The 143,532-nt window shown below is 50.3% G+C and overlaps 2 protein-coding genes across 4 annotated transcripts; both read left to right on the forward strand.

Moving 5' to 3' along the window:
* The first annotated feature begins 8,479 nt into the window (after positions 1-8,479).
* LOC119962260 (60S ribosomal protein L13-like) lies at positions 8,480-9,178 on the forward strand. The gene is made up of 2 exons (XM_038790250.1): positions 8,480-8,603; positions 8,684-9,178. The coding sequence occupies exons 1-2, from the start codon at positions 8,480-8,482 to the stop codon at positions 9,133-9,135; spliced, it is 576 nt and encodes a 191-aa protein (XP_038646178.1). The 3' UTR covers positions 9,136-9,178.
* A 16,783-nt stretch (positions 9,179-25,961) lies between these two features.
* On the forward strand, positions 25,962-100,430 carry LOC119955797 (cysteine-rich protein 2-like). 3 transcript variants are annotated; one of them, XM_038782380.1, is made up of 8 exons: positions 25,962-26,124; positions 59,150-59,244; positions 77,947-78,004; positions 80,607-80,750; positions 84,048-84,116; positions 84,384-84,478; positions 97,382-97,439; positions 99,684-100,430. In XM_038782380.1, exons 1-8 carry the CDS (start codon positions 26,082-26,084, stop codon positions 99,746-99,748), a joined length of 627 nt encoding a protein of 208 aa, XP_038638308.1. In that variant the 5' UTR covers positions 25,962-26,081; the 3' UTR covers positions 99,749-100,430. The 3 variants fall into 3 exon arrangements, with proteins under 3 accessions (XP_038638308.1, XP_038638325.1, XP_038638319.1); XM_038782397.1 differs by lacking the exon at positions 59,150-59,244 and having other exon boundaries at positions 26,012-26,124; XM_038782391.1 differs by lacking the exons at positions 25,962-26,124; positions 59,150-59,244 and adding an exon at positions 76,066-76,095.
* Positions 100,431-143,532: the final 43,102 nt, after the last annotated feature.

The raw sequence follows: 143,532 nt of genomic DNA on the forward strand, positions 1-143,532 counted from the left end.
GAAAAAAGAAAATTACAGCACAGGAACCTCCGTTTTTCCAAAGAAAACAATCCTAATCTACTCAACCTTTCTTCATAGCTAGCACTCTCCATACCAGGCAACATCCTGGTGAACCTCCTCTGCACCCTCTCTAAAGCATCCAGATCCTTTATTTAAACCTGTCACCTATTTTCCAAGGATCTACTTCCCTCTGTTCCCCGCCCGTTCACATATCTGTCTAGATGCATCTTAAATGATGCTATCGTGCCCGCCTCTACCACCTCCGCTGGCAAAGCATTCCAGGCACCCACCACCCTCTGCGTAAAAACTCCACGCACATCTCCCTTAAACTTTCCCCCCTCTCACCTTGAAGTTGTGACTTGTAATTGACACACCCACTCGTGGAAAAAGCTTGTTGCTATCCACCCTGTCCATACCTCTCATAATTTTGTAGACCTCAAACAGGTCCCCCCTCAACCTTCATCTTTACAATGAAAACAATCCTAATCTACTCAACCTTTCTTCATAGCTAGCACCCTCCATACTGAACCTCCTCTGCATCCTCTCCAAGGCATCCACATCCTTCTGGTAATGTGGCGACCAGAACTGCACGCAGTATTCCAAATGTGGCCGAACCAAAGTCCTATACAACTGTAACATGACCTGCCAACTCTTGTACTCAATACCCCGTCTGATGAAGGCAAGCATGCTGTATGCCTTCTTGACCACTCTATTGATCTGCGTTGCCACCTTCAGGGTACAATGGACCTGAACTCCCAGATCTCTCTGTACATCAATTTTCCCCAGGACTCTTCCATTGACCATATAGTCCGCTCTTGAATTAGATCTTCCAAAATGCATCTCCTCGCATTTGCCTGGATTGGACTCCATCTGCCATTTCTCTGCCCAACTCCCCAATCTATCTATATTTTGCTGTATTCTATGACAGTCCTCCTCGCTATCTGCAACTCCACCAATCTTAGTATCATCTGCAAACTTGCTGATCAGACCACCTATACCTTCCTCCAGATCATTTATGTATATCACAAACAACAGTGGTCCGAGCATGGATCCCTGTGGAACACCACTAGTCACCTTTCTCCATTTTGAGACACTCCCTTCCACCACTACTCTCTGTTGCCCAGCCAGTTCTTTATCCATCTAGCTAGTACACCCTGAACCCCATACAACTTCACTTTTTCCATCAACCTGCCATGGGAAACTTTATCAAACAGTAGAATTGATTCCCTCATCAATTAACTTTGTCACTTCCTCAAAGAATTCTATTAGGTTTGTAAGACATGACCTTCCCTACACAAAACCATGCTGCCTATCACTGATAAGTCTATTTTCTTCCAAATGTGAATAGATCCTATCCCTCAGTATCTTCTCCAACAGTTGGCCTACCACTGACATCAAGCTCACAGGTCTATAATTCCCTGGATTATGAAAATGAAAAATGCTTTATTGTCACGAGTAGGCTTCAATGAAGTTACTGTGAAAAGCCCCTAGTTGCCATTCCGGCGCCTGTCCGGGGAGGCTGATACGGTAATCGAACCGTGCTGCTGGCCTGCTTGGTCTGCTTTAAAAGCCAGCAAATTAGCTGAGTGAGCTAAACCAGCCCCTTATCCCTGCTACCCTTCTTAAACAAAGGGACAACATTAGCAATTCTCCAGTCCTCCGGGACCTCACCCGTGTTCAAGGATGCTGCAAAGATATCTGTTAAGGCCCCAGCTATTTTGTCCCTCACTTCCCTCAGTAACCTGGGATAGATTTCATCCGGTCCTGGGGACATGTCCACCTTAATGCCTTTTAGAATACCCAAAACCTCCCCCTTCCTTATGCCGACTTGACCGAGAGTATTTCGACAACCATCCCTAACCTTAACATCCGTCATGTCCCTCTCCTTGGTGAATACCGATGCAAAGTACTCATTAAGAATCTCACCCATTTCGTCTGACTCCACGCATAAATTCCTTCTTTTGTCTTTGAGTGGGCCAATCCTTTCTCTAGTTCCCCTCTTGCTCCTTATATACGAATAAAAGGCTTTGGGATTTTCCTTAACCCTGTTCCAAAGATATTTCATGACCCCTTTTAGCCCTCTTTATTGCGCGTTTGAGATTTGTCCTACTTTCCCGATATTCCTCCAAAGCTTCATCAGTTTTAAGTCGCCTAGATCTTATGTATGCTTCCTTTTTCATCTTAGCTAGTCTCACAATTCCACCCGTCATCCATGGTTCCCTAATCTTGCCATTTCTATCCCTCATTTTCACAGGCACATGTCTGTCCTGCACTCTAATCAACCTTTCCTTAAAAGACTCCCACATTTCAAATGTAGATTTACCCTTAAACAGGTGCTTTCAATCCACATTCCCCAGCTCCTGCCGAATTTTGTTATACTTGGCCTTTCCCCAATTCAGCACTCTTCCTTTAGGACCACTCTCGTCTTTGTCCATGAGTATTCTAAAACTTATGGAATTGTGATCGCTATTCCCAAAGTAATCACCCACTAGGGAGCAGCTGTTTCCCTTAGTTAAAGGTTCAGTCACAAGTTCAAGGTAAGGGGGAATTTGAGGAAAAGCCTTTTTACCCAGAGTGTGAGGATGGTCTGGAATGCACTGCCTGGGAGGCGGGTAGAGGTAGGTTGCCTCACATCCTGGAAGAGTATGTGGCACATCATAACATTCAAGGCAATGGGCCAAGTGCTGATAAATGGGGTTAAGCTAATCAGGTGTTTTCCACGTGTTGGTGCAGTCTTGATGAGCTGAAGGGCCTCTTCTGCACTATGGGATTCCACAGCAACACTGGCAGCAAGATGCTCATGTTAAAATAGTCCAGAGGTTGGACAGCCGCCCGCTATCGCTGGTGGGTCGAGTTCAGTCGGTTAGAATGAACACACTGCCTAGATTCCTATTCCTGTTCCAGAGCCTCCCTGTATTTCTGCCCAAATCGCTTTTTCAAGAGGTAGACCGGCTCATTACGGGATTTATCTGGGCGGATTTATCTGGGCTTGGAGGAGTTAGAAAAGTATGGGCATTTAGACGCAGACAGATTAAGTCACCTTCAGTTGGGTTAAGCTGTTTTTTCTGGCGTTTCCGGTGGTTCAGCCGCTTACCTTGTTGGAAGGGATTTTATCCTGCGCAGGATCAGTGGAGGGTAGTACGTCCGGGATGTACCAGCGAATGGGGGGGGGGGGGGAAGTTGGGTTCGGTTGAGGGGACGAAGGAGGAATGGATGGAGGAGTTGGGGCCAATACTAGAGAAAGCAATGTGGTGTGAGGCGTTGAGTAGGGTGAATGCAACATTGTCTTGCATGAGGCTGAGCCTCATTCAGCTAAAGGTAGTTTCTCGAGCTCACCTCACTAAAGCGAGGGTGAGATGCTTTTTTGAAGAGATGGAAGATAGGTGCGAGCATTGTTCGATAGGGTCCGCACGTCACACGCACATGTTCTGGTCGGGCCCTGGTGGAGGCTGGTGGAGTTTTGGGGGTCCTTTTATGACACCACTTTGGTGATTCTGAATGTGGCGATTTTTTGGGTCTCCAAAGTGCCGGAACTGCAGACGGGGGCAGGGACTGATGTCCTGGTCTTTGCTCGGGGACGTATCTTATTGGCTGGAAGATAGCTAGGTGATTTGATGGAGTTTGTGTGCTTCGCGGAAGTCAAATACACCTTGAGAGGGGCGATTGAGAGGTTTTTATCGAAGATGACGACCGTTCGTAGTGTATTTCAAAGAATTGGTCACTGCTCGAGTTTAAGAGAGGGAAGGGGGTTTACTTGTTTACGGGAGGGTCGCTGGGGTGGGGCGGGGGGAGGGATAGAGGTGCGAGTCTTTGTAAAAAGTGTTGGTTGATGGAATCTTGTTGAAGAATGTTTGTTATGGTTCATGATTTTATATTCTACTGTATGAAATGTTAAAAATATAATAAAAATAATTTCCAAAAAAAAAATGTGAAAATAGTCGAAGAAATAAAAACAAAAAGTGCTGGAAATATTCAGCAGATCAGGCAGCAGCTTGAGAGAGAAACAGAGTTTGGGTATCAGGGGAGATGATGGTGTCATGGTCATGTCACTGGACTAGTAACCCAGAGGCCTAGGCTTGATGCTGTGGGGTGACAGGATCAAATCCCACCAAGGCAATAGGTGTAATTAAAGTTGTTAATTAATCCAGAATTGAAAGCTGGGGCGGAATTCTCCGACCCCCCGCAGGGCCAGAGAATCGCCCAGGACCAGCATAAATCCCACCCCCGCCGTGGCCGGAATTTTCCGCCACCTGGAATTCGACGGGGGCGGGAATCGCGCCGGGCCGGTCGGCGAGCCCCCCGCACCGGTCAGCGGGCCCCCCACAGCGATTCTCCGGCCCGCGATGGGCCGAAGTCCCGCCGCTGTCAGGCCTGTGCTGGCGGGAGCAGGTGGCGCGAGCGGGCCCCGGGGTCCTGGGGGGGGGGGCGGAGCAATCTGACCATGGGGGGTGCCCCCACGGTGGCCTGGCCCGCGATCGGGGCCCACCGATTGGCGGGTGGGCCTGTGCCGTGGGGGCACTCTTTTTCATCTGCCGCCGCTACGGCCTCCACCATGGCAGAGGCGGAAGAGACCCCCTCCACCGCGCATGCGCTGGGGTGACGCGGCGGCCGCTGACGGTCCGGCGCATGCGCGGACTCACGCCGACCGGCGAAGGCCTTTTGGCCAGCCGTGGCGCCGGTCGGCGGAGCACCAAAGGCTGTTGCCGCTGGTCGCCGGAGCGGGAGCCACTCTGGCATGGGCCTAGCCCCTAAAGGTGCGGAATTCTCCGCACCTTTAGGGGCTAGAATTCTCCGCACCTTTGGGGAGGCCTGACGCCGGAGTGGTTCTCACCACTCCGGTACGCCGGGACCCCGTGCCCCGCCAGGTAGGGGAGAATCCCGGCCCTGGTCTCAGTAATGGCGACCACAACATTCACCAATTGTTGCAAAAACTGCCCGCTTCAACAATGTCCTTGTGGGAAGGGAATCTGACTTACCTTGAATTTTTTTTTAAATTTAGAGTACCCAATTAAGGGGCAATTTAGTTTGGCCAATCCACCTATCCTGCACATCTTTGGATTGTGGGAGTGAAACCCACGCAGACACGGGGAGAATGTGCAAACTCCACATGGACAGCGACCCAGGGCCAGGATTCAAACCCAGGTCCTCAGTGTCGTAGGCAGCAATGCTAACCACTGTCGTCCCTGACTTACCTTGAATGGCCTACATGTGACTCCAGACCCACAGCAATGTGGTTGATTCTTACCTGCTGTCCACAATGGCCGAGCAAAGACGCTCAGTTCAAGGGCAATTCGGCCTCTCCCGTCAAAATGCTGCCCTTGCCAGTGATGCACACATCACAAAGAAGGTCTGGTGATCTTTCATTAGCGAATTGTCAATGAGGGTCTTGCAGGGGTGGGGGTTGCCAGGAAGAGGTCAGGTGCGTTTCTAGGACAACACAATTAGGTAGTTGTAGCCTGAGCTGGAAGGTCACCCGACACCCTTCGCAACCATTTCCCTGGTTTTGTGTGTATATTGTCCTTTATTCTATATCTGTGGGGTGAGGTATACACAGCCTTAGAACCACCAGAGCTTGACACTGGCTGAAAAGATATTTACGTCCTCCATAGTTCAGTAATTGTCTGTGAGTGTGATCTTATGGAACACAGCAGGGATCTACTTTACATAGAGAACAAAAGGAAAAGATATTTCCCACATCGTTGCCCTCTGCAATGCTGAACTCAGGAGATCTTATTCCGTTTAATTATTTCTCAGTCACACACACACTCACAACAACAAAACAGGGTGAAGATTTCAATGCAGTTTTGTGTGTTTTCTGATGACACTGACTACATGCAAGCTGATTTAAAAACAAATGTAAAGTGATCTATTGTTACAGTTTTGTGTTTTTTTACCAGGCAGCCTTCTCTCTCACTGTCCAGCATCTGTTCTCACCAGCAAGCTTCATCCCACATGATCTGTCCACCCATTTTATTTCACATGCCAGAGGGGCTAACAACCTTCACACTTGATTTCATGTGGTGTTGCACTGTACGGTTCCAAGACCCCCTTAAAAACAGATACCACTAAGGATCAGTAATTGACCAAATCTGGGTTCAATTTGGACAGGAGTTGCCGAGCTGTTATATATCTCGGCCAGAAAGGAAAATCGAGCAGGGTGTAAATTGGACGCCTAATTCGATAACACCCATCACTCACCATTGTCCAACATTTAAATAGCTCTGAATATCTTTTTATACGCTTTGAGAAAGGAAGAGCTTGTATTTGTTCAACATTTTCCCATCTGCCTAAAGCAGGCACCACACCCATTCAACTGCAGCTGCTTCTGTCAGTTAAATGTGCACAGTAAGATCCCACAAATGCCAAACCCATCAATCTGTTCATCTGTTTTTTGCTGAAAGTTAGATGGACGGGTCACTGGTCTTTCTGTTGTAAGGTGTTGGATGTAGTTTGGTAGCCGTTATTAAGGTATTCATAATCTTACATGGTTCAACAGTATTTATTAACTACTAAAAGCTATATGGATCGGCACAGTAAAGGTCGAAGCTGTCTGAGCTGTCTCCATGCTTGCTTGCACACGCAGCTTTTTTATATAATCTTTTTATTGTCACGAGTAGGCTTACATTAACACTGCAATGAAGTTGCTGTGAAAAGCTCCTAGTTGCCACATTCCGGTGCCTGTTCGGGTACACAGAGGGAGAATTCAGAATTTTCAGCCAGTACGGGAATTGAACCCGCGCTGCTGGCCTTAGTCTGCATTACAAACCAGCTGTCTAACCCACTGAGCTAAACCAGCTCTGTCTAGCACTACACTGACCCTTAGGGGCCTCACGGTAGCATAGTGGTTAGCATCAATGCTTCACAGCTCCAGGGTCCCAGGTTCGATTCCCGGCTGGGTCACTGTCTGTGTGGAGTCTGCACGTCCTCCCCGTGTGTGCGTGGGTTTCCTCCGGGTGCTCCGGTTTCCTCCCACAGTCCAAAGATGTGTGGGTTAGGTGGATTGGCCATGTTAAATTGCCCGTAGTGTAAGGTTAATGGGGGCATTGTTGGGTTACGTGGGTTTAAGTGGGGTGATCATTGTTCGGCACAACATCGAGGGCGGAAGGGCCTGTTCTGTGCTGTACTGTTCTATGTTCTATGTATGGGTCATGTGTTCTCTTGCATCACTGTGTGGGTAGTACTGTATTAAGTTCCATGTTAACCCTTTATATGGCAGACTCTAAGACTACATTTTTTCAAACAATGCAAAAGGGTCTTTGCTATCTATCTGGATTGGCAGAGACAGTGTTCTATTGGCCCAAATCATCCGGTCTCGGGTATGACTAAGATGTGCATTGGAACCCTGTGGAAGTCCTGATACGTTGACCTATGTGAACATTACCCGGGAAGTTTCAAATTCTTTTGGGCAATTCCCTTGCTCTCCGGGGCACTCTGTGAATATCTTTGACTCTGAGTTAAAACCAGAGACTTTGGATCGTTCTGCAGTATTGCGTGGGTAGTTAGCTAGGAAATGTTAAATTAAACCCGAGTCTGCCTCCTGGGTACAGAACTGAACCCCAATCACCTCCTGACCCACCAACTGTCCCTCAACCACCCCCACCCCCCACAATCACACAACTATCTGCTGACTACTTGACTACCCCTGACCTCACCTGAGTACCCCGACCACCCGACTACTACCCCCAACCACCCGAGTGCCACCCACCTACCCCTCATCGATCCTACCTACCCACCCTATATGCTAACCCACTTACCCATTCACTAACATTCAAACTCAACCTTTAAACTTATCAGATGGCAGATAGTGTCATTAAAAAGGGAGCATGTCCTGTCTTCCTCCTGACTCTAATCCTCTCCGGGGGATGCTGCGCTCCACACTTCTAGCAGGAAGGTCCCGGAAGAAATGTGCAGTAGTGTCAAGTAGGGGAATCATTGAGGTGGTCGGAAATCTGACAATAATTACTGCTCTCCTCGGAACATCCGGACCAAAATCTCAGTTCAATAGACAATATTCCGCCTCAGTGCTTCACTGTTGTGCCAGCCTGGATTATGAGCTAAAGCTGTATAAATTATAGTTGTATTGATGCTAAATATTCTTGGTGAATTTGTAGGTAACAGAATAAAAATCTGTGATTGTTATTATTACTGGTACTGATATTGGATGACGGTTTTACCATTGATTCTATTTTTAGTGTGTTTATTATAGGGTTGTAATTTTGGACCGTTAATCACAGGGCAGTGATCTCATGAGCAATTAAGCCAATGATTAGAACTGGATGTTACCAAGACAGGCCAACCATTGATATGCTCGTTCCATTTTGTGCATTAAGCTTATGTACAATTAAGAAGTGTTTGAAGCAGGGTTGAAACATGTCCCATGTTAATGAGAAACAGTGACTCACTAACTTTCTGTATATTTGTTCTTCAGGATATGAAAGTCGAGTGATTTATAGAAATATTTATTTGTGGTTTGGAAGGAATGCACAATTTCAGTTCCTTAAAGGCGGCAGCAAAAAACAAATGCTGGACAGTCCATCCAGCTGGAGATTTCTGTGTGCCTTCATTAATCAGCAATGCTAGAATCCAGCAGTGGAATGAACCAGGTAGGTAAGGCCATTGTGTCAGCCTTGGCTCAGTGCTAAGTAACCTCTCAGAGTCAGACAGCTGTGGGTTCAAGCCCCAGTTGTTAGGTGTCCCACTGTCAGATATCACACCAAAGTGCATGCTGGACGAGGCTTCAGCCTGGAGGAGCTAAAGGCTGCAGGCATTAACAGGAGGGTGGAACGTACTATTGGCATTGCTGTTGATCACAGACGGCGCAACAAGTCAACTGAATCTATTCAGTGTAATGTTCAACGTCTGAAGGAATATCACTCCAAGTTAATCATCTTCCCAAGAAAGGCTTCCATGTCCAAGAAGGGAGATTCTTCTGTTGAAGAAATTAAGGTATCAACCCAGCTAACTGGACCTGTCATGCCAATCAAGAATATGTACAAAAGAGAAAAGGCCCAGGTGATCTCTGAGGATGAGAAGAATGTCAAGGCCTCTGCAAGCCTCCGTATGGTTGGCGCAAATGGAATCCATGCTAAGAGAGCAAAGCAAGCAGCAGAACAGGATGTTGAGAAGAAGAAGTAAAATATAAAATATCTGGAACTATTCAATAAATAACCAATACTTTTTGAAGAAGAAAAAAAACAAAAATAAATACTGCAATGAAGTTACTGTGAAAAGCACCTAGTCGCCACATTCCAGCGCCTGTTCGGGTACACACAGGGCGAATTCAGAATGTTCAAGTTATCTAACAAGCACGTCTTTCGGGACGTCTGGGGGGGGGAAACCGGAGCACCCGGAAGAAACCCAGGCAGACACGGGGGGCGCAATTCTCCGCACTCACGACGGTGCGGAGAATAGCGGGCGGCATAAATTTTTACGGCCATGCTGGTCTGACGCCCTCCCGCTATTCTCCCCCCCCACGCCCGCCTCCCGACATGAATCGCTGCCCGCCGTTTTTTTACGGCGAGCAGCGATTCTCAGCTGGCCGATGGGCCGAATTCCAAGGCCTTTACGACCGTTTTTAGGAACGTCAAACACACCTGGTCTGACCGTTTGTAAAAACGGCCGTAAAGTCCCGATCTGGGGAACCATGGCACCGATTGGCACGGCAGTACCACGGCCGTACCAAGGGTGCCATGGGCCCGCGATCGGTGCCCACCGATCGCAGGCAGCAAGTACTTACCCCGCGCACTGTTTATCCTTCCGCCGCCCCGCTGTATCCATTCGCGGGGCGGCTGAGGGGCATACCGGCCCGCGCATGCGCGGGTTTCACGCAAATGCGTGATGACGTCATCCGCGCATACGCGGGTTGGAGTTGTCCAATCCGCGCATGCGCGGCTGACATCATCTGACGCGTCAGCCATCGCAAACTCTGGCTAGCGGGCTTAACGAAATTCGTTAAGCCCGCGATGCCAGAGTTCACGGCCGCGGGATGCTACTCCGACCGGGGACCAGAATCGGTTCCCGGTCGGGGGGGCGGAGGCTGGCGTCAAACCCGCCCGTTTTTGACGCCAGCCTCACGATTTCTCCCGGGTGCGGAGAATCACGCCCAGGGAGAACGTGGAGACTCTGCACAGGCAGTGACCCAAGCTGGGAATCGAACCCGAGTCCCTGGCGCTGTGAAGCTACAGTGCTAGCCATAATTGAAGTGCCCAAGAGAGAAGCAGAGTTATCACTGGGGTCAGTAGGACAAGGACAAAGGAAGGTCGGTGATAGGGTGGCAGGCAGGAGAGATTGAATCACAGAACAGTTCGTATTCCAGGCACAATGGGAATGGTAACACGGCAACAAAAGAAACACAGAAACATAAAATGTTCCAAAGGATGTTTGCTGGTGTCTGAAAGCTAAAATAAGAGAAATACCGAAACATGCAAAGAAAAGGAAACACATTTTTGTCCACTCACTTAACCTATCTATAAGCTATTCATATCATTTTGCAGAATCTTTGTTTTCTCCTCACAACTTGCTTTCCTGCATATCCTTGTATCATCAGCAAGTTTGGCTGTAATACACACGAGACCTGCATCAAAGTCATTTCTATAGATTATTGATCTCTGTGGTACTCTAATAGTTTGCCAATCTGAAAATGATGCATTTATCCTGACTCTGTTTCCTCTTCATTCCTATATGCTAATATCTTGCCACCAACACCACCAGCTATTACCTTTGCAGTAACCTTTTACGTGGCACCTTATCTTTTGGAAATCCAAATACACCACATCTACTGGTTTCTCTTTATCTATCCTGCTGGTTGCACCCTCAAAGAACACTAATAAATTTGTCAAACATGATTTTCATAGGCAGCACAGTGGCGCAGTGGTTAGCACTGCTGCCTCACGGCGCCGAGGTCCCAGGTTCGATCCCAGCCCTGGGTCACTGTCCGTGTGGAGTTTACACATTCTTCCTGTGTTTGCGTATGTTTCGCCCCCACAACCCAAAAACGTGCAGGGTAGGTGGATTAGCCACGCTAAATTGCTTTAATTGGAAAAAATGAATCGGGTACTTTAAATTTAGAAAAAAAACATGATTTACATTTCATACAGTCCAATACACGTCATTTTATTATTATTTTCTAAATTGTTTTATTATTCCTTCCCTAATTATGGATTCCAAGGCCTCCTGCATGGGAACCTCCCTCCGGGCCCTCGCCACGGCAGCACTCCCATCCCCACCCAAAAAACACTCCACCAGCCCAGTGGTGACAGCCACCCTCCAATCCTGGAACCAACTGCGGCAGCAATTTGGCCTGACCAAAATGTCGGACAAGGCTCCCATCTGCAACAACCATAGGTTCAAACCAGCACTGACTGACGCCACCTTCAAAAGGTGGAGGCAGGACGGGGGGACACTGACAGTCAGGGACCTATACACGGACGACAGGATCGCAACACTGGACGAACTGACAGAGAAATTTCAGCTAGCTGGGGGGAACGAGCTACGGTACCTGCAGCTCAAAAACTTCCTACGAAAGGAGACAAGGACGTACCCACAACCGCCACGACAGACACTACTGGAAGACCTACTGGACGCAAGTATCCTAGAGAAAGGGAACTGTAGTGACATGTATGACCGACTGGTAGATAGGGACGACACCGTACTGGACGCAACAAGAAGGAAATGGGAGGACGACCTGGGGATGGAGATAGGGTGGGGACTCTGGAGCGAAGCACTGCATAGGGTCAACTCCACCTCCACGTGCGCAAGGCTCAGCCTGACGCAACTAAAAGTGGTACAGAGAGCCCACTTAACGAGAAACCTTATGAGTAGGTTCTTCCCGGAGGTGGAGGACAAATGTGAGCGGTGCCAAAGAGGCCCGGCCAACCACGCCCACATGTTCTGGTCTTGCCCCAGACTTGTGGAGTACTGGACAGCCTTCTTCGAGGCTATGTCCAAAGTGGTGGGGGTGAGGGTGGAGCCATGCCCGATAGTGGCGGTCTTCGGGGTTTCAGACCAGCCAGATCTATTCCTGGGGAGGAGGGCGGACGCCCTTGCCTTTGCCTCCCTGATTGCCCGCCGTAGAATCCTGTTTGGCTGGCGGTCAGCAGCACCACCCAGAGCTGCAGACTGGCTGTCCGACCCCTCGGAATCTCTCCAAATGGAGAAAATCAAATTCGCCATCCGAGGGTCGGACGACGGCTTCCACAGAACGTGGGAGCCATTCATGCAACTGTTCCGGGACCTGTTTGTGGCCAACGTACATGAGGAAGAATAGTCGGGTGGCCAAGAACCAGGAGAAAATGGACGGGAATCAGGGGAAGGTAGCCGGGGGGGGGGGGGGGGGGGGGCTACGGGCTCGGTATGGGGGTTTGATGGCAAGCCAAGGCCCAAAACCAAACTATAAATAAATGCCTATAAACATGTGCCTCGGCCATATTGGGGAATGTAAAATATGTATGCTGGCTAAAGGGGGCGGCCACAATTATTGTTATGAAGATGCTTACCTGTAAATATTCATGTTAAATTTTTGTGTTTTCCTTTTTTTTTTCTCTCTCTCTAACAACTTGTAATTTGTCATATATAAAATATGAAAACTCAATAAAAAAACATTTATAAAAAAAATTATGGATTCCAGCATTTTCCCAATGACAGATGTTAGGCTAACTTGCCTGTAGTTTGCTGTTTTCTGTCTGCCTCCTTTCTCGAATAGAAGTCGTACATTTGCGGTTTACCAATCCATTGGGACCTTGACAGAATCTAGGGAATTTTGGAAGATTGCAACCGATGTATCCGTTATCTCTGCAGCCACTTCTTTTCAGACCCCGAGGATGGAGGTTATCAGATCCAGGGACTTGTCAGCCTTTAAACCCATTATTTTTCCCCTTGTTATCATGACTATGTTAAGATCCTCTCCTTCTCTCTTACCCCCTTGATTTTTCTTCTATTGTAACTGTGGTGCTTTTTGTTTCTTCCACCATGAAGACAGATATAAAATACCTGTCCAAAGCCTCTGAAGTTTCCTTATTTTCCATAATAATTGCCAGTTTCACAATCAATCAGTTTCACAGATGCACAATCAATGGGCACGAAACGTAGGTGAAGTCCGAACAAAAGGCTTTAATTAGCAAGAAGTGAACCCGGCAGCAGATGTACAGGAGAATGGCTGGCTGCCGGGGAACACGGGTTCTTATACCCCGCCTCGTAGGCGGAGCTACCTTCCTCTTAGCCAATCGGGCTAAGAGGCACACGATACCTGGGCCAATGGGCAGCGAGTCCTCTGCACCAATGGCAGCTCACACTCCCAGGTACCGTAATACCCCTGGTCATACTACCACATTCACCCCTTGTTGAGAAAGGAACCGGGGTGGGTGGGGGGGGGGGGGGGGTGTACAGGGAATGGAGGGGGGAGGGGGAGTCCTGTGAGTATATGAGAGACTGGTAGTAAGACTAGAGATGTTGGATCGTACCATTTCACTGATGGCTGCCCACCGGCCCGCAACTATTTACAAATACAAAACACAGTAACTATGTACAGTTTGGGGAATGGGAAAAAAATAGAGAACAAGCAAAAACAAGAGTCCATCAACAGTTCACATGGATTCGATCAGCCGATCGGGTGCCTTGGACATCCTGTGCGACCTGCGGAGCTGTGCCGGCGATGTTGGAGTGGTGGTCGTCTGTGACTCCGGGAGCGATGATCCTGTTCTTGTGGTTGCGCCCGTACCCCTAGTCGGAGCTAGCGAGGGCCAGGCCGGGGGAGGGTCATCCTGTCCACTAGGCAGCGCGTGTGAAGGTGTCGGTGGGGCCGGAGGGGGGGGGGGGTCGCCTGCCGGGGCAGTTGGGGTTTGGGGGGGCTGGCGCCAGGGAGGATGGCCTGGATCCGGCGGGTGCCAGGTCCCGTAGGGAGACCGTGTCCTGTTGGCCGTCGGGATACTCCACATACGAGTACTGCGGGTTTGCGTGGAGCAGCTGGACTCTTTCGACCAACGGGTCCGACTTGTGCACCCGCACGTGTTTCCGGAGCAGGATGGGCCCAGGGGTAGCCAGCCAGGTCGGGAGCGGGGTCCCTGAGGAAGACCTCCTGGGAAAAATAAGAAGGCGGTCGTGAGGCGTTATGTTAGTGGATGTACAGAGAAGTGACCGGATAGAATGGAGGGCGTCTGGGAGGCCCTCTTGCCAGCGGGAGACTGGGAGATTTCTGGACCGAAGGGCCAGCAGGACGGTCTTCCAGACCGTACCATTCTCCCTCTCGACCTGACCGTTACCCCTGGGGTTATAACTGGTCGTCCTGCTGGAGGCGATGCCCCTGCTGAGCAGGAAGTGACGCAGCTCGTCACTCATAAAGGAGGACCCCCGATCGCTATGAATGTAAGCGGGGAATCCGAACAGGGAGAAAATGGTGTGTAGGGCTTTAATGATGGTGGTTGTGGTCATGTCGGGGCAGGGGATGGCGAACGGGAAGCGTGAGTACTCGTCAATCACATTGAGGAACTACGTGTTGCAGTTGGTAGAGGGGAGGGGACCTTTGAAGTACATGCTGAGACGTTCAAAGGGGCGGGAAACCTTTATCAGATTCGCTTGTTCAGGGCGGTAGAAGTGCGGTTTGCACTCCGCGCAGATGTTGCATTCCCTAGTTACTGTCCTGACCTCCTCGATGGAGTCGGGCAGGTTGCGGGTCTTTACAAAGTGAAAGAAGCGGGTGACCCCCGGGTGGCAGAGGTCCGCGTGGAGGGTTCGAAGGCGGTCCACTTGTGCGTTGGCACAGGTGCCGCGGGACAGGGCATCGGGAGGCTAGTTTAGCTTCCCAGGACGATACAAGATGTCGTAGTTGTAGGTGGACAATTCGATCCTCCACCGCAAGAACTTGCCGTTCTTTATCTTGCCCCTCTGTGCGTTGTCGAACATGAAGGCCACTGACCGTTGGTCTGTGAGGAGGGTGAACCTCCTGCCAGCCAGATAGTGCCTCCAATGTCGCACCGCTTCAACTATGGCCTGTGCTTCCTTCTCGACCGGAGAGTGGCGGATTTCGGAAGTGTGGAGGGTACGGGAGAAGAAGGCCATGGGTCTGCCCACTTGATTGAGGGTGGCTGCCAGAACTACATCGGACGCGTCGCTCTCGACCTGGAAGGGAAGGGACTCGTCAATAGCACGCATCGTGGCCTTTGCAATATCCGCTTTGATGCGGCGAAAGACCTGGCGGGCCTCCATCGACAGGGGGAACGTGGCTGATTGGATGAGGGGATGGGCTTTGTCTGCGTAATTGGGGACCCACTGGGCGTAATATGAAAAGAAGCCCAAACAGCGCTTGAGGGCTTTGGGGGAGTGGGGAAGGGGGAGCACCAACAGGGGGCGCATGCGTTGCGTCGGGGCCTGTCACTCCGTTACGCACTAAGTAGCCGAGGATGGCTAGACGGTCGGTGCTAAACACGCATTTGTCCTTGTTGTAGGTCAGGTTCAGGAGTTTTGCGGTTCGGAGGAATTTTCGGAGGTTGGTGTCATGGTCCTGCTGATCGTGACCGCAGATGGTGACGTTATCGAGATACGGGAAGGTGGCCCGTAAACCGTATTGGTCGACCATCCGGTCCATCTCTCGTTGGAAGACCGAGACCCCGTTTGTGACACCAAAGGGAACCCTTAAAAAGTGGTAGAGTCGCCCATCTGCTTCGAACGCAGTGTACTTTTGGTCACTCGCGCGGATAGGGAGCTGATGGTAGGTGGATTTGAGGTCCACCGTGGAGAAGACCTTGTACTGCGCGATCCTGTTGACCAGGTCGGAGATACGTGGGAGTGGGTACGCGTCCAGCTGCGTAAACCTGTTGATGGTCTGACTGTAGTCTATGACCATCCTATTCTTCTCCCCGGTCTTTACCACCAGCACTTGTGCTCACACTCCCAGGTACCGTAATACCCCTAGTCATACTACCACATAGGCCCTTATAACTATCGAACATGGATGTGAAAGTATTGGCTAAACCCACGCAGACACAGGAAGAACGTGCAGACTCCGCACAGACAGTGGCCCAAGCCGGGAATCGAACCTGGGACCCTGGCACTGTGAAGCAACGGTGCTAACCACTGTGCTACCGTGCTGCCCAATAAGACATCTGCTGAATGTCGTGATGAATCTGTCAGGGGCACTGGTACCGGAGCTGGTGTTGTCCATGGATGCGGAGAAGGCATTTAATCGGGTGGAGTGGCGGTACTTCAGGGCCTGTTCCTGTGCTGTAATTTTCTTTGTTCTTTAGACCTTGGAAAATAGGAGACAGGTTTAGATAAAGGATCTGGATCGGTGCAGGCTGGGAGGGCCAAAGGGCCTGTTCCTATACTGGGGATTATGTGGGGACAGAGGGAGCATCGGGTGTTGCTCTGTGCCCATGACCTCTTGCTGTATGTTTCGGATCCGTTGGAGAGTATGGGAAGGATTATGGGCTCGTTGGGAAGGTTTGGAGGGTTCTCGAGACACAAACTGAATGTAGGGAAAAGCGAGGTATTCCCGGTGAATGAGCTGGCACAGTGGGCTAATTTAGGGGGGATGCCATTTACGGTAGCGAGGGATAGGTTTAGGTACCTGGGGATTCAGGTAGAGAGGGAATGGACGGGGCTCCATAAGTGGAACTTAACGACGCTGTTGGAGGAGGCCAGGGAGGATCTTAAGAGGTGGGACACACTGCACTTAACACTGGCGGGGAGGGTCCAAGTGGTGAAAATGAATATTCTGCCGAGGTTCTTGATTATCTTTCAGGCTCTCCCGATCTTTATACCAAAGGACTTTTTTCAGAAAGTGGACACAATCATCTCTGACTTTGTATTGGCAGGGAAGGTGCCGAGGGTGGGGAGGACCCTGCTACAGAGGCAGAGGCAGCAGGGGGTGTTGGCGTTGCCAAACTTGCTTCATTATTTTTGGGCGGTGAATGTGGACAAGGTGCGGCAGTGGTGGGAAGGAGAAGGGGTAGAGTGGGTTAGGATGGAGGAGGAATCTTGTAAGGGGTCTAGTTTGAGGGCTATGGTGACGGCAGCATTGCCAATGGCTCCAAGTAGGTATTCAGGGAGCCCAGTGGTGCAGTCCACGGTGAAGATATGGAATCAGTTGAGGAGGCATTTTAGGGTGGAAGGGATGTCGGTGCTAACGCCGCTGTGCGAGAATCATGGGTTTGAGCCAAGGGGGGATGGATAGTGTGTACAGGAGATGGAGGGAAGTGGGGCTGGTCAAGGTGAGGGATTTGTATTTGGAGGAAGGGTTCACCAGTCTGGAGGAGCTAAGGGAGAGGGTAGAGCTGCCGAGGGGGAGTGAGTTCAGGTATCTGCAGGTTAGGGACTTTGCGCAAAAGGTCCGGAGGGGGTTCCCTATGTTGCTGGGATACACCCTGCTGGAGCGACTGCTGCTTTCGGATGTGGAAGGGGAGGGAAGAATTGGGGATATATAAAAGTGGCTGGGGGAGCAGGGAGGTGAGCGGGTAGTGAAGATCAAGGAGAAATGGGAAGCGGAGTTGGGAGGGGCAATCAATTGGAGAGTATGGAGTGAGGAACTGCATCGGGAAAATGGGACCTGCTCTTGTGCAAGGATGAGCCTGATACAGTTTAAAGTGGTGCACAGGGTGCATATGACTCAGGCGAGAATGAGTGGATTATTTCAGGGGGTAGCAGATGAGTGTGAGAGGTGTGTGCGGGGACCAGCGAATCATGCGCACATGTTTTGGGGTTGTGAAAAATTGGGAAGATTCTGTTCGTGAGTGTTCGCGGTCTTAGCGAGGATAGTGGAGGAGGGAGTGGACCCGGACCCTTTGGTGGCAATATTTGGGGTTTCAGACAAGCCGGAGCTCATGGAGAGGAGGAAGGCCGATGTCTTGGCCTTCGCCTCTCTGATTGCACGGCGACGAATTTTGCTGGAGTGGCGGTCGGCATCGCCCCCGGGAGTAGTGGCTTGAATGACCTGTATAACTTCCTGTGGTTGGAGAAGATAAAATATGAGTTAAGGTGCTCTGCAGAGGAATTTGAGAAAGGTGGGGGATGTTTGTGACCGTGTTTGAGGAGCTGTTCGTCGCAGGGGGCGAGAGGGAAGATTGGGGGGGGGGGGGGGGTGAAAAAGGGGAAATATTTGTACAGACTGTATAGTTGACTGCTAGGAAGAATGTTTCCTGGGATGTTTATGTGTTGTAACCTGTTTTGATACATGTTTGTAATAAAATACATTTTTTTTAAAAAATCAATTCCCAGTTTCATCCCTTAAGGGACCAATGCTCACTTGAGCTATTATTTTCCTCTTTATACATTTGTAGAATATTTTTCTGTCTGTGTTTATATTTCTTGCTAGTTTACACTCATATTCTAATTTCTCCCTCTTTACTTTTTTTTGTTATCATGTACTGGTCTATCAAATTTTCCAAATCTTCAGACTGATCACTAATCTTCGCAATGTTGTCTGCCTTTTCTTTCAAGCTGACACCATCCTTAACTTCCTTGGTTAGCCACGGATAGAACATCTAGGACTCGGCCACGGGTCACTGTCCATGTGGAGTTTGCACATTCTCCCTGTGTCTGCGTGGGTCTCACCTCCACAACCCAAAAAGGTGGATTGGCCACGCTAAATTGCCCCTTAATTGGGAAAAAAAAAATGGGTACTCTAAATTTTAAAAAAGGTTTTGCCTTCCCTCGAGTCGGGTCATCCACATACTGTATGAGAGATTTCTCCTGAATACACTCAACAATTTCTCTCCATCCAAGCCCCTAATTCTATGGCTGCCCCAGTCAATGGTGGGAATGTTAAAGTCCCCAACTATTACCACCCTTCTCTGCCATCTTATATTTAAACCTATTTTCCCAGTTCACAATAATCAATTCTGTCTTCATTCTTTGTAATTGCCTTTAATTAAGTTCAAGACATTAGTTTCAGATTCAAATTTCTCGCCCTCAAAATGAATGTGAAATTCTACCATGTTAAAATCACTCTTGCCTAGGGGATCCTTCACTATGAAATCATGAATTAATCTTGTATAATTACACACAACCAGGTCTAAATAGCCTGTTCCCTGTTTGGTTTCAGCAGGTACTGTTCTTTTTTTTAATATATGAATTTAGAGTACCCAATTCATTTATTCGAATTAAGGGGCAATTTTAGCGTGGCCAATCCACCTAATCTGCACATTTTTGGGTTGTGGGGGTGAGACCCATGCAGACACGGGGAGAAAGTGCAAACTCCACACGGCAGTGGTCCAGAGCCGGTATCGAACTTGGGACCTCAGCGCCGTGAGGCAGTAGTGCTAACCACTGCACCACCGTGCTGCCCCAAGCAGGTACTGTTCTAAGAACACATTCTATGAACTCATCCTCAAGCTTCCTTTGTCAATTTTATTTTTCCAATCTATATGAAAATTTTAATTACCTATGATTAACACAGCACCTTTCTTAAAAAAATTCCACATAACTTCTTGACATATACTCTGTCTACAGTGTAGCTACTGTTAGGGGGCCAATAAACTATTCCCAAAATGTACTTTTTTCCTTGCTATTTCTCTCCACTGATTCTGATTCTAACTCTTGAGTCTCTGAACCAAGATCATTTCTCACTATTGCACCGATTTCATCCTCGTTTGACACCTCCTTTTCCATTATTTTTATCTTTCCAGTATGTCAAACCCTAACCCTTAAATATTCTGTTTCCAGCTTTGGTCACCTTGAAACTACATGCCTGTAATGACTTTCATGTCATATCCACTAATTTCAAAAGATATTATCAATTCATCTATCTTGTTACAAATGCTGCATGCATTCAGATAAAGATCCTTTCATTCTGTTATTTTACCATTTTTCCCTCTACTGACCCTATGTGCTGATGCATTCTTATGTTTCAACACTCTGTTCTTCCCTATTGTATTCTGGTATCATTTGTCGTATCACTACCCTGCAATATCGCTTTGTCCTTTCTAGTTTATATTCTATGTCCCTCTCATGTTACCGCTGACCACCCCCTCCCCCCACCCAATACACACTATTTAGTTTAAAATCCTCTCAAAACCCCCAGTTGTATAATTCTCCAGGACACTAGTCCCAAGGGAGTTCAAGTGAAGGCCACCCCAAAGGTACAGCTTCCACTTTCCCCAGTACTGGTGTCAGTGAACCATGAATCGAATCCCCTGTCTGCCACACCAATCTTTGAGCCATGCGTTCAGCTCTCTGATTTTGTTTAGAACATAGAACAGTACAGCACAGAACAGGCCCTTTGGCCCTCAATGTTGTGCCGAGCAATGATCACCCTACTCAAACCCACGTATCCACCCTATACCCGTAACCCAACAACCCCCCCTTATCCTTACTTTTTAGGACACTACGGGCAATTTAGCACGGCCAATCCACCTAACCCGCATATCTTTGGACTGTGGGAGGAAACCGGAGCACCCGGAGGAAACCCATCCACACACGGGGAGGACGTGCAGACTCCACACAGACAGTGACCCAGCCGGGAATCGAACCTGGGACCCTGGAGCTGTGAAGCATTTATGCTAACCACCATGCTACCGTGCTGCCCCATACTAATTTCCTCAAGTTTACTCCATACTAATTTCCTCAAGGCTCAGCTGATAATCCAGAAGTTACAGTAATCCACCTCTGTGGTTCTGCATTTTAATTTAGTCTCTAGCTACTATACTCCTTCAGCGAAGCTGCATTGGCACCCACATGGATCACGACAACTGCATCCTTCCCCTCCATCAGCAAATCCCTCTTCACACTTGTGGTTATGCCGCTAACCGTCGCACTGGGAGGCAACACAGATTTCGGGCCTTGTGCTTTTTGCTGAGAAGAACAGTATCTATCACCTTAACTGTATTGTCCCACACTACAACTACATTCCTTTTCACTACCACCACTGAATGGCTCCGTACACTTTGGTGCCCTGGTTAGTTTGCTCATCAACCCTGCCGTCCCTCTGTCATTCTCACAGGCTGCAAGAACCTCCGAGCTGTTGGACAAGTGAAGGGCTGAGGGTCCTCCATTGGTGGCACGGTAGTACAGAGGTTAGCATTGTTGCTTCACAGCTCCAGGGTCCCAGGTTCGATTCCCGACTTGGGTCACTGTCTGTGTGGAGTTTGCACATTCTCTCCGTGTCTGCATGGGTTTCCTCCAGATGCTCCGGTTTCGTCCCACAAGTCCTGAAAGACATGCTTGTTTGGTGAATTGGACATTCTGAATTCTCCCTCTGTGTACCCGAACAGGTGCCAGAATGTGGCAACTAGAGGATTCTCACAGTATCTTCATTGCAGTGTTAATGTAAGCCTACTTGTGACAATAAAGATTATTACTGTTACCTTCCACATCCACATGCCTGCCTCACTTGTAGTCACATCCTCCTGTCCATGATCATGAACAAAGTTTAAAATACCTAGCCTAACAATTGTGACTGCCTCCTGGGACAAAGCGTCTGGGTAGTTTTCCCGTTCCCTGATGCATTGCAGTATCAACTCTGACCTGAAGTTCCTCAAGCTGGTGATACTTACTGCGGATGTGGTTGCTGGTGTCCACCAGCACTCTTATGTTACATCTACAACACATCACCTGCCCGGCCATCTCTATTCCAACTGATTAGATTTTCAAGTTTAGAAATATCTCACAATGATTATTTGTAGTTATATCAAGCAGGTTAACTAGTTTAAATATAAATGTAATACAGTACTAATCCTCAGCACTGGTTTAAACTACTGTCCCAGTTTAGAGGAAAAAATAAACCTTAAAATTGACCAACTTACTTTCTTAGTAAATGCTTCTGGACTTCAGTCTCACTGTCTCTTCCCTCTCTCAGGCCGCTCCTCATTCTGTAATAAACCTGAATTCCCTCACTTACCAATCTCCTTGGGTTAAGTTAGTACTCTATTTAACAGTGCTCGGTTGAGGTGGACTTTGTGTTGTTGTTATTTTACTAGTCTGAGGGACAGCTCTCCCAATTTTGTCACGGTATACCCAAGAGTACTTGAGGAGGACATTACAGGGTTGACCGGACTACGTGTGCCTTTGTCATGGCCAGTGCCTTGATCAATGCCTGGTGGTCCATCCAGTTTATTTTGATTAGGCTTTGTCATGGTGGTTTGCTGGGCGATTACAGAGGGCAGTTAAGAGTCAAGATTCCCTGCTCCCCCAGCTGCATGTTCCTCAGCAGCGAGAGGCATCAAAGCCACCCCAAGACGCCGGGATACTCATGGGCAGGAGTGTGCTGCCGGTGGGACCAGAGAATCCCACCGCCAGTGAACGGCTGGAGAATTCCGGCCATAGTTAGGGGAATGGAGACAAACATTGTCCAGGCGGGCTAAAGATAGAAATTGCTGCCTATGGCGCTGAGGTCCCAGGTTCGATCCCGGCTCTGGGTCACTATCCGTGTGGAGTTTGCACATTCTCCCCGTGTTTGCGTGGGTTTCACCCCCACAACCCAAAGATGTGCAGGTTAGGTGGATTGGCCACGCTAAATTGCCCCTTAATTGGAAAAAAAATCGGGTACTGTAAATTTATTTTTAAAAATTAAAAAAGGAATGCTCACCTTCATTGGCAGAAGTACAGAATATAAAAGTAAATATAGGATTTGATTCTTCCGTCCCATCTGCTGCAAGTACGCCACGGGTGAGTCGCGGACAATGGAGAAGTCCATTGACCTCGGGCCGGATTATCCGGTCGCCAGACGGGCGTGGCCAGAGAATCCCGTCCATAATGTTGGAATTGTATAAAACACTGGTGAGGCCACAACAGGAATGTTGTGTGCAGTTCTGGCCACCTCGTGAAAAAAAATGAAAATGAAAATCGCTTATTGTCACGAGTAGGCTTCAATGAAGTTACTGTGAAAAGCCCCTAGTCGCCACATTCCGGCACCTGTTCGGGGAGGCTGGTACGGGAATCGAACCGTGCTGCTGGCCTGCTTGGTCTGCTTTAAAAGCCAGCGATTTAGCCCAGTGTGCTAAACCAGCCACATTACAGGAAGGATGTTATTGTTGTGGCGTGAGTGAGTGCAGAGGAGGTTTACAAGAATGTTGCCAGGGCTAGAAAAGTGTTGCTACGAGGAGAGATTGGATAGGTATTTGCCTTGGAACAAAGAAGGCTGAGGGGTGACTTAATTGAGATGCTCAAAATTATGAGGGAAGTGATGGAGTGGACAGGATAAAATTGTTTCTCTTGGTGGAAAATTTTAGAATCAGGGGACATAGATTCAAGATAAGAGGCAGAAGGTGTAGAGGGGACATGAGAAAACTTTTTTACGCAGAGGGTAGTGGGAGTCTGGAATTCACTGCCCGAGTTGGTGGTGGAGGCAGAGACCCAAAATCCTTTATTTAATAAAACCTGGATCTGCACCTTAAGTGCTGGAACATACAGGACTATGGATTGGGTGCAGGAAGGTGGATTAGAAAGAGCACCTGGTTGCCCTTGGGCTGGCATGCACAAGATGGACAGACTGGCCTCCTTCTGCGCTGTAACTGTGCTGTTTTCAATGATTCACGTTCTCCCAGTGTCTGTGTGGGCTTCCTCTGGATGATCCGGTTTCCTCCCACAGTCCAAAGATTAGGGGGACAATTCTCCAATATGGAGCCCAAATGTTCGCACAGTCGTGAACGCCGTCGCGTTTCACGACGGCGCGAACCGGGTCCAGGGATGACTGATTCTGGCCCCCACAGGGGGCCAGCACAGCGCTGGAGCAGTTCATGCCGCTCCAGCCTCCTTTCTCGGTGCCAAATGGGCGCCGCGCCAACCCGCGCAAGCGCGGGGGACTTCTTTAGCGCACCGGCCCCGACCAACATGGTGTCGGTGATCAGGGGCCGGCCGCGCCATAAAGTAGGCCCGGGGGCAGCACGGCGGCCTAGTGGTTAGCACAACCGCCTCACGGCGCTGAGGTCCCAGGTTCGATCCCGGCTCTGGGTCACTGTCCGTGTGGAGTTTGCACATTCTCCCCGTGTCTGCGTGGGTTTCGACCCCACAACCCAAAAATGTGCAGAGTAGGTGGATTGGCCACGCTAAATTGCCCCTTAATTGGAAAAAAGAATTGGGTAATCTAAATTTTAAATAAATAAATAAATAAAGTAGGCCCGGGGAGAGAGGCTGGCCCGCCAATTGGTGGACGCCGATCGTGGGCCAGACCCCATCGGAGGCCCCCCCCCCCCCCCGGTGAAGGAGCCCCTCACAGGCCCCCCCCCCCCCCGACCATTCCCGCAGAGTTCCCGCCGGCAGCAACCAGGGGTGAACGGCACTGGCCGGACTCTGTCGGATCGGCGCGGCCGCTTGGCCCATCCGGGCCGGAGAATTGGCGGCCCCGTCGATTCCAGCGGCCCACAGCCAGCGCCGCGCCAAACGTGCCGGCGCAAATGGCACCGATTCTCCGTACCTCGGAGAATCGCCGGCATCGGGGTATCGGGGCACGGTTATGGTGATTGTCCAGCCCGGCGCGTGGCTCGGAGAATCGCCGGCATCGGGGTGTCGGGGCACGGTTATGGTGATTGTCCAGCCCGGCGCGTGGCTCGGAGAATCGCCGGCCTCGGGGTGTCGGGGCACGGTTATGGTGATTGTCCAGCCCGGCGCGTGGCTCGGAGAATCGCCGGCATCGGGGTGTCGGGGCACGGTTATGGTGATTGTCCATCCCGGCGCGTGGCTCGGAGAATCGCCGGCATCGGGGTGTCGGGGCACGGTTATGGTGATTGTCCAGCCCGGCGCGTGGCTCGGAGAATCGCCGGCGTCGGGGTGTCGGGGCACGGTTATGGTGATTGTCCAGCCCGGCGCGTGGCTCGGAGAATCGCCGGCATCGGGGTGTCGGGGCACGGTTATGGTGATTGTCCAGCCCGGCGCGTGGCTCGGAGAATCGCCGGCATCGGGGTGTCGGGGCACGGTTATGGTGATTGTCCAGCCCGGCGCGTGGCTCGGAGAATCGCCGGCATCGGGGTGTCGGGGCACGGTTATGGTGATTGTCCAGCCCGGCGCGTGGCTCGGAGAATCGCCGGCATCGGGGTGTCGGGGCACGGTTATGGTGATTGTCCAGCCCGGCGCGTGGCTCGGAGAATCGCCGGCATCGGGGTGTCGGGGCACGGTTATGGTGATTGTCCAGCCCGGCGCGTGGCTCGGAAAATCGCCGGCGTCGGGGTGTCGGGGCACGCTTATGGTGATTGTCCAGCCCGGCGCGTGGCTCGGAGAATCGCCGGTGTCGGGGCACGGTTATGGTGATTGTCCAGCCCGGCGCGTGGCTCGGAGAATCGCCGGCATCGGGGTGTCCGGGCACGGTTATGGTGATTGTCCAGCCCGGCGCGTGGCTCGGAGAATCGCCGGCATTGGGGTGTCGGGGCACGGTTATGGTGATTGTCCAGCCCGGCGCGTGGCTCAGAGAATCGCCGGCATTGGGGTGTCGGGGCACGGTTATGGTGATTGTCCAGCCCGGCGCGTGGCTCGGAGAATCGCCCCCTAGGTGGATTGGCCATGCTAAATTGCCCCTTAATGTCCAAAGATGTGCAGGTTAGATGGGGTTCTGGGGATTGGGTGGGGGAGTGAGCTATGTCGGGTGGCCTTTCAAGCTCGATGGGCTGAATGGCCTCCTTCTGCACTGTTGGGATGCTGTGATTCTATGAAAACAGAGGCTCAGCCTTCATTGGCTGTTGGAGCCATTTGGGATGTCCAGTGGATGTGGCAGGCGTTAGACTAACACAAGACTTTGCACAGTCTGATGTGCGAGATCATTCCATCTCACTCCACAGCCTGTCATCACCCTCCTGCCCCAGGGGATTAGGTGGGATAAATGGGAGCACGAAGTGGCAGTGTCCAAAATGGCAGTCATTGATCCATGAGGATAGACGGCCATCCTGCCGTTTTAATCCAGCATCCCGCTCAATGGACCATTCATTCTCTCTCTCTCTCTCTCTCTCAAACACACACATACACACAGTCTGAACAGAAGTGGGAGGCGGTGGGTGGGGAAGTTGATGTGATTGACAGGAGTGAGCAGCCAAGCAGAGGGAGGATGGAGGAAGCCACTGAGGGTGAAGGAGGTGGGAGTTTGCAGTATGTTGGGATCGCTGAAAGCAGAGAGCTGATCATTCCATTCAGTGAGACAGGAGAAGCAGCAAGCGGCATCAGGATCACTCAGCATGGCATCCAAATGTCCGAAATGCGACAAAACCGTCTACTTCGGTAAGAAACATTCATTTATTCCCCAGCTGCAAAGGACCCTTTATTCTGGAGGACAGAGACTGGCTTCTGGTGATGGAAGGTCTTGGGGTGATAGGCTCCCAGTTACACACACATTTTCTTTCTTCAATGCAGTTTTGGTGAGAGAGACATTTGCCAAACGGTCGTTTTATCCTTAATACTGAGCCTATTATACAGATAGAGGGAGGCAGTCACTGAGCGAGGTGCTGGGAAACAGGCTGTTCAATATCAAATGCGATGGGCTGGAATACGCGCCTGCGTTCCCATTTAGTTGAATTGAGATGGTTGAGAAATCTAAACCAAATGTTTCTGTTGTCTAATGTGGCTGTTGGGGATGTGTGTTTTGGGGATTTATTGTCGATGCAAGAGCCATTCATGTCAATTTACACTGTCGCCTTTTGCAAATGAGGGATTTCCTTGAATGGGAGGGGTGGGTGGGGGGAGTGTCTGGGAGTAGCTGAAATCGACCTGAAACAGATAGATGGTCACTTTCACCTGGAATGGACAAAAAAAGAGCCATTTATTAAATTGCTGGGTGTAAGGGATTGGAGATGCCTTATCCTGACAATGGGAGCTGCTCTGGGGAATGATTTTCCCAAGCAGTGGGAGGTGATCAGCACCACCAGTGCCTGGGAGTAGGGCGAGGTTGTGATTGTTTGCAAGCTGTAATCAGATGGTTTATATTTACTGAGAGGCAGCAGCAGTTCCGAGCTCCCAGTCTGAGCTACTCCCTGTGGGTGTGTGTGTGTCCCCACCCTGCCTGTTCTTGTTCCGAATGTGATTATGATGGGAAATCAATCCTTCTGATAAAATAATGCGAGAGTGCCCCCATTTTTCTCTGTAATTAAGTTAAATTATGGTCTGCAAAAATGCGATTTCCGACTATTAAGCAGGGATTTGTCATGATTATGATGATAATTGCTTCGGATGATATGGCACAGAAGAAGGCCATTCGGCCCATTGTCCATGTGTCGGCTTTTTTGAAAGAACGGTCCAATGAGTCCCGCTCTTGCACCTTAGCCCTGTAACTATTTTTCTTCTAATTTTCCCCCGTTTATCTAGTTGTTTCGAAATGATTTTTCAATCTGTTTCCACCGGCCTTTTGGACAGTGCACAATTCTGTGTAAAACAAAATGCCATCTTCCCGTTAGTTAAAAGAGGAATTCCAGCTTTAGGTTGCATCTGAGATTCTTTGTGGGTACACTTGTCCTCACCACACACACCCCTGCTAACCGTTTATCTAAACATATTTCTTGGGCAGGGAACTGGTGTGTCTGTCTCATAGAGATGCAGGGGAGGTGGTGACCTGGTGGTATTATCCAGGGTACAGTAATCTGCAGACCCTGGGGATTGCGCTGGGGATCTGGGTTCCAACCCTGGGAGATGGTAAAATTTAAATTCAATTAGAAAAGAAGTCAGGGCGACATGTGGCACAGTGGTTAGCACTGGGACTGCGGTGCTAAGGACCTGGGTTCGAATCCCGGCCCTGGGTCACTGTCCGTATGGAGTTTGCACATTCTCCCCATGTCTACATGGGTTTCACCCCCACAACCCAAAGATGTGCAGGTTAGGTGGATTGGCCATGCTAAATTGCCCCTTAATTGGAAAAACAAAAAATAATTGGGTACTCTAAATTTATAAATAGAGTCTGGAATTAAAAAATACTGATGACCATGAAACCATTGCTCATTGTCAGAAAAACCCATCTGGTTCATTAATGTGTTCAGGGAAGGAAATCTGCCGTCCTTACCTGGTCTGGCCTGTATGTGACTCCAGACCCTCACAGCGATGTGGTTGACTTGTAATTTCCGAGTAATCTGCCATGAATGGCTCTTGCAGATATCAGCCATGCATCGACAATAAATCCCCAAAACACACATCCCCAACAGCCACATTAGACAACAGCAGAAACATTTGCAGGTTTAGATTTCTCAACCATCTCAATGCAACTAAATGGGAACCCAGGTGCGTATTCCAGCCCATCGCATTTGATATTTGGTTCCCAGCACCTCGCTCAGTGACTGCCTCCCTCTATCTGTATAATAGGCTCAGTATTAAGGATAAAACGATCGTTTGGCAAATGTCTCTCTCACCAAAACTACACCGAAATGGCCTAGCAAGCCACTCAGTTCAAGGGCAATTAGGGATGGGCAACCAATGGTGGCCCAGCCAGTGATGCCCACATCCCAAGAAGGAATACAAAATTGAACAGTGACAGTACAGATTCTGATTTGAGTCAGCCTCTGCCCACTGAGCTCAATCACAGCAATTGGGTGGATGTGAGATTGGACATTTGGCTACTAAGGCCAAGACAGGTGGCAGATTTGTTTGCTTGTTTTTTTCAGGGTATCAGCTCTGCTTCAGTTGGTGGCACTCTCACCGCCTGAGGCAGAAGGTTGGGGTCCAAGTCCTACTCCAGTGACCTGAGTGTAAAGTCACACTGAGAGATGGGGGCTTGCTGGTGGGGTGTCCATCCTCTCTGACCTGTGGGTTTGCCAGGTTACTAATCCATTCTGTCTGCTCACTTTTCAGAGCAATAATGTTCATTGCACTGTCTTCCTTTGGGTTAGTGAACACTTTCAAAAAGTATGAGGAGACACAAAGTGTCTTTTGTTAGGGGGAATGAGTCAATTTGGAGAGCATTTGCAGGAATTCTCCAGGGTTTTATCAGGATCTCCGGAGGCTCCCCGGCACTGTTTAAACATATATTTACCGGGATTGTTTTCTAAGGGTTTGAATTTTTAAAAAATTCGTTCATTGCTGGTGGGCCAACATTTATTGCCCATCCCTAAGAGTCAACCACATTGCTGTGGATCTGGAGTTATATGTAGGCCAGGTCAGGTAAGGATGGCAGATTTCCTTCTCTAAGGGACATTAGTAAACCAAATGGGTTTTACGACAATCAACAATGGTTTTATGGTCATCATTAGACTTTTAATTCAAGATTCTGCCGTGGCAGGATTTGAACCCACGTCACTCTGGGTCTCTGGTTTACTAGTCCAGTGACAATACCACTACGTTGCTGCCTACCCATATTTACTGGGAGTCCAGCCACGAAGAACCCATTAATTTAACAGTTCAACCGGAGAATTTTACTTTCCTGAACATTGCTTACACTTGTCACTGCAGTCGGCAGGAAGGTGCAATCTTACTATTGAAACACAGCTGGAGGGTCATTTTGTCCAGCGCAATGAAACGCTCCATCAATTAACATCAGACTGCCGGGGGAAGAAATTCTTTCAACTTTTAAAAAATCTGTAATAATGATTGTCAAAATATTTTACAACTTGGGGCATTAGCACAGTGAGAGTAATGTTTTACAGACTCCAGCTATTGCTTGAAGCCTCACTGTTATAGAATTTCAGCACTTTCTATAAAGTAATCCAGCCCTGTCATTAGTCTATAAAAATGAATAGAGTAATTTGTTACGGTAGTAAATCACAGGAAGTAATAATGGGTAATGCAGGACTTTGGAGGTTGTCTTAGGGTAGAGGCACCTTATTGAAGGAGGCTGTTGGATGTTGTTCCCATAACTACTGTACTACAGATGTACCAATGTTCACCCTTTTAACAGCTCACGGGTGAACCAATTTTTTTGAAACATTCTTATCGATCTTATCTTAGTGGTTGCACTCCACCTCGGAGTCAAAGGCATGGGTTCAAGCCCCATGCCAGAGACAGGAACACAAAACCCAGGCTGTCACCCCAGTACAGTACCGAGGGAGTGCTGCACTGTCATGCACGCCGTGTTTCAGACTAGATGTTCAACTAAGGCACCATCAGATGCAAATGATCATGCAGCGCTATTGGTAGAAGAGCAATGAACTATCCCTAAAATCTCGGCCAATCTCTGAAAGGGATTTATCTGATTATTTTTCCATTGCTGGTTGTGGGATCTTGCTGTGTGCAAATTGGCTGCTGGGTTTCCCTCCATCACATTTTGACTACACCTTCAAAATTGCTTCACTGGCTGTAAATTACTCAGGGATGTCCTGAGATCAGGAAAGTAGCTCTATAAAAGCAGGTGATGAGGCAACTTGAAGAGCTCAGAGGATGGAGCAGGGAAATGAGACTGACTGAATGTCTCTGTAGAGCGCCAGCCTGTTTACAATCAACTAAATGGCCTCTTTCTGTGCAGTAATAACGCTCTTATTTGCTTCAGCTTGCTCGATGGAAAGAGATAGGTATGGATAGATGGGAAGTATGAACAGTAGATTGCAGCAAATGAAAAAAAAGCTATATATCTTATCTTAGCATTTAAAACTCACAAATGTGAATGTTGAACTGTGTAGGAAGCACTGTGCTGCCACACAAGAATTTAAAACTCACATCTCGATTTTTCAATGGAATTCTGAACTTCCACAGAGGGGCAATCGCAGTTGGATTCCAACTCCGCTCCTAGTGCCTTACCTCAAAATCCAGCCGCTCCTTTCTCGCCTGACCTCCCGACTCAGGACAGGTCCCTGAGGCCTTGTGTTAAGGGCAGGAGAATATGAGAGAAGGAAGCACTAGCTGCTGTAATGTGGTCCTGCTGCATGCAGAAGCCAGGGAGAAGGGCAGTTTGTAAAGTAAGGGAGTTTGGGGGGGGGGGGGGGGGGGGGGGGGGTTAGGTGTGGTCGAGAGGTGCAGGCTGGGGTGATCATTTTGGGGATGGGAGTCCTGTGGAGGAATCAGGGGGTGGGGGAGAACCATTGGGGTTCATAAAGGCCCCATGGGATAGGGTGAGGTTCTGGGGGTGTCCCATGGGAGATTGGGGATAATTGGGGGCTAGTTTGGAAGGGTGGTGCTATGGAGGATTGGGGGAGTGGCACTACTCGGGGGGGCAGATTCTGGGGTTTGAGGAGGATCCCGGGGGATTTGGGGGGAGAGCTGGGAGAAGTTCTGGAGGGGGGGGGGGGGGGGGGGGGGGGTTGAGGTCAGCAGTATAGTTACCCAGGAGTTAGAAGTGGTTTTAGTTCTAACTTTTTATCTGGGTAACAATGACTGTAAGACAGTTGGAACTATTTGAAGTTGTGATGATGGAGCAGCACAGTGGTTAGCACATTTGCTTCACAGCTCCAGGGTCCTAGGTTCGATTCCGGCTTGGGTCACTGTATGTGCGGAGTCTGGACGTTCTCCCCGTGTCTGCGTGGGTTTCCTCCGGGTGCTCCGGTTTCCTTCCACAGTCAAAAGATTTGCGGGTTAGGTGGGCTGGCCATGCTAAATTGCCCTTAGTGTCCAAAAAAGTTAAGTGGGGCTACAGGGATAGGGTGAGCTTGAGTAGGGTGCTCTTTGTAATGGTCTCCTTCTGCACTTTAAATTCTATGATTCTATATCGTACTTTAGGCTGGTTCCCATTGCAGGAATATTGCAGCTGCAAATGATCATGCAGCACTATTGGTAGAGGAGCAATGAATTATCCCTAAAATCTTGGCCAATCACTGGGAATTTGACCTTTCTGGGTCATTGCCGTGCAATCTTCACTGGGGACCTCTGGGTGTGGCTCCCCAGCACATCACGGGGGAAGCTGCCAGTTATACCAATCCAGACCCTGGATGTTACCGGCCTATATCGGGATAATAAACCAGACCACTGACCCAAGCACCAAGCCTAGTTTCACCCCTTTCAGAGCTTGGTGGCATGGAGGCTCTGGGCCCTGATGGCTACTAACTGAAGAAAGAAAGATCTTGCCCCCTCATCAGTACATCCAAAATGTTTCAGTGTTTTTGAAGAGCAGGAATGTAGGAAACAGATTGTGAAAGATTGAGAGGTCTGTGAATACCATTGCAACCTCTTGATTTTCAGCTCATCCTGTCATCTGGTATACTTATAACTGGATAGATCATTCCAATCTCCGAGAAAACAGAGGTGGAATGGAACTGATGGGCTATACCGAGTTGGCATGACGACCAAATGCCAACTTAATAATAATAGTTCAATTTTCAGGAGACAGCAATGAAGGATTGTTATAGAGCTGGGAGTGAAAACCGCAGGGCCCTTGGGAATGCTATGTTTATGATATCACTAATAGCAGTTAGTGGGCTGCGAGGATTTTTATAATACAGCAGCTGAGCTACAACCAAATTGACTCCTGTCCAAATATTTTCAGATGAATGCCCTATAGTTAAACAAAATCACCAGTTCAAAGCAGAGTCACGTAACAGTGGAAGGTGAGGGGAAATGTTTGGCTTTGGCAGTCTGTTATTCATTGTGAGGAATGGTTTATTTTAAGAGTAATTCTGCCAATGTTTTCCACAAGAGTAAAATATTAAAAAGCTTTTGATGAAATGATGTCAGCGAAAGGGACTTGAAAGTTGCTGGGAGGGGAGTGGGTGGGGGTCCTGTGAAGGACAAGCTAGACAGAGTGACAGGGAAGAATACAAGGGGGCTTTTATCACGCACCTGTCATATGGCCGCCTTGTGACTAGAGTTGGCCTGCTTTTCATTTTTCCAGTGGGAATCTCTACTTCCATCTCAATTTCCAACAGGGAAAGAATAAACAAGACAGCATTGTGCTGGAACACGGATGACCTTTCAATGTCCCGTTGCTGGGGTGTTGGACGTTTATAAATGCCAATAAAACGGAAAGGCTTGACTGATTCTCCTGTCTCTCCTGATGGTCTTGGCGTTACAGCTTCTGACAATGACATTTGCTTTCCCTTATGTTTCATTTTCTGATCGGCATTTTAAATGTGGGCCACAGACCGCTCAGAAAATACACAGCAGGGCAATCAACATCTGGAAATGAAAGGCAGTGGGGTTAACAATCGGGATGTTGCCCTTTGATACACTCAATCGATTGATATTCATCCTTCTAGTCCCAAGGCTCCTGGGCTGCAGCCTCCTGCTGCTGGCTTTCCCACCAGTCAGTCTGTTAACATCAGCAGTTGGGGCAGGTGACCAAAAACGTGGTTAAAATGGGGCTTTGAGGAGTGTCTGAAGGTGCAGGGTATGTCGCGGAGGAATTTCAGAGCCTAGGACCCAGGCAGCTGAAGGTTAAAATTGGGATGTTCAAAAAATTCGACGGAAGAGAAGTTGATATTTTATCTTTTTCAACCTGGCCCAATTGCATAATTTGTCCATTTGCCGTTCTCCATTCCCCAGCTGCCATTTCCTCAATTTATTCTTATGTGTGTCTCATAAAGGTGAACACTGATGCTATTGGGTAATTCTGGGGTAACAGGGTTCTCAGAATGAATTGATCTGCCCATGATTCTATCAAAGCAGACTAGAGTTAGAGGCAGGAGAGGAAGTCAGGCTGCCTGTGTATGGAGCCAGCTAAAGCAGACTGATTGGGAGTAAATAGAATCATAAAGCTGTAATCCATTGAAGGAGTTCAAATGAAGCCATAAACCATGAGAGCTTGGCTGGAATTATTTTCTAGTCATCTGCTCCGTGGCATTAGATTACCATCTAAAAATCTCGAGTGACAGTAAAACGTTATATCTGTGTTTGTTTGTTCCTGGGTTGATTGCAGTTGTTATTTATGATATTGTCAATAAATCATTACAAGCGACACAGAACTGCACTGTGTATTAGGCCGTGCTGGGGATGGTGCTGGGGACGGGCCAGTGTCAGAACGGTGCTGGGGACAGGCCTGTGCCAGAACGGTGCTGGGGACGGGCCTGTGTCAGAACGGTGCTGGGGACAGGCCTGTGTCAGAACGGTGCTGGGGACGGGCCTGTGTCAGAACGGTGCTGGGGATGGTGCTGGGGATGGGGCTGTGTCAGAACGGGGCTGGGGATGGGCCTGTGTCAGAACGGTGCTGGGGACGGGCCTGTGTCAGAACGGTGCTGGGGACGGGTCTGTGTCAGAACGGTGCTGGGGACGGGCCTGTGTCAGAACGGTGCTGGGGACAGGCCTGTGTCAGAACGGTGCTGGGGACAGGCCTGTGTCAGAACGGTGCTGGGGACGGGCCTGTGTCAGAACGGTGCTGGGGATGGTGCTGGGGATGGGCCTGTGCCAGAACAGTGCTGGGGACGGGCCTGTGTCAGAACGGTGCTGGGGACAGGCCTGTGCCAGAACGGTGCTGGGGACGGGCCTGTGTCAGAACGGTGCTGGGGACGGGCCTGTGTCAGAACGGTGCTGGGGACGGGCCTGTGCCAAAACGGTGCTGGGGACGGGCCTGTGTCAGAACGGTGCTGGGGACGGGCCTGTGTCAGAACGGTGCTGGGGACGGGCCTGTGCCAGAACGGTGCTGGGGACAGGCCTGTGTCAGAACGGTGCTGGGGACAGGCCTGTGCCAGAACGGTGCTGGGGATGGGCCTGTGTCAGAACGGTGCTGGGGACGGGGCTGTGTCAGAACGGTGCTGGGGACGGGCCTGTGTCAGAACGGTGCTGGGGACGGGCCTGTGTCAGAACGGTACTGGGGACGGGCCTGTGTCAGAACGGTGCTGGGGACGGGCCTGTGTCAGAACGGGGCTGGGGACGGGGCTGTGTCAGAACGGTGCTGGGGACGGGCCTGTGTCAGAACGGGGCTGGGGATGGGCCTGTGTCAGAACGGGGCTGGGGACGGGGCTGTGTCAGAACGGTGCTGGGGACGGGCCAGTGTCAGAACGGTGCTGGGGACGGGCCTGTGTCAGAACGGAGCTGGGGACGGGACTGTGTCAGAACGGTGCTGGGGACGGGCCTGTGTCAGAACGGTGCTGGGACGGGCCTGTGTCAGAACGGTGCTGGGGACGGGCCTGTGTCAGAACTGTCCTGGGGACGGGCCTGTGTCAGAACGGTGCTGGGGATGGGGCTGGGGACGGGCCTGTGTCAGAACGGGGCTGGGGACGGGCCTGTGTCAGAACGGTGCTGGGGACGGGGCTGTGTCAGAACGGGGCTGGGGACGGGCCTGTGTCAGAACGGTGCTGGGGACGGGGCTGTGTCAGAACGGTGCTGGGGACGGGCCTGTGTCAGAACGGTGCTGGGGACGGGCCTGTGTCAGAACGGTGCTGGGGACGGGCCTGTGTCAGAACGGTGCTGGGGACGGGCCTGTGTCAGAACGGTGCTGGGGACGGGCCTGTGTCAGAACGGGGCTGGGGACGGGGCTGTGTCAGAACGGTGCTGGGGACAGGCCAGTGTCAGAACGGTGCTGGGGACAGGCCAGTGTCAGAACGGTGCTGGGGACGGGCCTGTGCCAGAACGGTGCTGGAGATGGTGCTGGGGACGGGCCTGTGCTGGAACGGTGCTGGGGACGGGCCTGTGTCAGAACGGTGCTGGGGACGGGGCTGTGTCAGAACGGTGCTGGGGACAGGCCAGTGTCAGAACGGTGCTGGGGACGGGCCTGTGCCAGAACGGTGCTGGAGATGGTGCTGGGGACGGGCCTGTGCTGGAACGGTGCTGGGGACGGGCCTGTGTCAGAACGGTGCTGGGGACGGGCCTGTGTCAGAACGGTGCTGGGGACGGGCCTGTGCCAGAACGGTGCTGGGGACAGGCCAGTGTCAGAACGGTGCTGGGGACGGGCCTGTGTCAGAACGGTGCTGGGGACGGGCCAGTGTCAGAACGGTGCTGGGGACGGGGCTGTGTCAGAACGGTGCTGGGGACAGGCCTGTGTCAGAACGGTGCTGGGGACGGGCCCGTGCCAGAACGGTGCTGGGGATGGGGCTGGGGACGGGCCTGTGTCAGAACGGTGCTGAGGACAGGCCTGTGCCAGAACGGTGCTGGGGATGGGGCTGTGTCAGAACGGTGCTGGGGATGGGGCTGTGTCAGAACGGTGCTGGGGACAGGCCTGTGTCAGAACGGTGCTGGGGACGGGCCTGTGTCAGAACGGTGCTGGGGACAGGCCTGTGCCAGAACGGTGCTGGGGATGGGCCTGTGTCAGAACGGTGCTGGGGACGGGCCAGTGTCAGAACGGTGCTGGGGACGGACCTGTGTCAGAACGGTGCTGGGGACGGGCCTGTGTCAGAACGGTGCTGAGGACGGGCCTGTGTCAGAACGGTGCTTAGGACGGGCCTGTGTCAGAACGGTGCTGGGGACGGGGCTGTGTCAGAACGGTGCTGGGGACGGGGCTGTGTCAGAACGGTGCTGGGGACGGGCCTGTGTCAGAACAGTGCTGGGGATGGGGCTGTGTCAGAACGGGGCTGGGGACGGGGCTGTGTCAGAACGGGGCTGGGGATGGGCCTGTGTCAGAACGGGGCTGGGGACGGGGCTGTGTCAGAACGGGGCTGGGGACGGGCCTGTGTCAGAACGGTGCTGGGGACGGGCCTGTGTCAGAACGGTGCTGGGGACGGGCCTGTGTCAGAACGGTGCTGGGGACGGGCCTGTGTCAGAACGGTGCTGGGAACGGGCCTGTGTCAGAACGGGGCTGGGGACGGGGCTGTGTCAGAACGGTGCTGGGGACAGGCCAGTGTCAGAACGGTGCTGGGGACAGGCCAGTGTCAGAACGGTGCTGGGGACGGGCCTGTGCCAGAACGGTGCTGGAGATGGTGCTGGGGACGGGCCTGTGTCAGAACGGTGCTGGGGACGGGGCTGTGTCAGAACGGTGCTGGGGACGGGGCTGTGTCAGAACGGTGCTGGGGACAGGCCAGTGTCAGAACGGTGCTGGGGACAGGCCAGTGTCAGAACGGTGCTGGGGACGGGCCTGTGCCAGAACGGTGCTGGAGATGGTGCTGGGGACGGGCCTGTGCTGGAACGGTGCTGGGGACGGGCCTGTGTCAGAACGGTGCTGGGGACGGGCCTGTGTCAGAACGGTGCTGGGGACGGGCCTGTGCCAGAATGGTGCTGGGGACAGGCCAGTGTCAGAACGGTGCTGGGGACGGGCCTGTGTCAGAACGGTGCTGGGGACGGGCCAGTGTCAGAACGGTGCTGGGGACGGGGCTGTGTCAGAACGGTGCTGGGGACAGGCCTGTGTCAGAACGGTGCTGGGGACGGGCCCGTGCCAGAACGGTGCTGGGGACGGGGCTGTGTCAGAACGGTGCTGGGGACGGGCCTGTGTCAGAACGGTGCTGAGGACAGGCCTGTGCCAGAACGGTGCTGGGGATGGGGCTGTGTCAGAACGGTGCTGGGATGGGGCTGTGTCAGAACGGTGCTGGGGACAGGCCTGTGTCAGAACGGTGCTGGGGACGGGCCTGTGTCAGAACGGTGCTGGGGACAGGCCTGTGCCAGAACGGTGCTGGGGATGGGCCTGTGTCAGAACGGTGCTGGGGACGGGCCAGTGTCAGAACGGTGCTGGGGACGGACCTGTGTCAGAACGGTGCTGGGGACGGGCCTGTGTCAGAACGGTGCTGAGGACGGGCCTGTGTCAGAACGGTGCTGAGGACGGGCCTGTGTCAGAACGGTGCTGGGGACGGGGCTGTGTCAGAACGGTGCTGGGGACGGGGCTGTGTCAGAACGGTGCTGGGGACGGGCCTGTGTCAGAACAGTGCTGGGGATGGGGCTGTGTCAGAACGGGGCTGGGGACGGGGCTGTGTCAGAACGGGGCTGGGGATGGGCCTGTGTCAGAACGGGGCTGGGGACGGGGCTGTGTCAGAACGGGGCTGGGGACGGGCCTGTGTCAGAACGGTGCTGGGGACGGGCCTGTGTCAGAACGGTGCTGGGGACGGGCCTGTGCCAGAACGGTGCTGGGGACGGGCCTGTGCTGGAACGGTGCTGGGGACGGGGCTGTGTCAGAACGGTGCTGGGGACGGGCCTGTGTCAGAACGGTGCTGGGGACGGGCCTGTGTCAGAACAGTGCTGGGGATGGGGCTGTGTCAGAACGGGGCTGGGGACGGGGCTGTGTCAGAACGGGGCTGGGGATGGGCCTGTGTCAGAACGGTGCTGGGGACGGGCCTGTGTCAGAACAGTGCTGGGGATGGGGCTGTGTCAGAACGGGGCTGGGGATGGGCCTGTGTCAGAACGGTGCTGGGGACGGGCCTGTGTCAGAACGGGGCTGGGGATGGGGCTGTGTCAGAACGGTGCTGGGGACGGGCCTGTGTCAGAACGGTGCTGGGGACGGGCCTGTGTCAGAACAGTGCTGGGGATGGGGCTGTGTCAGAACGGGGCTGGGGATGGGCCTGTGCCGGAACCACACTGGGGATGGGCCTGTGTCAGAACGGGGCTGGGGACGGGCCTGTGTCAGAACGGTGCTGGGGACAGGCCTGTGCCAGAACGGTGCTGGGGATGGGCCTGTGTCAGAACGGTGCTGGGGACGGGCCAGTGTCAGAACGGGGCTGGGGACGGGCCTGTGTCAGAACGGGGCTGGGGATGGGCCTGTGCCGGAACCACACTGGGGATGGGCCTGTGCCGGAACCACACTGGGGATGGGGCTGTGCCATAACCACACTGGGGATGGGGCTGTGCCGGAACCACACTGGGGATGGGGCTGTGCCATAACCACACTGTGGATGGGGCTGTGCCGGAACCACACTGGGGATGGGACTGTGCTAGAAACACGCTGGGTATTGGATGATTCTCATTCTCTTTACAGCAGAAATATTAAGGCATCATTTAAAATTGCCGGTCAAGGCTCTTAATAATTTTAATAATAATAACATTTTTTATTATTGTCACAAGTAGGCGTACATTAATACTGCAGTGAAGTTACTGTGAAAAGCCCCTAGTCGCCACATTCTGGCGCCTGTTCAGGTACACAGGGAGTTTTCAGAATGTCCAAATTACCCAACAGCACGCCTTTCAGGACTTTTTTTTAATATAAATTTAGAGTACCCAATTATTTTTTCCAATTAACGTGCAATTTAGCGTGGCCAATCCACCTACCCTGCACATCTTTGGGTAGTGGGGGTGAAACCCACGCAGACGCGGGGAGAATGTGCAAACTCCACACGGACAGTGACCCAGGGCTGGGATTCAAACCCGGGTCCTCAGCGCCGCAGTCCCAGTGCTAACCACTGCGCCACATGCCGCTCCTTGTCTTTTGGGACTTGGGGGAATGAAACCGGAGAACCCGGAGGAAACCCTGGTGCTGTGAAGCTGATTGAGTCAATCAGGAGAAACATTTATCTGCTGGGAGATTCCCTCCCTTATCCCAAATCGTGGAGCGTCATTGGGCTGGAGCATGTTTCCCCGGATTTCCTCACGTCTGGTTTCCCATTTCTTTAACATCACATGATTCTCCTGTTGATGGCAAGAGATTTGCCTCAATGATACCCCTGTAGCCATTTGGTATTTCTGAATGCTGGGTGCACGCTGCGTTGGAGTAAAGTTTACACCAAGATGAAAGCAATTCCCAAACAGTGACAGGACTGCCAGCTTTGAGGACCTAACCCGATAAGGAACCTGCAGCAATCGGGATTGATGGATCTCCCAAGACTGCAGCAAATGATGAAAGGATGGGTGGGCAAGGCTAAAGTAATTGCCTCTGGTATCAGAATTATAAAATCTAACCATTCAGGGTAGAATGAGTCCATTAGAGCCCCTGCTTGAGTTTTGAGCCTGTTTTTTTACATTAAACTTGTAACATACAATAAAGCATAGAAATTTCTATACCTTCATTCAACCCCAGCATTCGTGGATCTGGGAATAAAACAAACATTGAGAACTAAAAGCACCAGGGCCAGATTCCTGTTTGTAAGTCAGGACAAAGAGCAGATATGATTACAAGTTGATTGAAGCAAGATGGTGCAAGGAACCTGCTCCACCCCAGCAGATAGGAAAAGCAGAGTCAATAATAAAACACGGGACTTGCAAGACATCGGCATGAAGCTGATGAAAGTGTGACCTGCATCAACTGCTGTTTTACAAATTCATGTTCAGACTCTTGGATGTGGGACTGCTGTCAGATGGTAAAGATGAGTTAGACAATTTGGCTGATAATCAGACAGTTGAGTGAGTTGTTGGCAGCATCCAAAACTTGTTTATCCTACGATGCAGATTTTTCATGGGAAAGCTGTGTTCCTCCACCCTCAAACCCCTCCTCCCCAACCTCAGGGAATTGGGAGAGGGAGAAACCTGGTGGGGGTGGGGTGAGATTGAGGATCAGGCGTGGGGGAGAGGGCGTGATTGGTGTATGGGTGGGGTTGAGTTGGGAAACTGAGGAATGGGGTGGGTGGGAGACTGGTGGGTGTGGGGATCATCATTTGTTGCAGAACTGGGAATAACCAGTAACGGGGGAGTGGGAGTGACACCGAGGGGGCAGCCAGTGAAGAGCTGCGCGAAGTCTGTGTTATATTCCTTGCCTTTTCCTCCAAGGTAGCCAGATACCATGGGCACGATTCTCCGCCCCCCACGGCGGGTGGGAGAATAGCGGGAGGGCCTGCCGACATTTTTCACGCCCTCCCGCTATTCTCCACACCCCCCCACGCCCGACCCACGCCACGAAACGCCGTTCGCCGGTTTATACGGCGAGCAGCGATTCTCCGAGGCCGATGGGCCTAGCGGCCGGGCCTTCACGCCCGTTCAACACGGCAGCAAACACACCTGCGCACTGCCGTCGTGAAACGGGCAGCAGATGCCCGTTTGGTGCATCTGGGGGCCTGATTGGCACGGCAGTACCACGGCCGTGCCAAGGGAGCATAGGCCCGCAATCGGTGCCCACTGCGCATGCGCGGGTTGGCGTTGTCCAACCTGCGCATGCGCGGCCGACGTTATCGGCTGCGTCAGCCGGCGTGACGCTTGACGTGCGGCCTTGATGACCGTCGACAAGGCCGCGCCGCTGTGACGCACGGGGCCGCGCTCCTAGGCCCGCCCGGGGGGGAGAATCGGCCCCGGAAGTGGGCGTGAAGGCTGCCATGGGTCACGGCCTGTCCCACGGCAGCCTTTACGAATTTCCGCATTTGCGGAGAATCTCGCCCGTAGTGTTGACAAAGAACATAAAAATAAGGGGCAGGGTTCTCCTGCAATCGGCGAGCGGCTACAAAGAACGGCGTGAACCACTCCGGCGGAAGGGACTAGCAGCAGTGTGACGCCATTTGCAATGACGTCACCCATCACAGACGCACGCGCCATCATTGACGCCGGGAAGCATCACAACACAAAAGAGACTCGGCAAAATGGCCGCCTACCGCACAGCGAAGATGTTCCAGGAGCACGACATCGAGGCGCTCCTGGACGCAGTGGAGCAGAGGAGGGTGGCCCTGTACCCCGGACACGGCCGTAGGGTCGCACCACACATCAGCCAGCGCCCGTGGAGGGAGGTGGCAGAGGCCGTCAGCGCCATGGCCGTAACAGCCAGGACAGGCAACCAGTGCCACAAGAAGGTCAGTGACCTAGTCAGGGCAGCCAGGGTAATGCCCACTCACCCCCTCCCCTCCAGTATGGGCAGAACAGCCCTAGCTGAAACCGACATGGCTGCACCCACCCATGCAGGCTGCATTGGCAGGATGGGCCGTGAACTTCTGCCAACATATACACAACCGCTGTTCTGCAAGTTTATGTCCACCTAACAATGTTGCCCTTTATCTCTGTCAGCCCTCCACGCCCTCCCCCCCCCCCCCTCTCCCCTGGGAGCATGAGAGGACCGGAGGGGGTCAACCTGAATTGTGCCCCCTCACCTTCATGAAGAGAGGGCCCTGGACCTTGCAGGTGGAACCGAGGACTGGGAGGTTGCGGAAGCCAGGGTCTTGGGCGCAGCACCAAGTGAGACCCCACCTCTGCCTTCCCCACATCCCCCCCTTCCCCCCCTTCCCCCTTACCCTTCCGCTCATCTCCACTCTCCTCCCCTCCCCCACCCCCTTCCCCCCATCTCCACTCTCCTCCCCTCTCCGTCCCCCCGTCCCCCCTTCCCCCCCATCTCCACTCTCCTCCCTTCCCCCCCCCCCCGTTCCTCCATCCCCCGTTCCTCCATCCCCCGTTCCTCCATCCCCCCTTCGGCCCTCCGTCAGCGTGTCTAACCATGCATGCTGTATTGTGTATTGAAATGAAAAATGAAAATCGCCTATTGTCACAAGTAGGCTTCAAATGAAGTTACTGTGAAAAGCCCCTAGTCGCCACATTCCGGCACCTGTTCGGGGAGGCTGGTACGGGAATTGAACCGTGCTGCTGGCCTGCCTTGGTCTGCTTTAAAAGCCAGCGATTTAGCCGTGTGCTAAACCAGTGGATAACCTAACATCGACCCGCCCATCCCTGTGGATGCCGTCCACCCCTAGGATGAACACGAACATAGAACATAGCACTTACAGTGCAGAAGGAGGCCATTCGGCCCATCAAGTCTGTACCGACTCACTTAAACCCTCACTTCCACCCTATACCCATAACCCAATAACCCCTCCTAACATATTTTGGTCACTAAGGGCAATTTATCATGGCCAATCCACCTAACCTGCATATCTTTGAACTGTGGGAGGAAACTGGAGTACCCGGAGGAAACCCAAGCACACACAGGGAGAATGTGCAGACAGTGGCCCAAACCAGGAATCGAACCTGGGACCCTGGCGCTGTGAAACCACAGTGCTAATCACTTGTGCTACCGTGCTGCCCAAATGTGCCGGGGCGTCCACAGGACAGGGAACAATCAGGGCCGACAGGAATACGACGCCCCCACCTAGTGTCGGGACGTCCCCACCCAGTGCCAGGGCGCCCCCGGGACAGGGACCGACCTGGGCCCTCAGGAATACGACGTCCCCACCCAGTGCCAGGGAGCCCCCGGGACAGGGACCGACCTGGGCCCTCGGGAATACGACGTCCCCACCCAGTGCCAGGGCACCCACAGGACAGGGACCGACCTGGGCCCTCGGGAATACGACGTCCCCACCCAGTGCCGGGGCGGCCATAGCCCAGAGATAGACCTGGACCGTCAGGCGTCCACCTCATCTGGTGTCAGTGCGGCGATGCTGTAGGGCCACGTCCAGCAGCGGGGAGGGCAGCCACACCAACAGGCTCCTGTCCTAGTCGACCCAGGACACACCCACCCAGGACACACCCACCCAGGACACACCCACCCAGGACACACCCACCCAGGACACACCCACCCAGGCACACCCACCCAGGGCACACCCACCCAGGACACACCCACCCAGGGCACACCCACCCAGGGCACACCCACCCAGGACACACCCACCCAGGGCACACCCACCCAGGACTCAACCACCCAGGACACCCACGCTGCCGAGGGGCTGGACGGTTGGAGGGCAGCCCGGCCCCAGCAGCCAGATGCCAGCCAGACGGGTCCCAGGTTCCTGGAGTTACCACACCCACCCATAGACCCGATCCAGCCAAGGACCAAAGGACGATGGAAGGGGGTGATGGCTGGCTTGCAGCAGCTGCAGACGCAAGTGAAGGAGTCCACCCGCATCCAGGAGCAGCGAGTGATGCCGGTCATGCGTGCCACCCAGGTCGAAACCGCACGGGTGGCGTCCGCGGTTAGGCAATGGGTGCGACGGTGTGAGACCTGGATCGCAGTATGCAAGGCCTGGGGCTTTCCGTGCAGGTGGTGTCTGTGGCTGCCCTCTGACAGGAAGCCATGAGCCAGAACCAACTGTACTCAACGCCGTAGCCCAGTCTCTTCAGGCCATGGCGCAGTCCCAGCAGGCCATGGCGCAGTCCCAGCAGGCCATGGCGCAGTCCCAGCAGGCCATGGCACAGTCCCAGCAGGCCATGGCCCAGTCCCAGCAGGCCATGGCGCAGTCCCAGCAGGCCATGGCCCAGTCTCTTCAGGCCATGGCGCAGTCCCAGCAGGCCATGGCGCAGTCCCAGCAGGCTATGGCCCAGTCTCTGCAGGCCATGGCCCAGTCTCTGCAGGCCATGGCCCAGTCTCTGCAGGCCATGGCCCAGTCCCAGCAGGCCATGGCGCAGTCCCAGCAGGCCATGGCGCAGTCCCAGCAGGCCATGGCGCAGTCCCAGCAGGCCATGGCGCAGTCCCAGCAGGCCATGGCCCAGTCCCAGCAGGCCATGGCCCAGTCCCAGCAGGCCATGGCCCAGTCCCAGCAGGCCATGGCCCAGTCTCTGCAGGCCATGTCCCAGTCTCTGCAGGCCATGGCCCAGTCCCAGCAGGCCATGGCCCAGTCCCAGCAGGCCATGGCCCAGTCCCAGCAGGCCATGGCGCAGTCCCAGCAGGCCATGGCACAGTCCCAGCAGGCCATGGCCCAGTCCCAGCAGGCCATGACGCAGTCCCAGCAGGCCATGGCCCAGTCTCAGCAGGCCATGGCGCAGTCCCAGCAGGCCATGGCGCAGTCCCAGCAGGCTATGGTGCAGTCCCAGCAGGCCATGGCCCAGTCTCTGCAGGCCATGGCCCAGTCTCTGCAGGCCATGGCCCAGTCCCAGCAGGCCATGGCGCAGTCCCAGCAGGCCATGGCGCAGTCCCAGCAGGCCATGGCGCAGTCCCAGCAGGCCATGGCGCAGTCCCAGCAGGCCATGGCCCAGTCCCAGCAGGCCATGGCCCAGTCCCAGCAGGCCAACGCCCAGTCCCAGCAGGCCATGGCCCAGTCCCAGCATGCCATGGCCCAGTCCCAGCAGGCCATGGCCCAGTCCCAGCAGGCCATGGCGCAGTCCCAGCAGGCCATGGCGCAGTCCCAGCAGGCCATGGCCCAGTCCCAGCAGGCCATGGCCCAGTCCCAGCATGCCATGGCCCAGTCCCAGCAGGCCATGGCCCAGTCTCTGCAGGCCATGTCCCAGTCTCTGCAGGCCATGGCCCAGTCCCAGCAGGCCATGGCCCAGTCTCTGCAGGCCATGGCCCAGTCCCAGCAGGCCATGGCGCAGTCCCAGCAGGCCATGGCACAGTCCCAGCAGGCCATGGCCCAGTCCCAGCAGGCCATGACGCAGTCCCAGCAGGCCATGGCCCAGTCTCTTCAGGCCATGGCGCAGTCCCAGCAGGCCATGGCGCAGTCCCAGCAGGCTATGGTGCAGTCCCAGCAGGCCATGGCCCAGTCTCTGCAGGCCATGGCCCAGTCTCTGCAGGCCATGGCCCAGTCCCAGCAGGCCATGGCGCAGTCCCAGCAGGCCATGGCGCAGTCCCAGCAGGCCATGGCGCAGTCCCAGCAGGCCATGGCGCAGTCCCAGCAGGCCATGGCCCAGTCCCAGCAGGCCATGGCCCAGTCCCAGCAGGCCATGGCCCAGTCCCAGCATGCCATGGCCCAGTCCCAGCAGGCCATGGCCCAGTCTCTGCAGGCCATGGCCCAGTCTCTGCAGGCCATGGCCCAGTCCCAGCAGGCCATGGCCCAGTCTCTGCAGGCCATGGCCCAGTCCCAGCAGGCCATGGCGCAGTCCCAGCAGGCCATGGCACAGTCCCAGCAGGCCATGGCCCAGTCCCAGCAGGCCATGGCCCAGTCTCTGCAGGCCATGGCGCAGTCCCAGCAGGCCATGGCCCAGTCTCTGCAGGCCATGGCGCAGTCCCAGTAGGCCATGGCCCAGTCTCTGTCCATCCCCGGCACTCCCCCTCCCCATCCCCGGCACTCCCCTCCCCATCCCCGGCACTCCCCTCCCCATCCCCGGCACTCCCCTCCCCATCCCCGGCACCCCCCTCCCCATCCCCGCACTCCCCTCCCCAGCACTCCCCTCCCCCTCCCCAGCACTCCCCTCCCCATCCCGGCACTCCCCTCCCCATCCCCGGCACTCCCCTCCCCATCCCCCGCACTCCCCACCCCATCCCCGGCACTCCCCTCCCCATCCCCGGCACTCCCCTCCCCCGCACTCCCCTCCCCATCCCCGGCACTCCCCTCCCATCCCCGGCACTCCCCTCCCCATCCCCGGCACTCCCCTCCCCATCCCCGGCACTCCCTCCCCATCCCGGCACTCCCCTCCCCATCCCCGGCACTCCCCTCCCCATCCCCGGCTCTCCCCTCCCCATCCCCGGCACTCCCCTCCCCATCCCCGGCACTCCCCTCCCCATCCCCGGCACTCCCACCCCATCCCCGGCACTCCCCTCCCCATTCCCGGCACTCCCACCCCATCCCCGGAACTCCCCTCCCCAGCACTCCCCTCCCCATCCCCGGCACTCCCCTCCCCATCCCCGTCACTCCCCTCCCCATCCCCGGCACTCCCCTCCCCGGCCCCGGCACTCCCCTCCCCAGCCCCGGCACCCCCCTCCCCAGCACTCCCCCCCCCCCCTCCCCCTCCCATCCCCAGCACTCCCCTCCCCATCCCTGGCACTCCCCTCCCCATCCCCGGCACTCGCATCCCCGGCACTCCCCTCCCCATCCCCGGTACTCCCCTCCCCATCTCCGGCACCCCCCTCCCCATCCCCGGCACTCCCCTCCCCATCCCCACACTCCCCTCCCCAGCCCCCCCCCCCCCGGAGAATTGAAGCAGCCCCAGGGCCCATCGCTTCGCGACAATTCTCACGATTCTGCGAGGCGCGTGGCGTGATTCCCGTCGGCGGGATTATTCGCCGGCCGAGAATACTGCATCCAGCATCGGGATTCACGCCGCCCCCCCCCCCCCCCCCCCAAGGGATTCTCCGACCCGGCAAGGGGGTCGGAGAATCCCGGCCAAGAAGTTTGAATCAAAAACAAATTTATTTTACAGTACTAAACTAAATGAAGTTTGCCCACTCTACTGAGTTATAGATAATAAACTAATGATACTGAATCTGTAGTACAGCAATCAATAATCTATCTAACTATTAAACTACACTATGACTTGACCTCATGCTATATCTCTACATTCAATTCTCACTGTGCTCTCATCATGTTCCCTTCAATTTCTCCCAGAATTCCGAGAGATGCCGGGCTGAATCCTCCGCAGTCCTGCGCCGAAATCGCGTTCCCCGGAGAATCACTCACGCACGAATTACGTGGCACAGCTGGAGGAGGGCCATTGACAGAGGCCCCCACCCCCCCACGATTCTCCGGCAAAACTGGCCGAGTTCCCGATGGCGTGGTTCTAACCATGTATTGGCCTTCGGGAACCTTGAATGGCATCTGCAGACTCAGGCTGCGGCCGCTCTGGTGGGGGGGCGGGAGGATCAAGTAACGGGCGGGGGGGGGGGGGGGGGGGGACTTATGGGCTGCCGGAGTGGCGATCGGAAGTGTAATATGTAGCAGCGCGGGGCCGATCGTTGGGACCTTCTTTCCTCGTCCAGGTCCGCCATCATGTTCGGCGCAGCCGCTTGAGTCCGCCGCCATGGGCATGCGCGGACTCGGAACTGGAAGTGCGGGGGCACGTATCTGCAGCTGAAGCTGCGAGAAGCACTCCGGGGCCCTGCCAGCCCCTTCAAGGTCGGAGAATAGCTGCTAATATTTTTAAGGAATCTCCAGAATAAAACAGCCCCCAGTGTTTTTACGCTGGTGTGGGAACATCGCCCCATTTTTGGAGAATCCAGCGCGCATATATACAGTGAATTAGTAACACCATCTAGTATTTGATTTACACATAAGTTCAGATGTTAACCCTTTACTACACTGGTACTATACATATCATTACAGCCTGGAGACCTTAAAGCTGCGGGTAAGTTAGGGCAGCATGGTAGCACAGTGGTTAGCACTGCTGCCTCACAGTGCTGAGGTCCCAGGTTAGATGCCCACCCCGGGTCACTGTCCATGTGGAGTTTACACATTTTCCCTGTGTTGCGTGGGTTTCACCCCCACAACCCAAAGATGTGCAGGGTAGGTGGATTGGCCGCTCTAAATTGCCTCTTAATTGGAAAGAAAAGCTGTGGGTAAATAGATTGTCTCCACTGACCAGTGATTGGGGATGAAGGGGCTGAGGAGGGGGCTTAAGGATTCTGACTGGTAGCATGGTGGTTAGCATAAATGCTTCACAGCTCCAGGGTCCCAGGTTCGATTCCCGGCTGGGTCACTGTCTGTGCGGAGTCTGCACGTCCTCCCCGTGTGTGCGTGAGTTTCCTCCGGGTGCTCCGGTTTCCTCCCACAGTCCAAAGATGTGCGGGTTAGGTGGATTGGCTATGCTAAATTGCCCGTAGTGTCCTAAAAAGTAAGGTTAAGGGGGGGTTTGTTGGGTTACGGGTATAGGGTGGATACGTGGGTTTGAGTAGGGTGATCATGGCTCGGCACAACATCGAGGGCCGAAGGGCCTGTTCTGTGCTGTACTGTTCTATGTTCTATGTTCTGATAGAACAATTCTGCTGAGGGTCAGAGTCACCGCCTGGAACTGGATTGCAGGGTGCTTGAGGGTTTGAGACTGTTAAGTGACATCGACTGGGAGCTGGACCACACCTAGTGCAGTCCCAGAGAAAGCAGCTTAATCACAGCAACTAGAACTGGTAACTGGAGAACCTAGATATGTGCAACAACCTCACAGTTTTGTGGTTACTGACACCAGTGTGTTATTTTCAGAGTTTTTCTGTTAAATTAAATTCAGATTGTCAAACTGCCATGATGGGATTTAAACTCACCTTCTTTGGATTATTAGTCTAGTAACATAACCTCTCCACCACATGAATAAGGGGATTGTTAGTGGTTATGATATTCAGTGTTACACTTTGTAGGTTTTTTTTAACCAGCTGCATATACGCTGGTACCATTCTTATTTATTTTACAAAAATGAATGGACAAAAATGCTAAACGGTTAGCATCACAAGACGGACACTGCTGCTGGAGTTTCACAGTGTGTGTTCTGGCTGTTTGATTGTATCGTCAGCATTCTCTCGTACCAGATGCCCTAGTGCTTTAAACTGAGCTATTCTCGCACAAAAGGACGCGACATCTAACACCGTTGCTGATAGTTTGCAAGTGTTGCCTGAAAGTCTGATTCAGTTGAACCCCTAGATTCGTTCCGGTTCTCCTGTGCCTCCCCCGGCACTTTAACTGGGCAGATGCCGCGGATCAGAACGGGCACCCTGGCGCCAGAGAGGATTAAGTTGCCGCCGGTTGTGCCCAGGAACTGGGAGGTGGCGAGCTGCCTGGTGTTTTGGAAGGAATTCCCGACTGTGGGAATGCAGCCTGTTTAAGGAGCATGGACAACTGCTGTTAAGAGCAGACTGTGTCTGGGAGGAGACTGCGACTCGTCCAGGAAGATGGGAGGGGCATGCAGCTGTGGTCTGGGACATGGCATATGTCTGTGCAGTTAAAAATTCTCCAGGTGCTGGCTCCTGCTGTGTTGGGAAAGAGGAATTAGAAGCTGATAGAATTACATCAAATGTACAGCAAGTAATAGGCACAATCTGATCCATTCCTCATTCTACTTCATCTAATCCTATCCTTCTTCCCTTCACACTGCAACCAGCTAATTTACTCCTTAAATACATGACTGCGACTCACCTCACTGCTCCTTGCGGTAGCGAGTCCCACATTCTTGCCAGTCACTGAATTTCTCCAGCATTTAATTTATTGGTGCCTAATTTATATTTATGCCCCCCCCCCCCCCCCCCCCCCGGTTTGGACACGCCCACAAGTAGAAAATATGTCCTCCTCTCGATCCCTTCATAATGTTAAAGACCTCTGTCAGGTCACCTGCGCCGATGCTAATGTTATTTCCCCTTGAGGGCTATCTGCCAGCAAGCATCATTAACAATTAAAGTGACGGGAATGTGCACTTTGCTTATTTGGAATTCATGTCCTGCAGAATGGTGACATGCCAGTTGGGCCATAAGCTTTGTTGTTGTATCTTGGGGAAACAGGTCAGCCTGTAACATTGCCCCATTGACTCTGTTTCTTCTCCTCAAGGAAATCAATCATGGACCCAAGGGGGCGCAGATCTCACCTTAACAATCCGCTGGCCTCTCTCACCTCTCTACTGGGAGCATCCAATTTTAGGCGACTTGCCTTACCATCAGCAATAGCCCACAGGTTATGTGTGGGCAGGCTAGGGGCTGGGTTGGGGGGATATTACTTATTTTATAACCCATCATAGGTCTCTGACTCTGCCAATCACTGCTAATTCATTCTCTGAGCTCTACCCAGAGGGTGGCACAGTCATCTCTTGAGTCGGGAGATTGTGGGTTCAAGTCAATCCACAGAGGGAGATTTCACCATGTCCAAATTACCTAACAGCACGTCTTTCGGGACTTGTGGGAGGAAACCGGAGCACCCGGAGGAAACCCACGCAGACACGGGGAGAACCTGCAGACTCCGCACAGGCAGTGACCCAAGCCGGTAATCGAACCCGGGACCCTGGAGCTGTGAAGCAACAGGGCTAACCACTGTGCTACCATGTATTGAGTGAGCACTGCGCCTTCAGAGATGCTGTCTCTCAAATGAGATGGAGCGGCCCCATCTGCCCCCTCGCGTGGAGGTAAAAGATCCTATGGCATAATTTGAACAAGAGTAGGGGAGTTCCCTCTGGTGTTCTGGTTAATTTGCTTCCCTCAATCAACATCACAAAAAACAGATTATTGTGTTGCTGTTTTATGGAACCTTTAAATTGGCTGGCACAGTTCCCTCATCAACAGTGACTGTGCTTCAAAAACACAATTGATTGGCTGTAAAGCATTTTGCGATATCCTAAGGATTGTGTGAAAGGTGCTATGAAAATGCACATCTGTTTTGCTGTTCCAAACTGCTGTGCAGGATAAAGACAGGAACAGGGAGTTTTGCCTCAATCTGGGTCCAAGTGTGTGCATGAGGGCAACAGCTGCCTTAAGCCAGTTGTTCTGTGTAGCCTAGTGAACAAAAGGTCACATTATTCATTTATTGAAAGTGCGTTTCAAGCTGAAAGGGCTGGGTGATGCACAGTTTTTTTTAAAATGTCGCCATTGCTTCAGAATTGTTGAGGCCTGTGAGAGGTCCACAGGCCCAGCCGGTTCAAAGAGTTCTTTAGATTCAGACTTCTAGTCATCGCTCTGGTCACCCATAGCAACCATGCTCCGCAAGGCCTGTACTTGGATTAGGCCCTGGGTGTGCCATTCACTGCAAGCTGATGGTTCAAATATCATTCACACTTCTTGTTCCAAAGAGGAAAACTAGACTCAGCAGCCCTGCTGCACTGAATTTCCTCTTGATTATTTCCTTCCATTCTTTCCAATAACTGCCTTTCCACCATTTCTCTGTTCTGTCTGCTGCTATTTTAGGAGATGAGCGACTACATCCTGGAACAATGTTTTAGTTTTTAAACAGATGTTGGTTTTTAAAAACCCTGGTCTGTTAATAGCAGGTGAGTCGGTTGATAACTGAGCTTCCCCCAACCCTGTCACTGTGCGTTTCTGTTTAAAAGGATGAAAGGAGGTATTTGCATTTAGGGGACCGTGGAATCGAGAGGAGACCGTTTAGACCCTCAAGCCTGTCGGCCATTCCATTAGGTTGTTGCTGATCAGGATCTTAACTTTGTTTCCATCATCATTCATCTCCTTCACGAACAACAATCTATCAATCACAGTTTTGAAATTCTCAGTTAACCCCCCACCTCCACCTATTCCCAACATCAAACCACCCTGAGCCTCAACAACTTTGTAGAGGAAAGCATCCCAGGTTTCCTCTGCCCTTTGCACTATCTGACATATTCCCTGAGCAAATTAGCCCTAATTTTAAGGTGATTTCCTCCATCAGTGAAAGCACTTACCCTTTTATCTATCCTGTCAAATTTTTAAATCACTTTAAGCACCTCCGTTAGATCAATCTTAATCTTCTATAGGCGTTGGAATCCAGGAGGCAGAGATCAGAGATCTAAAATGGCAGCCAGCTGAAAACTCAGGGTCATTCTTGAGGAAGGGTTTCGCAGGGCAGTCTGTGTTGAGTCATCCCAATGTAATGGGAACCACATCATGAGCAGCAGGTTCAGTACAGTAAATTCAACTAAGTCACTGGGCCGGATCTAAATGGGAAGTGTCCCATAGCGAGCGCGTTTAGCTGTGTGCTTACTGGTGCTCACAGCACCAAGAAACACCATGCTATAAACAAGGTTTATAAACAGCCTGCCATCTAATGCACATCCGGTTAGAGACAGGGCCTCAATGGGGAACGTGGCCCTCAGCTGCACTCAGACCCATTTTCTGCACTGAGGAACTCCACTCCCAGAACTCCTCGTGCAGTGAGAGATTGGAACGTCATTTTTAAATGGCGTCCCAATCTCTCAAGCTCCCGATGTGACCCCCAAACCTCCCCAAAGTCCCAACTCACTTTAAGGAGGGTCCCTGGGCCCATCGCACCCCTGCCCCCATTCCCGCCTCCTGGCCCGATCACCACGGTGCAAAAAATGCCAGTTTTGCACCTTGGCGCAGCCAGCATGGTACCTTGGCAGGGTCCCTGCCTGTGGCACCCAGGAACCTTGACAATGCCAGGCTGGCACCCAGATGGCGAGCTGGGCAAATCCTGGGAGCGTGGTGTCCCGTCATTTACCGGCCACTTTGCGCCATGGTACTTCTTTTCAGATGCAGTGTGGCTAGTAGGGCGCGCCCACTGTTTTATTTGGAAGGAATGGGGACCTAGGGAAGGGTGGAGAAACAGGGAGGCAAGTGTTGCCTCCTGCTATTGCCTGGTAAGATGTCATGGGAAGAGCATGGAACACTGGGGGTGATTGAGGAGTGGACCAGGGTGTCGCTTCCCTTTGGAATGCTAGGAGGAAAGAAGGGGGTGATGGCATCACACTGGAGGTGGCAGGAATGATGGATGATGATCCATTAAATCTGGAAGCAGGTGAGATGGAAGGTGAGGACAAGGAGAAACCTATTATGTCTCTGGGAGGGAGGAGGAGAGCAAGGGGCAAAGCAGGGGCAATGGAGCTGACCTGGTCAAGGAGACTGTCAACTATTGTGGAAAGAATCCTTGATTGACAGAAAAGGAAGGCAAATCAGAACATTAGTATGGAAGATTGCATCATCCAATCAAATGCAACAGAATCTGGGAGAATGTAATAGCGTCCTTAAAAGGGGTTTTCGGAAGTGTAGCCGAGGTAGCATATGAGAGTCGCCAGTGGGTTTATACGCTACCAATAAATACTCACCATCTCCTGAAATGGAGACAAAGAAGTCCAGGAAGAGAAGAGCTGGAGCGCGTGACAGTGTGAGGAGGGTAGAAATTGGGAATAAAGATGAAGACATTTTTGGGTTCAGGGTGAGAGTGACACCAGTACACACATCATTGAGCTGGAAAACATAGGTGAGGGAGAGTACCTGAGTGGGACTGGAACAAGGAATGTTCCACATATTATACAATATATCAGCGAGGACCCATTCGGTTACCCATAGCAACCCATTTTATTTGGAGGAAGTGTATGAAGCTGAAGGAGATATTGTTCAACGTTAGAAGCTGAGGAAAGTGCTGATGGATGGGGACCGGTTGTGACTCCATTCAAGGAAGAAGTGGGATGCTCTTCGGCCATCCTGGTAGGGGTGGAGGCATTAGGAGATTCGACATCCACAGTGAAGAGGAGATAGTTCGGGCTCGGAAGCTAGCCATGTGTCTTTCATGAGTCAGTGCAGACTTGATGGGCTGAAGGGCCTCTTTTGCACTATTATTCTGTGATGCTGTGAACTGGGAACTGTTAAAGTTACAGAGGACATCAGAAGAGTCACAGATGTAGTTGGGAAGAGACTGAATTAGGAAAGGAAGAAAGCAGTTGATGGAAGAAATCAATTGAGTGGGGCAGGAGCAGGCTGAAACGGTGGGTGTTCCAGGGCAGTCCTGTTTAGACATTGTGGGAAGGAGATAGGGGGGCTATTTGGAACTTGGAGGGGGGGGGGGACTCTATCTTGTTTACAGTACTTATATAGTGCCCTTCACAACTTTGGGATGCTCCAAAGTGCTTTACTGCACTTTTGCATGTTGTAATGTAGGAAATGTGACAGCCAGTTAACGCATATCAAGTTCACACAAGCAGCAATGTGATAATGAATCATATACTTGTTTGATGTTGGTTGAGGGAGTGGCCAAGACACCGGGGGTAATTCCCCAATTCTTCAAAACTGGGACCCTTTATATCTCCCCAAGAGAACTGACAGAGCTTTGGTTTAATGTTTTGTCGATCTTTCTAACACATAGCAAGTTCACACAAGCACTGTGGGAAGTGTGTCCCAGCATCGTAAGCAGGTTTCGTCGGAAGTGGTGGGATTGCAATTCCGCTGGGATCAATTAACCAGGAGCTGGGGAATGAAAGGTGCTTCCTCTGTGATAGAGCTGTGTTGAGTCTCTGAACTATGGTTGCGAACAATGATTGCCAGTGCCTTGTTTATACAATTTTACAGCCTTATAATATCTCTTGAAAGGGATGATTTAGTGAGGAACATTTGTATTAATACTTGAGCTAATCTACTGATACCAGGCTGCCTGATTTAGATCTTTCCAAATGGGCCTGCCGAATGAATTGTATTTACACTCAAGAGGCCTTCACAACAATTACTCTTTGATGTTGAAGAATACTGCAAGCTGGAATGTGATGTTATCCTGATTTGAATGAACTAGGAATTTTGTCCAGGATAATGGAAGACCTCCTCTGCACTGGAAAGAGATCTTTGCCCAGGTGGGAATCCAGGACATTCGAAAAAAGGCTTTGCATTTATCCATAGACTCCTGACAGTGCAGAAGGAGACCATTCGGCCCATGAAATCTGCACTGACCCTCTGAAAGAGCACCCTATCTAGACCCACTCCATCAACCTATCCTCGTAACCCTGTTACACCACCTAACCGTCGGACACTAAAGGGCAATTTAGCATGACCAATCCACCTAACCTGCACATCTTTGGACCGTGGGAGGAAACCGGAGCACCCGGTTTGGGAGAAAGTCCAAACTCCACATAGTCAGTCACCCGAGACTGGAATTGAACGTGGCTCACTGGCGTTGTGAGGCAGCAGTGCTAACCACTGTGCCACCGTACCTCCGGATGTCTCAAAGCTCTTTACAGCCAATGAAGTGCTTTTGAAGTGCCACAGAAACCAATTAGCACACCACAAACTCCTGTTAACAGTAATGTGAAAAGGACCAGATTAATATGTTGCTGGAGAGAGAAACGTTAGCCAGGGAGACCTCCCTGCTCTCCTTCCAAATGGTGCTGTGGGATCTTTATGTACTTTAAAAAAAAAGAATAGGTATATTCTGAGAGCTTCTGCATCATCAAAGCCAAGCAATGAAAGGGCTAAACCATGGCCCAACGCCAAGGCATTGGTCATATTCTACGTCTGGGGGGAATCAAACTGAAATCTGGAGCTGGGCTGCCAGGAGGAAATGATCTCCACTGTGTAATAATATCCAGCAGTCTATATATAATTATGGACAAACCAGTTATATTCCTGTTTAAGTATTTGAAGTTCAGAGACGTTTAACATTCTAATGATCCAAAGTTCTTCATTCGAGAAAATTGAGTTGGAGGGGAGGCTTGGCCTTCCCCCAGGGAACACCTTCAGATACATGCAGGTAAGGGCGTCTGTCAGGCGGCAGGTGGCGGAGTTTCCACTGTTGCCATCAAGGGGGGTTCAGGACAGGGTGCTCTCGGGGACGTGGGTTGGTGAGGGGAGGATTTCGGCAATCTACCAAGTGATGCAAGAGGGGAAGGAGGCCTCGGTGGAGGAGCTGAAAGGTAAGTGGGAGGAGGAGCTGGGAAAGGAGATCGACGAGGGGACGTGGGCGGATGCCCTGGGGAAGGTGAATTCCTCCTCCTCCTGCGCGAGGCTCAGTTTAATTCAATTGAAGATGCTGCATAGGGTGCACATGACTGGGACAAGGCTGAGCCGGTTATTTGGGGGAGAGGACAGGTATGTCAGGTGTTCAGGGAGCCCAGCAAACCACACCCACATGTTTTGGGCATGCCCTGCGCTGGAGGGCTTTTGGAGGGGCGTTGCGGAGACGCTGACAAGGGTGGTTGGCTCCAGGGTTGAGCTGGGCTGGGGGCTCGCAATATTTGGGATAGCAGCGAAGCTGGGAGTGCAGGAGGCGAAAGAGGCCGGTATTCTGGCCTTTGCGTCCCTGGTAGCCCGGCGCAGGATTCTTCTACAGTGGAAGGATGCGAGGCCCCCGGGCGTGGAATCCTGGGTCAACGATATGGCTGGGTTTATCAAACTGGAGAGGGTCAAGTTTGCCCTAAAGGGGTCGGTGCAAGGGTTCTTCCGGCGGTGGCAACCGTTTCTAGACTTTCTGGCGGAGCGTTAGAGGATGGTCAGTTTCAACAGCAACCCGGGGGGGTGGGGGCGGGGGGGGGGGGGGGGGGGGAATGGGCTGGTTGTTTTTTTTTCTTTATTGGGTATGTGTTAATTACTTTTGTTTAGTTATTGTTTCGGTATTGGGGGTGGGGGGGGGGGGGGCGCTACTGTTATTTTTATTGTTCTTTTTCTCCTGTTTTTGTTGGTTAAAACGTGTTGAAAATTTGAATAAAAATTTTTTTTAAAAGTGGATCTGTTGGGGAGAGCTTGCAGAGAGTCGCCTCGCTCTGGCACCATCTGGAATTGATTGGGAATTGATTGATTGCATTGCAATAATGACTACACTTCAAAAGTACTTCATTGGTTGTAAAACATATTGGGATGCCCTAAAGCTGTGAAAGGCGCTATATAAACGCAGCACAGTGGTTAACACTGCTGTCTCACAGTGCCAGGGACCCGGGCTCAATTCTGGCCTCGGGTGACTGTGCGGAGTCTGCACGTTCTCCCCGTGTCTGCGTGGGTTTCCTCCGGGTGCTCCGGTTTCCTCCCGCAGTCCAAAGATGTGCGGGTTAGGTGGATTGGCCATGCTAAATTGCCCTTAGTGACCAAAAAGGTTAGGTGGGGGACTTCCGGTGACGGCGGGTGGGAGGCAGCCACACATTGGAGTGCTCCCGCTTGGGAACGGCATTTTCTGGATCTAACGCCTGGTCCCAGGGGTAACAGAGGCGGCAAAAGCAGGGAGAAGGCACAGTGAAGGAAGATGACGAGAACAAGTAAAAAAACGGCCGTGAAAAAAACAGCTGAAAATCCGTTGGGGAGTGGAAAGGTCACAGCCGGGACGGCAAGGTAAATGGAGGCTGGGGCACCAGGGGAGGCCGCATTGCCCACGGCTGCAGAAATTACTAAGGTGATGGCCGTGGAACTCGAAAGGCAGTTTACGAAACACATGGAGGCAATGAGGAAGGAGATGGGGGCGGTATTGAAAGTGCTGGTGGAGGAGGTGATTTCCCCGGTGAGGGCGGCGGTATTGAACGCAGTGGCGGAGGCGCGGGAGCAAGGCAAGGCGCTGAAGGAAGTGGAAGCGACATTGTTACAGCACAGCGATAAACTTACCTCGATGGGGTAGGAGATGTGGAAGGTGATAGAGATCATCGAGGGTCTATGAGCCAAAATGGACGACTTGGAAAACAGATCCAGGTGACAGAATCTGAGGATTGTGGGTCTGCCCGAAGGAGTGGAAGGGCCGAGGCCAACTGAGTATTTTGCCACGATGCTGGTGAAGCTATTGGGGGAGGGGGATGATCCCTCCCGATATAAGCTGGATCAGGCTCGGTCGTGGAGGCCTGTACCAAAGGCGAGTGAGCCGTGAAGAGTAGTGACTCTGTGTCTCCGTAGGTACAATGTGAAGGAGAAGGTCCTGTGCTGGGCAAAGCAGAAGCGGGTGGTTCAGTGGGCTGGCAGGGCCGGCTCAAGGCACCGGCAACTCGGGCAGTCGCCCGGGGCGCCATGTGCTAGGGGGCGCCAGAGACTCGGGTCCCGCGCATGCGCAGTTGGGCCGGTGCCAAACAGCGCATGCGCGGTGGCCGCCCTCCCCCAGGGCTGCCCGCTCGGTCCGCCCCCCCGCTCGGTCCGCCCCCCCCCGCTCGGTCCGCCCCCATCCCCCTCGGTCCGCTCCCCCCGCCCCCCCCCTCGGTCCGCTCCCCCACCGCCCCCCCCTCGGCCCGCCCCCCCTCGGGTCCGCCCGCCCCCCCCTCCTCGGCCCCGCCCCCCCCTCGGTCCCGCCCCCCCTCCTCGGCCCCGCCCCCCCCCCTCCTCGGCCCCGCCACCCCCCCCCTCCTCGGCCCCGCCCCACCCCCCCCAAGGGCGCCGAAGTTCAGGTTCCCGGGGCGCCAGCAACCCTAGGGCCGGCGCTGTGGGCTGGAGCTGGTATACGCATATATCAGGACTTTACGGTGGAGCTGGCGAGGAGGCGGGCTGCCTTCAGCCGGGTGAAGAAGGCGCTGTACATCAGTAAGGTGCGGTGCAGCATAGTATACCCAGCTAAGTTGAGGGTGACCTCAAAATCCAAGGACTTTTATTTCGGGATGGCGGAAGCAACGGAGGAGATTGAGAAGGCAGAAGGACTGTGGCTGAATTGAGAAATGGTCATGTACCCGTGTAGCCTCATGTAACTGTATTTTTTCACTGCGGAGGGTGTATGTGCTAAATGAACCAACATTGCATATACTTGAACAAGGGAAGAGAGGGGACTTTCATTTGCAATGATGGTTCCTTGGATGTATGGTGTACATTGGTGTATGCGGGGGTTGTGTGCTGAAGGGGATTTCTAGGTTTTCCTGGGGCCGGGCAAGGGGGAAAGAGACCTGGGCGGGGGCCTCCACACTGGCCGGTTTAAGCTGGGGTGGGGGGAGGGTCTGTGGCCATCAGAGCCTGGCAGAATAGGTCCCGATGAGTCGAGCCGGGGTGGAAAGATGGGGGGGGAGGAGTTTTGTAAGAGGAAGTGGAGGGGAGGAGCCGGGGAGGGGGGTGGGGCTTGCAATGCATAGGTGTCATCTACTGTACTCTTTCGGGGATTGGATGGCATTGAATTTTGGACTCTATAGGTTAATGGTGACCATAGGCAATTCCTAATTCCTTTCTCTTTTATTTCTCCTTTGTTTGTCCCACCGTGGGAGGGTTTGTTCTATTTGATGCTTATATTGTCAGGTGGGTCATTGCTTGGGGTGGTGGGAGGATGGGATCGTTGTTGTTGATAAGGAAATTGACTTTGTATTTGTTACCATTTACTGCTTGCGGGTGGGGTGTGAATTCTGGAGAAAATGTGAAAATGGAGAATAAATATATTTTACAAAAACAAAAAGGTTAGGTGGGGTTACTGGGTTACGGGGATAGGGTGGAGGTGTGGCTCAAGTAGGGTGCTCTTTCCAAGGGCCGGTGCAGACACGATAGGCCGAATGGCTTCCTTCTGCACTGCAAATTCTATGAAAGTCTTTTTTAGATGACATTTCTGACAGACAGGTTGAGGATAGGATTTCTGCCCTTTTTTGGGGGAGGGAGATAAAAGAGGGTTTAAAGAGAGGATGAAAAGTGAGGGGGATCCAATTTAAGGAGTTAACATGGAAAACATTCATCCTTTGAGTGTTCCATCTCGTTGCAGCTTTCGAACTAAATGTACAAAACTAATCGTGAGGTAGGGCTGTCTCTGTTGCTAATGTGCCAGTTCTCAGTTAATGAATAATTGAGCATGTTTCTGACTGATTGCTATTGTTTCAGCTGAGAAAGTGACTTCGTTGGGAAGGGACTGGCACAAGTTCTGTCTGAAATGTGAGCGATGCAACAAGATCCTGTCGCCAGGGAGTCACGCATCGGTGAGTACCTTTCCACTGAGACTCCTAAACATGGCAGAGAATCAGCAGAGCCAACTGCGAGAGGTATCTCTTCATCAATTTATGATGCACTCGCACATTGTAATCCTGTCACAGTACACAGGGCAGCATGTGTCACACTTTTCCTATGTGGCAGCACGGTAGCATGGTGGTTAGCATAAATGCTTCACAGCTCCAGGGTCCCAGGTTCGATTCCCGGCTGGGTCACTGTCTGTGCGGAGTTTGCACGTCCTCCACGTGTGTGCGTGTGTTTCCTCCGGGTGCTCCGGTTTCCTCCCACAGTCCAAAGATGTGCGGGTTAGGTGGATTGGCCATGATAAATTGCCCGTAGTGTCCTAAAATGTAAGGTGAAGGGGGGGTTGTTGGATTACGGGTATGGGGTGGATACGTGGGTTTGAGTAGGGTGATCATTGCTCGGCACAACATCGAGGGCCGAAGGGCCTGTTCTGTGCTGTACTGTTCTGTGTGTTCTGTGTGGTACACAGGACACAGCACACATCATATAATAATACACCCCGTACAGAACACAGAAAACCCCATATACAAAACATGGTACACAGGGCACCATACATCACATGTACCTGGCATGGTACACATGGCATGGCGCACCACCTACCTGACATGGTACATGGGGCACCGCACAGGACATGCGTCTGACATGATATCTAGAGTACCGGACAACACATATACCTGACAAGGTACATGGGACATGTCACCCCACATATACCTGACATGGTATATAGGGCACTGCACCCAACACGTACCTGACATGGTACACAGGGCACCGCACTGATCTCATGTTCCTGACATGGTATATGGAGCACCGCAGCCCACATGTACCTGGCATGGTACACGGAGCACCACACTGTCCACATATATAAATTAAATGCTTGAAGTGACTCATTTTGGTCATCAGAGCTCGAAGAGACTATTATAAAATAAAGGGACCAATTACAAAGAGGGTGCAGGAACAGAGGGACGTTGGACTAAATGAATGAAATGAAATGAAATGAAAATCGCTTATTGTCACAAGTAGGCTTCAAACGAAGTTACTGTGAAAAGCCCCTAGTCGCCACATTCCGGCGCCTGTCCGGGGAGGCTGGTATGGGAATTGAACCGTGCTGCTGGCCTGCCTGGGTCTGCTTTCAAAGCCAGCGATTTAGCCCTGTGCTAAACGTGCATAAATCAGGTCAGGTGGTGGGACAGGTTCAGAGAGTGTTTAATAAAGCATACAGGATCCTAGGCTTTATTAGATACAAAGGCAAGGCGGTCATGTTGAATTTGTATGAGACACTAGCTCAGTCACAGCTGGAGTATTGCACCAGTTCTCGATGCCACACTTGAGGAAAGATGTGAAGCCATTCAGGAGAATGCAGAAAGGATTCCCAAGAATGGTTCCAGGGATGGGAAATTTCAGGTATGGAGATATATCTAAAAAGTTAGGACAGTTTCCCTTGAACTGTCTGTGGGGAGAATCATAGAATTTACAGTACAGAAGGATGCCATTCAGCCCATCGAGTCTGCACCGGCCCTTGGAAAGAGCACCCTACCTAAACCCTATCCACCCTATCCCCACACCTCCACCCTATGCCTCCACCCTATGCCCACACCTCCACCCCATCACCACACCACCACCCTATCCCCACACCTCCACCCTATCCCCACACCTCCACCCTATCCCCACACCTCCACCCCATCACCCCCACCCTATCCCCACATCTCCACCCTATCCCCACACCTCCACCCCATCACCACACCTCCACCCTATCCCCACACCTCCACCCTATCCCCACACCTCCACCCTATCCCCACACCTCCACCCCATCACCACACCTCCACCCTATCCCCCACACCCCCACCCTATCCCCACATCTCCACCCTATCCCCACACCTCCACCCCCACCTCCACCCTATCCCCCACACCCCCACCCTATCCCCACATCTCCACCCTATCCCCACATCTCCACCCTATCCCCACACCTCCACCCCATCACCACACCTCCACCCTATCCCCACACCTCCACCCTATCCCCACACCTCCACCCTATCCCCCACCCTATCCCCACACCTCCACCCTATCCCCCACCCTATCCCCACACCTCCACCCCCCACCCTATCCCCCACCCTATCCCCACACCTCCACCCTATCCCCCACCCTATCCCCACACCTCCACCCTATCCCCCGCCCTATCCCCACACCTCCACCCTATCCCCCGCCCTATCCCCACACCTCCACCCTATCCCCACACCTCCACCCCCCACCCTATCCCCCACCCTATCCCCACACCTCCACCCCCCACCCTATCCCCCACCCTATCCCCACACCTCCACCCTATCCCCCACCCTATCCCCACACCTCCACCCTATCCCCCACCCTATCCCCACACCTCCACCCTATCCCCACACCTCCACCCTATCCCCCACACCTCCACCCTATCCCCACACCTCCACCCTATCCCCACACCTCCACCCTATCCCCCCACCTCCACCCTATCCCCACACCTCCACCCTATCCCCACACCTCCACCCTATCCCCACACCTCCACCCTATCCCCACACCTCCACCCTATCTCCACACCTCCACCCCATCACCACACCTTCACCCTATCCCCGTAACTCCACCTAACCTTTTTTGGATACTAAGGGGCAGTTTTAGCATGGCCAATCTACCTAACCTGCACATCTTTGGACTGTGGGAGAAAACCGGTGCACCCGGAGGAAACCCACGCACACACGGGGAGAACGTGCAGACTCCGCACAGTGACCCAGCGGGGAATCGAACTTGGGATTCTGGAGCTGTAAAGCCACTGTGCTGACCACTGTGCTACCATGCTGGCCATACAATTTGATAGAAGTATTGATAGAGGGAAATTTGATAGAGGTATTCAAAATCATGTGGGGTCTGGATCGTCTAGATGGGGAGGAGCAGTTCCCAGTAATGAATGGATCACAAATGAAAGGGCACAAATTTGAAGTAATTGCTAAAAGAAGCAAAAACGATGTGAAAAGAAAAGATTCCTGCAGTGAGTGGTTAGAATCTGAAATGGACTGCCTGAGAGTGTAGCGGAGACAGATTCAATCATAATAATAATCTTTATCAGTGTCACAAGTAGGCTTACATTAACACCGCATTGATGTTACTGTGAAAAGCCCCGAGTCGCCACATTCCGGCGTCTGTTTGGGTACATTGAGGGAGAATTATGAATATCCAGTTCACCTAATCTTTTGGGACTTGTGGGAGGAAACCAGAGCACCCGGAGGAAACAGTCTGGTTTAGTGCATAATAGTTCATCTCACCACTGCAATCACTGTGCGTACACAATGCAGAGTCTGCACGTTCTCCCCGTGTCTGTGTGAGTTTCCTCCGGGTGCTCCGGTTTCCACCCACAGTCCAAAGATGTGCAGGTTAGGTGGACTGGCCAGGCTAAATTGCCCTTAATGTCCAATAAGGTTAGATGGGGTTATTGGGTTACAGTGATAGGATGGAAGTGAGGTCTTAAGTGGGTTGTTGCAGACTCGATGGGCCGAATGGCCTCCTTCTGCACTGTATGTTCTATGTTATGTTCTATGTATGTACACCCACAGTAATGGTAGGAAGGGAGTTCCAAGATTTTGACCCAGTGACAATGATCTAAATTTTCATAGAATTTACAGTGCAGAAGGAGGCCATTCGGCCCATCGAGTCTGCACCGGCTCTTGGAAAGAGCACCTGACCCAAGGTCCACACCTCCACCCTATCCCCATAACCCAGTAACCCCACCCAACACTAAGGGCAATTTTGGACACTATGGGCAATTTAGTATGGCCAATCCACCTAACCTGCACATCTTTGGATCTGAGTCATTAAATGTTTTCAAGAAGGAGACAGATATATTTCTGATTTTAAAAAACGGGTTAAAGGGATATGGGGAACAGGTAGGGAGGTGGATTTGAGACCAGGAAGAGATCAGCCATGTTTTAATTGAGTGGCGGAGCAGGCTCGAAGGGCTGAATTGCCATCTCTGTTCCTAATTCCTATGGTCCTATGACAGTGAGGAAACGGTGATATGGGGCAAGATTTACCGGCCACGTCCAGCCAGAATTGGGACAGGGTGCAGCCAGTAGATCCCGGGAGAAGCCTCGTCTGGGACCCCTGGAGAGTCGTTATGCCTTGAGAGATCCAACGAGATCTGACGAGATCGTGTACGATGTCGCAAACTGGATCCCGCCCACAATGGGCTAGACCCAGACTTGCAGAGTAAAGTGAGTTTAAAAGCTCACTTAACTCTGCCAATGCCAGATCCCACCGGCTCCCACAAACAGGGACCTGATATAGAATCAAAGAATTAACAGTGCAGAAGGAGGCCAGTCGGCCCATTGAGTCTACACTGGCCCTTGGAAAGAGCACCCACGCCCACATCTCCACCCTACCCCCGTAACCCAGTAACCCCACCCAACCTTTTCTCAGGGCAATTTGGCATGCAGCAGTGTTCACAAAGACCACAGAAGCTAAGTTCATTAACGAAGCTCACATTTATTTACACTGCTTAAATTAGTGCTCGACCACTTACTCCTATAGTAAACAAAAATTATAGTAATCTGCACTCTACTAACACTAGTCTCTGCACTCTAACTGTACTCCACCCTCCTCGATCTATCCTATGCACTCTACTCCAGCCTTCACTCTCTCTCCCAGAAGTCTGAGAGTCAGTGCTTTATACAGTGCTGCATCTAGCTCCATCTAGTGGTCAATTGTAATATGACATTAACTCTTTGTATGCTGAACATTTCTATAATGTCACATGGTGCTCACCAATTGTGCCCCAGAAGCCTGACCACTAACATTTCCCACTGAGATGTGTGTATCTGCGCTGGTGGAGGGTGACAATGACAGCTGTGCCGCGACTATAACAGCTGCATCCTCGGAGCTCTCCTCCGAGGTGGTCTCCTCGGGGTCAGGAGAGGGTGAAGCCCGGGATGGGCTGGCACCGTCGGCTGGAGGACCTGTGGGAGAATGGACATGTGGTCAGTGGGAGGGATGGGTCAATCAGTAAGGTAATCATTACTCATGTTTGACATGTCCTCCGGATGGAGCCTGGTGGTCCAGCACCTCTGCGGCATCCACCAACCTCCGCGTTGGTGACCGCTCTGTCCTCGGCCACACCAGTCACCTCCAGGGCCCGCTCCTTGAAGGAGGTGAGGATTCTCAAGCCCTGCACCCCACCGCCAGTCTGGGCCCTCTCCCGCCGATTATGGGAGAGCTTTTCCTGAGGGGACACAGAGAGGGGATCGTTATCCACACTCGTGGTTCACAGTTGTGGGGGCGGGTGTGAAGGGAGGGTTGAAGGGGTGGGTGGAGGAGTGCTGAAGGGGAGGGGGATGGTTGGAGGGTTGGGGGTCGCCTGGGGGGATGCTCTCTTGAGGGGTAGGGGGGGGGTGACATTGGTGTCTACTCACTCGTGCTGCCCGGTGTAAGTCGTTAACCTTCCGACACTGGAGGCCAGTCCTCCTGGTCACACTCCCCGGGCTGACAGCTGCTGCTACCCCATCCCAGGTGGCACTGGCCGCTTTGTGTCTCACCCTCCGGGACCCTCAGGGGGAACAGGACATCCTTCCTGGCCTCCACCATGTCCATGAGCCTCCCCAGGTCAGCATCCCCGAATCGTGGGGCTGGTCCCCTCAGCACCATTATTGCGAGCTGGCTGGGGAGGGCTGAGCAACTGCAGCCTAAGTGCAGTTCGACGCTGTTAGCGGGGGGGGGGGGGGGGGGGGGGGGGGGGGGGGGGAGCTAGCGGGGCGGTCCCGCGAATCAGCTGGTGATCCAGCATTTGGGGCGGGAAGCCCATGAGGCCTCGTTAAGTGGACCAATTAACGTTGGTTAAGTGTTGCCGGCCTCGCCGGGCCGAGCGCCGGGAAACTCGCGGCAATTTCCGCTCGCTACAACACTTGGAATTTTTCGGGAAAATCGCGGCCCTTGCTTATTTTGATATCTATCAATGACCTGGATGAAACAAAACTTGCAAGTACTGTGTGAACTGTGAGGAGGATAGTGATAGACTATCAATGTAATCTTGATTCAAAGAACAAGGAGGGGTGATATACAATAAAGGCCACAATTCTACAGGAGGTGCAAGAACAGAGACACCCTGGATTTATATTAAAGTAAAGTCGCCATAATCCCAGATGACCGTAGGCTGCTTTCCCTTTTGAAGGGGAGAGCTGACTGGTGGCAATTTAACTTGAGGATCAGCACACCTCAGGCAAGGGGCAATGTTGAGGAGGCAGAATCGTTATGAATAACCTCAGCTAGTATGGGAATTGAACCTATGCTGCTGGCCTCGCTCTACCAACCGAGCCCTGTATACACAAAAGCGGCTGGCAGACCAGAGAATACCTTCCCAGAAGTTTGCAGCAAGTCTGCCACCTCTCACCAAGGAGAAAATGACCAAGCCGCTAAAATGAATGATGCAGTAATGTAGAGTTCATTTTCTCCTGTGCATTACTCCAAAGGCATCGACACGCGATCCATTTGGGTGAAGGGGCCCTTTTGGATAGTTGTACCTGTAGTTTGGAACGTGCAGGTTCTTTGAGCCTAGTAAAAATGGTTTGATTTGCCCAATGACAGAAGCACAGAACTATTAAAATGTGAGGGTAGGATTGTGGCTTTAGAGGGAATTGGAACTTGGGCTGTGAGTGTGTGAGGCAGAGTATGGATGTCATTGCATCATGGTCGAAACTGCAAAATGTTACACCCCAAGTACACTAGAGGACCAGGACAGTAGATTGCAGCCAGCTTCGAGTTAGAAATATATAACCGTTATCACAGAATGATAGATACAGTGTCACCCATGTAGCCTGCGCTTGCTCTATGAAAGAGTTATATCCAATTACCGGCACTTCCACTCTTCTGCTCTTTCTCCAGAGTCCTGCAAATATTCTCCCTTTCAAGTATTTATCAATTTCCTTTTGAAAATTACTGTTGAGTCTGCTTCAGCCACCATGTGAGGCAGAGCATTCTAGATCATAGCAGCTTCCTGTGTGTTAAGAAACAATCTCATTTCACCGCTGCTCCTTTTGCCAATCACCCACAGTGCAGCAAGAAATCAGGTCGCCATTTTTATATGGTGTCTCAATCTCTTGAGCCCCAGTGCCAACTCACTACAAGGAAGTCCCCAGGCTCCCCTCCCAGGGCACACCCCGGCCTGATCGCCACCACGCAGAAAATTCCAGCCTGGCATCCAGGCAGCACTGCCAGGGTGCCAGGCCGGCAGTGCCAGGGTTCCCAGGTAGCACCAGGGTACCCCCCTACCCAGAGGGGATGCACCTGGGGCCTCCAATCCCCTGGGAGACTCCCAATAATGCCGTTCCATTTGTGAAGATCAGCACTGAACAGCGCCTTGGATAGATCTTCGGAAAGTATATTAGAGTGAGACTAGCTGTTTCACTCTAATATGCAGATTTGCCAGAAAGTGATCCTGCCCATAATGGGTGAGGGTGATGGTGAGGATGGTATAGGGGTGAGGGTGGGTGTGATAGTGAGGGTGGTGTGGGGGTGAGAGACATCCCCAATCAGAGACCGCCCCCAAGAGAGACCCCCATCAAAGGCACTTGATTGAACGCCGGAGAGCAGTCCAGGCTCTGTGAGAATTGACTGCATTTTCACTTACCCTTTCACAGTGCTTCCTGCTTTAAAATAGAAGATTTAAATAGCACTTACCTGTTTTTGATGTGGTGAGGACATTTTAATCGTTGAAAGAGTGTTTCCAAACATTATGGTTAGCTTCAATGCCGGGTAATGGAGATGCGTAAAACGTGAAGGGAAAGATGATAAATAATCCACCAAGCAGCTGTCTCTGGAGTAATAAAACTGTCAATCACTGGCTAATGCAATGTATTGCTGTATGAAATTAATGGATGATCTGCATTTCAAAGGCTGTGAAGGGATTTCAAGCCCATTGAAGTGTATTGGGCATTGGAGTAAGCCTCTGACACTTGTCACAGCTGCTTCTTTGAACACTTTTGTCTGAGGCAGCAGATATTAGGAAAAGGTAAGTGAAAATGCTGTAATTTCTTCCCCCTACTGCCTAGACTGCTGTTCAGCTTTCAGGCCAGGTCTTTGGTGGGGGCCTCTGCTTGGGTGGGTGGGTCTGATGGAGCAGGAGGTTGGGTGGGGGTGGGGAGGATTTGCGTAATGGGGGGGGGCTTCCGATGGACTTTGGGGGTGGGGCACCACCTTTACGCACTGATTGCCTTGACCCACCACAGGGTCTTCTGCAGCAGGGTCGCACTTGAAAATGCCTCCACCAATCCATGCCCACATGAATCACAGCTGAAAGGGCCGAGGGTATCACGGGGGCCGGGTGAATAGGGATTCCAGCCCATTAATCAGATGCTAATGGGTGCAAACGACCAATTTGCATCCTCCACCAGTCTGTGACATGTAGCTCCCTTGTGCTGCTGGTGGGAAGCCAGAGCATCAGAACAGGATCGGTCCCGATGCTCCATTCTACGGCAGGCTGGGAAGCCCACTCCCTGAGGTGAACAGCGGTGAATCCACAGGTTGAGGGGGTAGAACTTGGCTTGTGTTGTGCCTATTTCTTCAGGGTGACGTTGCCACATTTAGCAGTGGGACAACCTGTGCTCAATTGAGCCATGTGTTTGAGTTACTGCAAAAGCCGTTGGGCCCATTTATTCAGGATGGCATCTCACCTACGAAATTTAGGCCCTCATGACAATTGACAGAATTATCTGCAAAATCTATTTCCAATGAACCTTTCCCAATCACCGACCTCCCATTCCTTCATTACAATCACCGACCTCCCATTCCTTCATTACAAGCACCAACCTCCCATTCCTTTGTTACAATCACTGACCTCCCATTCCTTCACCACAGTCACCGACCTCCCATTCCTTTGTTACAATCACTGACCTCCCATTCCTTCACCACAGTCACCGACCTCCCATTCCTTCATTACAATCACTGACCTCCCATTCCTTCACCACAATCACTGACCTCCCATTCCTTCATTACAATCACCGACCTCCCATTCCTTCATTACAATCACTGACCTCCCATTCCTTCACCACAATCACTGACCTCCCATTCCTTCATTACAATCACCGACCTCCCATTCCTTCATTACAATCACCGACCTCCCATTCCTTCATTACAATCACTGACCTCCCATTCCTTCATTACAATCACCGACCTCCCATTCCTTCATTACAATCACTGACCTCCCATTCCTTCATTACAATTACCGAACTCCCATTCCTTCATTACAATCACCGACCTCCCATTCCTTCACCACAATCACTGACCTCCCATTCCTTCATTACAATCACCGACCTCCCATTCCTTCATTACAATCAGTGTCCTCCCATTCCTTCATTACAATCACTGACCTCCCATTCCTTCACCACAGTCACCCATCTCCCATTCCTTCATTACAATCACCGACCTCCCATTCCTTCATTACAATCAGTGTCCTCCCATTCTTTCATTACAAGCACTGACCTCCCATTCCTTCATTACAATCACCGACCTCCCATTCCTTCATTACAAGCACCGACCTCCCATTCCTTTGTTACAATCACTGACCACCCATTCCTTCACCACAGTCACCGACCTCCCATTCCTTCATTACAATCACTGACCTCCCATTCCTTCACCACAATCACTGACCTCCCATTCCTTCATTACAATCACCGACCTCCCATTCCTTCATTACAATCACTGACCTCCCATTCCTTCATTACAATTACCGAACTCCCATTCCTTCATTACAATCACTGACCTCCCATTCCTTCACCACAATCACTGACCTCCCATTCCTTCATTACAATCACCGACCTCCCATTCCTTCATTACAATCAGTGTCCTCCCATTCCTTCACCACAGTCACCGACCTCACATTCCTTCATTACAATCAGTGTCCTCCCATTCCTTCATTACAATCACTGACCTCCCATTCCTTCACCACAGTCACCCATCTCCCATTCCTTCATTACAATCACCGACCTCCCATTCCTTCATTACAATCAGTGTCCTCCCATTCCTTCATTACAATCACTGACCTCCCATTCCTTCACCACAGTCACCCATCTCCCATTCTTTCATTACAATCACTGACCTCCCATTCCTTCATTACAATCACTGACCTCCCATTCCTTCATTACAATCAGTGTCCTCCCATTCCTTCATTACAATCACTGACCTCCCATTCCTTCATTACAATCACTGACCTCCCATTCCTTCATTACAATCACCGACCTCCCATTCCTTCACCACAGTCACCCATCTCCCATTCCTTCATTACAATCACCGACCTCCCATTCCTTCATTACAATCATTGACCTCCCATTCCTTCATTACAATCACCGACCTCCCATTCCTTCACCACAGTCACCCATCTCCCATTCCTTCATTACAATCACCGACCTCCCATTCCTTCATTACAATCATTGACCTCCCATTCCTTCATTACAATCACCGACCTCCCATTCCTTCATTACAATCACCGACCTCCCATTCCTTCATTACAATCACCGACCTCCCATTCCTTCATTACAATCATTGACCTCCCATTCCTTCATTACAATCATTGACCTCCCATTCCTTCATTACAATCACCGACCTCCCATTCCTTCATTACAATCACCGACCGCCCATTCCTTCATTACAATCACGTACCTCCCATTCCTTCATTACAATCACCGACCTCCCATTCCTTCATTACAATCACCGACCTCCCATTCCTTCATTACAATCATTGACCTCCCATTCCTTCATTACAATCATTGACCTCCCATTCCTTCATTACAATCACCGACCTCCCATTCCTTCATTACAATCACCGACCTCCCATTCCTTCGCCACAATCACTGACCTCCCATTCCTTCATTACAATCACCGACCTCCCATTCCTTCATTACAATCACTGACCTCCCATTCCTTCATTACAATCACCGACCTCCCATTCCTTCATTACAATCACCGACCTCCCATTCCTTCATTACAATCACCGACCTCCCATTCCTTCATTACAATCACCGACCTCCCATTCCTTCATTACAATCACTGACCTCCCATTCCTTCATTACAATCACCGACCTCCCATTCCTTCACCACAATCACCGACCTCCCATTCCTTCATTACAATCACCGACCTCCCATTCCTTCATTACAATCACTGACCTCCCATTCCTTCATTACAATCACTGACCTCCCATTCCTTCATTACAATCTCCGACCTCCCATTCCTTCGCCACAATCACTGACCTCCCATTCCTTCATTACAATCACTGACCTCCCATTCCTTCATTACAATCACTGACCTCCCATTCCTTCATTACAATCACCGACCTCCCATTCCTTCGCCACAATCACTGACCTCCCATTCCTTCATTACAATCACCGACCTCCCATTCCTTCATTACAATCACTGACCTCCCATTCCTTCATTACAATCACTGACCTCCCATTCCTTCATTACAATCACTGACCTCCCATTCCTTCATTACAATCACTGACCTCCCATTCCTTCATTACAGTCACCATCCTCCCATTCCTTCACTACAAAAAATTAGAAAATGCATCTGTTGAAATTATCAAATATGCCGATTGACATCAATCTCGGTACCATTTGACCTGTTCAAAGGAAGGTAAAGAAATTAATTTTTTAAAACATAATTTAGAGTACCCAATTCATTTTTTTCCAATTAAGGGCAATTTAGTGTGGCAAATCCACCTACCCTGCACATATTTGGGTTGTTGGAGCGGAACCCATGCAGACACGGGGAGAATGTGCAAACTCCACACGGACAGTGACCCAGAGCCGGGATCGAACCTGGGACCTCGGCGCCATGAGGCAGCAGGGCTAACCCACTGCACCACCGTTTGCCCACATATCAATTGAATGGGCTTTGCCCTGGGACTGAGAATCTAGTGTGTGAGATGTACGTTGTGATGATAAACTATTACATTTATCATTTAATACTTTATCATCACAACATATATCTCACACACTAGAGATGTGTGTGATGTAAATATTATATGTGCCAATTAACAGAGGTGATTTAGATATGATTATTGACCATTCAGTGTTAATATCTGGTCATTTTACAACAACTAGGAAAGGCTAAATAGGATGGGGCTCTTTGGAAAGAGAAAGATGGTCATAAGACCATTAAAAAATTATGAAGGGTTTGTTAGGGTGGACATAGAGTAAATGGGAGAGGGGAGGCGTCAACAACTAGAGGCTTTAAATTTAAGGTGGTCACGTAATAAATCCCGTCGAGAATTCAGGAGAAATGTCTTTATACTGAGGGTGATTAGAATGGGTGAGGTTCTCGGGCCCTGCGATGTGTTTCTCAGCAGTGGGTGGAAGCCAGCCGTTGGCTGGTGGTGGGATCTTCTGGTCCCACCGCTGTCAATGGGATTTCCCATTGAATCCACTCCATGCAGTCCAGGAACCTGTGCCGGGGCTGCACCGTCAGCGGGAGCAGAAGATTCCCCCGGTGTGAACACCCAGAAGGTATGTTTGCAACGAATAGTTTTGATAAATTAAGGGCAAGCAAGATAAACACTTGAGGAAGAAAGCAATAGAAGGGTATGATAAGGTGAGGACAGGAAGGAGGCTCTTGTGGAATGTATATATTGGTATAAACCAGTTGGACTAAATGGCGTGTTTCTAAGATCTGAGATGGAATAGGCCAAGCAGCTTCTCGGGCCTGCATTGCTATTCAATAAGATCATGGCTAATCTTCCATCTCAACTTTTCTGCTGTAAATGCTGTGTAAATCTGTGTATTTATGAAGGTGTTACCAATAAGAGCAAGTATTAGGAAGCTTCACGAGCCAATTCTTAAAACCTTTCTTTGTTGACTTTTCATTTGCCACCCCTTAACCATCATTTCTTTCCTGCCCAGTCTGTAACGGGTCATTTTTGTTAATAGGAGGAAGGCAGGTGGTTGTTTTGAGTTGGAGGAAATTGGGTGACTGCTGAATGGAGGCCATGAGAGGTTTGTGGGTAATCGGCACACAGAGGGACATTGGTGGGCTAGGTAAAAGGCAATGGAATATTCTGAGGTCTCTGTTGACTGGGCCTGCCTAATTATGAAGCAGGCTGGTTCCCTTCAAAGGCCCAACGCAGAACCTGAACTGGAGCTCGGGTGTCAGAGCAGAGAAACTGACAGTCTTCCCAGAGGTGCAGAAGCTTCTAATGTGTGTATCTGAACTTGGACTTGGTGGTCTGCTGGTCGCTGTGAATTAAGATGATTGACTGTATTGGGTACTGTCAAGTTCCTTCGCTCAGCAGAGGGTTGGAATGGTTCACCCGTCTTCTCGTGGCTCCTTGCTTATCATGTTACCTCGGTATCTTGCTGTGCCAATGATAAATGGACTAAATCCCCAGGATATCAGGAAAAGAAGCTGCTTGATTGCCGGGCTGTTGCAGTATTTAGTAATGGAAGGCATGTGTTTCCAATCCCAACTATAATATTAGTTTTGGCATTCTTAAAGCCTTCCTTGCAATGTTTCTGACAGGACTAATCCACAATATGTTAAACCTGGCAGTGTAGCTGAACAGCACAAAAAGATGTTAACCACTTAGAGACAGGGAAGTGCTTCATGCCATTAACACAATGCCATTTCACATTGTGTGAAAATATTGCTCTGCTATTAGAAAGTATAATGAGATCTAGTGTTCGAATGTCTTAAAATCAATGGACGAGTCTTCGGCCCATTGTTTTTGTTAACCAAACGATTGAATGTAAATGGGATAAATGCAGGCATTTGGTGTTAGGCCACAGATCAGCTATGATCTCATGGAATGATGGTACAGGCTTGAGCGCCAAATGTCATCCTCCTGTTGCTATTTTGTCAATGGATCGATTGCCTTTAATTCAAGACAGTCGATCACTTCAGCAATACAATTGTCACAGACAGTATTTGTGTTTTATTATTATCCGTGATCAATTGTTTTTGTAGATGATGTGTGTGTATTTTCTGGCCCTCAAGATAGCGTTTCCCAATTTAAATAATTCCAGTAGCAATTTGTTCTGCACATTTTGAAATAAATGTTATTTATTATTACACACTTGCCCCAGAGGTTTAAAAATGTGGTGATGTTTCACTCACTCAAACCATACACAATAATCACTCACGCAAGGGTTAGATACAGATGAAGATAAAAATAATACAATTACACTATATAATTATCTCGGTCTCTCTTTCATGGCAGGCCTATAGTTTCTTAGATGAGTTGGTGCTTTTAGTTGAAGTGAAGGACCTATAAGCATTTTCAGGAGGTTCTGAGGTTCTTCATAGAATCATAAATCCCGACAGTGCAATTGGAGGCCTTTCAGCCCATCGAGTCTGCACCGACCCTTAGATAGCCCCTTCTTGTAATCCCACCTAACCGTTGCGCTCTAAGGGGCAATTTAGCATGTCCAATCCACCTAACCTTTTTAATTTCCAGGAGTCAGTTCTCAAGTGAGCTTTGCAGCGGAACAGATTGGGGAGAGTGCTTCCCCTACTTTCAAGGTGTTGCTGTTTATTACCGTTGCTGCTCAGTTGTCTGCAGCTGATTTGGTGGCCTTCTGATAATTCCTCTGGCTCTGCAGAGTTGATCCTTGCTGTTTTTGAAAAAACAGGCAACATACATGACTCACCCATGTGATTTGTTACAAGCCCATAGTAGTTTCTGAAATAAGGTGGTTGGTCAGGTTGATTAAAGATCCCGGCTAGGATTTTCCGGCCATGCCTGCAGCAGTCATCACTGCGGATTCGACGGGAAAATTTGGAAAGCAGCCAAAAGCTAAGCTTCTGGGTCAGTATGCCCAACTACATTCTGCAGTGCCCCTACTCCCCTCGGCAAAAATGGTGCAATCTGGGATACCTCTTACCGAGGCGGGTCTGGTGACTTGGGAAACTTCCTGACTTCAGTTACTGGCCTCGGCAGCGCAAATCCATCCCTTTGACACTTTTGTGTCATAGCTACCTGGGTAACCAAGATGCTCTAAAGTAGAGAGTAGTCCAGCGGCCGTCCTCTGCACCCTTTCTATTGCCTCAATATCACCCGCCATGTGAGGAGACCAAAACTGGACATGGTGAGAAACCAAGATCTGCCCAATGGCGTGTGTACATGAGCAAAGGTAACAAGCACCTTCAGCACAAGGGATGAAATCTGATGTGTGAAAGAAATACTTTCGACAGGTACAGATTAAGGAGACTAAATATATGTGAACACAAGTATTAAATGTGTACAGAGAGTTCTGGATGAATGTGCTGTAGCTATTTACAAGTAACGCAGTCCAGGAATTTCTGTGGGCACGGTGAGTGAATGATAGTTTAACTCAGTCATGTGATCATCCTTGGACAGTGATTTTATCGCTAGCATTTGCTGTTTATTTTAAGTGAGTTAACACCGCACATGAAGGAATGTAGTTTACATATTAATCCCACCAACTGCAATTTCAAGGTTACAGTGTGTAGAGGAACAGATGGATATGTTATATTCTGTTTAAAAACCATCTGGTTTTATTAATCGAGGCAAACAGTACAAAAACAAGGAAGTTCTGCTAAACCTTTATAAATCACTGGTTAGGTCCCAGTTGGAGTATTGTGTCCGATTCCCGAACTTTAGGAAGGATATGGAGAGGGTGCAGAGGAGATTTACTAGATGGTTACAGGAATGAGGAAAATAGTTGCTTTTATGTAGCACGATTTGTGACTCAAAAGCATTTTACAGCCCATGATTTCTTAATCACTGCTCTAATGAGGGACGTCAGTTATATGCAGAGACAGGAGAAGTTGGGATTGCTTCAAAATTACGAAGGATTCTTTTTTAAAAATAAATTTAGAATACCCAATTCATTTTCTCCAATTAAGAGGCAATTTAACGTGGCCAATTGACCTACCCTGCACATCTTTGGGTTGTGGGGGCGAAACCCACGCAGACACGGGGAGAATGTGCAAACTCCACACGGACAGTGACCCAGAGCTGGGATCGAACCTGGGACCTCGGCGCCGTGAGGCAGCAGGGCTAACCCACTGCGCCACCGTGCTGCCCTCAAAATTATGAAGGATCCTGATAGCTTCTCCTTATTTGATCCATTTCCGCTGGTAGGAGGTTTGGTAACCAGAGGAGACAAATTTAAGATTATTAGCAAAAGGAGTGGAGGAGAGATTAGAAGACTATTCTTTATGCACTGAGTTGTGATATCGAAGGCACATACCAAAAGGATGGTGAAAGGTTACGAACAGTAACTTGCAATGCGTAGAGAAATATTGTCGAGCCAAGGGGATAGAACAAGGCAGTTGGACTCATTAGATTGCAAAGAGCCAGCTCAGGAACAATGGGCTGCTTGGCCTCCATCTGTGCTGTGAGAATCTGTGGCCCTTTTAATGGATTTTAGGGGATGTCTCTGGAAATTTGAGATGCATTTTACAAATTCTTGTACTTGGTCTTCACTGTGAACACATTTTGGATGGAGTCACACTGTCTCTGTAGCATGTAACAGCCAACTCCACCTGTGCACGAGAAAACTGAAGCATTGGACTACGGGTCCTTTGATCAGATCAGGCATGTTAGTGTGGATACAGCTTAGAAACATTAAGCTGGGGGCAGATCCCAGGACTTTCTGTTGACGTCATGGTTGCTGATCAGGAGAATCCTCTCAAAGGAAAATTGGTATTTTAAACCTTTGCAGAAATTTATGCCCCATAATGCTGTGGGATTGTGGCCACTGAAGAGACTGTTTCAACTCTCCCATCCAGCCTCACTCCCACGCACTCAGAATCTGCCTCACTGCCAGGCAGGGTGATGTGAACGATGTGATGCTGCAATGTCGGGTGATGATAATGCAATGCCGAAATGCCGGGTGATGTTAATGTGATGATGCGATGCTGCGGCACTTGGTGGTAATGCGATGCTGCAATGCCAGATGATGTTAATGCGATGCTGCAATGCTGGCCGATGTTAATGCGATGCTGCAATGCCAGATGATGTTAATGCGATGCTGCAGTGCCGAGTGGTATCAATGCGATGCTGCAATGCTGGGTGATGTTAATGCGATGTTGCAATGCTGAGTTGTGTCAATGCGTTGCTGCAATGCTGGGTGATGTTAATGCGATGCTGCAATGCTGAGTGGTATCAATGCGATGCTGCAATGCTGGGTGATGTTAATGCGATGCTGCAATGCTGGGTGATGTTAATGCGATGCTGCAATGCCAGATGATGTTAATGCAATGCTGCAATGCTGGGCGATGTTAATGTGATGCTGCAGTGCCGAGTGGTATCAATGCGATGCTGTAATGCTGGGCGATGTTAATGTGATGCTGCAATGCTGAGTGGTGTCAATGCGTTGCTGCAATGCTTGGTGATGTCAATGCGATGCTGCACTGCTGAGTAATGTTAATGTGATGTTGCAATGCTGGATGATGTCAATGTGATGTTGCAATGCTGGATGATGTCAATGTGATGTTGCAATGCTGGATGATGTCAATGTGATGTTGCAATGCTTGGTGATGTTAATGTGATGCTGCAGTGCCGCATGGTATCAATGCGATGCTGCAGTGCCGAGTGGTATCAATGCGATGCTGCAGTGCCGAGTGGTATCAATGCGATGTTGCAGTGCCGCGTGGTATCAATGCGATGTTGCAGTGCCGCGTGGTATCAATGCGATGCTGCAGTGCCGCGTGGTATCAATGCGATGCTGCAGTGCCGAGTGGTATGAATGCGATGCTGCAGTGCCGAGTGGTATCAATGCGATGCTGCAGTGCCGCATGGTATCAATGCGATGCTACAGCATTGGGTGTTAATGCGATGCTGCAGTGCCGAGTGGTATCAATGCGATGCTGCAGTGCCGCGTGGTATCAATGCGATGCTGCAGTGCCGAGTGGTATCAATGCGATGCTGCAGTGCCGCATGGTATCAATGCGATGCTGCAGTGCCGCGTGGTATCAATGCGATGTTGCAGTGCCGCGGTATCAATGCGATGCTGCTGTGCCGCGTGGTATCAATGCGATGCTGCAGTGTCGCGTGGTATCAATGCGATGTTGCAGTGCCGAGTGGTATCAATGCGATGCTGCAGTGCCGCGTGGTATCAATGCGATGCTGCAGTGCCGAGTGGTATCAATGCGATGCTGCAGTGCCGTGTGGTATCAATGCGATGCTGCAATGCTGGATGATGTCAATGTGTTCTGCAATGCTGGGTGATCTTAATGCGGTGCTGCAATTCCGGCTGGTGTCAATGCAATGCTGTAGCGCTGGGTGGTAATGCGATGCTGCAATGCCGGGTGATGTTAATGCGATGCTACAGCATTGGGTGTTAATGCGATGCTGCGACGCTGGGTGATAATGCGATGCTGCAGTGCTGGTTGGTAATGCAATGCTGCAATGCCGGGTGATGATAATGTGATGCTGCAATGTTGTGTGATGTAAATGCGATGCTGCAATTCCAGGTAGTGTGAATGCGATGCTGCAACGCTGGATGGTAATGCAATGCTGCTAGATTGTGCATAGGTGAATCAGGACAACGTGCTTCATTCCTGGAATTCTCGCGATGATTTACTGATCTATTTATTTTGTCTTGTATCAAGAGCCTTGTTTTGAATATTTCTTTGTTCTCTGCTGCATTGTGAACAAATGTTATGCTGTTTGAATTATTCCTCACTAAATATCTCTCTCTCCCTGTTCTACAGCATGATGATAAGCCATACTGCCACAAACCTTGCTATGCAACGTTGTTTGGACCTAAAGGTGAGAATGAATGGGTGCTCCCAGCAGGAAACTGTCACTTAGCCAGAGACCAGGGTGTCAAGTATTCACTGTTGGCCACCTGTTTAATGGGTTTACAGAATTCCTTTGTCCAGTATTTGAAACCAATGTTGGAATCGTAGAATCTCACAGTACAGAAGGAGGCCATTCAGCCCATCACACCCAGCTCTTTGAAAGGGCTATACTATTGGTTTCACATCTTGGGCTGAAATCTCTGACCCCCCCCCCAGGGTCGGGGAATCGCCTGGGGCCGGCATAAGACCCACCCCTGCCGTGGCCGGAATTCTCCGCCACCCGGGAATCGGCGGGGGCAGGAATCACGGCGCGCCGATCGGCGGGCCCATCGCGGCGATTCTCCGGCCCACGATGGGCCGAAGTCCCGCCGCTGTCAGGCCTCTCCCACCGACGTGGTTTACACCACCTCTGTGCCGGCGGGAGCAGGCGGCGGGAGCGGGCCCCGGGGTCCTGGGGGGGGGGGGCGCGGGCCGATCGGACCCCGGGGGGGTGCCCCCACGGTGGCCTGGCCCGCAATCGGGGCCCACCGATCGGCGGGCGGGCCTGTGCCATGGGGGCACTCTTTTCTTCCGCCGCTGCCACCGCCTCCACCATGGCGGAGGCGGAAGTGAACCCCCCTACCGCGCATGCGCCGGTGGTGACATCAGCGGCCGCTGACGCTCCTGCGCATGCGTGGACTCACGCCGACCGGCGAAGGCCTTTTGGCCAGCCCCGACGCTGATCGGCGTGGCCAAAGGCCGTTGGCGCCAGTCGGCGGAGCGGGAGCCACTCCGGCGCGGGCCTAGCCCCTAAAGGTGCGGAGAATTCTGCACCTTTGGGGAGGCCCGATGCCGGAGTGGTTGGCGACACTCCGCTACGCCGGGACCCCCCCCCCGCCCCTCCGGGTAGGGGAGAATTTCGCCCCTTCTCTTTCCTCATAGCCCTGCAAATTTTTGCCCTTCAAGTATTTATCCAACTCCCTTTTGGAGTTGCTACTGGGTTAGTGACCAGGGTTAATCACTTAAAATAGCTGGCAGGCAAGTTAGAGAGAAACTCCAAAGGCGTACAGGTTAGGCTGATTGGCCATGATAAATTGCCATTTAGTGTCCGAAGGTTGGGTGGGATTATGGGGATAGGACAGAAGAGTAAGCTTAAGTAGGGTGCTCTTTCAAAGGGTTGGTGCAGACTCGATGGGCAATGTAGGAATTCTATGGTCTACGATAAAATAAAAATGTCATCACACAGAGTTGTTAAGGGTGATTCACCGGGATGTTGCCTGTGATGGAACATTTAAGTTATGAAGAGAGGGTGGATAAGCTTGGGTTGTTTTCGCTGGAGCAGAGAAGACTGAGGGGCAACCTGATCAAAGTGTACACGATTATGAAGAGCATGGACTGGGTGGACAGGGAGCAACTGTTCTCCTTAATTGAAGGGTCAGTTCCAAAGGGACACAAGTTCAAGGTGAGGGGCAGAAGGTTTAGGGGGGATTTGAGGAAAAACATTTTTACCCAGAGGGTGGTGATGGTCTGGAATGTACTGTCTGGAAGGGTGGTCAAGCGGGTTGCCTTGCATCCTTTTAAAAAGTACCTGGATATGGGCAGCACAGTGGCACAATGGTTAGCACGGTTACCTCATGGCGCCAAGGTCCCAGGTTCGATCCCGGCTCTGGCTCACTGTCCGTGTGGAGTTTGCGTATTCTCCCCTTGTTTGCGTGGGTTTCGCCCCACAACCCAAAGATGTGCAGGCTAGGTCAATTGGCCACGCTAAATTGCCCCTTAATTGGGGAAAATGAATTGGGTACTCTAAATTTTTTTTAAAAGGTACCTGGATGAGTACTTGGCATGTCATAACATTCAAGGCTATTGGTCAGGTGCAAATGGAATTAGGTAGACAGGTCAGGTGTTTTTCATGCGTCGGTACAGACTCGATGGGCCGAAGGGCCTCTTCTGTGCTGTATTATTCTGTGATTCTGTGAAGGATCAGATTCTGTTGGAACTTTTACTAAATCATTGGGCATATACTTGAAGAGAATACATTTGAAGGGTTGTGAGGCAAGAGGAGGTGAGTGGTACTAAATCAGACAGCCCTTTCGGACGTAATGTGCTGAATAACTTCCTGCTGTGCTGAAGGTTGAATCAGTTTCCACTGTGCTTCGATCGTGTATTCCCATCAGATATGTGTGTGGGGGGGGGAGGGGAGGATTTCTGTGTTTTTTTTTACAAAAACCCATCAATCTGAATTTTAACAACCATTAACCCCCAACATGTTTGTGGGAGAGGGTTCTAGATTTCCACTATATTTGGTGTCAGGTTGCGCTTACTGACCTCGCCCCTAAACAGCCTATATCTTTTCGGCTATGTTCCTTTTGGTCTGGACACGCTCACCCAAGGAAATAATTTCTCTTCCATCTAACCTAACTAATAGCTACATAATTTAAATGTCTTTATCAGACCAGCCAGTCTCCTAAACTGAGGGGAATACAAGCCAAGGTTGTGTAGTCTTGTGAAAAATAACATGGTAGGCAGCACCATTGGGTTCTGGTTGGAATTTCTCTGGGTTTGCTCACATTGTTTCACATTCTTGTTTTCAGGCGTGAACATTGGAGGTTTTGGCTCCTTCATCTATGATCAGCCTCCGCCAGCCTCCAATGCCCAACCGGCCACGGCTCCTGAGGATCAAACTCCAAAGTCAGCGGCCCCGAAAACCACAGCCCCTCCTAAGGGCCCTAGCAAAGGTAAGAGGACCAGGGCTTCAGTTGTAGTGCCGAGCCTGCAGCCTCAATGCTGCATTTCACAATTTGGTTTCCATGCAATTAAGAGTGGTCAGCCTTGGCTGAGTGAGCCCCATTCCCTCCCTTGAGTCAGAAAGTTGTGGGTTCCAAATCTATTCCAGACATTTCAGCATACAATCCAGCCTGACACTCCACTGTGGTGCTGAGGGAATGTTGCACTGTCGAAAGAGCCGTCTTTCAGATAAGACATGAAAGCAAGGCCCTGCCGCCGTCTTAGATGGGCAGCAAAGATCTCATGGAAGTATTTAGAGGAGTATGAGTTTTTGCCTGTATCCTGGGCCCATCCAGGGGCATTTTAGGCAGATTGGCCATGCTAAATTGCCCTTTAGTGTCCAAAGATGTGCAGGTTTTGTGGGATTACGGGGATGGGGGGGGGGGGGGGGGGGGGGGTTGGTGATAGGTTGTCTTGTCATTATCACATTTTCTGTCTGTGGAAGCCTTTTGTATGCAAATCGACTGCCTTGTTCCCTGTATTACAACAGCGAACGCACTTCAAAACTGTTTCATTAACTGTAAAGCGCTTTGGGACATTCTGAGGTTGTGAGAGGCGGTGTCAAAATGCAAGTCTTTTTTCCAAATAACCCCCATGAACTGTCTTGATAGAAGGTTGTATATTTGACTTTAAACTATTTGCCACTGCCTATATCAGGGGTGGGCAAACTATGGCGGCCCGCCAATGGTCTTTATGCGGCCCACCAAGTCATTTTTTAAAAAAAATATTTTTTTTTAATTTAAAAAAAATATTTAAAAAAAAAATTTTTTTTTAAGGTCAATGGGGGGGGGGGCTGTTGGGTTACTTATTGGTATAGGGTGGATACGTTGACTTGAGTAGGGTGATCATTGCTCGGCACAACATCGAGGGCCGAAGGGCCTGTTTTGTGCTGTACTGTTCTATGTTCTATATGAGGCGCCCAGAATCATAACCAGGTGAAGTAATTATTTTACTTAATATACTATGCGGCCCTTTAAAATTGTGAATTTCTGAATGTGGCCCTTGCATGGAAAAGTTTGCCCACCCCTGGCCTATATCGTTTGGGTCCATCCGAACAGTGGATTTCTACCCCCAGCAGTAACCAGTCTGATGAAGGGTTTCCGCCTGAAATGTCAATGTCACCATTACCATCCCTCTTTCTCTCTCTCAGCAACTTGCTGAATATATCCAGCCTTCGGTGATTGTCCTGTTTATCTTTAGCTTCTCATATAACCCAAACAGTAGCTTTGTTTTCATTCCAGCCTAGTGACCCCATTCTGAGCATCAAAAGCAAGATGAATAATGAATGATGAAAGTCCAGTAATACGGTTGGAGGCACAGGATGCACTGTCACTGCAGAGAGAGGCGCCTTCATTTATTTGTGTGATTGGCTTCATGTTTTGAAATTCTTGAGTTGCTATGGAAACCTAGAATAGACATGAACATTTATTATACAGGAAATCACTGCAACTTGTGACAGGAGTGTACCCTGCTACCTGTAGCCTAACTCGCACCAGGTCCTGTCACTCACCAGCTCTCTGTTTGTTGAGGTTCTCCTTTCTGATCTCAATTTTAAAATTTTCATCCTGTCTACGAATCCCTCCATGGATTCTTCCCCTCCCAATATCTCTGTGACCTTCTCCACCCTCATAATCCTCCAAAATCAGTGTACTCCTTCAATTCAGCACAGGGCTAAATCGCTGACTTTGAAAGCAGACCAAGGCAGGCCAGCAGCACAGTTCAATTCCCGTAACAGCCTCCCCGAACAGGCGCCGGAACGTGGTGACTAGGGGCTTTTCACAGTAACTTCATTTGAAGCCCACTCATGACAATAAGCGATTTTCATTTCATTTCATTTCAGGCCCCTTGTGCATTTCTGGGCGGGATTCTCCGGTCCCCAAGCTGCGTGTTTCTCAGCGCCGCGCCGTTCACTGGCGGCGCCAGTGATTCTCTACTCCTGCTGCTTATCAGTGGGATTTCCCATTGAAGCCACTCCAGGCTGCTGGGAACCCCACAGGCTGGGGTCCGTTCCCAACAAAACAGAGAATCCCAACAGCTGGAGAATTCCCATCTCTCGGCCGGTTCTGCCTTCAGTGGCCTTGGCCCTAACTCTGGAATTCCGTCTTTAACCTTTTGGGGGTGTTTCTCCAGCCATAAATCCCGCTCCGTCAGGAGAATTCCAGAGGAGGCCCGAGACGGGATTTGCGGCAGGCGCCAAACAGTTGCCGGTGCTCCAGCTGGTGTAATCTGGTTCACACTCCCGCTGGACGTAAACAAGATTTGCATATTTAAATCCACATTCAGGCCGCAGTTTATCCCAAACTCCAAAAAAATGTTCTAACTGTTGGGATTGAGACCTGGATTGTGCCGAAGCACCCGGCGGGAATCAAGCCTCGTTTCCCAGCGAAGATCACACTTCAAGATTTCCCTGGAGAATTGCACCCTTTTTTCCTTTAAATAGCTCCTTAAAACCCATCCCTTTGAAGGAACTTTTAGTTATCTGCTTTTTTATCCCATTAGGTGTCTTGATGCCAGACTTTGTTTGGTAACAACCATGTGAACCAGGGTTGGGCTATCTAGAACACTGGGACACAGTGTGATCATTTAGGACTGAGATGAGGAGAAATGTCTTCACTTAAAGGGTTGGGAATCTTTGGAATTCTCCGCTCCGCTCCCTTGTTGAATATATTTTTGATCTCTCAGGGAATCCAGGGAAATGGGGAGCTCACGGGAAAATGGAATTAAGATAAAAGATCAGCCATGATCGTATAAGCGCCTTGAGGATTGTGACATTATACAAATGTCCAGCATGTGAAGAGTTAATATTATGTTAAGCCTAGCCACTAGAGGGAGCTATGGGACGGTACTATAAATTGCACTGGCTCTTGGGCTTGGGAGGGAAGATTAGATTGGAGCTGAAGAAGACAAGATTCATAATGTATTGCAGAGCTAGTTAAGATATAATAGTTAGTTAGTAGATAGAGATAGAGTTAGTGAGTGTAGTTTGATTCTTACATGTATGTTTGCTATTTAGAATAAGTGTCAAACTCAAATTTAGCAGTGTTAATAAAATTAGTTAGTTCTTCAAAAGAGCTTTGTGAGTCTTTGTGATCACTACGCCTTCCAGTCTGGAAAACCGATACAAATATAACCAGAAGGATGTTATTTTTGCTCGGTGCGGTATAAGTGTAAGTTTGAGGTTGAAAGCGTATGGTAATTTGAACACACTTTTTCAAACTCTTTAATGGACCTGTTCTTATCTTTCTCAGCATCAAGCATGACCACTTTTGCTGGGGAGCCCAACATGTGCCCACGGTGTGGGAAGAAGGTCTACTTTGGTGAGTCCAATACATCACAGGAGCAATTGTTCACTGGCAGGTAGCAGGCACTGGTTTTGAAGATGATATCACGTTCCCCAGTGAGAGATGAGTTTGGGCCATGCTTTGAGATTTAATGGCAGAGAGGGATGTCCTTTTAGTCCCATCCCCAAGTGGTCGCATCGACACTTGACTACAACCCTTTCCTTTCTCGGTCAAATTGGAATTGTGGCTGAAATGAGAAGGAATGTATTTTCTAAACTGCGTTCTCTTTTCTTTCATTCACAGCTGAGAAGGTGACATCACTGGGCAAGGATTGGCACCGCCCTTGCCTGCGCTGTGAACGTTGTAACAAGACTCTGAATTCAGGAGGCCATGCAGAGGTGAGCAGAGGATTATATCGCAGAAAACAGGTGGTGACAAAGTCAAGTCCAAGCAATCAAATGGTTCACTAAAGCTCCAATGGGGCAGGCAGGCAATACACTGCCTACTATATTAGTAATGCCCATATTTGATTTGATTTATTATTGTCACATGTATTAGTATACAGTGCAATGTGTTATTTCTTGCCTGCTATAGAGACAACACACACCGTACATAGGGAACGAAGGAGAGACTACAGAATGTAATGTTACAGTCATAACTGGGATGTAGGGATCAATTTAATACGAGGTAGGTCCATTCAAAAGTCTGATGGCAGCAGGGAAGAAGCTGTTCCTGAGTCGGTTGGTACGTGACCTCAAACTTTTGTATCTTTTTCCTGACGGAAGAAGGTGGAAGAGAGTATGTTCGGGGTGCGTGGGGACCGAGGTCCTTTACCTGGCCCCTGAAACTGGTATTCGGCACATCGTCCATTTTGCTCATTGCCCCGACGCACTTGCCTGAGAGCAACTCTCCTATCTCCAACCCTGCTCCCTGATACTGAGACCCAATATCAGCCCAGTACCCGGGCTTCATCATTCAGGCACAGGGCACACCACATTCTAGCCTCCAAAATGGACATGTCTAAATTTCTACTCCAAAGAATGAATCCATTTCACACCAGCAGGTTTTGTGAGAACTGAATTGTTAATGATCTGCAGTTTAATGATTGGACATAAAATGGAAATCATTCAAATAAATGCAGCCTAAATTCTAATGAACCCCATCACATTAAAGCATCACCACGAGGGTTGATGTTTTAAAATGAAGCAGGCCACAAAGCGTCCTATAATGCAGGATGGAATATAAGCGAAAGCAAGGCCCTCACCATAGCTCCTGACAGTACAAGAAGTTGCATTTCTATAGTGCCTTTCACAGCTGTAGGTCACCCAAAGCACTTTAAAACAAGCATTTTTGAAATGCTGTCACTGTTGTAATGGTGGAAATGCGACGACCAATTTGCGCACAATAAACACTCATAAACAGGAATAAGATAAATGACCAGATAATCGAGTCTAGAGATAAGGGATGAATATTGGCCGGGATCTTCTGGAACCCCCAACTCCCCTCGCCACCCTGGCGGGTTTTCCCATGGCAGATGATGCGAGCCATTGGCCGCCTGTAGGACCACCCAGTCCCGCCAAAGTCTTTGGGCTTTTGCATGGCTTATTGACCCGCTGTCAGGGAACCCGCCGTGGGAGATCGGCTTTGGCCAACTGGTTGGAAGGGCAAGAAAATCCTGCTCATTGTCTAGGAGACCGAGCAGAATTGCCAGTGCTCTTCAAATAATGCAAAGGTACTTTTGCATCTGTCCGAGAGGCAAACAGGGCTTAGCCAGGGTAATTGAGAGTGTAACACGAGTGCTCGACTGTTAAGTGCTTTTGAGACACCCTGTCATGAACATCCTGTCATGAAAGGTGCTGTAGAAATGCTAGTCTCTCCTTTTTTGTCACAGCTGTTATGTAGGTGAATGTAGCAGCTATTTTGTGAATGGCAAGGTCTCTTCAAGAGCCCAATTATTCTACTTTTAGTGGCTTTTGGTTGACGTCAGTGCAGATGGTGCTCATTTCCGAATTTTAGCTTTTGCACAAATAACAAATAAAAGTTTAAAAATCCCAAACTGGAAGGAAATGTGTGACAATAGCAAAACGGCGAAAGGTCATGGGTTCTACAGATGGCTTATAGGATCAGGATTCTCGTCCTTATTTGACAGAGCTCCCCCTTTAGAAAGATGGATAATTGGAGCCTGCAGTCAATATCGTCCGACAAGTGCTGCGGAATTCTCCATCGTGGGGACCCTCTGCCCCATCGGCAGCACAACCACTTGCACTTCCCGGCAGCATGGGGTAACCCATATGGGCAGCACTGTAGCATAGTGGTTAGCATTGTTGCTTCACAGCGCCAGGGTCCCAGGTTCAATTCCCGGCTGCGCCACTGTCTGTGCAGAGTCTGCACATTCTCCCCGTGACTGCGTGGGTTTCCTCCGGGTGCTCCGGTTTCCTCCCACAAGTTCCGAAAGACGCTGGAATGTGGCAACTAGGGGCTTTTCACAGTAGCTTCATTACAGGGTTAATGTAAGCCTTCTTGTGACAATAAAGATCAAGATTATTATTATTATTGGCCGCGCCGTGCAGGAAAATGGGGCTGATGGGAGGGAGAATCCCGACCGTGGTATTTGTAATTTTTGTCCACCATTTTAATCAAATATTTATTCCCACCAAGCTCCAACATGAGCAAAGTGCAGGAGACATAGAAGCAAAAGAATAAGAAATAGGAGCAGGAGTAGGTCTGCTCTGTCATTTAGTAAGATCATGGGCCTGAACTCCACTTTCCTGTCTTCCCCCCCATAAACCCTGACCCCCTTGTCAATCATAAATATATCCAACTCACCCTTGAATATATTTAATGACCCAGTCTCCACTGTACGCAGGGGAAGAGGATTTCAAAGATTCACTACCATCTGAGGGAAGAATCCCATCCCTGTCCTAAATGGGAGGCCCAACTATGTTCCCAAGTTCTAGATTCCCCCTTGAGAAGAAGCATCTGCGCTAACGACACCTTCAGATTCTTATATGTTTCAACAAGATCACCTCTCATTCTTCAAAACTCAAATGAACACAGACCTCTCCTGCTTAAACCTCCCTCATAAGAGAACCCCTTCATCCCAAGAGTCAAAAACCGGTGAACCTTTAATGAACTGCCTCCAAAGCAGCCGTTTCTCAAACCTGCCCCTCGCCTGAGGGTTAACCCTCCGATTAAATCACCACCGGTCAGCTCTCTCTCTAAAGGGGAGAGCAACCTATAGTTCTCGGGGGCTATGATGACTTTCATTTCACCCCTCCTTAAATAAACATTACATAGTACTCTAGGTGTGACCTCATCAACAGCCTGTACAGTTCTAACAACCACATTCACATCCAGCCCTCCTGCAATAAAGGCCAAAATTCCACTTGTCTTCGTAATCATTTGCTGCACCTGCATGATAACCTTTTGCGTTTCATTTACAAGAACACCTTGGTCCCTCTGTACCACAGAGTAGTCTTTCTCCTGTTTTTCCATGTCTCCTGCCAAACTGAACAACCTTCACATTTTCCGACATTATACTCTATCTGCCAAGTTTTTGCCCGCCCACTCAACCTATCGGAATCTCTTTGCAAACTTTTTGTATCCTCCTCACAATTTGCTTTCCCGCCTATCTTTGCATTGTCAGAAAACTTGGCTGCAATCCCTGCAGACCCTTTATCCAAGTTGTAAGTTTAGATTGTAAATAGTTTTTTTTAAATTTAGAGTACCCAATTCATTTTTCCAATTAAGGGGCAATTTAGCATGGCCAATCCACCTAACCTGCACATCTTTGGGTTGTGGGGGCGAAACCCACACAAACACGGGGAGAATGTGCAAACTCCACACAGACAGTGACCCAGAGATTGTAAATAGTTGAGGTCTAATCCCTCTGGCACTCCACTCGTTGCCATTTGCCATCCTGAAAATTGCTATTTGCAATGCCCCTTGTCCCACTATGCTCTATAGGCTGGTGCCTGAGTTACAATAGTGGGTCAAGGCAATCCTCATGAATGCTTTTGAAGCATTTGTACGCTGCTGTTCTCACAGAGTACTTTCAAAAGCCTGGCTGTTTTTTTGTGAATCTGCTCCAATTGTTCAGCTATTCAGAAGATGAATCAGGCTGCTGATGTGCTGTGGGAAATTCAACTTCCATCATACTTCATCTGCAGATGGTGTTGTTCACTGGAGCTGACCTAGTTTTATAATCCGGTAGAACATTGCACAATTTTAAAACGTTGAATAGAGAACAGGGTCAACAAACAACACCAACTTACATTTATAACATGCCTTTAATGTAGCAAAACATTGAGGTGCTTCAAAAGCACTCCTTTTTTTGTTGGTGTCAATGGGCGACACAGTGGTTAGCACTGTTGTTTCACAGCACCAGGGTTCCAGGTACGATTCCCGGCTTGGGTCATTGTCTGTGCGGAGTCTGCACGTTCACTCCGTGTCTGTGTGGGTTTCCTCCGGGTGCTTCGGTTTCCTCCCACAGTCCAAAGATGTGCAGGTCAGGTGGATTGGCCATGATAAATTGCCCTTAGTGTCTAAAGAGGTTAGGTGAGGTTACTGGGGTACAGGGATAGGGTGCAGGCGTTTACTTAGGTGGGGTGTTATTTCCAAGGGCTGGTCCAGACTTGATGGGCCAAATGGCCTCCTTCTGCACTGTAAATTCTATGATCTATGACCACCTCGCTAGCTTTTTGCAAGCACAGATATCAACTTATTGAGCACCTAGCTCCAGTTCAGCCAACCCGCGCTGGTTCGGCAACTTCTTCAAAAAAGGCAGAGGTTCCAATTTTAATTTTGGGATGGGGGTTAAGGATTAGCTCAGAGTTGAGTGGAGCAGAATACGTGGAGTGAGCCTGAGGCCGTGGGAAACCTGGATTTTTCCCTTCTGTGTCTCTTCTGGCAGATCATTCTGTGTCCCCAGCCTCTGCCACGGTCAAATGCCTCAAATATTTGTCCCTGTCGCAGTTCTCCCTGACTGCGTTCCGTGGCTATATCAGTCCAGTGGCAAGGCACATTCACTTAGTCTAAATTCAGGTTTGCAAATATATTTTCAGTTTCCCCCTTCTACATTTCACTGCAGCACAGCAGAACATCTGCAGCAGTGTGACCAACAAACACGCAGAACAACACAAAAGGACATGACATTGTTTAAAAGCCAAATGCCGTCTCACTATTTTGAAGAAGAGCGCGGGAGTTGTCCCCAGCGACCTGGCCAATATTTATCCGTCCACCAACATCATAAAAAACAGATGGCCTGGTCATTATCACATTGCTGTTTGCGAGAGCTTGCAGCGTTTAAATTGGCTGCTGCGTTTCCAACATTTCAACAGGGTGTGACGATTCAAAGACACTCTCTGGCTGTAAAATACTTTGGGATGCCATGAGGTTGCGAAAGTCACGATTATAAATGCAAGTTCTTACTTTCAACAGCATTCACTGTAAGCTGTGGAGAAACCCTGCCAACTCCATTGCCTGTCTTTTTTTTCTGTCCAGTGAGAAAAGTTAAAACCAGCACCCAAAATCTTTGAATGTGCCAATTTGGAGGGGAATAGAGTGGGGTACTTTTTGCGAAAGAACTGCAGGGATGAGGATAATCCCACCAAATATCTTTAATAAGAGGCTGAATACAGTGCACCTCTCTGGCAGTGGTGCGAGACGAGAATCGCCATGGTTTCCAAGTCATCATTTGACAGCCAGGATTTTTTTTTTGTCTAATACTGACTGTCTGAGCCAGGGCGTAAATGAGCTGAAGTTCACCAACCGTTATTTAGGAGGCAAATTTGGGAAGCTCACTGAGCCTAGCAGTCCACTCAGCAGCAAATTGAAGGACAGGAAGGCGTTGATGGGAAATGTTCTGACTGGTGTCCAGTACCACAAGGGTCTGTTTTGGGGCCGCTGCTGTTTGTCATTTTTATAAATGACCTGGAGGAGGGCGTAGAAGGATGGGTGAGTAAATTTGCAGATGACACTAAAGTCGGTGGAGTTGTGGACAGTGCAGAAGGATGTTACAAGTTACAGAGGGACATCGATAAGCTGCAGAGCTGGGCTGACAGGTGGCAAATGGAGTTTAATGCAGAAAAGTGTGAGGTGATTCATTTTGGAAGGAATAACAGGAAGACAAAGTACTGGGCTAATGGTAAGATTCTTGGTAGTGTGGACGAGCAGAGAGATCCCGGTGTCCATGTCCATAGATCCCTGAAAGTTGCCACCCAGGTTGAGAGGGTTGTTAAGAAGGCGTACGGTGTGTTAGCTTTTATTGGTAGAGGAATTGAGTTTCGGAGCCATGAGGTCATGTTGCAGTTGTACAAACACTCTGGTGCGGCCGCATTTGGAGTATTGTGTACAGCTCTGGTCGCCACATTATAGGAAGGATGTGGAAGCATTGGAAAGGGTACAGAGGAGATTTACAAGGTTGTTGCCTGGTATGGAGGGAAGATCTTATGAGGAAAGGCTGAAGGACTTGAGGCTGTTTTCGTTAGAGAGAAGAAGGTTAAGAGGTGACTTAATTGAGGCATACAAGATGATCAGAGGATTAGATAGGGTGGACGGTGAGAGCCTTTTTCCTCAGATGGTGATGTCCAGCACAAGGGGACATAGCTTTAAATTGAGGGGAGATAGATATAGGACAGATGTCAGAGGTAGGTTCTTTACTCAGAGAGTAGTAAGGGCGTGGAATGCCCTACCTGCAACAGTAGTGGACTCGCCAACACTAAACGCATTCAAATGGTCATTGGATAGGCATATGGACGATAAGGGAATAGTGTAGAGGGACTTTAGAGGGGTTTCACAGGACGGCGCAACATTGAGGGCCGAAGGGCCTGTACTGCGCTGTAATGTTCTATGTTCTATGTTCTATGTTGCGAGGGATCCCTTCCCCTAACTCGGGCCATAAAAGGTTAAAGGTCACATTTGGCTGCCAATTGAGGTGACTAACTGGAGCTGGATGTACAATATCAGGCTAGGGAGGGAAAGGGATACAGTTGTGTCATTTCCTTAATGAATGGCTGAGCAGGCTCAAACCGCTGAATATCTTCCTGTTCCCTTCCGACAAGAAGTGGTCAGGAGTTGGGATCAGGGCCTGTGTTGAGGGAATTGCTTTGCTGATGACAGTTAGTAAGATAACTTCAGGAACTAATAATGAATGTTTCGACATTCTGATCATAAGGTGAAGTGAAAAACACCCAAATCATTGCATCATATAAATCTCACACAGAAGGAGGCCGTTGGATTCATGGTGAAAATCCCCAACATAGAATCACACCGACTCATCATTGAGGGTGGGGGGGGGGGGGGGGGGGGGGGGGTGGGGGAGTGGGGGGACTTTAATTGCATACAGGACCCCCGGATAGACAGATTAAACCCCAAGTCAGGGGGAAAAAAATCAAACATGCCAAAGCAATTGAATGTTTTCATGGAACTGATTGGGGCAGTGGACCCATGGAGGCTCACACACCCAGAGGTGAAGGAGTTCTCCTTCTCCCAGGTACACAGGGTGTATAGTAGAATCAGCTTTTCATGGGAAGAACCTGAGGATCCTAAAGAAGGTCCTGCAAATGAAAAGAAACATGGAAGGCCTGGCCTTCCCAAAACTACATTTCTACCACTGGGCGGCCACTGCAGAATGAGTGAGGTGATGGGTGAAGGAACTGGGGGCAGAATGGGTGGATATAGAGGAGAGTTCTTGTATAGGGATGTCCCTCCGAGTCCTAGTCACAACCATGTTCCCACCCCACCCCGACCAAACTCTCAAGGAGCCCAGTGGTAGTAGCCACGCTCCGGACATGGTACCAAATGAAGCAGAATTTGGCAGCAAATGAGGCCTAACAGAAATGGCCACCATGGTCCCTATCTGTAACAACCACAGGTTTACTCCCGCAATAATGGACACCACCTTCAAAAGGTGGAGGAAGACAGGACGAGAGGCACTGAAAGTTAGGGACATGTACAAGGACGATAAGAGTAGCGATCCTGGGGGAGCTCATGGAGAGGCTCCAGTTACCAAGACGAACGACCTGAGATACACTCAGGTCAAAAACGTTCTCCTCAAGGAAACAACAATGCGCCTCCCAGATACCAGGACCAGTTAGTGAAGAACTGCTGGACACAAGCGACCTAGGGAAGGGAACTGTGCGGACCTCTACAGGTGCCTCATGGGGGAAGTACACTCCCCCTTAGACGAGACGAGGAAAAAATGGGAGGAGAAATTAGGCATAAAGATACGGGGAGGACTCTGAATCAAAGCATTACACAGGGCGAACTTTACCTCCACATGCGCAGGGCCGAGCCTAACACAGCTAAAGGTGATGCACAGGGCGCACCTAACCAGAACCTGAATGAGTGGGTTCCTTCCGGAGGTAGAGGACAAATGTTAATGGTGCCAGGGAGGCCCGGCCAACCACACCACATGTTCTGGGCCTGCCCCAGAGTTGTCGCGACTGGATGACCTTTCTGAGGTGATGTCCAGGGCTGTGGGAGTGATGGTGGAGCCATGCCCAAAAGTGACAGACTTTCAGGGTTTCAGATCAGTTAGAACTCTTTATGGGGAGGGGGGCTGGCGACTTTGTCTCTCTGATCGCCGCCAGAGACCTGCTGTCCGACCTGGTGGAATTTCTCAGACTGGGGAAAATAAAATTTGGCATCCGGGGTCGGAAGAGGGCTTCCACAGGGACGTGGAAATTACGAATTGTGAAATATAAGATGTGTAAACCCAATAAAAACATTTTTTTTAGAAGATGGCAACTGTGGCTCTATGAGTTCAAACAGTTGAAGGTTCAAGCCCCAGTCCAGAGAGAAAGGGTCAGTCTGTAACTTGTTCTCATGTGTTGCTTTCAGAAACTGCCGATCCTTATTCTGCTATTAACAAATTCTGCTGTGCCACTTGCTTTAGTCTTTAACACAATCACTACCACTCGCTTTCTCTTGTGTCCATGACAACTCTGCCATTTAATCTCTCCTGATCTCCAACAGATCCCTTGACCTCCCATTTTGCTCCCACCCCTCTTCCGCAGCATGAATCCCATTGCATTTCTACCTCTCTTCAGCTCTGAAGAAGAGTCATCGGGACTCAAAACATTAACTCTGTTTCTCTCTCCACAGATGCTGCCAGACCTGCTGAGTATTTCCAGCATCTCCCCTTTTTATTTCAGATTTCAAGCATCTGCAGTATTTTGCTTTTCTTTGAGTGATCCGTTGTGTCCAGGCCAATATTTAACCCTCAACCAACAGTAAAACACTGAGATGTCCTCACATTTTGAACAGTGCTATCGAAATGTAGGCTCTTCCGTAATTGCAATACTGTGGAGATGGAGCAAGAGCCCCTACAAGAAGGTCACTGTCGGTGTTTTGACTCCTGACCTTCACGGTTCTAAGAAAATAATTCAACTAAATCATGTTAACATTGCTTTAATTATTGGCAGAGCTCAGGAACATTTGTTCCTCAGTCGAAAAATTCTGAAATGAATGCCTGTTTACTTCAATTAGTGCCAAGATAGAAAGGCCTTCATGCTGTGCCTCTCTCAGTATTTCCCTGCTGGGGATACACAGAAGCCATGTATTGCTACTGTAGCCTTGTTACAGTGTTTGACTGATCTGTCACAGATTATATCCTGGATACCCATTACAGGCCATAACACTGGGGAATGTTAGGAATATGATTTGCGACGTGCATGATTACAAACCTACTGAAACATTTACAGCTATCACAAAGGAAGGAACAGATTTAAGTCGGCATCTAGCTGGATTTAGAAGGCTCACTTGACTGTGCTCACATTGCCATTTTCCACTTTCCGCACAGCACTTTGAGACATGTGATGGTCATGAACGGTGCTCGATAAACACGTCCTTTTTCCTTTCAGGACGCTGGGCAGAACTCACTCCCCTACTATTTTTCCACTCAGTGGATGTGGGATTTTCCACAGCTACCTGAGAACAGCCAGCGCCTTGCTTTAACATTCCAACCAGAAGATGGTTTGACTGTGCAGCTGTCCCTACTGCATGGAATTACCAGCCTGCATTATGTGCTCAAGTCTCTGGAGCGGGTGGTAAACTTTTTGATTCAGAAGTGATTGTAAGATTGTATGTGATGGCCCCCACAGTAGGATTGCCTGTTGAGTCTTGGTTCAGGTGCTGAAAAATGGCAACACTGGTGCCAGCACAAAGCCACCGCTTCAGAAATAGAGGGAAAACCAACATTTTTTTAAAGCATTAACAAAATGAGACAGGGTAAAAGTGACCCCAGTAAATAGACAGCCTCTCCACAATTAGTGTTCACTTGTGGAGCTCGCGTCCCTTTCAGGCGCATTTGCTCATTGGCTGTGCAAGTTGGTACAATCTGCTGCCTCACAGCATAAACTGACTCTGATGTCAGTTCCTTCCCAGACACCGGGAGAGATTATGTCAAAGCAGATGTTTTCTGACAATTTCCATGTGCTGTCAGCTAATATCTTGCTCCATTTCCTGCCTGATTTTGTGTAAAATGTCAGGATCTTTTCTCCTCTGTGTTAGGAGATCAAGAGTGTCCTGTCAGCCAATGGGTGGTGACGTTTACATAGCTTACGGTCGGTGTATGGAGTGATTCACAATTTTAACCTGCTGATTTACACAAAGGTGCTTCTTAATTAAGAAAAGGAAAATTAAAGTCATCTGTACCTTGACAAAGGTTATTTTCTGGCTCGCTTCTCCACCCCTCGATATCACAATACTGCTGCTTTGTAGGGCAGCACGGTGGCACAGTGGGTTAGCTCTGCTGCCTCACGGCGCCGAGGTCCCAGGTTCAATCTCGGCTCTGGGTCACTGCACATGTGGAGTTTGCACATTCTCCCCGTGTCTGCGTGGGTTTCGCCCCCACAACCCAAAGATGTGCAAGGTAGGTGGATTGAACACGCTAAATTGACCCTTAATTGGAGATAAATGAATTTGGTGCACTAAATTTATTTTTTTTAAATACTGCTGCTTTGTAAAGGTGGCTCAGCAACCTGTCCTCAGGGCCCTGCAGGGAGCTGTCGTAAACTGGTGTTGGAGTTCGATGAGTGACTTGCTCTCAGGGTTTAATTGGGATGTGAGTTGACTGATTTGTAGGTAACTGCTAGTTCTGAATCCATCAGTGAAATTGGCCGTGTGCAGCAGTGCAAAAGAAAAGTAAAGGGAAAAGCTCACCAGGTGAAGTGTAGGCCTTTTCTTCGGTGATCACTCGCTAATGAGTATGATTGTTCACCTGAGAAACTCCGTGTTACTAGTCATGGTTCGGTGGGTTCTTTCATGGCTGATGAGCCTGATCCGAGAGCCACATCTTCGACCGCACACTTGGCAGGTGTTTCCAGGAGGTGGGACCGTTCCTTGGATTCTCACTGGTATTCCTCTCTCAGGCTCCTTTTCCGGGCCTCCTCTTGCCGCCAAGTGTCCTCAAGGAATTGTGTCCCTTCAATCAGGAGGTTCCTCCAAGTAGGTCTCTTCTGTGCAAGGGTCTCCCAGGTGTTGATGCCAATGTTGCTTTTCTTGAGGTAGGTCTTCAACCTGTTTTCCTTCGTCCTCCTCTTGTTCGGGAGACTTCCTTTAGCTGGGTGAAGAAGATTTGCTTTGGCAGTCGAGTCTCTGACATCCTAGGCAGCAGGCGGCACAGCAGAGTTGGTTTCAGATGATCATGGCCTAGTGCTGCTTATTAAGGACACTGCTGTTAGTACGCCTGTCAGAATCAAAGAATAATATAGCTTAGAAGAGCCCTTCAGCCCATCGAGTCTGCACCAATGCATGATAAACACCTGAACTGCCTACCTAATCCCATTTGCCAGCACTTGGCCCATAGCCTTGAATGTTATGACGTGCCAAGTGCTCAAAGGATATGAGGTAACCCGCCTCTACCACCCTCCCAGGCAGTACATTCCAGGCCATCACCACCCTCAGGATAAAAAGGCTTTTCCTCAAATACCCCCTAAACCTCTTGCCCCTGACCTTGAACTTGTGTCCCCTCATAACTGACCCTTCAACTGTCCTCTCATTTGATGAGTAGAATCTGTGTCAGACAGCATTGATGGTATCTCTCCTTGAGGTGGTGTCTGTACGTAGTTCAAGTTTCTGAGCCATTTGGAGAGTTGGGAGGATGACTGCTTTGTACACGATCTTGGTGTCAGAACGGATGTCGCAGTCATCAAAGACACTCATCCTTCGGCATTCGAAGGAAGTACTCACGGATTTGATATGATGTTGGGTTTCCACATGGATGTCAGCCTTAGAGGAGAGGTGGCTCCCCAAAGTCTGGGAAATGTTCCATCATTGGGAAAGGTTCTCCGTTGATCTTGATGGAGGGAAAGACCGGATCTTGCCCTGGGGCAGGTTGGTTAAGGACATGAGTCTTCTTTTGAGGTTGAGGCTGAGACCGATTTTTTGGTGTGCTTCTGTGAAGGTGTCAAGCATGGCTTAGGGATTCTCCTCTGAGAGAGTGGAGATGGCAATGTCATCTCCATCCTTAAGCTCCCTGAGCGATTACAGTGTCGTTTACTTCCTGGATTTCAATCAGTTAAAGTTGAAAAGTTTTCCATCCACCCATGTGGTGGACATTCCACCACAATGTCCACTCCACTGGGAAGCTTGCTCTTGTCAAGATGAAGGATGGTGGCGATGAAGGTAGAGAAAAGGGTGGGGGCAATGACACATCCCTGTTCAACCCCAGTCTTGTCATCAAACGTTTCTGTCTTAGTTCCGTGAAGACTGTGATCGACATCTTGCTGTGGAAGAATGTCTGAACTGTCGGCTTTTAACAGGGTCTTCCGTAGCACTTCCCGATTGACTGAGGGATTTGCTGTGAGGGGGGTCTCAGCAGTGTTATGCTTTTAGCCACTGGATGGAGCTTTCTGCTTCACAAGAACATTCAGCAGCATTCACACCTAGCTTGTTGAGGGTGGGCTTTGTGAATGGTACTGTCGAGTGACCTCGCCTTTCCATTATGCAACCTTTTTGGTTCAGAAAGACTAACATTTCTACTGCGCTTTGCACAACCTCCCAAAGTGCTTCACAGCCAATGAAGTACTTTTCTAAAACGTCACCGGTGTAATTTAGGAAACAAGGTAACTCGGAAAGGTGTTTCTCACGTGTCGGTGCAGACTCGATGGGCCGAAGGGCCTCTTCTGCGCTGTGCTATCCTGTGATTCTGTGAAAGCAAAATCCCACAAGTAGCAATGTGTTAATGACGGGATTTCGTTTTAACGAGATGTTTGTTACAAGCTGCTGGTATTTGAATATAAGCAGTAAATGGAATTGTTGCCTTCTTACTGAAATGGTCTTTCTGTTTGACTCTGCAGCATGATGGACAACCCTACTGCCACAAGCCCTGCTATGGAATCTTGTTTGGACCAAAAGGTAAAATGGTTCAAGTTGAAAGATATATGATGGCGATGGATTGATTGTAGATGCTAACACAATATAGGTGACAGAGATTTAGCAGCTCATTATCTTTCTATTCATTTCACTGATATCTAAAACTGATCTCTGATTAAGATCCCAGTGACCTGCGCTTAGAATGACCCCCCTCCCACTGGGAACCAGTGACCTGCGCTTAGAATGACCCCCCTCCCACTGGGAACCAGTGACCTGCGCTTAGAATGACCCCCCTCCCACTGGGAACCAGTGACCTGCGCTTAGAATGACCCCCCTCCCACTGGGAACCAGTGACCTGTGTGTACAGCGGATCCTCCCTCACTGGGATCCAGTGGCCGGTGTGTAGAACAGATCTCACTCTCACTGGGATCCAGTGGCCGGTGTGTAGAACAGATCTCACTCTCACTGGGATCCAGTGGCCGGTGTGTAGAACAGATCTCACTCTCACTGGGATCCAGTGGCCGGTGTGTAGAACGGATCCTCCCTCACTGGGATCCAGTGGCCGGTGTGTAGAACGGATCCTCCCTCACTGGGATCCAGTGGCCGGTGTGTAGAATGGATCCTCCCTCACTGGGATCCAGTGATCAATGTGTATAACTCCACCCCCCCCCCCCCCCCACCCTCTCACTGGGATACGGTGACCTGTGTGTATTTATTTATTTGAATAAATAAAACTCAGAGGCAGGTCCCAGCTGCTCTCCTTCCAGGAATGGACACATGGAGCTTCAAGATAAGTGTTACAGCTGTAATTCTTCTCACTGGCCCTGCCTTGACTGCTCTGTAGCTTTTCTGGGGGGTGGGGAGGGGTCTGTTTCGGTAGGGTCCCTGTGGGGGTGTCCTCCTATAACAGGGGCCGCTGTGGGGGTCCCTCTATTACAGGGGTCGCTGAGGAGATGGGGGATGCGCGTCAGGTAACACCACCTCCATACTTGGGGTGGATGGGATGACCCAGGCATTCTGGGGGATGGGGGGGTGTCGAGGCTGATTTGTGGTGTGGAGCAGGTGGGCTGCCTGCTGCCGGACCTTGCTATTGGGCCACCCACTCAAAATGGCAGTCCGATAGCAGGATTCTCCCGGGAATCCCTCATATTCCACGCCATGCATAAATTTGCATGGCAAAGAATACTGAATTTCTTGCCAGTTTGCAAGTGGGATGTAAACTGGTTGCAATTCAACCCCAGCGTCTCCCAAATGGAGAATCCTGCTCTATGTCTTTGGGAATGTGACCGTCATCCATTAGATGCACATGACCCAGCCCAATGGAGTCACGCTGACTCAAGGGCAAACATTCTGGGGATCCCTGCATGCTGATGCACTCTTCCATTTGGCAATCTGTGCTGCTGGGCAGAAGCAAAGTAATATCTTGAAGATATTCCTGGATCATTAATTGGTTTGGCCCATTGTCGGACTCTACAGTCTTGGATAGTACAATACTTTAAATCAGACTGACAATTGAACTGAACATTATGTTCCTCTCCCAGACTCTCATGCGAAACATTCATCATATTCCCTCAGTTGGCCTCCAGCTGTTCTATCTGTGCTTATTCGTGTTGCCGTGTTTGTAAACTGCTGTTCTAAATCTCAGAAACTTGAGGCCATTTGTATTCCTGCTCTCAGCATGTTTCACATCAATGCACTTTGTTAGGAACTAGAGGAGTAACTTGAGAAGCCTCCAGTTGTCCTGTTCTCTTCCCTACCTTCTGAAAACAAAAACTTTGTATAGCACCTTTAACACTTCTGTAAAGCATCATGGATGTTTTATTAGGTTAAAGGTATTATATGCATTCCGCTGGTGTTATAGTTTAAAAAGGCACTTCACAGGATTCATATCAGACAACAATTTGAAAGCAAGACCCATTAGGACAGGTGACAAAAACTTGGTCAAAGAGTTAGTTTTCAAAGGTTGTCTTGCACAAGGAGAGAGGTCAGGAAGTGGAGAGGTTCAGAGAGAGAATTCCAGAACTTAGGGTCCTGAAGGCAAGTCCACCAGCGATGAATCGATGAGAATGGGGGACGCTCGAGAGTCCAGAAATGCAGAAGCTCAGAGATTTTGAAGGCCTGTAGGGCTCGAGAGATTACAGAGATAGGCAGATGCAAGACCATGCAGTGATTGGAGCACCCCCCATTTTAAGTAGGATCGCAGGGCCCCTCAGCAGTTAGAAGCTGTTTAGCAGTGCGTCTTCCTCCATTTCCATCGCTCGTGACCTTTCCTTACTGTGATTCCAGGGGTCAATACCGGAGTTGTCGGAAGCTACATCTACGAGAAGAGTGACACTGCTGGGGGCCAGTGATGGGTGTACCAGACTCCAGGAGAATCCAAGTCCAACATTATGCTGTTTCCTCGCTAATGCAAAGTGCACAAGACACTGTATTCACCATAACACACAGTAATAATAGTTTAGAACTAGATGTGTCCGGAAGTATTAAATGTAGTTTGACCTGTAGTGTGCAACCTGTGTGAGCTGTCATGGGGCAGGGAGGCAGCTCGGAGAACCAGATGGCCTCCTGTCACTATCTCCCAAATTTTAACATAGCTCCGAGTGGTCCACAGCTCTTAACACCACCGTGAAGTTGCCAAAGCTATTGTCAGATCTCAAACTGGAGAGTGATGGTCAGGGCTAAGTCAGCAACTCTTTTGAAAGCCAAGGACCAGCTGAAATATTTCGCAAGCACCATTGCAGTAACAGCAATCTGTGAGCAACAATGTATTGATCTGTGTGTGATATCGCTCCTGTATTTTGAAACCTTGTGTAATAGGCTGTCTATCCCGCTCTCTCACTGTGCATCCCAATTTCCACCTGTTGCAAGTGGACAGATGTTCCTGTAACTACAGTATTATATTGTGCAAAGTTCCATTTTTAAAATCTTGTTTTTTCTAAAAGGCATCAACAAAGCTTTCTGTTACCAATGCATTAAAAAAAGTTCAAATGCTATTCAGTTATCTTTTATCGATAATAAACTATGCCAAACGTTTCTGGACCTCTCTTTTAGTTTTATTCATCTACCGTTCAGCTGTTAAGTCAGCTCGGGGCACACAGTCAATATATATTTTCTCTTCAAATGTTTTTAAAATTAAAAGCAAAATCCAATTAAGGGGCAATTTAGCATGGCCAATCCACCTACCTTGCACATCTTTGGGTTGTGGGGGTGAAACCCACGCAGACACGGGGAGAATGTGCAAACTCCACATGTGTCTGTGGTCGAACCCAAGTCCTCAGTGCCATGAGGCAGCAGGGCTAACCACTGTGCCACCATGGCGCCCCATATACTTACCCTTCTGCTACTCTCCTGAAGGCACTGACGCACATGATGCAAGCTGGCTGGTCTGCCGGAATTCTCCGTTTGGGAGACTAAGGGCATGATTCGTGCTGTGCCCAGCTCACATCCTGGTGCATCCTGGTGAATCCAGGGAGAGCCCCAAATCGGGCTCAGTGCCAGGCATCAGACCGATCGCAAGTCACCTGACTCGCTCCGCTTGGCACAATCTGGATCTCGCCCCTGCAGGGCAAAATCCAAATTTGCATATTTAAATGAGATGAATGGCTTAAATACTCGGACGCCAGATTCATCCGGCACCCTGGAGTCAATGGCCGCACCTGTGAGACCTTCCCAAGGCATTGTTTCATACTGGTCTACACAAACATGGACCAGGCGTAATGGCACCTCAGGGGTCCCACAGGCCATTACAGATCTTGGATGCTGAAGTTAAAAACTGACCACTATTTTTAGAATTCCCCCTATACCAAAAAGGGTCGATATTCTAAATGGTGAACAGGGATTCTCACTCCCTGACTCCTATGCAGGCTTAGGTGGGTGCAATTCAGGTCAAACTAAGTTTTCAAGTTATCCCCCAGTATAACCCATACCTTCACAGAAGAATTTTACCTACTTACCACTTAGTAGCATAGATCCTGGGTCCTGCATTGCTAAGTAAGTAAAGTAGTCTTTGGAATAACCACTGTTTCATGTTAAAACTTTTAAGTTATTTTATTACATTTTTTTCTTTTAAAAGATGCAATCACTGTCTTTACAGAAAAGTAAAAAGATATTGCTTCTGGATCCTCCTGGTTGATTGAAGGGACCTTCAGGCCCACCTTGACAATCAATCTTCTTTTTAAAATCTGGTCTTCTTTAGATGTATTCGCTGTTCTGCTCGGTTGCTATGCTCTATCTTTCCCATGTACCGAGCTGTGAGAGCTGGCTCTGCTGGCTGTCTCTGAGCTGACTCTGCCTCCTCTTTAAATTCTGGTGTTCCTTAGATGTATTAGGTGTTTTAGCTCGGCTGCTTTGCTCTGTCCCTTTCCCAAGACCAAGCTGACTGTAACTGACTCTGCTTGCTTCTCTTGTTCCTTCTCTGCTTCTCTTCTCTGCCCCTTTCTCAGGGTTCATATATTTTTCTAACAGTTATTAAGATTTTATGACTTTATTGTAAAGTAACTTTTATTTCACTTGGATTGTAAAAGGTACCTTTATTCTGGCTTTTTCTAACACGACTAAGTATTCATTTTGAGCATGATCTCATCTCATATTTCAAATGACATATCTTTCCATATTTTCAATTACAATGCTCGGATTCAGGGCGGGTGGTACCCTGACACTCCCCTAGCACATAGGAAACTGGGCAGTATCAGCCTGGCACTATCACCCTGGTACTGCCAGGGTGCCCAGGTAATGCTGCCACAGTACCTGGGGTACTGCTAGGCTGGCAGTGCCAGGGTGCCCAGATAGCACTGCCATGGTTCAGGCCCGGAGGTGGGGGGCCTTCCCCATGGGGTGGGGAGGGGGGGGGGGAACAAGGTTGGGGGGTGGAGGGTGGTACAGAAAGTGGATGGGTTGAGAGATCAGGGCTGTTGTGCAAAATGACACTAAATGGGACGTTTAAGGGATGTCTTGACAAATACAGTGAGAACTCTTACAACAGCAGGTTAAAGTCCAACAGGTTTGTTTCGAATCACTAGCTTTCAGAGCGCAGCTCCTTCCTCAGCTGAATGAAGAGGTGGGTTCCAGAAACACATATATAGACAAAGTCAATTATGCAAGACGATACTTTGAATGCGAGCCTTTGCAGGTAATTAAGTCTTTACAGGTCCAGATGGAGCGACTGGAGAGAGGGATAATCACAGGTTAAAGAGATGTGAATTAGAACATAGAACATAGAACATAGAACGATACAGCGCAGTACAGGCCCTTCGGCCCACGATGTTGCAACGACATGGGAAGCCAAAAACTAAAGGCCATCTAACCTATACTATGCCATTATCATCCATATGCTTATCCAATAAACTTTTAAATACCCTCAATGTTGGCGAGTTCACTACTGTTGCAGGTAGGGCATTCCACGGCCTCACCACACTTTGCGTAAAAAACCTACCTCTGTCCTATATCTATTACCCCTCAATTTAAGGCTATGTCCCCTCGTGCTAGCCATCCGTGGGAGAAGGCGCTCACTGTCCACCCTATCTAACCCTCTGATCATTTTGTATGCCTCTATTAAGTCACCTCTTAACCTTCTTCTCTCTAACGAAAACAACCTCAAGTCCATCAGCCTTTCCTCATAAGATTTTCCCTCCATACCAGGCAACATCCTGGTAAATCTCCTCTGCACCCGTTCCAAAGCTTCCACGTCCTTCCTATAATGAGGCGACCAGAACTGTACGCAATACTCCAAATGCGGCCGTACCAAAGTTTTGTACAGCTGCAACATGACCTCATGGCTCCGGAACTCAATCCCTCTACCAATAAAGGCCAACACACCATAGGCCTTCTTCACAACCCTATCAACCTGGGTGGCAACTTTCAGGGATCTATGTACATGGACACCGAGATCCCTCTGCTCATCCACACTACCAAGAATTTTACCATTAGCCAAATATTCCGCATTCCTGTTATTCTTTCCAAAGTGAATCACCTCACACTTCTCCACATTAAACTCCATTTGCCACCTCTCAGCCCAGCTCTGCAGCTTATCTATGTCCCTCTGTAACCTGCAACATTCTTCCACACTGTCTACAACTCAACCGACTTTAGTGTCGTCTGCAAATTTACTCACCCAACCTTCTGCGCCCTCCTCTAGGTCATTTATAAAAATGACAAACAGCAACGGCCCCAGAACAGATCCTTGTGGTACGCCACTCGTAACTGAACTCCATTCTGAACATTTGCCATCAACCACCACCCTCTGTCTTCTTTCAACTAGCCAATTTCTGATCCACATCTCTAAATCACCCTCAATCCCCAGCCTCCGTATTTTCTGCAATAGCCGACCGTGGGGAACCTTATCAAACGCTTTACTGAAATCCATATACACCACATCAACTGCTCTACCCTCGTCTACCTGTTCAGTCACCTTCTCAAAGAACTCGATAAGGTTTGTGAGGCATGACCTACCCTTCACAAAACCATGCTGACTATCCCTAATCATATTATTCCTATCTAGATGATTATAAATCGTATCTCTTATAATCCTCTCCAAGACTTTACCCACAACAGACGTGAGGCTCACCGGCCTATAGTTACCGGGGTTATCTCTACTCCCCCTTCTTGAACAAAGGGACCACATTTGCTATCCTCCAGTCCTCTGGCACTATTCCTGTAGCCAATGATGACATAAAAATCAAAGCCAAAGGCTCAACAATCTCTTCCCTGGCTTCCCAGAGAATCCTAGGATAAATCCCATCAGGCCCCGGGGACTTATCTATTTTCACCTTGTCCAGAATTGCCAACACTTCTTCCCTACGCACCTCAATGCCATCTATTCTAATAGCCTGGGTCTCAGCATTCTCCTCCACAACATTATCTTTTTCCTGAGTGAATACTGACGAAAAGTATACATTTAGTATCTCGCTTATCTCCTCAGCCTCCACACACAACTTCCCACCACTGTCCTTGACTGGCCCTACTCTTGCCCTAGTCATTCTTTTATTCCTGACATACCTATAGAAAGTTTTTGGGTTTTCCTTGATCCTACCTGCCAAAGACTTCTCATGTCCCCTCCTTGCTCGTCTCAGCTCTTTCTTTAGATCCTTCCTCGCTTCCTTGTAACTATCAAGCGCCCCAACTGAAACTTCACTCCTCATCTTCACATAGGCCTCCTTCTTCCTCTTAACAAGAGATTCCACTTCTTTGGTGAACCACGGTTGCCTCGCTCGACCCCTTCCTCCCTGCCTGACTGGTACGTACTTATCAAGAACATGCAATAGCTGTTCCTTGAACAAGCTCTACATATCCAGTGTGCCCAACCCTTGCAGCCTACTTCTCCAACCTACACATCCTAAGTCATGTCTAATGGCATCATAATTGCCCTTCCCCCAGCTATAACTCTTGCCCTGCGGGGTATACTTATCCCTTTCCATCACTAACGTAAAGGTCACCGAATTGTGGTCACTGTCTCCAAAGTGCTCACCTACCTCCAGATCTAACACCTGGCCTGGTTCATTACCCAAAACCAAATCCAACGTGGCCTCGCCTCTTGTTGGCCTGTCAACATATTGTGTCAGGAAACCCTCCTGCACACATTGTACAAAGAACGACCCATCTAATGCACTCGAACTATATCTTTTCCAGTCAATATTTGGAAAGTTAAAGTCTCCCATAACAACTACCCTGTTACTTTCGCTCTTTTCCAGAATCGTCTTCGCCATCCTTTCCTCTACATCCCTAGAACAATTAGGTGGCCTATAGAAAACTCCCAACAGGGTGACTTCTCCTTTCCTGTTTCTCAGCCCATACTACCTCGGAAGAAGAGTCCCCATCTAGCATCCTTTCCGCCACCGTAATACTGTCCTTGACTAGCAGCGCCACACCTCCCCCTCTTTTGCCCCCTTCTCTGAGCTTACTAAAACACCTAATTGTCTCAAATCAGGACCGTTGGTATGATTTTGCAAGCCCAGGCCAGATGGTGGGGGGGTGAATGTAATGTGACATGAATCCCAGGTCCCGGTTGAGGCCGCACGCACGTGTGCGGAACGTGGCTATAAGTTTCTGCTCGGCAATTCTGCATTGTCGCACGTCCTGAAGGCCGCCTTGGAGAGCGCTTACCTGGAGATCAGAGGCTGAATGCCCTTGACTGCTGAAGTGTTTCCCGACTGGAAGGGAACATTCCTGCCTGGCGATTGTCGTGCGATGTCCGTTCATCCGTTGTCGCATCATCTGCATGGTCTCGCCAAAGTACCACGCTTCGGGACATCCTTTCCTGCAGCTTGTGATGTAGGCAACGTTGGCCGAGTCGCACGAGTATGTACCATGTACAAGTCGCATTTGTGATGCTCTGCCCCCTGAAAAGCAGTGTATTCTAGGAGTACGCCGCGCCACGTATCCACGGCCGAAAGCCATTACCCACGATGCTCCGTCTCTGACCGGCTGAGTTCCCGACAGCGCGGGACAAGTGTGGTCTCATCCATCATGAAATTAGCGGACTCAGTCAGGGTTGGGCCGATCCGCGGGCAGGGCAGTCTTCCTTCGGGGCTAGTGGCACTGTGGAGGGACGCGATCTGGGGCGCGAGCGGCCGAAGGGGGGGTACTATTTTTGCGGTCCTGGTCCGCGGGCTGAGTCCGTCATGAAGCAGGGCGTGGCCGCTGCAGGCTGCCGCTATGTGCATGTGCGCTCACGGACCCGGCAATGCTCCGGGCCAGTATTGGCAGCTGGAGCTGGGAGCTCTACGCTGCCTCCCTGCGAGCCTCCAGCAAAACGGCGAATTGGTGGCCACCTTGCACCAGTATTTCTGGCTTAAAACACCACTGTTTTCAGTCTGGAGTGGGGACTTAGTCTCCCAAATGGAGAATACAGCCCCCTGAGTCCATCGACTTGGGACCAAGTTGTTCCCCAACCCGTCTAGCCACCCCCCAGCAAGCACTGCAATGTAAGATAGAGTATGAGAGTAAACTTGCTCAGAATATAAAAACAGACAGTAAAAGTTTTTACAAGTATATGAGACAAAAAAGAGTGGCTAAGGTAAATATTGGTCCTTTAGAGGATGAGAAGGGAGTTTTAATAATGGGAAATGAGGAAAAGGCTGAGGAACTGAACAGGTTTTTTGGGTCGGTCTTCACAGTGGAAGACACAAATAACATGCCAGCGACTGATAGAAATTAGGCTATGACAGGTGAGGACCTTGAGAGGATTGTTATCACTAAGGAGGGAGTGATGGGCAAGCTAATGGGGCTAAAGGTAGACAAGTCTCCTGGCCCTGATGGAATGCATCCCAGAGTGCTAAAAGAGATGGCTAGGGAAATTGCAGATGCACTAGTGATAATTTACCGAAATTCACTAGACTCTGGGGTGGTCCCGGTGGATTGGAAATTAGCAAACGTGACGCCACTGTTTAAAAAAGGAGGTAGGCAGAAAGCAGGAAATTATAGGCCAATGAGCTTAACTTCGGTAATAGGGAAGATGCTGGAATCTATCATCAAGGAAGAAATTGCGAGGCATCTGGATAGAAATTGTCCCATTGGGCAGACACAGCATGGGTTCGTAAAGGCAGGTCATGCCTAACTAATTTAGTGGAATTTTTTGAGGACATTACCAGTGCAGTAGATAACGGGGAGCCGATGGATGTGGTATATCTGGATTTCCAGAAAGCCTTTGACAAGGTGCCACACAAAAGGTTGCTGCATAAGATAAAGATGCATGGCATTAAGGGTAAAGTAGTAGCATGGATAGAGGATTGGTTAATTAATAGAAAGCAAAGAGTTGGGATTATTATTTAAACGATAAAATATTAAAGCATGCCGCTGTTCAGAGAGACTTGGGTGTGCTAGTGCATGAGTCACAGAAGGTTGGTTTACAAGTGCAACAGGTGATTAAGAAGGCAAATGGAATTTTGTCCTTCATTGCTAGAGGGATGGAGTTTAAGACTAGGGAGGTAATGTTGCAATTTTATAAGGTGTTAGTGCGGCCACACCTGGAGTATTGTGTTCAGTTTTGGTCTCCTTACTTGAGAAAGGACGTACTGGCGCTGGAGGGTGTGCAGAGGAGATTCACTAGGTTAATCCCAGAGCTGAAGGGGTTGGATTATGAGGAGAGGTTGAGTAGACTGGGACTGTACTCGTTGGAATTTAGAAGGATGAGAGGGGATCTTATAGAAACATTTAAAATTATGAAGGGAATAGATAGGATAGATGCGGGCAGGTTGTTTCCACTGGCGGGTGACAGCAGAACTAGGGGACATAGCCTCAAAATAAGGGGAAGTAGATTTAGGACTGAGTTTAGGAGGAACTTCTTCACCCAAAGGGTTGTGAATCTATGGAATTCCTTGCCCAGTGAAGCAGTTGAGGCTCCTTCATTAAATGTTTTTAAGATAATGATAGATAGCTTTTTGAAGAATAAAGGGATTAAGGGTTATGGTGTTCGGGCCGGAAAGTGGAGCTGAGTCCACAAAAGATCAGCCATGATCTAATTGAATGGCGGAGCAGGCTCGAGGGGCCAGATGGCCTACTCCTGCTCCTAGTTCTTATGTTCTTATGTTCTTATGTTTGAGGCATTTTTTTAGCCTGCCGCTGGTTCTCTGCAGCCTTGGTCCCCTGCCTGTAAATACTTGCACTAATTCACACCCATGTGACTTCCACCTAAGAGGGCAATGCATTGTGGAGGGGTGGAGCATACTGTGTCCAATCCACTAGTGATAGTTAAATCCATGCCAATGACAGTTTTGCATGGGCCTGTTGTTGGCAGAACAAACCTCTATATTGCCACCAGTGGAACATGGCATCAAAATCAGCGCCAGGCGCAAAATGGACTTTTTCCATTTTGTGCGATTCTCCGCCCAGTCACAATTCTTGCTTCCGGTGTTGCGAAGCAGAGAGTCCAACCCCTAGACTGTGACCACAGGGGGCATCCTGACACCATCCTCTCGTGTTCAGATAAGCTTTTAAAATCGAGGGTTACTGCATTGCAACAAGGATTGAGAATCCGGCTGTGCCTGTTCCTCTATTCACCATCATCACCTCACCCTCCAAAGATACAGGAGCTAAATGTTCAGCCTCTATGGAGAAAATCAACTACTTGAGTACTGATGGGGGACTAAATCCAGACAATCCTGCTCTGTTGGGCAAGATTTGTTTCTGTCAATTATGTGGAAATGAACTGTAAAAAGAGAAAATCTCAGGCGGCATGGTGGCGCAGTGGTTAGCACAGCTGCTTCATGGTGCCCAGGACCGATGTTTAATCCTGGCCATGGGTCACTCTATCTGTGTGGAGTTCGCACATTCTCCCCATGTCTCTGTGGGTCTCACCCCACAACCCAAAGATGTGCAGGGTAGATGGATTGGCCACGTTAAATTGCCCCTTAATTGGAAAACACAATTATTTTTTTTTAATAGAAAATCTTCACTTTTCTAATTAGGATCATACAGTTCAGAAGACGACCTTTTGGACAGTTGTACCTTTGCTGGCACTTGTGAAAGAGCTAATTTAGCCTCACGTACGCTTTCCTTTATCCTGAATTAGAATCCTGTTCAATTACATGTCCAACTTTGGAAGCCTTTGGAAGTTCTGACTGAATCTGATTCCATCTATTAATAGGGGTGTGGAGTACAAGAGAAGGAGGCTATGCTGATGGTATTATTGACACAAGTTAGACCTCAGCTGGAATATTGTGTACAGTTCTGGATGCCACACTACAGGACGGATATGGATTAATTGGAGAGACAGCAGAGGATATTTACAAGAATGAGAAACTTCAGTTGTGAGGATAGATTGGAGAAGTTTGGACTGTTTGCCTTGGAGAGAAGAAAGCTGAGAGAAGATTTGATAGAGATGTTCAAAATCATGAGGGGACTGGACAGAGTGGATAGGGAGAAACTGTTCCCTCCCGTAATAGGATCAAGAACAAGAGGGCACAGATTTAAATTGATTTGTAAAATAAGCAAATGTGATGTGAGGAAAAAGCTTTTCATACAAGTGGTTCGAGTCTGGAAGTGTGGTCGAGGAGGGTTCAATCGAGACATTCATGAGGGTTTTGGATGATTATTTGAATAGAAACAACAGGCGCGATTCAGCGACCTCCACCACGCCATGGATCCAGGCACGCCGGTGAATAGCGGGAGAGAACAGAATCGAGATGCCCACCGGACATGAACCATTTTTCGATTCACCGGCCCACTCCCGATGGTGAGTTCCAGGTCACGCCCAAAAATGGCGAGAATATCATTAATCCTTATTTGCATTAATTTCAATCTGTTTAACAAGATTGAAGTCGAATGCAGCGGCCTCCTGGGAATTACCCAACACCCCAGTGGGAAGTCACATGGGCATCGTTTAGAGGCCCGGTACAGTGAGATCCATGTTGCCACCTGTGCTGTTGTTGAGCAGTGCGTCGGGCTGCTCAAAAGGTGGTTCCGATGCCTTGACCGTTCTGGAGAGGTTCTACAGTACATCCCCTGTTTTGTGGTGCTCTACTCTGCCCTCCACAACTGGTACAGCAGCAGGGCAACATGCTGGAGTAGGAGGAGGAGCAGGAGGAGTCGGAGGGATATGTGGCCTTGTCTGAGGAGGAGGAGGCAGTCCTGGAGGAGCAAGAGGACATGCCCAAGTAGGAGCTGCAGGATGGAGGGCAGATAGTGGCAAGGGTCCAATATGTCAGTAGAATCAGGAAGGCCCTAATCGTTTCCAGATTCTCCTACGATGAGGCTGTGTCCCCTCTTCACTTATCCCCATTTCCTTCCCTCCACTTCAATCCACCCTATTTCTCTCCCCCATTCCCCTCCCAACCAATTCCTCCCACCATTCCCTGCACCCTCCCATCACACCGCCCCCACCCCATCCACCCTGTTCCCCTCCCCCAAGGGTATACATAATATCATTCCAAGGGTGATGAGCCTGTGTTGGTACTGTCAGTGAGCAGGTCACCATACTAATTTGTAGATTTGGACTATTTGTGCACACAATGCTTGCTGTTCTTGCATATATATATATATTTATAGATATATGTGTTTAGTTGCTAAAACAGTTTTAAAAATTAAAAAAATTAATATTGTTAGACTCATAGGCTCATGATGCCACATGTAACTATACTGATGACAATGTATTAATTTATTCTTTCAAAGGAAAGGGGATGGAGTGATATCATGGTTGTGTTGTAATTCACCGACTGACCACTGGGAATCTCACTAGTATACAAGTGAATGTTCAAGTCAGCTGACCTCAGACTAGCTGGAGGAATGTGAAGATCCAGGTTGCTTCGCTTGATTTTACTGTTTTTCATCTGTTGTCTTGTATATAGTTTACCTACAGTTAAAGTTAATAAATTGTTCATAACTTTAACTACAAGTGTTCTTGTAATAAATCAGGCCATCCGACAAGAACAATACACATACAAGACAGGAGTGTGATGATAACTCACTGTGAGGAAAGCCCTGGTGCTTCTCAGTCTCTGCTAAAGTCTGACTCCTGTTTTTCTGTTGATACCCATCCTCTGAACGGGGTCTGCATCAGGGGTTTTTGATCTTGGAACCCTCTGACTGTGGGCTGGGGTGCGGGCAGGACCACTGTGAAGATAAATGTGACAGAGGCTTCACATGCATCAGGTGTGACATGTTTTAATAATGAACATTTCACTGTGACAGATCTCCATTCCCCCTGGCTACAGATTGTGACCCCCTCACAGTGCCCACTCAGTGTTCTTCACTCTTGTTGATCTCCCACTGTCTACTGCTATGTCTAGGTATGTCCACAGGATGCACATCAGAGGTGCAGGCAGCCTACTGCCTTCTGCATGCTGTGGCCTTTAATGTCCTTGGCATAGATCCTCTGCAGTGCCTGGTGCCAGGGGACCCCAGCAGAATTACCAGTGTCACCGGCGTTGATGTGCCACCCTGTTCTGCCTGCTGCTCTTGAGATGCGCTGGGGTCAGGAGGGGGGGATTCTGAGGAAATGGAGACTGCCGTTGTCTCCTTGGTGGCAGACCCTAGGTTTTCCCCCAGAGCTTCCTCCTCCCTGACGGTGCCCAAATGGCCCTGGGGGACTTCATGGGACAGACAGCAGTTGGAGTGAGCTCCAGAGACCACTGAGTCATCTGACGCTGCCTGTCCTGGAGGCTCCCCATTGTCTGCATCACGGTGTTGACGACCTCAGTGATGGTCCTCAATGACTGGGCCACACTCTGGAGTGCCTCGGTAATGTCCACCTGTGTCTAGGATATGTCTCTCAGTGACTGGGACCTGTTGAGGCCCTCGGCCATGGTCATCACAGACTGAGCCATGCCTTGGACACCACCACTCAAGATGCAGACGTCGTGATCCAGGATTTCTCACTGCAGTCGCCATCCAGCAGTGTTAGGCCTTGGTGCCACGCATTGTCGGCGTCATATCCTCTGCCCGAAGCCATTGGGTCTCCTCCAATCAGCCTTGCAGTCGTTGGAATGTCACTGACCCCCCCCCTCCTGAAACTCAAGCATCAACTCTGGGAGAACATTGTCCACAGGCTCGGCATTCTGGCTGAGATACAGCTGGGTCCTGGGATCCAGCAGACCTCCCATTGCTGCCTCTCTTGGAGGTTCCTGTCTCCACCTGATTTGCATGGTGCTCACCAGATTGTGCCCCAGAAGCCTCTCCACTAAAGTCGCCCACCGATGTGTGTGTCTCTGAGTTGGTGGAAGGGGGAGGTGATAGCTGTGACGCCTCACCGGTGGGTTCAACTGAGCTCTGCTCCGAGATGGTCTCTTGGGTGGGTGGGGAGAGGGGGGGGGGGGGGGGGGGGGGGTGCAACTTATCAGGATGGCCTGGCCTCATCAGTTTGTTGTGATCCTCCGAGACAATGGACAGGTGGTCAGTGAGAGGGAAGGATCAGATCATTTTGTCTGCCATGAACTATTAATTTGAAACAAGTCATCTGGGTGAAGGGGCATTGGATCCTCATCTCTGTGGCACAGGCCAACCTCGCTGCCAGTCACTGCTCTCTCCTTGGCAGCCCTGCGATTTCCAGATCCCATTCCTCATAGGTGGTCAGGACTCGAATCTCTGGGATTCCTCCCCCACTCTTGGCCTTTTCCCGTTTATTAGGGGCTCTTCTCCTGCAGGGACAAAGAGAGGGCATTGTGAACACCACACATGTTGATTAGGGGAGTATATAGTAGGTGGCATGTGTGGGCACTGCTCCGGGACATGAAGGGGTTGTGCTGGTGGGTGCCACATGGTTCTGAGGAATAAGCATGAAGATCAGATGTGGGGTGGGTGCGAGGTGTCAGCCAGTTGATTGGGGTGGGGGGGTTTGGGTTGAGATGGTTTTGGAATTTGAAGGGTGGCAGATGGAACAGATGCCAGGAGAGGGGTGGTAACTTTTCTACATTGGACGGCGATCCTCCTGGTCATGCTGCCCTCACTGGCAGCCACTGCCACTCCCTCCCAGGTGGCATTGCTGACCCTGCTGCTGGTCCTCCGACCCCTCGGTGGAACAGGTGCCCCGTCTCTCATCCACAGCGTGGAGAAACCTTGTGAGGTCGGCGTCCCCAAAGCGAGGAGCAGATCTGTGTGCTGCCACGTTTGTGTGTTGACTGGGAGTGAATGGTGAGGGAGCGTTCAAAAGCAGCTCCCTCTTGTTAGCGGTGAGCTGCTGAAGCGCGAGATGGGTGAGTCAACGGCGAAATGATGAAGTTGCATGGGAACTTTGGCTCCTTCTCTGGGTAGAAGTTGAAATTGGATAAGAGCAAATACAGTAAATAGCAGAACCCTTAAGAGTATTGACAGGCAGGGGGATCTGGGTGTACAGGTCATTGAAAGTGGCAACACAGGTGGAGAAGGTAGTCAAGAAGGTTGCCCCCGATCGCTAGCCTGGCCGTCCTGGAAGACACCCTGGTGAACGCTTCCCCCGCCTCCCACCAGGTCGGCTGTGGACCGAGTCCGCAGCCGCCACTGTCCATTCCTGACAGTCGGGGCCATGGGAGAACTACGCCCATCGGGAACTCGGCCAGTTGACATTGGAGAATCGCTGCGGGGATCTCTTTCAATGGCCCCCGACTGGTGCCGCATAGACGCTGCACGTACGATTCGCACCAATTCGCTCCGGGGTCCGGAGAATCGAAGGAGCGGCGTCGGACCCAATCTTGGGTATGACGCCCAATCTCCGCCCCCGCGCCGATCCGATTTCGGTGCGGAGGCTCAGAGAATCCCACCCAATATGTGAATAGAGGGATATGGATTCCGAAGGTGCGGAAGGTTTTAGGTTAGATGGGTAGCATGGTCAGTGCAGGTTTGGAGGGCCAAAGGGCCTATTCCTGTGCTGTACTTTGTTCTTTTCATTATTCCCGGTTAACCCCCCCCCCCCCCCCCCGGGAGGGGAGCCTATCTGGGGATATTACATTTCCTCCTTGCCAGATCTAGCTTTCGTTATCTGGCAATCGGGTAGCTCACGATTGGGATGGCTTCATGAACTATATTATACTAGTCTGGTTAATGGGGTGGCCAATATTCAGAAGGTACTGGGGTTGTTCAGTGATCCGGGTTCTGTATGGGAGTAATGGAGGCGATTTCCTGTCAGGGTTCTAGCCTTAGTGCATTAGTAACAGCATCGCTGCCGTTCACTCCGGCAGGATTTTCCTCGAATCCGGTAGTGGTGTCCACCCTGAGAATCCGGAAGCAGTTCAGTTTAGAGAAATTTCAACTCTCTGGTTCCAATCTGTTTCGATATTTTCAGATTCGCGAGTTTCCCTTGGCCCCACCCCCTTTTGAGGAGGATTTTGTCTTTGGCCGAGTCTGGTGGTGGGGTTATTTTGTGCATCTACAGCCAGATCTCATCAGCGGAGTCGGCTGCGTTGAATGAGGTAAAGGTGACATGGGAGGGTGAGTTGGGCCCTATTCTGGATGATGGGGTATGGAGTGAGGCCCTTCACGGGGTCACCTCCACGTCCTGATGTGCTCAGCTCAGTCTGAAACAGTTCAAGGTGTTGCACAGGGCTCATCTGACCAAGGCGAGGATGAGCGGACGTTTCTCTAGGATGGAGGACAGATGTGAGCATTGCTCCCGGGGACCCGCTAACCACACCCATCATTCTGGTCTCATCCCAATTTAGTGAGCTTTTGGGTCCCTTTCTTCAACACCCTGTCAGAGATACTTACTGTTGATCTGGAGCCATGTCCGCTGGTGGCATTTTTGGGGTGTCAGACTCGCTGGTACTGCAGACGAGGGTGAAAGCGGATGTCCTCGCCTTTGAGTCGTTAATAGCCCAGAGACGAGGTCTGCTTGGGTGGAGGTCTCCTCCTCCACCCACTGCCTCGCTGGTTGGGTGACCTCTTTAATAAGGACACCGAGTAAGAATAAAGAACATTGGTTTATTCATAGTTACATTATATACAACTCCCGACAGATCCCTACCTGGTCTCTTCATAGCCGGTAACTTATTGGCCAATCTTTTATACATCGCTGAATGGAATTTCACCGCCCCTCAGCAGGGAAGCTCATACTCCGTGAGAACCACGGGGATGATAGTGATTCCCACCCCTAGAGTCCCGTGTGGGATGATATGACAACCTCATGTCGGTCTTATATTTGGAGAAGGTCAAGTACACCATTAGGGGTTCGGAAGAAGGGTTCTACCTAAGGTGGCAGCCATTCAAGAGCTAGGGCGCAATTCTCCGTTGGGAGACTACGGCCCAGTTTTTACGTCCCGCCGCATCCATCTTCTGGTGCAGCGCGACCCCGAAGGCAGCGGGATCCTCCATCCTGCCAGCAGGCCAATGGGATTTTCCATTGTGGGCACCCCCACGCCGTCGGGAAATCTGCAGGCGTGAGTACGCGGCCAGCGAAACGGAGGATCCCGCCAGTGGAGAATCCAGCAGCATGTTCTCCCTCCGGAGGAGAATTGCCAGCACAAACCGGGGAGCAATTCAGTATTCCTTGCAATGCATGACAAGGAATGTGAGGGATCCTCGGGAGAATCCCACTATCAGCGGGCGGCTTGTTAGCACAATCCCTTCCTGTACCGCAAAGCAGCCCTCCATCCCCAGATTGCCTGGGTTCCCCTCTTTCTCCCAAGTATAGGGGGTGACCAAATGCATCTCTCCCCCCCCCCCCCCCCCCCAGGGACTCCCTAACTAGGAAGAACCCCCTCCAGGATCCCCTTAATAGGGAGACACCCCAGCCAAGCTGGAAGTGCATTGCAACCCACAAGCTTGAGTGATTGGAATGCACTTCCCTCTCTTTCATGTGGTTAAACATTGGGGTTTCGGTACTCATAGCGTCACTCATCCATTAATCACGGCTTTGTGGAAGCTGTCAATCATAGCCCACTACTAGAAATAAATGAATGGCTTGCAGCAAAAGAATTTGAGGGATTGAAACACAGGTCACAGCTGTTCTTCTTCCAGAAATGGACACGTGGAGCTTTCAGATAAGTGTACAGCTGTAATCTTTTTCACTGCTCTCTAGCTTCCAAACAGGGGTCTCTTTTCTGGTAGATGCTTCCTTTAGTTAGTGGGTCCCTGTGTGGGGGGGGGGGTACCCTTTAGTTAGGGGGTCTCCCAATTGTGGGAATCCCTGGGGTGTCTCCCTATTAAGGGGCTCTCTTTGAGGGGGGGTCTCTTGTTTTGGGGGTCTCAGGATGAGGGTGCCTGGTATAGGTGGTGGGCAGGTAGTGCATTGTGGGTGGGGAGGGTGGTCCCAGATGGACTTTGGGGCAACTCCCTCAAGGCAGGTATTGTCAAACTCAGGAGTGCAACCCGCGGGTGGATCGCGGGCGGGTGTCGGGGGGGTCGCGGAGCCGTCCGTCGCAGCGCTCCCGAACGCACAAATCTACACGCAACAGCCACAGCAGCCGGCTGTTAATAATGCCGGCTGCAAGCGGCCTTCAAAATGGCCGCGAACATGTGAAAGAAATGCGGCCGCACTGCGCATACGTGCCAGATCATCGGCATGGATGCGCAAAACTGTGCACGTCGATGATCGGGCACACATGCGCAGTGCGGCCGCTTTTTTTAAAAACAGTCGCAGCTTTTCATTTTACAAGTTCGGGGGGGGTGGGTGGGTTTATTCATTTTATTCATTTATTTTATTCATTTAATTTTTATTTTTTCATTTAGTTTTTTTTTTACAAGTTCAGGGAGGTTTTATTTGATAAAACTTTGCAGGAAAAAAATGCAGAACTTTGGACAGATGGAGACTCCATACTTTCCGACACCGGAAGGCTTCACCTTCATCCAACAGGTTCCATTGGAGGAGCATGTACGAGGGCCAAAGGGACCCAAAGCCATTTCCTCCATTTTTATCAGCAGCAAACAAGGTAAGAGAAAATGGTGGGTCGCACAGGTCGGCCGGCGTGGGTCGTGCAGGTCGGCCGGCGTGGGTCGCGAATGTCGGCGGGTTTGGGTCGGGAAGTTCGGCCGGCGCGGGTTGCGAAGGTTGGCCGATCGGTAAAAATGGGTCCCCAGGAAAAAAGTTTGAAGAACACTGCCTTAAGGAGTTACCACCTTGGCCACCGCGAGGTCTACCACGTCAGGCTCACGTTTGGTGAGACCTGTAGTAATCCCCACCCACGTGACTCTCGGCCCAGGGATCCGGAGAATCATGGAGGACTGGAGAATAGGGTCCCAGGCCCCCTAAATGAATGCAAACTGGTCATTAAGACCCATTTGGATTTATTCCCATCCTCTCGCTAGTGTGTGGGCACAAACTGCAATCCGCTGCCAGTGGGGGGGTCAGTGCATCACGTTCAGATCACCGCCTGCTGCCGCATCAGGGACCCTGCTATCGGTGGCGGATGGTGGTGAATTCAGGCGCTAGTCACCGTCAGCTGTTAAGGGGTTTAGTCTAATGTTGGAGGAGCTTTAGCAATGAGTGATTTTGATTGTTTGTCGTGTTGTCATTGTAACTTGACTTAATTATTTTATATTATTGTGCTTATGACAGAAATAAATTTCAATAAAGGTATATATTTTTTAAATGAGATTCCAGTATGTGTGTTGCTATAGTGATTTCCAAACATGTAAATACCATTTTTGCTTGTGATCATTGCATTTCATGCACATTATCAATAAATCACAGTGAAGCAAAAATGACAATTCAACCAATTAATTGAAATGAAACAAAGATCACAGCTAGCACATTTTATCCTTGGCAACACCCTCCAATTATTCCATTACCATGGTTACCATGCCTTAATTAGTTCGGGAAATTTTCTTAGAAGCACCAGTGATCAGGTAGGCACAGTCTAGATCATCCGACATTCCTTTTTTTTTTAATAAACAATTTTATTGAGGTATTTTTTGGCTTTGTAAACAGTTACAGACATCAACAGAAAGAAAGCAAAAAAGGCAAAAATGTGCAAACATCCACGTACATTCAATACTTCAATCGTAACATATTGCACATGCCCGCTCCTCTCCCACCGGTACTTCCCGCCATATTATCCCTCCTACTCTACTCTACTCTACCCCCACCCCCTGCTGACGCTCACTCTCCCGCAAAGAAGTCAATAAAGGGTTGCCACCTCCGGGCGAACCCCTGTACAGATCCCCTCAAGGTGAACTTAATTTTTTCCATACCCAGGAAACTCGATATGTCCGCAAGTCACAACTCAGTCTTCGGGGGATTTGAGTCCCTCCACGCCAATAGTATTCGTCGCCGGGCTATCAGGGAAGCAAAGGCCAAAACATCGGCCTCTTTCTCCCCCTGGACTCCCGGGTCTTCTGAAAACCCAAAAATTGCCACCCCTGGACCCATCGCCACCCTTGTTTTTAGCACCCGGGACATGACGTCCGCAAATCCCTCCCAGTACCCCCTCAGCTTAGGGCATGCCCAAAACATGTGAACGTGGTTCGCTGGTCCTCCCGCGCACCTAGCGCATTTGTCCTCTATCCCAAAGAATTTGCTCATCCGAGCCACCGTCATATGGGCCCGGTGAACGACCTTAAATTGAATCAGCCCAAGCCTGGCACATGTCGCGGTCGAATTTACCCTACTCAGGGCCTCTGCCCACAGCCCGTCCTCCATTTCCCCGCCTAGCTCCTCCTCCCATTTAAGTTTCAGTTCCTCTGTCTGGGACCCTTCCTCCCTCATGAGCACCTTATAAATATCAGAGACTCTACCCTCCCCTTCTTCCCCCCTAGAGACTATTCTGTCTAGGATCCCCATTGGCGGGAAGCATGGGAAAGATGGGACCTGTCTACGAACAAAGTCCCGCAACTGTAGGTACCTAAAATCATTTCCCCTTACCAGCCCAAATTTCTCCTCCAAGCTCCTCAAACTCGCAAAGCTCCCTTCCAGGAACATATCGCCCACCCTTCCCACCCCCGCCCGCCGCCATACTCGAAACTCCCCATCCATACTCGCCACCACTACCAGGCTGGTGGAGTACTTGGCCGGCGGCAGCGGTAGAGGAGCCGTGACCAGGGCTGCCAAGCTGGAGCCCCTGCACAAAGCCATCATTCGACATTCCTGAGCAGTTATTTTCAGACACTATGGGCGCAATTCTCTGCACTCGCGACGGTGCGGAGAATAGCGTGGCTCGTAAAATTTACGGCCACGCTAGTCCGACGCCCTCCCGCTATTCTGCCCCCCCCCCCCCCCCCACGCCCGACTCCCGATACGAATTGCTGCCGCCGTTTTTTTACGGCCAGCAGCGATTCTCAGCTGGCCGATGGGCCGAGTTCCCAGCCCTTTACGGCTGTTTTTACGAACGGCAAACACACCTGGTCTGGCCGTTCGTAAAAACGGCCGTAAAGTCCCGATTTTTAAAACCATGGCACCGATTGGCACGGCAGTACCACGGCCGTGCCAAGGGTGCCATGGGCCCACGATCGGTGGGCACCGATCGCGGGCAGCGGGCCCGATGCCCGCGCACTCTTTGTCCCTCCGCCGCCCCGCTGTATCACTTCGCGGGGCGGCTGAGGGGCATCCCGGCCCGCGCATGCGCGGGTTTCGCGCAAATGCGCGATGACGTCATCCGCGCATGCGCGGGTTGGAGTCTTCCAATCCGCGCATGTGCGGCTGACGTCATATGACGCGTCAGCCGGCGCAAACTCTGGCAAGCGGGCGTAACGAAATTCGTTAAGCCCGCGATGCCGGAGTTTACGGCGGCGGCATGCTAGCCCCGACCGGGGACCAGAATCGGTTCCCGGTCAGGGAGGGGGGGGCTGGCGTCAAACCCGCCCGGATTTGACGCCAGCCTTACGATTTCTCCCCCTCTGGGAGAATCGCGCACCATATGGGTGGGATTCTCCACCCAGCGATGCCGGAACTGTGAAACGTGATTGGGCAGAGAATCGCGTGTGAGCTGACAATTGTGGCCAGTGCTAGGCTCCCAATGGAATGCCATGTTCCGGTGCCTCGACAATGGCGTGAATGCATTCTATTCTGCATATACAGTAAATACCGTTGGAATATGGGTCGTGGGGCATCACGTGACCGACCAAAGGGGAGTAGCCCTGACAGAAGGGCACCAGATGGGGGCCACAGAGTTTACTCCTGACATGGGTAGAGCCAACCTGTCGGCAGGGATGGGTGCTGGGGCCAGACGCTGCCGCGGTGGTGGGAACTGACGTGGTCAGGGGTGCTGTGCGGAGGGCAGAGTGCCCCGGAGGAACGGCCGGGGATGGGTGTGGGGGGGGGGGGGGAAACAATTGGGGATAGGGGCTGCAGTGTTAGACTTGGTTGCGCACAGGGGTACGCACCAGGCTAACATGCCTACCTTTCACCCCTGCAGACAACGGACTACGAAATTCAGGAATGCACTGAGGCTGTCCGAGCAGGAGCTGCTCAGGGAGGACCCTGCCCCGGAGGAACAGGAGCCAGCCGTTCAGGCTGGGCAGGCGGACGCCCAACAGCCAAGGAGGAGGTGGGAAGCGGAGGCCACATGAGGCCTTTTGTGTTCCGGCAGTGCCTGTTCTTCGAGGACCTGCCGGACTGGGCATGCCGTCGAAGACTCCGGCTGAGCAGGCGGACAATATGGCATCTGATACGGCTGTTGTGGGCCATATCTCAAACAACGATGAATCAGACTACAGGAGGGAGATAAATCACTTGGTGTACCGAAAACAACCTCTCTGTTGATTATTCTTTTGTCTATTATGTACGTACTGTGTACGTTCCCTCGCTGCAGAAAAATACTTTTCACTGTAGTTCGGTACATGTAACAATAAATCAAATCAAATCAAAATCAGGGACCCACGTTTGATTCTGGCCTTGGGTGACTGTCTGTGTGCAGATTGCTCTTTCCCCCTCGGGTCTGCGTGGGAATCCTCCGGGTACTCCGGTTTCCTCCCACAGTCCAAAGATGTAATGAATGGTGTGTAAAACAGTTATCATGTGTGTACTGAACAGTGTGTTACACAGTGAGCTGTGTGTACTGAACAGTGTGTTACACAGGGAGCTGTGTGTACTGAACAGTGTGTTACACAGTGAGCTGGGTGTACTGAACAGTGTGTTACACAGTGAGCTGGGTGTACTGAACAGTGTGTTACACAGTGAGCTGGGTGTACTGAACAGTGTGTTACACAGTGAGCTGGGTGTACTGAACAGTGTGTTACACAGTGAGCTGTGTGTACTGAACAGTGTGTTACACAGGGAGCTGGGTGTACTGAACAGTGTGTTACACAGGGAGCTGTGTGTACTGAACAGTGTGTTACACAGGGAGCTGGGTGTACTGAACAGTGTGTTACACAGGGAGCTGGGTGTACTGAACAGTGTGTTACACAGGGAGCTGTGTGTACTGAACAGTGTGTTACACAGGGAGCTGGGTGTACTGAACAGTGTGTTACACAGGGAGAGCTGGGTGTACTGAACAGTGTGTTACACAGGGAGCTGGGTGTACTGAACAGTGTGTTACACAGGGAGAGCTGTGTGTACTGAACAGTGTGTTACACAGGGAGCTGTGTGTACTGAACAGTGTGTTACACAGGGAGAGCTGGGTGTACTGAACAGTGTGTTACACAGGGAGCTGTGTGTACTGAACAGTGTGTTACACAGTGAGCTGGGTGTACTGAACAGTGTGTTACACAGGGAGCTGTGTGTACTGAACAGTGTGTTACACAGGGAGAGCTGGGTGTACTGAACAGTGTGTTACACAGTGAGCTGGGTGTACTGAACAGTGTGTTACACAGGGAGCTGGGTGTACTGAACAGTGTGTTACACAGGGAGCTGGGTGTACTGAACAGTGTGTTACACAGGGAGCTGTGTGTACTGAACAGTGTGTTACACAGGGAGAGCTGTGTGTACTGAACAGTGTGTTACACAGGGAGAGCTGTGTGTACTGAACAGTGTGTTACACAGTGAGCTGGGTGTACTGAACAGTGTGTTACACAGTGAGCTGGGTGTACTGAACAGTGTGTTACACAGGGAGAGCTGTGTGTACTGAACAGTGTGTTACACAGTGAGCTGTGTGTACTGAACAGTGTGTTACACAGTGAGCTGTGTGTACTGAACAGTGTGTTACACAGTGAGCTGGGTGTACTGAACAGTGTGTTACACAGGGAGCTGGGTGTACTGAACAGTGTGTTACACAGGGAGCTGTGTGTACTGAACAGTGTGTTACACAGGGAGAGCTGGGTGTACTGAACAGTGTGTTACACAGGGAGAGCTGTGTGTACTGAACAGTGTGTTACACAGGGAGCTGTGTGTACTGAACAGTGTGTTACACAGGGAGCTGGGTGTACTGAACAGTGTGTTACACAGGGAGCTGTGTGTACTGAACAGTGTGTTACACAGTGAGCTGTGTGTACTGAACAGTGTGTTACACAGGGAGCTGTGTGTACTGAACAGTGTGTTACACAGTGAGCTGTGTTTACTGAACAGTTGTTTACACAGTGAGCTGTGTGTACTGAACAGTGTGTTACACAGGGAGCTGTGTGTACTGAACAGTGTGTTACACAGGGAGAGCTGTGTGTACTGAACAGTGTGTTACACAGTGAGCTGTGTGTACTGAACAGTGTGTTACACAGGGAGCTGTGTGTACTGAACAGTGTGTTACACAGGGAGCTGTGTGTACTGAACAGTGTGTTACACAGGGAGCTGTGTGTACTGAACAGTGTGTTACACAGGGAGAGCTGGGTGTACTGAACAGTGTGTTACACAGGGAGAGCTGTGTGTACTGAACAGTGTGTTACACAGGGAGCTGGGTGTACTGAACAGTGTGTTACACAGTGAGCTGTGTGTACTGAACAGTGTGTACACAGGGAGCTGTGTGTACTGAACAGTGTGTTACACAGGGAGCTGGGTGTACTGAACAGTGTGTTACACAGTGGAGCTGGTGTGTACTGAACAGTGTGTTACACAGTGAGCTGTGTGTACTGAACGTGTGTTACACAGGGAGAGCTGGGGTGTACTGAACAGTGTGTTACACAGGGAGCTGTGTGTACTGAACAGTGTGTTACACAGGGAGCTGGGTGTACTGAACAGTGTGTTACACAGTGAGCTGTGTGTACTGAACAGTGTGTTACACAGGGAGAGCTGTGTGTACTGAACAGTGTGTTACACAGGGAGCTGGGTGTACTGAACAGTGTGTTACACAGGGGAGCTGTGTGTACTGAACAGTGTGTTACACAGGGAGCTGTGTGTACTGAACAGTGTGTTACACAGGGAGCTGTGTGTACTGAACAGTGTGTTACACAGGGAGCTGTGTGTACTGAACAGTGTGTTACACAGTGAGAGCTGTGGTGTACTGAACAGTGTGTTACACAGGGAGCTGGGTGTACTGAACAGTGTGTTACACAGGGAGAGCTGTGTGTACTGAACAGTGTGTTACACAGGGGAGCTGGGTGTACTGAACAGTGTGTTACACAGTGAGAGCTGTGTGTACTGAACAGTGTGTTACACAGGGAGCTGTGTGTACTGAACAGTGTGTTACACAGGGAGCTGTGTGTACTGAACAGTGTGTTACACAGGGAGCTGTGTGTACTGAACAGTGTGTTACACAGGGAGAGCTGGGTGTACTGAACAGTGTGTTACACAGGGAGCTGTGTGTACTGAACAGTGTGTTACACAGGGAGAGCTGTGTGTACTGAACAGTGTGTTACACAGGGAGAGCTGGGTGTACTGAACAGTGTGTTACACAGGGAGCTGTGTGTACTGAACAGTGTGTTACACAGGGAGAGCTGTGTGTACTGAACAGTGTGTTACACAGGGAGCTGTGTGTACTGAACAGTGTGTTACACAGGGAGAGCTGTGTGTACTGAACAGTGTGTTACACAGGGAGCTGTGTGTACTGAACAGTGTGTTACACAGGGAGCTGTGTGTACTGAACAGTGTGTTACACAGTGAGCTGTGTGTACTGAACAGTGTGTTACACAGGGAGCTGTGTGTACTGAACAGTGTGTTACACAGGGAGCTGGGTGTACTGAACAGTGTGTTACACAGGGAGCTGTGTGTACTGAACAGTGTGTTACACAGGGAGCTGTGTGTACTGAACAGTGTGTTACACAGGGAGAGCTGGGTGTACTGAACAGTGTGTTACACAGGGAGCTGGGTGTACTGAACAGTGTGTTACACAGTGAGCTGTGTGTACTGAACAGTGTGTTACACAGGGAGCTGTGTGTACTGAACAGTGTGTTACACAGGGAGCTGTGTGTACTGAACAGTGTGTTACACAGGGAGCTGTGTGTACTGAACAGTGTGTTACACAGTGAGCTGGGTGTACTGAACAGTGTGTTACACAGTGAGCTGGGTGTACTGAACAGTGTGTTACACAGTGAGCTGGGTGTACTGAACAGTGTGTTACACAGTGAGCTGTGTGTACTGAACAGTGTGTTACACAGTGAGCTGTGTGTACTGAACAGTGTGTTACACAGGGAGCTGTGTGTACTGAACAGTGTGTTACACAGGGGAGCTGTGTGTACTGAACAGTGTGTTACACAGGGAGAGCTGTGTGTACTGAACAGTGTGTTACACAGTGAGCTGTGTGTACTGAACAGTGTGTTACACAGGGAGAGCTGTGTGTACTGAACAGTGTGTTACACAGTGAGCTGTGTGTACTGAACAGTGTGTTACACAGTGAGCTGGGTGTACTGAACAGTGTGTTACACAGGGAGAGCTGTGTGTACTGAACAGTGTGTTACACAGGGAGAGCTGTGTGTACTGAACAGTGTGTTACACAGTGAGCTGTGTGTACTGAACAGTGTGTTACACAGGGAGCTGTGTGTACTGAACAGTGTGTTACACAGGGAGCTGTGTGTACTGAACAGTGTGTTACACAGGGAGCTGGGTGTACTGAACAGTGTGTTACACAGGGAGCTGGGTGTACTGAACAGTGTGTTACACAGGGAGAGCTGTGTGTACTGAACAGTGTGTTACACAGGGAGAGCTGTGTGTACTGAACAGTGTGTTACACAGGGAGCTGGGTGTACTGAACAGTGTGTTACACAGGGAGCTGTGTGTACTGAACAGTGTGTTACACAGTGAGCTGGGTGTACTGAACAGTGTGTTACACAGTGAGCTGTGTGTACTGAACAGTGTGTTACACAGGGAGAGCTGGGTGTACTGAACAGTGTGTTACACAGGGAGAGCTGTGTGTACTGAACAGTGTGTTACACAGGGAGAGCTGTGTGTACTGAACAGTGTGTTACACAGGGAGAGCTGTGTGTACTGAACAGTGTGTTACACAGTGAGCTGTGTGTACTGAACAGTGTGTTACACAGTGAGCTGGGTGTACTGAACAGTGTGTTACACAGGGAGCTGTGTGTACTGAACAGTGTGTTACACAGGGAGCTGTGTGTACTGAACAGTGTGTTACACAGGGAAGCTGGTGTACTGAACAGTGTGTTACACAGGGAGCTGTGTGTACTGAACAGTGTGTTACACAGGGAGCTGTGTGTACTGAACAGTGTGTTACACAGTGAGCTGTGTGTACTGAACAGTGTGTTACACAGGGAGCTGTGTGTACTGAACAGTGTGTTACACAGGGAGCTGTGTGTACTGAACAGTGTGTTACACAGGGAGCTGTGTGTACTGAACAGTGTGTTACACAGTGAGCTGGGTGTACTGAACAGTGTGTTACACAGGGAGCTGTGTGTACTGAACAGTGTGTTACACAGGGAGCTGTGTGTACTGAACAGTGTGTTACACAGGGAGCTGTGTGTACTGAACAGTGTGTTACACAGGGAGAGCTGTGTGTACTGAACAGTGTGTTACACAGGGAGCTGTGTGTACTGAACAGTGTGTTACACAGGAGAGCTGGGTGTACTGAACAGTGTGTTACACAGGGAGCTGTGTGTACTGAACAGTGTGTTACACAGGGAGCTGTGTGTACTGAACAGTGTGTTACACAGGGAGAGCTGTGTGTACTGAACAGTGTGTTACACAGGGAGAGCTGTGTGTACTGAACAGTGTGTTACACAGGGAGAGCTGTGTGTACTGAACAGTGTGTTACACAGGGAGCTGTGTGTACTGAACAGTGTGTTACACAGGGAGCTGTGTGTACTGAACAGTGTGTTACACAGTGAGCTGGGTGTACTGAACAGTGTGTTACACAGGGAGCTGTGTGTACTGAACAGTGTGTTACACAGGGAGAGCTGTGTGTACTGAACAGTGTGTTACACAGGGAGCTGTGTGTACTGAACAGTGTGTTACACAGGGAGAGCTGGGTGTACTGAACAGTGTGTTACACAGGGAGAGCTGGGTGTACTGAACAGTGTGTTACACAGGGGAGCTGTGTGTACTGAACAGTGTGTTACACAGGGAGCTGGGTGTACTGAACAGTGTGTTACACAGAGAGAGCTGTGTGTACTGAACAGTGTGTTACACAGGGAGAGCTGTGTGTACTGAACAGTGTGTTACACAGGGAGCTGGGTGTACTGAACAGTGTGTTACACAGGGAGCTGGGTGTACTGAACAGTGTGTTACACAGGGAGCTGGGTGTACTGAACAGTGTGTTACACAGGGAGCTGGGTGTACTGAACAGTGTGTTACACAGGGAGAGCTGGGTGTACTGAACAGTGTGTTACACAGGGAGCTGTGTGTACTGAACAGTGTGTTACACAGGGAGCTGTGTGTACTGAACAGTGTGTTACACAGGGAGCTGTGTGTACTGAACAGTGTGTTACACAGGGAGCTGTGTGTACTGAACAGTGTGTTACACAGGAGAGCTGGGTGTACTGAACAGTGTGTTACACAGGGAGAGCTGTGTGTACTGAACAGTGTGTTACACAGTGAGCTGTGTGTACTGAACAGTGTGTTACACAGGGAGAGCTGTGTGTACTGAACAGTGTGTTACACAGGGAGCTGGGTGTACTGAACAGTGTGTTACACAGGGAGCTGGGTGTACTGAACAGTGTGTTACACAGGGAGCTGTGTGTACTGAACAGTGTGTTACACAGGGAGCTGTGTGTACTGAACAGTGTGTTACACAGGGAGCTGGGTGTACTGAACAGTGTGTTACACAGGGAGCTGTGTGTACTGAACAGTGTGTTACACAGGGAGCTGGGTGTACTGAACAGTGTGTTACACAGGGAGCTGTGTGTACTGAACAGTGTGTTACACAGGGAGCTGTGTGTACTGAACAGTGTGTTACACAGGGAGCTGGGTGTACTGAACAGTGTGTTACACAGGGAGAGCTGTGTGTACTGAACAGTGTGTTACACAGGGAGCTGTGTGTACTGAACAGTGTGTTACACAGTGAGCTGTGTGTACTGAACAGTGTGTTACACAGGGAGCTGTGTGTACTGAACAGTGTGTTACACAGTGAGCTGGGTGTACTGAAACAGTGTGTTACACAGGGTAGGAGCTGGGTGTACTGAACAGTGTGTTACACAGGAGCTGTGTGTACTGAACAGTGTGTTACACAGGGAGCTGTGTGTACTGAACAGTGTGTTACACAGTGAGCTGTGTGTACTGAACAGTGTGTTACACAGTGAGCTGTGTGTACTGAACAGTGTGTTACACAGGGAGCTGTGTGTACTGAACAGTGTGTTACACAGGGAGCTGTGTGTACTGAACAGTGTGTTACACAGGGAGCTGTGTGTACTGAACAGTGTGTTACACAGGGAGCTGTGTGTACTGAACAGTGTGTTACACAGTGAGCTGTGTGTACTGAACAGTGTGTTACACAGGGGAGCTGTGTGTACTGAACAGTGTGTTACACAGGGAGCTGGGTGTACTGAACAGTGTGTTACACAGGGAGCTGTGTGTACTGAACAGTGTGTTACACAGGGAGAGCTGTGTGTACTGAACAGTGTGTTACACAGGGAGCTGGTGTACTGAACAGTGTGTTACACAGGGAGCTGTGTGTACTGAACAGTGTGTTACACAGGGAGCTGTGTGTACTGAACAGTGTGTTACACAGGGAGAGCTGGGTGTACTGAACAGTGTGTTACACAGGGAGCTGTGTGTACTGAACAGTGTGTTACACAGGGAGCTGGGTGTACTGAACAGTGTGTTACACAGGGAGCTGTGTGTACTGAACAGTGTGTTACACAGTGAGCTGGGTGTACTGAACAGTGTGTTACACAGGGAGAGCTGTGTGTACTGAACAGTGTGTTACACAGTGAGCTGTGTGTACTGAACAGTGTGTTACACAGGGAGCTGTGTGTACTGAACAGTGTGTTACACAGGGAGCTGTGTGTACTGAACAGTGTGTTACACAGGGAGAGCTGTGTGTACTGAACAGTGTGTTACACAGGAGAGCTGTGTGTACTGAACAGTGTGTACACAGGAGAGCTGTGTGTACTGAACAGTGTGTTACACAGGAGCTGTGTGTACTGAACAGTGTGTTACACCGTGAGCTGTGTGTACTGAACAGTGTGTTACACAGTGAGCTGTGTGTACTGAACAGTGTGTTACACAGGGAGAGCTGGGTGTACTGAACAGTGTGTTACACAGGGAGAGCTGTGTGTACTGAACAGTGTGTTACACAGGGAGAGCTGGGTGTTACTGAACAGTGTGTTACACAGTGAGCTGTGTGTACTGAACAGTGTGTTACACAGGGAGCTGTGTGTACTGAACAGTGTGTTACACAGGTGAGCTGGTGTACTGAACAGTGTGTTACACAGTGAGAGCTGTGTGTACTGAACAGTGTGTTACACAGGGGCTGTGTGTACTGAACAGTGTGTTACACAGGGAGAGCTGTGTGTACGGAACAGTGTGTTACACAGTGAGCTGTGGGTACTGAACCAGTGTGTTACACAGTGAGCTGGGTGTACTGAACAGTGTGTTACACAGGGAGCTGTGTGTACTGAACAGTGTGTTACACAGGGAGAGCTGGGTGTATGATCAAGTGTGTTACACAGGGAGCTGTGTGTACTGAACAGTGTGTTACACAGGGAGAGCTGTGTGTACTGAACAGTGTGTTACACAGGGAGCTGTGTGTACTGAACAGTGTGTTACACAGGGAGCTGGGTGTACTGAACAGTGTGTTACACAGTGAGCTGTGTGTACTGAACAGTGTGTTACACAGGGAGAGCTGTGTGTACTGAACAGTGTGTTACACAGGGAGCTGGGTGTACTGAACAGTGTGTTACACAGGGAGAGCTGTGTGTACTGAACAGTGTGTTACACAGGGAGAGCTGTGTGTACTGAACAGTGTGTTACACAGGGAGCTGGGTGTACTGAACAGTGTGTTACACAGTGAGCTGTGTGTACTGAACAGTGTGTTACACAGGGAGAGCTGTGTGTACTGAACAGTGGTTACACAGGAGAGCTGTGTGTACTGACAGTGTGTTACACAGGGAGCTGTGTGTACTGAACAGTGTGTTACACAGGGAGCTGTGTGTACTGAACAGTGTGTTACACAGTGAGCTGTGTGTACTGAACAGTGTGTTACACAGTGAGCTGGGTGTACTGAACAGTGTGTTACACAGTGAGCTGGGTGTACTGAACAGTGTGTTACACAGGGAGCTGTGTGTACTGAACAGTGTGTTACACAGGGAGAGCTGTGTGTACTGAACAGTGTGTTACACAGGGAGCTGTGTGTACTGAACAGTGTGTTACACAGGGAGAGCTGTGTGTACTGAACAGTGTGTTACACAGGGAGCTGGGTGTACTGAACAGTGTGTTACACAGTGAGCTGGGTGTACTGAACAGTGTGTTACACAGTGAGAGCTGGGTGTACTGAACAGTGTGTTACACAGGGAGCTGTGTGTACTGAACAGTGTGTTACACAGGGAGAGCTGGGTGTACTGAACAGTGTGTTACACAGGGAGAGCTGGGTGTACTGAACAGTGTGTTACACAGGGAGCTGGTTGTACTGAACAGTGTGTTACACATGGAGAGCTGTGTGTACTGAACAGTGTGTTACACATGGAGAGCTGTGTGTACTGAACAGTGTGTTACACAGTGAGCTGTGTGTACTGAACAGTGTGTTACACATGGAGAGCTGGGTGTGCTGTGTGGTGAATGTGATTCACACTATATATAGTTGCCAATATCACTGCCTGTATATATGTTCGTTATCTACCCGTTGTAAGATCAATGCTGTATATAGTTGCCAATATAGAGTAGGTTCTTTGGGGGTAAGGACAGGTGTGTCAGGTGCTCGGGGAGTCCAGCGAACCATGCCCATATGTTCTGGGCATGCCCGGCATTGGAGGAGTTCTGGAAGGGGGTGGCGAGGACGGTGTCGAGGGTGGTGGGATCCAGGGGCAAGCCAGGATGGGGACTCGCGATTTTTGGGGTTGGGGTGGAGCCGGGAGTGCAGGAGGCGAAAGAGGCCGGTGTGCTGGCCTTTGCGTCCCTAGTAGCCCGGCGAAGGATCTTGCTACAATGGAAGGATGCGAGGCCCCCAAGCGTGGAGACCTGGATCAATGACATGGCAGGTTTCATTAAGCTAGAGAAGGTCAAATTCGCCCTGAGAGGGTCGGTACAAGGGTTCTTTAGGCGGTGGCAGCCTTTTCTCGACTTTCTGGCTCAACGATAGGGTACGGGGACAGCAGCAGCAGCAACCCGGGGAGGGAAAAGGGGAGGGAAAAGGGGAGGGAAAAGGGGGGGGGGGCCGACAATGACTATGTTTGTTTATTTAATTTTAATATTTTTTAAGTTCTTTTGTTGTTCATTAGGGTTGGGGGGGTGGGGGGATGTGATACATGCGCCGATACGGTCTGGGGGTGTCACAGTTATTATGGGTTATTTTGTTGCATTTCATTGTTTGTCGTTATGTTTTATATTTTCTGTAAAAAATTCCAATAAAAATTATATAAAAAAAATATATATATATAACTCCATGTATATATGCTTTCCACCATTGTAAGTGCAGTTGCACTGTCCGACCACCAGGGGGAGTCGCTCAGGGAGTACGCGAGAGTTTGTACTGGGCTCCTCCCTTGGCTCCACCCAGGACTCCTCCCCCTGTGACCGATGTATAAAGATCAGTGCCTTAGAGCCAGCCTGCAGTTCATCTGAAGTTCAACGATGAATTGGCTGGCTCTGTTGTAAGTCTAGTAAAGCCTCTGTTCAGATCCAACTACACGTGTTCGCTGAACTGATGGTTCCATCGCTTAAGAAGCTGCCGAAGTAAAGCATGGAATCCGCTCTAAAACCAGGACATCTAGAACTCGATCCGCAGGATGCAGAGGCGAAAGAAACCTTCTGCCACTGGCTGAAATGTTTTAAGGCCTACCTGGCCGAAATCAGCACCGCTGAAACTACGGAGGAACAAAAGCTCAGCCTACTGCACGCGAGAATAAGCCACAGAATTTCTACACAACTAAATCCAGCCGGTTCCTATACCGCAGCGCTGGCGATTTTGGACAAAATGTATAATAGGCCCATGAACGAGGTCTTTGCCCACCATGTGTTCACGACTCGTCGACAACGGTCTACTGAAACTTTGGCTGAATTTGCACGCGAGTTGAACAATCTCTCAAATGACTGCAATTACCAGGCCGTAACTGCGGCCGAACATAGGGAGCTTGCTGTGCGGGACGTTTCTGTAGCGGGCCTTCAATCTAACTATGTACGCCAGAGACTATTAGAAAATGGGGCCCAGGGCTTAGAGACTACCGTAGAGGCTGCTATCACAATGGAAGTTTCCTTCCGCAGCCTCAATTCGTTTCCCGCGGACCCCGCTAACCCCGCATGGGCCCCCGACCTGAGGACCCCCAAGCCTGTGCCGCAAGGCCCCCCAGCTATCGCGCTGCCACAGCTGGTCGTCCTACTGTGCCAGTCAACTACTCAAGCTATCCAGCTGCTCCAGATAATTACTCAGCTCCCCCAGCCAGCTACTCAGCTCGCCAAACCAGTTATTCAACTGCTCCAGCCTGCCACTATTCAGCTCCCCAAACCAGTTATTCAACTGCTCCAGCCTGCCACTATTCAGCTCCCCAAACCAGTTATTCAACTGCTCCAGCTTGCCACTATTCAGCTCCCCAAACCAGTTATTCAACTGCTCCAGCCTGCCACTCTTCAGCTCCCCAAACAGTTATTCAACTGCTCCAGCCTGCCACTTCTGTGGACAAAGCCAGCACCCACGGCAGCACTGCTCAGCCTGATCCGCGACCTGCAGCAGCTGCGGGAAGAAAGGTCACTATGCTAAAGTGTGCCTCGGCAGGAGGGCCCCAGCCCTCAACACCCCAACAGTCCAAAAACATCGCCCCCAGCACCAGCAGGCCCGCGGGGCCCGAAACGCTGCGGCCTATGCTCAGGCTCTGCCCCCTCCCGCCACGTGCGATCCATGGGGGCCGCCACCTTGGCAAACCTCCACCATGCAGCCGGCCACGTGCGATTCATGGGAGCCGCCATCTTGGACGCCATCTTCATCACCACCCTCCACGGGCCCTAGCTGCATCCCCAGACTCAAACAGCTCATCGGAGGAGTATGACCTCCCCGGGCAGTCACCACTTGGCCCGCAACTCAGCGCAGTGTTCCTGCATCAAGCTCGCCAGAATGCAGCGGCATCTACTCGACAGGACGCCCGATCGGAAGAATTCGATTCCCCCGGGCACCCACCACGCGCCCCTCAACTCAACGCGGTCACCCTCAACCAATCTCGCCCCAAGCATCTGAGAAATTCGATGACGGAGGTCCAGATCAACGGGTACGACATGTCGTGCCTCTTCGACTCCGGGAGCACAGAGAGCTTCATACACCCAGAGCTGGTAAGATTCTGTTCCCTTCCTATTTATCCCGTCAACCAAACTATTGCCCTCGCTTCGGGCTCCCAATCCATCCAAATCCAAGGCCACACTACAGCAACGTTAATGATTCGAAGCGCTAGCTATTCCGAATTTAAACTGTATGTCTTGCCTGACCTCTGCGCGCCACTCCTCTTAGGCTTGGATTTCCAATGTAATCTCAAGAGTCTCACCCTCAGCTTCGGCGGGCCCCTGCCCCCACTCACTATCTGCAGCCTCGCCACGCTGCGCATCGCCCCCCCTCCTCTCTTCGCCAACCTCACCCTGGATTGCAAACCGGTAGCCACCCGCAGCAGGTGGTACAGCCTGCAGGATAGGGCATTTATCAGAATGGAGGTCCAAAGGCTGCTCAGTGAGGGGATCATAGAGGCCAGTAACAGTCCCTGGAGAGCTAAGGTGGTGGGTGTACACAGGGAGCTGTGTGTACTGAACAGTGTGTTACACAGGGAGCTGGGTGTACTGAACAGTGTGTTACACAGGGAGCTGGGTGTACTGAACAGTGTGTTACACAGGGAGAGCTGGGTGTACTGAACAGTGTGTTACACAGGGAGAGCTGTGTGTACTGAACAGTGTGTTACACAGGGAGAGCTGTGTGTACTGAACTGTGTGTTACACAGGGAGAGCTGGGTGTACTGAACAGTGTGTTACACAGGGAGAGCTGGGTGTACTGAACAGTGTGTTACACAGGGAGCTGGGTGTACTGAACACTGTTACACAGGGCAGGCTGGGTGTACAGAACACTGTTAAATAGGGAGAGCTTGGTGTACTGAACAGTGTGTTACACAGGGAGAGCTGGGTGTACAGAACACTGTTACATAGGGAGAGCTGTGTGTACTGAATGGTGTGTTACACAGGGAGAGCTGGGTGTACTGAACAGTGTGTTACACAGGGAGCTGTGTGTACTGAACAGTGTGTTACACAGGGAGAGCTGTGTGTACTGAACAGTGTGTTACACAGGGAGCTGTGTGTACTGAACAGTGTGTTACACAGGGAGCTGTGTGTACTGAACAGTGTGTTACACAGTGAGAGCTGGGTGTACTGAACAGTGTGTTACACAGGGAGAGCTGTGTGTACTGAACAGTGTGTTACACAGGGAGCTGTGTGTACTGAACAGTGTGTTACACAGGGAGCTGTGTGTACTGAACAGTGTGTTACACAGGGAGCTGTGTGTACTGAACAGTGTGTTACACAGGGAGCTGTGTGTACTGAACAGTGTGTTACACAGGGAGCTGTGTGTACTGAACAGTGTGTTACACAGGGAGCTGGGTGTACTGAACAGTGTGTTACACAGTGAGCTGTGTGTACTGAACAGTGTGTTACACAGGGAGAGCTGTGTGTACTGAACAGTGTGTTACACAGGGAGAGCTGTGTGTACTGAACGGTGTGTTACACAGAGAGTGCTGGGTGTACAGAACACTGTTACACAGGGAGAGCTGTGTGTACTGAATGGTGTGTTACACAGGGAGAACTGGGTGTACTGAATGGTGTGTTACACAGTGAGCTGGGTGTACTGAACAGTGTGTTACACAGTGAGCTGGGTGTACAGAACACTGTTACACAGGGAGAGCTGTGTGTACTGAATGGTGTGTTACACAGGGAGAGCTGGGTGTACAGAACATTGTTACACAGTGTATAGAATCTGTGGGAACACTGCAGGAAATTTTATTTGTCTGTGTTTCCTAGGTTACTATGTAAACACATATTTTGTTAATAGATGGAGTGTAGTGAGAGATTATTTTTGGCAGTAATTAGCTTCCAGATTGACACCTGGTGGTAAAACGGTTTCCTTGGACAAGTGACAACATCAGAACGATATCTCTCGCCTGGAAGCTGGAAATGTTTTTGCTAATTGTTATAACTGAAGTTTAACCCTGTGGCAGAAGATTAGTTCCAGAAGGTTCTTGCCTATTTCCTCTGCTTACTCCTTAGCTGTGTAACAATGCCCAACATGTCACTCCCAGCAAGGTATCAGGGGATGAGGACTGTGTTGTTTCTTGTGTCTTAATAAAGCTCGTAGTCTCAAAGATGCTTTATTGTGAATTTGTTCTGTCTTCAGACCTTAACTTACGGCTACCTCAAATGCTGCCTGCCTGTGTCTGTGTCCTGCTACCAGTTCTGCCTTCCGTGAAGTGTGTCCTCACTTCCTGTCCCTGTGTATTTATAGCTCTCCCGTGCTCCCTCTAGTGCTTGCTCAGTTGTATTGCATCTACTCAGATCTACAATCACCACAAGGACCTGTTTCACTGGAACATGGGGTGAGGAATGCCAACTCTTACTAGTTTGTATCCTGGAGGTTTAAGGATCTGTTACCTCAGTTGTTTAGCCGGCTAGCGAGTGGTGAAGGATACCTGTAATGGCGCAGGTTCAAAACCCCATGCCATCTGTGCTTACTCATGGAGGCCTGCCTCTTTGCCTTGTCCCATGCTTGATGCAGGGTAGTGCATGACAGGCTTATCTCTCTCTCTAATAGAGAGCTGCCCATGTTCCCTTGTGGACTATGCCTAATTATCCTCAGCTGGGAGGTATCATTTCATAATCTCCCATTTCCAACTACCATGTTCCTACCATTGGAATCATGCCCCATGTTGCAATCAGTAATGGCTCCAATATCCATAATTCTCTGAGCTCCACAAACCTCCCTAATGAGTGGTTTTACTGGAGTCATATTGTGGCAGTGCTTCACTAAGTCTTCGAATCATAGAATCCCCACAGTTTAGAAGTAGGCCATAGGCCCATCGAGTCTGCACAAACCCTGCGAAAGAGCACTCCATCCAGGCCCCACGCCCCCGTCCCATCCCCGTAATCCCACCCAACCTGCATATCTCTGGAATGTAGGAGGTAACCCGAATTGCCAGAAGGCACCCATGCAGACACGGGAAGAATGTGCAAACTCTATAGATATGTCAGGAATAAAAGAATGACTAGGGTAAGAGTAGAGCCAGTCAAGGACAGTAGTGGGAAGTTGTGCGTGAAGTCCGAGGAGATAGGAGAGGTGCTAAATGAGTATTTTTTTGTCCGTATTCACACAGGAAAAAGACAATATTGTCGAGGAGAATACTGAGATACAGGCTAGTAGGCTAGAAGGGCTTGAGGTTCATAAGGAGGAGGTGTTAGCGATTCTGGAAAGTGTTAAAATAGATAAGTCCCCTGGGCCGGATGGGATTTATCCTAGGATTCTCTGGGAAGCTAGGGAGCAGATTGCTGAGCCTTTGGCTTTGATCTTTATGTCATCTTTGTCTTGAAGAATAGTGCCAGAAGACTGGAGCAAATGTTGTCCCCTTGTTCAAGAAGGGGAGTAAAGATAACCCCGGTAACTATAGACCAGTGAGCCTTACTTCTGTTGAGGGCAAAGTCTTGGAAAGGTTTATAAGAGATAGGATAATCATCTGGAAAGGAATAATTTGATTATAGATAGTCAACATGGTTTTGTGAAGGGTAGGTCGTGCCTCACAAACCTTATTGAGTTCTTTGAGAAGGTGACTAAACAGGTGGATGAGGGTAAAGCAGTTGATATGGTGTATATAGATTTCAGTAAAGCGTTTGATAAGGTTCCCCACGGTAGGCTATTGCAGAAAATACGGAGACATGGGATTCAGGGTGATTTAGCAGTTTGGATCAGAAATTGGCTAGCTGGAAGAAGACAAAGGGTGGTGGTTGATGGGAAATGTTCAGCCTGGTGTCCAGTTACTAGTGGTGTACCACAAGGATCTGTTTTGGGGCCGCTGCTGTTTGTCATTTTTATAAATGACCTGGAGGAGGGTGTAGAAGGATGGGTGAGTAAATTTGCAGATGACACTAAAGTCAGTGGAGTCGTGGACAGTGCAGTAGGATGTTACAAGTTACAGAGGGACATAGATAAGCTGCAGAGCTGGGCTGACAGGTGGCAAATGGAGTTTAATGCAGAAAAGTGTGAGGTGATTCATTTTGGAAGGAATAACAGGAAGACAGAGTACTGGGCTAATGGTAAGATTCTTGGTAGTGTGGATGAGTAGAGTGATCTCGGTGTCCATGTACATAGATCCCTGAAAGTTGCCACCCAGGTTGAGAACGTTGTTAAGAAGGCGTACGGTTTGTTAGCTTTTATTGGTAGAGGAATTGAGTTTCGGAGCCATGAGGTCACCTTGCAGTTGTACAAAACTCTGGTGCGGCCGCATTTGGAGTATTGCGTGCAGTTCTGGTCGCCACATTATAGGAAGGATGTGGAAGCATTGGAAAGGGTGCAGAGGAGATTTACCAGGATGTTGCCTGGTATGGAGGGAAAATCTTATGAGGAAAGGCTGAGGGACTTGAGGCTGTTTTCGTTAGAGAGAAGAAGGTTAAGAGGTGACTTAATTGAGGCATCAAGATGATCAGAGGATTAGATAGGGTGGACAGTGAGAGCCTTTTTCCTCGGATGGTGATGTCCAGCATGAGGGGACATAGCTTTAAATTGAGGGGTGGTAGATATAGGACAGATGTCAGAGGTAGGTTCTTTACTCAGAGAGTAGTAAGGGCGTGGAATGCCCTGCCTGCAACAGTAGTGGACTCGCCAACACTAAACGCATTCAAATGGTCATTGGATAGGCATATGGACGATAAGGGAATAGTGTAGATGGGCTTTAGAGGGGTTTCACAGGTCGGCGCAACATCGAGGGCCGAAGGGCCTGTACTGCGCTCTAATGTTCTATGTTCCACAGAATCGAACCCGGATCCCTGGTGTTGTGAGGCAGCTGTGCTAACCACAGTGATGTCTCTTCTTGAATACATTGGACTCTCAACAAACAACAGGGCCACAAACAAGAGGGGAAATGTTTCTAGGATCATTGGTAGGTGTCCCTTGGAATTAACCTTTAATCACAAGATATTCTTGGGCAGTTCAGAAGGATTATGAACCCTCAGTGAGCCTCTCCCACTTCTCTCTTCTTCTGATGAAGTATCAAGTCTTTACTCAGCAGCTTTGAATGGTACCGAGTGGAAATTCCCTTGGAGATGACCTGCCTCTCTCTGCACATCTGAGCGCAAGACTTGGAACACACAATATTCTTGAGCTATTGATTGACCTGAGCTTCAGATTAGAGGATAGCCCACACAAGGTCTTGATGGGCTGAATGGCCTACTCCTCTTCCTATTTCCCTTCCTCTATCTCTTTTAATGTTTATTCCTGCATCTCTCCAAATTTTTCAGGTCCACTTTAGCAAAATCTCTCTTCATACCCTAAAATAATAGCACAATACTGCAGATACACAATTCCTGGTCACCTTCAGAAGGTGGTGTGGAGCCACCTTTTTGAAGAACGGCAGTCCATGTGGCGTGGGTACACCCACAATGCCGTTAAGAAGGGAGCTCCATCAGGGCGGCACAGTGGCACAATTTAGCACTGCTGCCTCACGGCGCCGAGGTCCCAGGTTCAATCCTGGCCCCGGGTCACTGTCTGTGTGGAGTTTGCACATTCTCCCCTTGTCTGCGTGGGTCTCAGTCTCACCCCCACAACACAAAGATATACAGGTTAGGTGAATTGGCCCTGCTAAATTGCCCCTTAATTGGAAACAAAAATGAATTGGGTACTTTAAAATTTATGTTTAAAAAAAAGAAGAGAGCTCCAGGATTTTGACCCAGCAACAGTGAAGCAACTGCTTGTCGTAACAAGTCAGGTTGGTGTGTGACTTGAAGGGGAATTTGCAGGTGCTGGTGATCCCATGGGTCTGTTGCCCTTGTTCTTCTTGATGGTAGATGTCACTGGTTTGGAAGGTGGCTTGGCAAGCTGCTGCAGTCCATCTTGTAGGTGGCACCTACTGCTGCCAATGCGTGCCAATGTTGGGGGGACTGAATGGTTAAGGTGTTGCTTTTGCTGTGTGGCCAGTCAAGCAAGCTGACTTGGTGCTGAGTATAGTGTTGAGCTTCTTGAATGTTGCTGCAGCTGGACTCTTCCAGGCAAACACTCCTCTATCGGAAAGATCTCTATTGGAAAGTATACGGAGAAAAGGTCAGCCTCTGACTTATTTAGGATTATGAAGGGCATTGTACATCAACACAACAAATCACATCAAGACAACCCGTCTCTTGTAATTGAGTCACAGAGCAGACTTCAGCTACAGATAGAAATATCATTATGAATAAAGGAAACTGTTTCCCAAAGAGAATTGTGCACAAAGTAATGGATAAAACAACAGGTGGGAACAGTCCTTGCATTGAAACTGAATGGTGGACCTTCCTTTCATAGGAAACTATTTGTTCCTCGCTCTGATGCTCGTCTTAGTTGTGAAATCAAGGGCCACAAACATTTTTCAATCCTTACCTTTGGCCAGGCCTCCTCTTCCTATTGGCCAAAGGGCTGTTCGGAATGAGCACAACAACGCAGGCCTGTCAGTTCAAGCCCAACTTGGCACACAGACATCTGTTTCCATGGGAACGGGGCCCATTGCCTGAAACAGGAGGTTGTTTGTGGTGGTGGTGGTGGGGGAAGGGGGGGGGGGGGCTGAAAATGGAACCTTGTCTCCTTGGAAAAAGGTCCGAAAGAAGGTCTAGATAAAAAGAATCACTGCATTCCCCTGGTAAGGGTTTCCTCCCTGCACTCCGGTTTCCTCCCACAGTCCAAAGATGGATTAGGTGGATTGGCTGTGCTAAATTGCCCTTAGTGTCCAAAAAGGATAGGAGGGGTTATTGGGTTAGGAGGGTAGGGTGGAAGTGAGGGCTTGGGTGGGTCGGTGCAGACTTGATGGGCCGAATGTCCTCCTTCTGCACTGTATGTTCTATGTTCTAAGGTGCAGACATCCCACGGTGGGACAAGCCACATGCTGCACCAGCGAGATAAGTATCGATATCTGTTTGAAAATGGCTTGACATGATTGGCTTGAGTTGGTGTTGCATATTGGAATAATAGATAATAAAAGCCTTTTCCTGAAAATGCTCATTATGTAATGTGCTTCCAGGTGTGGTGAATGCTTAAATAGGGCCCTTAGGAACTTTGTTTCTGTCTGATTTACTAATGTGGAATGCACAGATCCGTACAAACTGACTCACACTGGGGCAGGAGTGTGCATTGTTGTTTAACAAGACATCTGAAGTAAAGGCCCCTCTGACAAGAAAAGTGGGAATTCATCCGATTTTTAAAAATCTTGTTAAGGAATTAACCTTGTTCCTTAGGTTAACTGCTGGCTTGTGTAGTTGGAAGCAGGAAGTCATTAAATGACATAAATAGATGAAGTGAGGGAGTAAAAAAACTGACAGAATTCAATGTGGGGATATGCAAGGTCATCCACTCTCAATCCGAGAGAGACAAATTGGGATATTTTCTTGGCGGCTAGGCATTGTAGAGGAGCAAAGGAAATTAACTGTCCAAGTACACACATCAGCAATGCCTCCGCCGCCTCCTCCTTATTCAGTGGAAAGACGGTAAAACAAATGCTGGTGTCCTTCTTAAGGTCAGCTCCACAAGCATTCAGGAAAACTCCGGAAAAATCAATTTTTAAGGACCGGACATTGGGTTGGATTCTCCGATTTGAAGACGATGGGTGGGATTCTCCAACCGATTGCCGGGGGACGGAGTGAATCCCACCCCCGACGGCTGCCGAATTCTCCGGTGCTGGGGATTTGACGGGCACCCCCCGGCGATTCTCCGGCCCGCGATGGGCCGAGTGGCCGCCTGTTTTCGGCCGGTCCCGCTGGCGTAAATAAGACCTGGCGGCGCGGGCGGCCTCCGGGATCCTCGGGGGGCGGGGGGGGGGGGGGGGAACTGGCCCCAGGCAGTGCCCCCACGGTGTCCTGGTCCGCGATTGGGGCCCACCGATCCGCAGGCGGGCCTGTGCCATGGGGGCACACTATTCCTCCGTGTTGGCTGCTGTGCTCCTCCGCAATGGCCGATGCGGAGAAGATCCCCCTTGTGCAACACACGCTGGCGCTCCCGCGCATGTGCCAACTCGCGCCGGTTGGCATGGCGCCAAGCCCCTTTCCCGCGGCCGGTGCGGTGCAAACCACTCCAGGGCCGGCCTAGCCCCTGAAGGTGCGGAGGATTCCGCACCTTTGGGATGGCCCAACGCCAGAGTGGTTCACGCCACTCCTCGGCGCCGGGACCCCCCGCCACGCTGGGTAAGGGAGAATATCGCCCTATGTGCTGACAGCGACGTGAGAATAGTGGCATTTTGTGCCAGAAAAAACGGCGCAAAACTTCCACTGATGCTCCGCCTGGTAGGGGGGGCTAGCAGGCACGCAGTGTAGAGCCCCCGGCTCTAGCTATGGATATGGCAGGAGAATTGATGGGTCCGTGGCCGCACATACGCCGACGGCGGCCTGCGGCGGACCCGGTCTGCCAAAAACTGCCTCCCAGTAACCAGCCTCGCCAACCCTGGACCACCCCCCCACCAGCCCCGCAAAAGACCCCTGCCCACGGAACGGCTCCCCCTCCAATTATGGTGGAGCTCAACTCAGTCCGCAGCCGCCAAGCCAGGTTCACGGAAAAAAATAGCACGAGTAACCAACGCCATCAGGAACACGGCCCATTGGGGCGGAGCCTTGGGGGAGGGCCTCAGGTGACGTCCTGAGGTCGTCCATATGACATGCGGCATACTCCCCGAGTATGCCGTTTGCCGTTTTGAGTGTGCGGAGCATCGTAAAAGCGCTGCCACCCCCGATTCTGACGCAATCGGGGATTCTCCAGTGATTTCGGCATCGGCAACCGGAGAATCCCACCCAATGTGTCTGGGTGACTGAACAGCACCTCCCCTGCCTGGTCCTGTTTTCTCAACTCTCGAAAAAAACCAAGATTCCAGGGCAGGACAAAGAAAAAACTCTGAAGCTCAGCTTGAAGCACGGCAGCAGCGACATTAATGACTGGGAGGAGCTTGCTACCATTCAAAATGGCAACAACTTGTCCATCAAGATGGAGTGACAACATCATAATGATGAGGCAGAGCATGGGTAGAGAAGGAGAGAAAAGATAATCCTGTAGTGCAGATCCCGCTATCTCATGAGACATCTTTCCTCACGTACCCGAAGTTTAGTGGGTTGAGAATCAGCCCCTTCAGTCACAAGACCACCCCGTGGCAGGAACACGTGACCCTGAGGAGATGGCTATGCTACAAATTGCCCCCTAGTGCCCAAGGATGCGCATATTGAGTGGAGTGATGGGGGAATAGGCCGAGTAGGCCGCTCTTTCAGAGGGCTGGTGCAGACTCGATGGGCCAAATAGCCTCCTTCTATAGGGATTGTAATGGTTCTAGAGGCTTTTTGATTTATGTTTTATGTCAGTTCACGAGCATTATTGTGATGTGCGTCATTGATATCATTGGCTGTCCCTTGGTTTGAAGAGTGAAGGGGATCAAAGATTATGAGAAAAAGCAGGATTAAGCTAATGAGTTGGATGATCAGCCATGATCATAATGAATGATGGAACAAGCTTGATTGGCCGAATGGCCTCCCCTTGCTCGTATTTTCTATGTTTCTATGTTTCACAGCTCCCAAGTGGATTCCTGTGGGTAGACATGCCATGTCCCAGTCGGTTATTACCGCCTAGCATCCCAATCAGACTGTGAGGCCTGCACACTTTGTCTGAAGACTGGAGGCTTCAACACCATGGGGGCAGCAGCCAAACACCCAAGAGTTGGGCCTCAGCACTGGGGATACCCCTACGACCAGAGGGTGGGTGTGTGGATCGGTGGGGGGGGGCCAGGCACGGTCGTGCAGCACAACCGGCTCGTTGGATGGCACCTTGAGAGATGACAGGGAATGTGAGGGTGGGGGGAGGCTTGGGGGATTTAAGGGTCCCGGGGTGGAAGCCCTAACTGATTGTTGATTTCACACCCTCTCCAATTTCTTTCAGCTATCACAATATAGACGATATTGCAGACCCCACGGAAGCTGCCCTCGCTGGGGGGAGGGGAATGAAGAAGGTCAGAAATGTATATGTCTACCACGTGCACCATGTGAATCAGAAGGAATTATGGAATGAAGAGTTGGAGCAATGTGAGACAGCGGATTACACATTAGGATACCCTTATGGATGGCTTCAGTGCTGCTGGTGGCATCATCCCTGCGGCGACAGCCTCACCACTCCCCCGCCCTTTAGTACCTACTGTCTCCAGTTGTGCACCACTCCTCCTGCAAGAGAAGGGGAAGTGTATCAGGGAGTGTTGTGCAGTCTGTTTGAATGATGTGGCTGGTTGACTAGCTGCCTTCGGATACAAGTTAAGATGGGGGTTTTTTGGCTGCAACAGTGCTGAATGGAGGAAGTGAAGTTTAAGAATGTGAGGTATGATTGAGAGAGATTGTTGGTTAGTGAGTAATGAGGATGTAGTGAATACAGAACACTTTCCTCAATGGGCATCCATTAATTATGCACTATGATATTTTCAGAGGCTAACAAATTTAGCCCTTTTAACGTATCTCTTATGTTCCCTTCCTTTGCTGAAGCAGTGAATCGTGTTATTATGAGAATATGTTTTGAAGGATACCAAGCCTGGGAGAAAGATGAAGACATAATGTTTAAATGCCTTTGAGTAAATGACAGTGGGGTCACTTTTAGCTCAGTCTTTGTTGCCCCCTTACCATTAATTGTCATTCTACAGTACCTTTCACAGCCTCTTACAGGGTGCTTTACAGCCAACCAAGGTCTTTGGAAGTCTGTTGTAATGTAAAAAGCACAGCAAGCTCCCACAAACCCTAGATCATCAGTTTTAGTAATAATTGTTGAGATACCAGCCAGGAAACCAGGGAAAACTCTCTTGGTGTTCTTCAGAATAGCATCATCGGATCTTGTGCACCCACCAGATAGGGCAGGGAGGGAGCCGATTTAATGTCTCATCATTCTCACCTCTTACACAATTCAGCACTCAATCAGCACTACGCTGGAGTGTGAGCCCGGCTTGTGTGCTCAAGATTCTTCAACCCACAACATTGAGCCCACCACCATAATTTAGGGCAGCACGGTAGCATTGTGGATAGCACAATCGCTTCACAGCTCCAGGGTCCCAGGTTCGATTCCGGCTTGGGTCACTGTCTGTGCGGAGTCTGCACATCCTCCCCGTGTGTGCGTGGGTTTCCCCCGGGTGCTCCGGTTTCCTCCCACAGTCCAAAGATGTGCAGGTTAGGTGAATTGGCCATGATAAATTGCCCTTAGTGTCCAAAATTGCC

This window comes from Scyliorhinus canicula, chromosome 2 (genome assembly GCF_902713615.1).
Source record: "Scyliorhinus canicula chromosome 2, sScyCan1.1, whole genome shotgun sequence".
Taxonomy (NCBI): Eukaryota; Metazoa; Chordata; class Chondrichthyes; order Carcharhiniformes; family Scyliorhinidae; genus Scyliorhinus; species Scyliorhinus canicula.

What these genes read in the sequence shown, in the direction of transcription:
- LOC119955797 (XM_038782380.1), top strand. Translation starts at nt 26,082, where the DNA reads ATGGCATCCAAATGTCCGAAATGCGACAAAACCGTCTACTTCG. An exon ending in CGCCAGGGAGTCACGCATCG is followed by an intron (nt 59,245 to 77,946) that starts GTGAGTACCTTT and finishes CCTGTTCTACAG; the next exon opens with CATGATGATAAGCCATACTG. An exon ending in ATTCAGGAGGCCATGCAGAG is followed by an intron (nt 84,479 to 97,381) that starts GTGAGCAGAGGA and finishes TTGACTCTGCAG; the next exon opens with CATGATGGACAACCCTACTG.
- LOC119962260 (XM_038790250.1), top strand. Translation starts at nt 8,480, where the DNA reads ATGCACAATTTCAGTTCCTTAAAGGCGGCAGCAAAAAACAAATGCTGG. An exon ending in CCAGCAGTGGAATGAACCAG is followed by an intron (nt 8,604 to 8,683) that starts GTAGGTAAGGCC and finishes TTCAAGCCCCAG; the next exon opens with TTGTTAGGTGTCCCACTGTC.